This window comes from Hevea brasiliensis, chromosome 5 (assembly GCF_030052815.1).
Source record: "Hevea brasiliensis isolate MT/VB/25A 57/8 chromosome 5, ASM3005281v1, whole genome shotgun sequence".
In the NCBI taxonomy this organism is placed as follows: domain Eukaryota; kingdom Viridiplantae; phylum Streptophyta; class Magnoliopsida; order Malpighiales; family Euphorbiaceae; genus Hevea; species Hevea brasiliensis.
In genome coordinates, this window is record NC_079497.1 from 32,457,927 (window position 1) to 32,602,105 (window position 144,179).

A 144,179-nucleotide genomic window follows, 5' to 3' on the forward strand; every position below is an offset into this window, starting at 1 on the left:
AGTATAAAAATACTCAGTGGTGCACAATAAAAATTTGAAATGCAGTACTTAAAACATTCATTGATAAATCACAATTTGAATATTTCACAATCACATTTCACAAATTATCAAAACTCATTATAGCACAATTTTGATCAAATAATTTAATAAACACAGTGTTGCCAATTCACACACAACTTAAGCCATGATACAAAATTTCCAATCAATGCCGCGTTGTACACCACGACAAAGTAATCTGCAACACCAAAAATCTAAATCAATGAGGGAGGTGGCTAGCTAGCTAATGAGTACTCATCCGATCTACAACCTCAATTGGTAAACCAGAGAGGGAGGAAAATAATCGATCTCAACCCCATAAATAGAGGAGGAATAATGTGGCACTATCATGCTAAGTGTGAACATAAAATCAATTCAAAACAAAGTACTCAAATAATTTAGGAAAGATCCAAAACAATTTCTAAAGTCATTTTTGCAGTCACAAAATGGCCACACAATTTATAAATAATACAGCATTTCCATAAAGCATAATAAGTCAAATTTTTGCTTAGAAAACAATTACATAATTTATTGTTTACAAACCTGACGTAAGTCACCTCTAGGCCTTGACTCAATCCCTTAGACCTTTCAGGTCTTTTTCAGCTGAAACACGAAATTTATAGTGTCTTAGTATCTTTGCCTCACAATAATTCTAATAATTAATTCATATATGTTCAATTCTAGCCCCAATATGCTTAAACTTATATTTTTGAAAATTTTCTTGTTAAGGTTACTATTTATGGTACTATTCAAGTCAAAATGTTGACTTTTTTATGCTTAAAAGGTATGGGAAATCCAACTATACTCACATACCACATTTTGGTTACCAAACTTATTGGTTTTGGTCATTTTCTCAAAACTTAAGTCTTTTAGGCAAACTTTTAAATTTTCAGTTTTAGTGATCTATTTTGCACTGTTTATTGGTCATGTTGCTGTTAGAATTTGGCTAAGTTTTCTTCATAGAAATTGTTCTATATTGTCTTAACTTTATTTCTCTTTTTAAATCACTCAATTTGGAGTTTTGTAGCTCAAGTTATAGCCATTTGAACATGGCTGGCCGGATTGGCCTAACCCAGATTTTTTGTGCACCAAAACTGGTTCTGGCAGTTTTAGGTCACCAAATTTGGGTGGCTAAATAACTTGGTTAAGGGCATAATTTGGGTTTGTGTTCTTCATAAAAGTTATAGGTCTATATATCAGCTTTCTACTGGTAAAATTTCAGGTTATTTGGACCTGCCTAGCCCAAGTTATGGCCAAATGAACAAACACTATTCATTTGGTCATTTTTGTACAGGGCAGAACACCGAATTTTGGATTTGGCCAATTTGTTCACTATGCTATGGTCACTTTTTGGGCATGATTCCTGAATGAAAAAATGTGTCATTTTGTGTCTAGTTTCATTCCCAATTGGCCTCACACTAATTGGGTCTGTAAATTTTGAGTTTTGGTCCCTGAAAAGGACCTTGGTCATGCTGCCTGCATATTGACCATATCCAATCCGAATCTCCACTTGATTCCCACACTTCCAACATGCCACAATTGGTCACATATGACTATTTTTCAGCTCAAACAATGTCAAACACATCATTTGACCAATTCTCTAAATTTTGTCTCCCAAACCCTAGTTCCAAAACCCTAACTTTGCTACTTGACCTAATTCTTGAAATTAAAATGTATGCACATTACCTACACACTCATTTAAGCTTATATACACTTTTAATTCAATCAAAACACATCATATTCTCAAAAATCTATGGCTGGCCGAAAGCACACATAGTCCTCCAAAGATGTTTTATTTTCATTTTAAATATATTTCTAGGTTTATTCAACTATAAACACAATAATTCAACTAGAAATTCAAAGTTTAGCTTACTAACCTTCTCTTTGAAATTCAACCACCCAATTCCTTCACTTTTTTTTCAAACTTTCTTGATCAATCTTCCTTTCTAGTTGCCCAAACAAGGTTTAGTTATGGAACTTGCAATTTCTATGGCTAAATTTTGGTTTCTTCAAGCTAAAAAATGAGCTTTCGTGGAGGATTTTGAGAGGGAGAGGGTGAGAGAGAAGTGGGGCGGCAACAAGATGAAGAAGACAACTTTTTTTTTTCTTTTCTTTTACAAATTTTAACTTAATTACTACATAATTATCCCACATTTTTTTAATAATTAATGATTAAGTTTATTGCATTATGCATGATGCCATGCATGATGTAATAACTTTTTCTTTTTCTTTTTTTTTTCTATTTATTTTTTCATTAGTTCTTTAATTTAATTCTCAATTCCAAAATTTTCTTTTCTTCGATTTTATTTGATAGTCAGGTCAGGAGTCAGCTCTAGGGGTCAATTGGCCAAATTGCCCTTCGTCGGTTCAACCTGATTTGCAAATAATTCAATATTTCTTTCGGATCCCTGACCTAATTATTTGATAGGCTTAACAATTCTTTTTCATGATTTTCTCTTTTCCACTGTGTTCGCAATAGTCCTAAGGACCGTGGCGTCACATTTTGAAGTTTGAAATTTGAGTTTAAATCGACCTCGCAGTCCTTCCCGAGAAGGTCACCCATCGCTGTGACTCTCGGCTCATTTAACTTCTTGTGTTCTGTTTTTCTTATTTATACTTAACTAATAGACAATTACTAATTATTTGTGTTCAAGGCTTATCTAGTTGTCTTAGATGTGGTTCTGATCCCCTTAATTTTTCAGACCGACACTGATCATCGGAATAGTGAAATATACTAGGCTATACAAATAGGGGTGTTACAGAGGGCGTTACAAAACCCCTCTAATTCAAAGAACACAAATTCAAATACTACTCGAGAACTAATTCTAAATTTGGACTCAAAACCTTAAGCCTAGATTCACTCCACTTACTCACCAAAGAACCATTCCTTAAAATCCAAAACTTAACCTCTGAATCCTGATTGATTTCCCTTAAATTCTATAATCTATACCACTCTTTTAACATTTTTACAGACATAAAAGAACAAGATGATGGCGACAATAGCAAAGGAGAAGATTACTCTCAATTGAGTAATTAGAATTAGATCTCATCAAATCATATTCAAGTTGGTGATGGTGACTATGACAAAGATGATAAACCTATGGAGAAGCTTTTGAAACCATTTGACAAAGTACAACTTATCAATATGCCCCATAATAAAGTAGATACTCATTGGGATGTTGCGTAATAGATGGACAAGATTTATGTTAGAGGAAGTTATTTTTCAGCATCTTTTGATTTATTTTTAAAAGTTAAAGAGCTTATTTGATCTATTTTTAAAATCTGAAGGCTTATTTGTTTGTTAAATTCTTGTTTGATTATTTTAAAAATTTGAAGTACTTATTTGACATTTTTTAAAATTTGATAGGCTTGTTCAGACATTAAAAAAGTTGAAGGACTTATGTGACTATTGACTCATATTTTATGGGGAAAAATAGACCTTTTACCATTTTTAAAAATTAATAATTGTTACAATAATGAAAATTCTGATCACATTACAAATAGAGGATTGCGAAATAAAGATTCATTTTTTTTTTATTTAAGGGAGATCTGCTATTATTTTTTTAAAATATATATATATATATATATATATATATATATATATATATATATATATATATATATATATATATATATATATTAGTCTCTAGATTATGTTATAATTAAAATTTAAGTTTTTTGGTTTTACAAATAATTGATTTAGTCTCTAAATATTGATTTTGTTAGTAAGTAGGCCACTCTATAAATTTAAAGTCAATTTACCATTAATTGAATAAGAAAAGACCAAAATTTTAATCTATACCTTCTCTCCTTAGTTTCTTGTTTTTTCCATTTCAAAAATATTCATATGTACTTTTCTTTGTTCAATTCTTTTCTATCAACTTCTCGTTATGTCCACCAACTCCACCAAAGGAGAAATTATTCCATACAACTATTACATGTACAATGATTACATTTTAACCGATGAATATAATGGGACTCATATGGACCCACTATGATCAATGGTTGTAATACAATCATTATACATATAATGATTGTATTCTAAAATTTCTTCCATCAAAGACTTGACATCCACTTCTAACACTACCCTAAAGTTGAAGACCATGATTATAAACCACCCTAGATGTGGGGTGTTGTCGCTCATTTATCCACTGACCACCACCAACATGAATATGCCTACCACCGGCCTTGAACTTGTTGCAGCGATTGCAAGCTTCAAACAAGGAGACTTGTCGCTTGCTTCCCTAGTTTGCCTAGTGGATTATAAGAATAAACATAAACCTCCAGTCATTATTAATTAGGAGAGTGCTAATACACCATGTTCCCACATTCTTGAAGTAGGAAATGGATATGATTTGTTCATTAACTACACTTGCAGACGGCTGTGGGGGATTTGCATACTCAGTGAAGCTAGAATCAAACTAATGTTAGGATTAAGCAACCAATTGTAGTTTGAGCTATTGTAACTCTTAAAGGTAGATTCAAGACTTTATCTTTATTTAGATTGTTGTTGCCCCTTTTAGTCTTACTTGGAGTGACTAATCTAACAATATTCCTTGTTAGTGGACAAGGCAAGTGGTGGGAAGAAGCATGGTGGGGAAGTTGATGATTTTTCATAGATTACATTCATAATGGTAGGCTAAGCCACTGCTTGTTCCCTTGGCAATTCTCATCTTGGTTTCCCATAAGAGACTCGATGAAGGACCATTTGGGAGAGTGTAAAAACCCAATTGTGGGACTGTAACTGGTGCTAAGACCCAGGCCATAAGGCCCTTTAAGCTCATAGCAAGCCTAACATGCATTCTTATCTCAATTAGGCCCATAAAAATCACAAAAATACTTTATTAAACATAAACATATTTGCATTTTTTTATATTACAAAATACTAAGTGGAAAGCATAGTATAAAATTAGCAAAATTACATATCACAATAAAAAGGAGTTCCAAAAAAATGTACATATACCTTTAAGGAAAATTAAGGCAAAAAACTTTGGAACTCAGCTAACTAAAATCCATTGATTTTGTCTTCTATACTTGTCCCTGAAAGGGGAGACAAAGAAAGGGGAGTGAACTGGGGGCTCAATGAGTAAAAGCCTACTTTATGGAATAAAACATCTAATTAAGTAAAATAAATTAAGCATATGAATATGCATTAGTTGTATGGGTTTTCATGCCACAAACAAGTCACAACAAGGTAATTCATGTCACCAATAGTTCCCCCATCCAAATCATATCATGAACATAGGTCTAATGTACCTAGCTCATTATAGAAGCTCATCAGGACTTACTCTTAACATTTCATATCAAACAAATGGGTCCAAAGACACAAAATTGCCTTACCTAGCCACTTTGCATCATAGTCATAATGAGCTGATATGCATGCTTGCCATTTCCTTTTTCTTTTCATTTACTTTTCCAGTAAAACTAGTGGGTCACCCACAAACTACCTACACAACACAATTATTAATGCAATAGTTTCATGATAAGCATTACTTATTTATATAAAACATTTATGCAGTTATAATAATAAAAGTAATTCATACGACCATGATGCATGAATATGCATGAAAAATAACAAAACAATTCAAATATTCAGCTAAAACAATTTAAGTAGGTTTTACTTATGGACTGATTGACCCTTTACTGTTACTTTAACTGTTGGGATTGTTGATACTTATGGTTGGACTAACCATTGTCTAACTATAATTACACAAACAACTTAATTATCTTGGTAAAACAACCAATACAAGCTTTCTAGGTAGGTATCTCGTGATTTGGGATCCATTTTGTAATCTTTTGGTTTGCATCCATGTACCCAAAGATCATGTCTTCACATAAGGGCACACCTCCCACTCTCCATATTCTCTTAATGTACCAAAATACAATTTTTAGAGATTTTTAAGGTTGTATTTATGTCCTTTTTTACATTTTTTATATATATATTTTTCTTAATGTTAAGAATGATTTATAATTTAAAAAGGAAAGATTTATAAGTAATTAAGGTATAATTGTAACGCCCTTATATTGGACACTCCTGTACAATTTACTATTCCGGCACCTGATGTCTGCCCAGACAGTCGAGATGTCTGGAGCTATATCTATGACATCCAGAAAAGTCATAGATAAAAATAAATAACAAGTATAAGAAGGAAAAATATAAATAAAAAAAACAAAGCATAAAAAGTTAAACGAGCCGGGGGTCACAGAGATGGGTGACTGCACTGGGAAGTGACTGCGAGATCAGTCAAAATCCTAATTTCATACGGGGCATTGTGACACCTCAGGCCTAAGAAAAATTGTGAAGTTAGGGGAAGTGAGAAAATCACAGGAAAAAGTTAGTAAGTAGGTCAAATAATTAGGTCATGGTTTCAGAAGAAAAACAGTGTTATTGGCAAACCGGATCAAACCGGCGAGGGGCAAATTGGTCAATTCACCCTTAGAGATGACTCCTGACCTAACTGTCCAATAAAATCGGAGAAATAAAAATTTCAAAATTTAGAATTAAATTAAAGAACTATGAAAAAATAAAGGAAAAAGAAAAAGAAATGAAAATAAGTTTATTACATCACCTTAATGACATCATCCATGATGTCAAAAATGGAATTTAATTTCCCTAATTTTTGACTAAGTCAAAATGCTAGATAAATATCAAATTAAAAGAAAAAAAATGGGTGTGTCATCTTCTTCATCTTTTGCCGTCCACTCCCACTCCCACTTCTCTCTCTCTAGTTTTTGTTCCTCCATTAAAGCTTGATTTCAAGCTTTCTAAACCCTCAAATTAGCCGTAAATCCCCCAAATTCTCCACATAAACCTCACTTTGGCAACTAAAAAAGAAGATTGGTAAAGAAATTTTGGAAGAAAGTGAAGAAATTGGTGAATTGGAAATCCAAAGAAAGGTTAGTAACTTGAACTTATAAATTCTAATTAAATTCATGTGTTTATGGTTGCATAAACTTAGAAATTATGGAAAATGCAAACAAAACAAACATGGGCGACTCATAGTGGAATTCGTCTAGCCAATAGGGGGGAGTAGAAATTGCATGATTTTGATGGAATTAAAGATGTAATTGAGTGTAATTAAGTATGTAGACAATGCTTGTGCACTTTAATTTTATAAATGGAATGAATTATAAAATTAGGGTTCTTGAGTTCTTGAAATTGGGGAAAAAATTGGAGAAAATGGTCCATTGATGCAATTGACCCTAATTTAGGTTAGAAATGGTCAATTGGGACCATTTGTGATGTGTTTGAATGAGTAGAAATGAAATGCAATTCGGATTGGTCAGGGATCCCAATTTAGCAGTTTGACCTAGGTCCTTTTTAGGGATCAAAACTGAAATTTTACTAACCCAATTGGTATGAGGCTAATTAGGAATGAAAATAGACACACAATGACACATTTTTTATGCAGAAACCATGCCTAGGAAATGACATTAACATAGTAAACAATTAGGTCAAATCTGGGTAATGTGCACTGCCACTGTACCAAAATGACCAAATGAACAATGTTTATTCATTTGGCCATAAGTTGGTCTAGGAAGGTCCAAATGACCTGATTTTTGTGGCATTGGAAAGATATGACATAGCACTAATACTTTTATGAAGAATACTAACCCAAATTCTGCCTATAACCAAGTTGAATTGTCACCCAAAGTTGGGTCACCAAAACTGCCAGAACCAGAAATTTGCCCAAAATTTCTGGGTTTGGATCAATCTGGCCAGCCCTAGAAAAATAGGCATAACTTGGGCTACAAAACTCCAAATGGAGTGATTTGCAAGGGGAATTAAATTTAAGATAATAAGAAACAACTTTGATGAGGGACACTTAGCCAAATTCTCACAGTAACCAGACCAATGGAACAGTAGAAAACAGGGGACCAAAACTAAAAAATTATAATTTCTCTTAGCAGACTTAGAAATTAAATTGGCAATTAATGCCAACAAATTTGACACTCAAAATTTGGTATATGAGTGCAATTAGAATTAATAAACCTATTAAGTATGAAAAAGTCAACATTTTGACTTGAATAGTGCTATAAATAGTGCTACTATACACAAAATATGAAAGACCCAAAATTATAAACCGTAATAGGTAGGATAAGTCTGTAAAGAAATTGTTAGAGTTTAAGTATTAAAAATGGATACTGAAGAACTTTAAATTTATGTGTTTCAGTTAAAAAGGGATCTTCGAAGAAGAAATGAAAGGTGGAGTAAATTAGTCAACAAAGAGGTTTATGCACAACTAGTTTTTCATTGTTAAAGTTTTGCATATTTTGTTTATTTAAAGGATTTTAGTTTCTTTATGTATTATGTTAACCAATTATTGAATTTATTTCAATGATTATTAAAATGTGTTATGGTATAAATGAGTTTAGTTGTGGGAAAATGATTAATTTATGATTTTATTCTTGATATGGATTGAATGAATTGAGTTTTGGAAGTTGTGATTGAAATGGAATTTGCATAGAAAAATAAAAATTTATGTTTTGAATTATGATGAGCATAAAAATTATTGGATATTAGAATTGACTTTGAATTGAATTGTGTTATGATTTATGCTCAAAAAAAGGACAAGGAAATTCATGATATTATTTTATATCTCACTATAGATGCTTGACTAGGTTATTACCCATCTCCCTCATTTGTTGAGGAGACAATGGAGTTAGCTTTGTTTTGACTACCATGGTACGTGTACAGGCTTAGATTCTCCTCTTATTAGAGGTTGGGTCTAAGTTTTTCATTAGCCCTTTCAGAAGTTGCATTATTGTGGTGTGTACTGTGCACGATGATTCAACCTCCCCGACTATAGGGAGTTAGAATGCCGATTCGATCTCCTCGACCATAGGGAGTTAGAATCGCCCCGAAGATGGCCCTTACGGATTAGTCTTGCATAGTTAGTGAGATAAAGAATGGGTTTTGAATAGTAAGAATTGTGATTTCAAATGGGATTTATACATAATTGATTTATTGAAATTAAGATTTGTTTCCATAAATTGCTGGAATTACTTTAAATGTTTAGTTATGATTTGATAAATTGAAATTCTTGAGCAGAGTCATTTTAACAAATGATTTATTTTATTGGCAATGAATATTTTGATTTTTGGAATTTTGATTGAATTTCAAGATTTCCAAATTTTTTGCTAAAATTTTGGCAAGGTATTGTACATTATGTTTTAAATTATAGTTGTGCACCACTGAGTTCGCCACTCAGCGATAGCTTTGTATGCTGTCGCAGGTGAAAGTAAAGATAGAGCAGCCGAGTGAGATTTCCGGTAGCTGCGCCTTGAAGACTCATTGGGATTAGCTTCGGGTATATTAGAGGTATACCCTTGTACATTAGATTTTGATGTATGCGTGTAATTATATGTATATAAATTATTTAAGCAGTTGTATAAGAACTTTTGTAATATTATTTTGGGTATGTAATTAAAATGCAAATTATTGTAATATTGTAAGTAGGTCAAATAACTAGGTCAGGGTTTCAGAAGAAATACAGTGTTATTGGCAAACCGGATTAGACCGGCAAGGGGCATATTGGTCCATTCACCCTTAGAGATGACTCCTGACCTAACTGTCCAATAAAATCGGAGAAATAAAAATTTCAAAATTTAGAATTAATTTAAAGAACTATGAAAAAATAAAGAAAAAAGAAAAAGAAATGAAAATAAGTTTATTACATCACCTTAATGACATCACGCATGATGTCAAAAATGGAATTTAATTTCCCGAATTTTTGACTAAGTCAAAATGCTAGATAAATATCAAATTAAAAGAAAAAAAAAATGGGTGTGTCATCTTCTTCATCTTTTGCCGTCCATTTCCACTCCCACTTCTCTCTCTTTAGTTTTTGTTCCTCCATTAAAGCTAATTTCAAGCTTTCTAAACCCTCAAATTAGCTGTAAATCCCCCAAATTCTCCACATAAACCTCACTTTGGCAACTAAAAAAGAAGATTGGTCAAGAAATTTTGGAAGAAAGTGAAGAAATTGGTGAATTGGAAATCCAAAGAAAGGTTAGTAAGTTGAACTTGTAAATTCTAATTAAATTCATGTGTTTATGGTTGCATAAACTTAAAAATTATGGAAAATGCAAGCAAAACAAACATGGGGGACTCATAGTGGAATTCATCTAGCCAATAGCGGGGAAGTAGAAATTGCATGATTTTGATGGAATTAAAGATGTAATTGAGTGTAATTAAGTATGTATACAATTCTTATGCACTTTAATTTTATAAATGGAATGAATTATAAAATTAGGGTTCTTGAGTTCTTGAAATTGGGGAAAAAACTGGAGAAAATGGTCCATTGATGCAATTGACCCCAATTTAGATTAGAAATGGTCAATTAGGACCATTTGTGATGTGTTTGAATGAGTAGAAATGAAATGCAATTCGGATTGGTCAGGGATCCCAATTTGGCAGTTTGACCTAGGTCCCTTTTAGGGACCAAAACTGAAATTTTACTAACCCAATTGGTATGAGGCTAATTAGGAATGAAAATAGACACAAAATGACACATTTTTTTTTTTGCAGAAACCATGCCCAGGAAATGACATTAACATAGTGAACAATTAGGTCAAATTCGGGTAATGTGCACTACCACTGTACCAAAATGACCAAATGAACAGTGTTTATTCATTTGGCCATAACTTGGACTAGGAAGGTCCAAATGACCTGATTTTTGTGGCATTGGAAAGATATGACATAGCACTACTACTTTTTATGAAGAATACTAACCTAAATTCTGCTTATAACCAAGTTGAATTGTCACCCAAAATTGGGTTACCAAAACTGCCAGAACCAGAAATTTGCCCAGAATTTCTGGGTTTGGATCAATCCGGCCAGCCCTAGAAAAATAGGCATAACTTGGGCTACAAAACTCCAAATGGAGTGATTCAAAAGGGGAATTAAATTTAAGGCAATAAGAAACAACTTTGATGGGGGACATTTAGCCAAATTCTCACAGTAACCAGACTAATGGAACAGTAGAAAACAGGGAACCAAAACTGAAAAATTGTAATTTCTCTTAGGAGACTTAGAAATTAAATTGGCAATTAATGCCAACAAATTTGACACTCAAAATTTGGTATATGAGTGCAATTAGAATTAATAAACCTATTAAGTATGAAAAAGTCAACATTTTGACTTGAATAGTGCTATAAATAGTGCCACTATACACAAAAATATGAAAGACCCAAAATTATAAACCGTAATAGATAGGATAAAACTGCAAAGAAATTGTTAGAGTTTAAGTATTAGAAATGGATACTGAAGAACTTTAAATTTATGTGTTTTAGTTAAAAAGTGATCTTCAAAGAAGAAACAAAAGGTGGAGTAAATTAGTTAACAAAGAGGTTTGTGCACAACTAGTTTTACATTGTTAAAGTTTTGCATATTTTGTTTGGTTAAAGGATTTTCGTTTCTTTATGTATTATGTTTACCAATTATTGAATTTATTTCAATGATTATTAAAATGTGTTAGATTTTATTCCTGATATGGATTGAATGAATTCAGTTTTGGAAGTTGTGATTGAAATGGAATTTACATAGAAAAATATAAATTTATGTTTTAAATTGTAATGAGCATAAAAATTATTGGATATTGGAATTGATTTTTGAATTGAATTGTATTGTGATTTATGCTCATAAAAATGATAAAGAAATTCATGATATTATTTTATATCTCACTATAGATGCTTGACTAGGTTATTACTCGTCTCCCTCATTTGTTGAGGAGACAATGGAGTTAGCTTTGTTTTGACTATCATGGTATGTGCACAGGCTTAGATTCTCCTCTTATTAGAGGTTGGGTCTAAGTTTTTCATTGGCCCTTTCAGAAGTTGCATTATTTTGGTGTGTATTGTGCATGATGATTCAACCTCCTTGACTATAGGGAGTTAGAATGCCAATTCGATCTCCCCGACTATAAGGAGTTAGAATAGCCCATAAGATGGCACTCACGGATTAGTCTTGCATAGTTAGTAAGATAAAGAATGGGTTTTGAATAGTAAGAATTGTGATTTCAAATGTGATTTATGCATAATTGATTTATTGAAATTAAGATTTGTTTCCATAAATTGCTGGAATTACTTTAAATGTTTAGTTATGATTTGATAAATTGAAATTCTTGAGCAGAGTCATTTTAACAAATGATTTATTTTATTGGTAATGATTATTTTGATTTTTGAAATTTTGATTGAATTTCAAGATTTCCAAATTCTTTGCTAAAATTTTAGCAAGGTATTGTACATTATGTTTTAAATTATAGTTTTGCACCACTGAGTTCACCACTCAGCGATAGCTTTGTATGCCGTCGCAGGTGAAAGTAAAGATAGAGCACCCGAGTGAGAATTCTGGTAGCTGCGCCTTGAAGACTCATTGGGATTAGCTTCGGGTATATTAGAGGTACACCCTTGTACATTAGATTTTGATGTATGCATGTAATTATATGTATGTAAATTGTTTGAGCAGTTGTACAAGAACTATTGTAATATTATTTTGGGTATATAATTAAAATGCAAATTATTGTAATATTCAAATTTATTTCTAAGTTTTGTAATTAATGTAAATAATTAAATTTTTATATTTTGCGAATGATAAATTATTTCCTTTTCTGAAATGAGATGTTCAGTGTTGGTTTAAAAATGTGCTTAGTTAATTGCTGCAAATGATTTATTCATTGTTGGGATTGAATTGTGTGGAGAAATGAATTTTATTGGAGTTGTGGTCGAGTAAAAGTATTGGAAGTGTGTTTCTTTTCAGATTTTGAAGAACTGTTTTCTCGAAATACAACTGGCACTCTGCCAAAATTTTGAAAAAAATTCGTAACACCAGATTTTAATCGAGGATTTGATCCATGACCAAAATTTCAAATAAAGGCTTTTTAATAAATATTCAATGTTCCACCACTATAAAAATAATCGGAAATTATTTTAAAATCCTTTGTAGTATATTTAATGGGTTACCGGTAGGCGAAGTACGGTAATTCATTAGGTGTACTATGGGATCATGTTATGCCTTTCGAAGGAGTAAGGTGTGACATGTTTAGTGGTATCAGAGTAATGGTTTTAAAGTAAATTTTGAACTGTGAATTTGAAATATTTTGTCAGTAAATACAATTGCTCAAATGTTTGATACATATAGTACATTTGCATTATAAATATGAACTGATGGAGAGAAATCTCCTTGTACTGGTTGTCCCAAGAAAAGAAGATTTTATGAATAAAAATGGAAGAGGGAGATAAAACAGTAGAACAACTAGTTACAGTTGAGGCACAAGGGGATGTTAGTAGTATGCCCTAGAGCATATCATTTAGTATGTATCTTGTACATATTTTTATTAATAAAAGGCATTTCCACTTTTCCATTTACATAATATATTTATGTATAATAGAAAAGGTCCATTGATATTTTGTTAGAAATATTATTCTTAAGTTGTTAAGTATATGAGTGACAATATTTCTAGCACAAAGTATCATAAATAGGTTCACAATCGAGGATACTTCATAATAAGGACATGACTTATCCAGAAAGATTGTATTCATGTTTGTTACCAAGTTATTTATATGAGATATAAATAAGATGGAATGGTGAGTCTCATGCCATATGACAAACATGATAGGCACTTATAAATGATAAGTAGGCCGAACCAGTGACACTTATGACAAACACATGGAGTTTACTCTTGTCAATATTTTGTCATAAATCATATCAGTGCATATAATCTTTAGACCTGAGATAGCACAGTTATCTTGTATATAGGTAGTTTGAGTTTGATACTGCTTTCATACTTGTACTATGTATGGGTATATGGGCATGTGTTGGCTCCTACTAGTTATATATGGAGGTAGGTGTTGATCAAGATGGAATCTGTTCCTCTAAGTAAATAGAGATAAAATCCTATGTTCATTTAATTGTTCTTGATGTTTCAAGTTCCTGGCCAGGACAGATAGATAGATTTATTCAGAAAAGAGTTTCTGATGAGAAAATCTTTTTAATCAAGAACTGGAATTAAAAGAGAACGTAATATTCATAGCAAATGGAGTTTGACATAAACCATGACTCCAGCTTGAGTTGGGATTTTGTAACAGAGAGATTCTAGTGCATGATAACATATGATTATAGGTTCATTTAAGGTAAACCTTATTACTAATTGGGTAGCCATGGCATGCTATGCTAGGTGTTAACCATGGTCTATGAGGTGCATAAAATGATTTAGAGAAATCATTTATGGTAAGAAAGAGTTCTGATGATATTAAGAGTTGATATCATGTCTCATTGCCAATTAGTGATGAGCCTAGTAAGTCACACACATACACAAGTTATCACCTATTTAAATATGATTTAATTAATTAAGTAAAGAGTTTAATTGATTAATTAAATAGGTTTGGTTTGCAATTAAATTGCAAAGTCCCTAGCATGACTTGAAACCAAATCTAGATTATTGGATATATAATATAAGTTAAATTTATATTTAAAGTGTTTAAATATGAATTTAATTAATGAGAAATTAATTAATAGAGATTAATTAATTAATTTATATTTGATATAAATTAATTAGAAGAAGAGAAATAATTATTTTGGGTTGAGAACTCAAAATTAAGACACAGTGGCATTTTGGTCTTTTTACAGTGTGACACGTGGCACCATGAGATGGTGACACATGGGATTACACATAAACTTGCCAAATGTTTTTTTAATCATGTAAGATGATTAAAATTAAGATTAAATATAGGTTTGACACTTGGCACAATGTGATTGGGTCACTTAAACCTAGAGCTAATCAAAGGGTGACATGTGGCAAGGGTTTAATGTGTTAACCTAGCTATTTAAGTGTGGTTATGAAAAGAAAAAATAACCAGCAGCCACTCCTCTCCTTTGTCACGCCACTTTGAGGCTTTTCATCTATTCTTCTTCATCTCTCATCAATTCAAAGAGATTAGCCATCAATCTCTTGAATTAAGAACACTAGAAATTGTTTCTAGTGTCCTGTTTACATCTCTAATCTCTTAAAAGGCAGAACTTGAATTTCTAATTAATAGAAAAAGCTTTAGAAGCTGTTCAAGGGCTGCCATAGGTGTTCTTGGTGTGGACAAGCTAGAGGGACAACATCTGGTATCCTGAAGACGAATCTCAAAGCCGCAGACACGCTGTAGAGCATCAAGAGGTTAGTGTAATCGTTCTTAATTTAATCTAGGGTTCTAAAATTAATCTGATTAATTTTAAAATCTTAAATGGCAAATACAGATCCAAAAAACATATTAAAAGAGTTTTAATATGTTGTTTATCATTGAAATCAAATAGATAAAAATAAATCTTGCATGATGCATGTGACCCTAGGTGAAAATTTTTGAATTCAATGGTATAAACTTGTGTTTTTCACGCTTCCGTTCCTTCAGGGGAGGCCTCAGCTTCTTAGAGTGTCGAAGGCCCAATTGTACCAGTTCCACTGATACAAATTATTGCATAAATGGCCCAGCAAATGGCCACTTTCTTTCAACAAATGGCTGATAATCTGTCAGCCTAAGCTCAAGCACAAACCCAACCCCCACAAGGGCAGTGTGAAATAGAGAAGAGGGAGAGACTTATGGGTTAGAGCTCGAATAGTCATTTGAGAAAGAGAAAAGAATTTGAGGAACCCCGAGTTCAGGGATATGACAGAAGCAGATCATCAGAACAGAGGCCACCAAGGTCCAGTCGTCGAACAACTAGAAGTTCCTATCCTCCTCTCATTTGCAACTCTTGTGGCAAACTACATAGGGGCATTTCCCGTAAAGCCACTGGAGCTTGCTACAATTGTGTAAAGCTTGGACACTTTGCTAGAGATTGTATTAGAGAACCTCAATCTGCTCTCTGAAGTTCACAGACAGTCAGTAGAGGTCGAGATAGAAATAGATTTGGTACTCCTCATAATCTAAGCACAGTAAATCAACCTGAACAGAGTAGTGAACCAGCCAGGGTGTATTCTAGGCACCAGGGGGAAAGAGTAGAAACTTCGGATGTGGTGGCTGGTAAGTTCTTAATTTTTGGAAGAAACAATTAGTTATTATTTGATCGCAGCACTACTTATTTGTATGTTAGTGTTAGAATTATATGTTTTGCTGTTATTCCTGTGCATGGGAATAAATTTTGATGCATCAGTGAATAGTCCTTTAAGATAAGGATTACGATAATAAGTGTAATTGAAATTAGTTTTGGAAGAGTTTGTTAGCAAAAATTATTTGCTAGCACACAAAATTTATAAAGCTAATTAGTTAGCCTATTTAATGCAAAGCAAGAGGACCTAAAAGTAAGTTACAATAATAAAATAGATCTAGATGAGGGCAAAGATGTTACTGCTAGTAATTGTCAATGGATATGGTAATCAGAATAAGTTTTGGATATTAGTGAATTCGAAAAGAGTAAGATGTAAGAAAGTTTGATCTATTGAAATGTATCGTAGTAACTATGCAATGTTCTTAATGTTTGTACTATAAACTGCAGATTACAGTACTAACTTGAGATTATTGTGTAGAGCTACGTACTACCCGATAGTGCACCACGATAAGAATAGTTGCCAATGGCTTCTGTTTTAATATAATTCTGCTAGGAAAAAAATTTATTATTGGAAATGAGTTTGGAAAATCCTACTTAGGGGTTAAAACTCTAAAGTTAGAATATTTAAAGGTTATAGTTACAAGATAGCTAGAGTCACTGACTCAGTTATCTAGTACGAGCTATGATACGTCAGGAATCGATATAAGACTAGAGATTTCGGTATAGTCATAAATTAAAAATAACATTAATAGTGCAAGGTCATTCGGTCTCGAATGTGGGATTTACAATTATTTTGGTATTGTTATGGATTTTTCACCTAAAGTCTAGCGAAAAACAGTATTATATTAGTGTAACAGTAAGGCACAAAGAAAAATTTCGTTTCCCCTGAAGGAGACAGGATGCCATGAATGGAATAAATTGTGAAATGATGTTTTAATTAAGACAAGGATAAGATAAGAATAAATGGCCAGGTATTTCCTAGAAAGAGCACCATTCTATTGTACAGACCATAATGACTAGATTATGATCGGTACGTGATAAGAGAAAAAGGACAGATCGGTAGGCTTCCTTCTTAAGGTATTAAAGGATAGGTTATAGTTCAGTACAAGAGAAAATAATGATTGTAAATCAGTGAAAAATAAGCTATAGAAAATCGATAGATAAAAGAGTTGTGGAAATGAAAATTTGAATAGTTGGTTCAAATGTAACAAAGAAATATTACGAATATTAGTTAGAGTGCTGACTAGGATGGTCAGAGAAATAAGTCAAAGTAATATTGAAGTATAGCGGATTTATTAGGGGTGATAAGAGGTGCTAAACTTTGACTCGACAGTCGAGTCAAGGAAGAAGATAAAACTAAAAAAGGAATTAATTAAAGTTAAGTTAAGTTGTGAAATGGAAAGAGAAGTAAATAGAAAAGTAAAGATGAGTATGGTAAAAAGGAATGACATCAGGAAAAATATTTGTTATGGTATAAAAGTGCAAACATCGGAATAAGTTAACTTGGGACAGTGTTAAGAGCCCTACCATGGAGTTCAAAATTATAGGATAAAGATCAACCTCTGTTATCCCCAATTCAAGTTATAGTAAGTAGTATGGGGATAATTGTAACATCCTCACTTTAGCGAGTCCGTACAGTCTACTGTTCCGGTGACCAAGGTCGGTCCGGGCAGCTAGAATGTTTGAAATTATAAATAGGCTAGAGTGAGGAGTTATTAAGAAACTAAATAATGCTCATAAAAATCAAGAAAAATTTTTAGAAACCAAATACACTAAGGTTAAACGAGCCGAAACACCAGGGATGGGTAACCCGAAAGGGAAGTGACGGTGAAGGTCGTTAGCAACCCTAGACTAGGGGGAAAAATTTTAAAATAATTATTGAGACTCTAGAGAAGGGTCATTGAGGTTCTTATGGTATTAGAATGCCAAGAAAATACATAGAAAAATTTTTCTATCGGTATACACAATTTTTGCTCGGTAAGCCAAATGGAGGGCATTTTGGTCATTTCGTCTTCAGAGATGATTTTTGAACAACTTGTCCATTTATGCAAGTGAATTATATGACATAAAATATGAACAAATATTAATGAAAATTTATTTTAAAATGAATAGGCAATGAAAGAAAAAAAATAAAAATAATAGGATTTATTACCTCATGCTTATGTAAGCATGAGGTAATTAAAAATGCTATGGCCAATCAAATTAAAGCAAGACAATTAAAATACAATAAAAATAGAGAAAGGAGGCAGAATTCTAGAAACCCAAACAGCAGCCCTCTCTTCTTCTTCAAGCCGCCCCATACACCTCTCCTTACTCCACCATTAACAAACCTTTCAACCTTCATTTCCCTAGCTTTCTTTCACTAAAAACCCTAATTGTCAACACAAAATTTGTTCTATCATCTTGGTGATTCTTGTGGAAGCAAAAAGAAAAGGAAAACAAGAATTTGAGCAAGTGGGAAATTCACTCCATTAGAGGTTAGTGACTTAAATTAGATTTTCTCTTTAAATTCATGTTGAAGGAGCATGATTGAGTGTAAAAGTGCAAAGAAATTTAATAAATATCATGTGTATGCCCAATCCTATAATTTTGGCAGCCATGGATGTGGTAAGGTTTTGATGATTTTCATGAAGCTAAAATGGTAATAGGGCTGCCTTAACAATAGTCTCTCAAGTAAAATGATGAAATGCTAGTTAAATGCAAGATTAGAGATGATAGGGTTAGGGTTTGAGTATAAAATGAAGACTTTGAACATGCAATGGTGAAAGTGAATTTTAATGGTCAATTAGTGACCATTTAGTGATTTGTAAATAAGAAATGAAGTGGTTTGTGTAGTGGGAATTGAGATTAGTGTGGCTGCCCTTGGCGACCTACAAAATTGGACATGAGTCCAGCAGGTTTGGGTAGCCATAACTTGAATTATAGAGGTCCAATTGGTGCAAGGCCAATTGGACATGAAATTAGACACATAATGGCACAACTTTGGTGAAGAAACCATGCCTAGAAAACCAAACCAAGTTGACCAAAAGTTTGCCCTAATCCGGGTGACCTGCAATCTGCCTGGGCAAAATGACTAAATGAACAGTGTTTGGTCATTTGGCCATAACTCAATGTAGAAAGGTCCAATTGACCTGAAATTTTTCCAGAAATAAGCTGAGATATAGATCAACAACTTTCATGAAGAAACCTGACCCAAATTATGATCATAACTTAGTCAAATTGCCAACCAAACTTAGGTTACCAAATTAGGCAGAACCAGTTTTGCCCAGAATTTTGGAATCTATCCAATCCGGCCAGTTATGGTGTTTAGGCTATAACTTGAGCTACAAAACTCCAAATGGAGTGATTCAATAAAGGAACTTCAACTAGATAAAATAAGGAACAACTTTCATGTTGATCATTTTTCCAAATTCCCACTGTAAAAGTAACTAATGGAACAGTAAACCCAAAGCTTGAAAACTGAAAATTCTGTCCAATTCACATTAAGCTTAGAGATGGTATTGGCAACCAATACCAACACGTTTAAAATGCAAAATGTGGTATGTTGATGATATTTAAACTAATTTACCTATTACCAATGCAAAAGTCAATATTTTGGTTGACCAATGAAATGAATAGTAATCATAAAAATTCAATTTCAAAGAATTACATAAATGAAAAGTGTTAAATGCCCTAGTAGGCCTAATGTGATTGGTTTGGATAGGTTGGCATGCCAATAGGGTTCTGTTAGCAGTACAGCATATGGCTTCATGCCATTCTGTATTTCATGGCTTTCCATGCCATTCTGTAACATAATAGCCTTTGGCTATGATATTGAGTTGTTATACTCGGGTTTAATCCCCGATAATTATTACAGCTTATTAGCTGTTCCGTTGCACACCGGGAGACACAATGTGACCGATGGTGTGATGGTCCGAGGTACTTAATACCTAGTACCAGTTTACCCGTTTATCCAGTCCAGTCAACTAGTATAGGTTACTCGGGCAATGTTAATAAATCTTACCAAACTTTAATCGAATAATATTGCAATAAATATTTGAAATTAAGTCTACCAAAAAATGTAAACATACATTCTGCATACATATTTTTATTTTATTTTATATTGTCACCACTAAGCAGAATTGCTTAGCGCGTCGCTTTTGCCACGCCCAGGTACTAGAGACATAGCTGGGGAGTCCAGCAGACCTCATACAGGGTGAATTTTCAGATCTGCACTCAGAGTTCAAAGTCACCTCACAATTACAGTGCATTGGTAGGACATTGGGCTACCTAAGTCTTTTTTATTTGTAAACTTTTGTTATGTATATTATAAACTCATGTAATCACATTTTTGCTGTAATTACCCATGAGCTGTGTTCAGAAATAAATATGAGTATTTCTCATTGAATTGGGTGTGATGTGAGATGAATGTGAATTTTGAGATACTGAATTGATTTGAGAAATTGTTGAAAATGTTGGTGGTTGACTGAGATTGAGATTATAATTATATTGGAAGTGTTTTTAAATAGGTTCAGAAGAACTGTTTTCCAATTTATAGCCGACACTCTGCTGGATTTTCTCTAAAATTTGCGAAAAAATTTAGATTTATCAAAAATTATAAATAAATGAATAAAAAGGGATTAATTGAAATTGAAACTTGAATTGGTGTTCCGACACACTGAGTCACATAACTTGCTTGGCTACACTGTAGACGGGTAAGGGGTGTCACAATAATATCCAATTAAGTTATAACAATAAGAAAAACACTAGTTGAGGAATTGCCACTAGGGCAAACAACCTACTTAAGACGCGTAATGATATCCCGAACTATTCTATCAAGAAAGAAATAAGTTAAACAAAAGCAAACAAGATAGTGCGAAATGGCATATAGGCCTAGGTCATAAATGGAGATGGTAAGATAATGGTTATGGACCTATGGCCAATAAAGAGGTAAGCAGTTCATAGATGACCAATAAGGTCATTTAAAAAAAAAAAAGACTACAAAGGAAAATAATTGCTAAAACAACAGTAAGAAAAGACTAAAATATTTTAAACTAAACTGAAGGTTGTATCAAATGATCAAGAGATTTGATAAGAAAAGAGTAAAACTAAGTTCTCACCCATAGGATCATACGAGGTCCTAGAAAAAGTGGATCCACTAGCACACAGATTTGCTTACCTCTAAAATTGAAATGAATTTGAATCTAACTTATGACAGAAGCTCATAAAAAACTTGGCACACGAGAGGAGCAATCGATGAGTAAATATTATTGGTTAAAGTGCTATGGACCATTATGTAGACAATGAAGCTACATAGAAATGTGAGAAAAACATGAGAAAACAAAACGTATGACTATTTAAGGATGGATAATGGCCACAATTTTGAGGACGAAATTTCTTTTAAGGAGGGGAGAATTATAACGCCCTCACATTGGATATTCCTGTAGAGTCTACTGTTTTGGCGCCTGATGTCTGCCCGGACAGTCGAGACGTCTGAAGCTATATCTGTGACATCCAGAAAAATCATAGATAAAAATAAATAAAAAGTATAAGAAGGAAAAATATAAATAAAAAAAACAAAGCATAAAAAGTTAAATGAGCCGGGGGTCACAGCGATGGGTGACCGTACCGGGAAGTGACTGCGAGATCAGTCAAAGCTATAATTTCGTACGGGACATTGTGACACCGTAGGCCTAAGAAAAATTATGAAACTAGAGGAAGTGTGAAAATCACAGAAAAGAGTTGGTAAGTAGGTCAAATAATTAGGTCAAGATTCTGGAAGAAATACAATGTTATTGGCAAACTGGATCAGACTGGCGAGGGGCAAATTGGTCAATTCACCCCTAGGGGTGACTCCTGACCTAACTGTCCAATAAAGTTGGAGAAATGAAAATTTCAGAATTTAGAATTAAATTAAAGAACTATGAAAAAATAAAGGAAAAAGAAAAAGAAATGAAAATAGGTTTATTACATCACCTTAATGACATCACCCATGATGTCAAAAATGGAATTTAATTTCCCTAATTTGTGACTAAGTGAAAATGCTAGATAAATATCAAATTAAAAGAAAAAAAAAATGGCTGTGTCATCTTCTTCATCTTGTGCCGTCCACTCCCACTCCCACTTCTCTCTCTTTAGTTTTTGTTCCTCCATTAAAGCTTGATTTCAAGCTTTCTAAACCCTCAAATTAACCATAAATCCCCCAAATTCTCCACATAAACCTCACTTTGACAACTAGAAAAGAAGATCGGTCAAGAAATTTTGGAAGAAAGTGAAGAAATTGGTGAATTGGAAATCCAAAGAAACGTTAGTAAGTTGAACTTGTAAATTCCAATTAAATTCATGTGTTGATGGTTGCATAAACATAGAAATTATGGAAAATGCAAACAAAACAAACATGGAGGACTCATAGTGGAATTTGTCCAGCCAATAGGGGGGGGGGGGAGATAGAAATTGCATGATTTTGATAGAATTAAAGATGTAATTGAGTGTAATTAAGTACGTAGACAATGCTTATGCACTTTAATTTCATAAATGGAATGAATTAAAAAATTAGGGTTCTTGAGTTCTTGAAATTGGGGGAAAAATTGGAGAAAATGGTCAATTGATACAATTGACCCTAATTTAGGTTAAAAATGGTCAATTGGGACCATTTGTGATGTGTTTGAATGAGTAGAAATGAAATGCAATTCGGATTGGTTAGGGGTCCCAATTTGGCAGTTTGACCTAAGTTCTTTTCAGGGACCAAAAATGAAATTTTACCAACCCAATTGGTGTGAGACTAATTGGGAATGAAAATAAACACACAATGACACATTTTTCATGTGGAAACCATGCCCAGGAAATGACATTAACATAGTGAACAATTAGGTCAAATCCAGGTAATGTGCACTGCCATTGTATCAAAATAACTTAATGAATAATATTTATTCATTTGGCCATAACTTGGTCTAGAAAGGTCCAAATGACCTGATTTTTGTGGCATTGGAAATATATGACACAGCACTACCACTTTTATGAGGAACACCAACTCAAATTCTGCCCATAACCAAGTTGAATTGTCACCCAAAGTTGGGTCACCAAAACTGCTAGAACCAGAAATTTGCCCAGAATTTCTAGGTTTGGATCAATATGGCCAGCCCTAGAAAAATAGGCATAACTTGGGCTAGAAAACTCCAAATGGAGTGATTCAAAAAGGGAATTAAATTTAAGACAATAAGGAACAACTTTGATTGAAGGACACTTAGCCAAATTCTCACAGTAACCAGACCAATGGAACAGTAGAAAATAGGAGACCAAAACTGAAAAATTATAATTTCTCTTAGGAGACTTAGAAATTAAATTGGTAATCAATGCCAACAAACTTGACACCCAAAATGTGGTATATGAGTGTAATTAGAATTAATAAATCTATTAAGTATGAAAAGGTCAATATTTTAACTTGAATAGTACCATGAATAGTGCCACTATACATAAAAATATGAAAGACCCAAAATTATAAACCGTAATAGGTATGATAAGTTGGAAAGAAATTGTTGGAATTTAAGTATTAGAAATGGATACTGAAGCACTTTAAATTTATGTGTTTCAGTTAAAAAGGGATCTTCGAAGGAGAAGCGAAAGGTGGAGTAAATTAGTCAACAAAGAGGTTTGTGCACAACTAATTTTACATTGTTAAAGTTTTGCATATTTTATTTGGTTAAAGCATTTTAGTTTCTTTATGTATTATGTTTATCAATTATTGAATTTATTTCAATGATTATTAAAATGTGTTATGGTATAAATGAGTTTAGTTGTAGGAAAATGATTAATTTATGATTTTATTCTTGATATGGATTGAATGAATTGAGTTTTGGAAGTTGTGATTGAAATGGAATTTGCATAGAAAAATAAAAATTTATGTTTTGAATTATGATGAGCATAAAAATTATTGGATATTAGAATTGACTATGAATTGAATTGTGTTGTGATTTATGCTCAAAAAAAGGACAAGGAAATTCATGATATTATTTTATATCTCACTATAGATGCTTGACTAGGTTATTACCCATCTCCCTCATTTGTTGAGGAGACAATGGAGTTAGTTTTGTTTTGACTACCATGGTACGTGTACAGGCTTAGATTCTCCTCTTATTAGAGGTTGAGTCTAAGTTTTCATTAGCCCTTTCAGAAGTTGCATTATTGTGGTGTATACTGTGCACGATGATTCAAGCTCCCCGACCATAGGGAGTTAGAATGCCGATTCGATCTCCCCGACCATAGGGAGTTAGAATCACCCCGAAGATGGCCCTTACGGATTAGTCTTGCATAGTTAGTGAGATAAAGAATGGGTTTTGAATAGTAAGAATTGTGATTTCAAATGGGATTTATGCATAATTGATTTATTGAAATTAAGATTTGTTTTCATAAATTGCTGGAATTACTTTAAATGTTCAGTTATGATTTGATAAATTGAAATTCTTGAGCAGATTCATTTTAAAAAATGATTTATTTTATTGGCAATGAATATTTTGATTTTTGGAATTTTGATTGAATTTCAAGATTTTCAAATTCTTTGCTAAAATTTTGGCAAGGTATTGTACATTATGTTTTAAATTATAGTTGTGCACCACTGAGTTTACCACTCGGCGATAGCTTTGTATGCTGTCGTAAGTGAAAGTAAAGATAGAGCAGCCGAGTGAGATTTCCGGTAGCTGCGCCTTGAAGACTCATTGGGATTAGCTTCGGGTATATTAGAGGTATACCCTTGTACATTAGATTTTGATGTATGCGTGTAATTATATGTATGTAAATTATTTAAGCAGTTGTACAAGAACTTTTGTAATATTATTTTGGGTATGTAATTAAAATACAAATTATTGTAATATTCAAATTTATTTATGAGTTTTGTAATTAATGTAAATAATTAAATTTTTGTGTTTTATGAATGATAAATTATTTCCTTTTTTGAAATGAGATGTTCAGTGTTGGTTTAAAACTGTGCTGAGTTGATTGCTGCAAATGATTTATTCATTGTTGGGATTGAATTGTGTGGAGAAATGAATTTTATTGGAGTTGTGGTCGAGTAAAAATATTGGAAGTGTGTTTCTTTTCAGATTTTGAAGAACTGTTTTCTCAAAATACAGCCGGCACTCTGCTGAAATTTTGAGAATTCGTAATACCAGATTTTAATCGAGGATTTGATCCATGACCAAAATTTCAAATAAAGACTTTTTAATAAATATTCAACTTTCCACTGCTATAAAAATGATCGGAAATTGTTTTAAAATCTCTTGTAGTATATTTAATGGGTTATCGGTAGGCGAAGTCCGGTAATTCATTAAGTGTACTACGGGATCATATTATACCTTACGAAGGAGTAGGGTGTGATAATAATATATTCAAATATTAATAATATCTAGATATTAATAGTATTATATTACCTCTCATGTGATTTCGTTGTTTCATCTCCTTCAAGAGGAGTTTGTTCTGGTTATATATATATATATATATATATATATATATATATATATATATATATAAAATAATTTGTAACGGCATAAGGCTTATTTTGACCCTTAGACTAATAGTTACATAAGTTTTTAAACTTTTTCAAGGTTTGAACAACCCTTCAATTTAAATGAATCAAATAAATCTTTAACAGACAAATAAGTCTTCAAAATTTAAAAATAGATCAAATAAGTGCTTGCTTTGCTCTCTCTCTCTCTATATATATATATGTGTGTGTGTGTGTGTGTGTGTGTGTGTGTGTGTGTGTATATATATTCTACCTCATCTATTTTTAAAATTTGAAAGGCTTATTTGTTTTATTTTTAAAATTTGAAGTACTTATTTAACTTTTGTTTTTTTAATTTAAAGGGCTTGTTCGTATCTTGAAAAAGCGTAAGAACTTATGTGACTATTGGCCCATACTTTAAGGACCAAAATAGGCATTTTACTCGTTTGAGTTATTTTTTTGTTTCTATAAAAAATTGATTTAGTCTCTAAATATTGATTTTGTTCATAAAGGTAGCTCTATAAATTTAAAGTCAATTTACCATTAACTAAATAAGAAAAGACCAAATGCCCTTTTAATCTATTCCTTATCTCCTTAATTTCTTGTTTTTTCCATTTCAAAAATGTTCATATGTATGTCTCTTTGTTTAAATATTCTCCATCAACTTCTTGTTATGTTCAACTCCATTGTAGGAGAAATTATTCCATGCAACTGTTGTATATGCAATGAATAGATTTTGATCATTGATTATGATGGAACTCATATGGAACCATCATAACCATCATAATCAATAGTTGTAATACAATCATTATACATGTAACACCCCTATTTGCTTAGCCTGGTATATTTCACTGTTCTGGTGACCGGTGTCGGTCCGGACAATTAAGAGAATTAGAACTACATCTAAGACAACTAGATAAGCCTTGAAAACAAATAATTAGTAACTATTAAATAGTTAAGTATAAATAAGAAAAATAGAACACAAGAAGTTAAATGAGCCAGGAGTCACAGCGATGGGTGACCTTCTCGGGAAGGATTGCAAAGTCGATTTAAACTGAAATTTTGAACCGTAAAATGTGACACTGCGGTCCTTAGGACTATTGCGAACACAATGAAAAATAGAAAATCATGAAAAAGAATTGTTAAGCAGGTCAAATAATTAGGACAAGCATTCAGAAGGAATATTGAATTTCTTGCAAACCGGATCGAACCGGCGAGGGGCAATTTGGTCAATTTACCCCTAGAGCTAACTCCTGACTTAACTGTCCAATAAAATCAGAGAAAAAAAAATATTAGAAGCGAGAATTAAATTAAAGAACTAAGGAAAAATAAATGAAAAAGAAAGAGAAAAGAAAAAGGTTATTACATCATGGATGACATCAATTATGATGTCATAATTGAATTTAATTTTCCTACCAATTTTGACTAAGTTAAAATCATAATTAAAGACCTAAAATAACATTAAAAAAAAGCTCTCATCTTATTCCCTCACCCAAAAGCCGAAACCCTCTTTCTCTCTTGTCCATGGTTGTCCACCATTGAAGAACTCTTCAAGCTTGAAAAACCTAGATTTGTCCCATAAGTTCTAACCCTAAACCCTAAAGAAAACTTCTAATCTACACTAGAAAAGAAGATTGATAACAAAAAGAAGGAGAAAGAAGGAGAGCTTAAGAAGGGAGAAAAGACATATAAAAAGGTTAGTGGTTGTTTCTTAAATCTCTCTTTTAATTCATGTGTATATAGTTAAGTAAATTTTGAAATTTAAGAAAAAAAATGAAAATGAACAAAAGCATGCACACCTCTACATACATGAATTTTGGCCAAAAGGTAGTGAACTAGGGTTGAGTGATTTTGATGCAAATAAAGAAGTAGTTAAGTGCAATTGAGTGTATAATTACTAATTATGCATTTTGATTTTATCAATTGAGCTAAGCATGAAAATTAGGGTTTTGACCCATGTGAAAAGTTAAGAAAAAAATTGAAGGAAAGGGTCTAATGATGTGGCTGACCTTATTTAAGTAGAGAAATGGTCATGTGTGACCAATTGTGGTTTGAAGGAAGTGTTAGAACCAAGTTGAACTTCGGATTGGTTATGGCCAAATTGCAGGCATCATGACCAAGGTCCCTTTCAGGGACCAAAACTAAAAATTTACCATCCCAATTGGTGTGAGACTAATTGGGAATGAAACTAGACATAAAATGGCACATTTTCATTGAGGAACCATGCCCAGAAAGTGACCATAACTTAGTGAACAAATTGGCCAAATCCGGAATTGGGCACACTGCCTTGTATAAAAATGACAAAATGAACAGTAGTTACGCAAATGACCATAACTTAGTCTAGGAAGGTCTAAATGACCTGAAATTTTATCAGTAGAAATCTGAGACATTGAATGGGTACCCATATTTTTGAGCTAGCTTGCCTTGTGATGTGATTTCTCATAAGCCTCTGGCTATTGAGATGATTATTGTTTCGAATGGCATGATATAACTGTGTGTTTTTATGAAATTTGTTTGAGACTTTCGAAATAAAATTGTTTGGATTAAAAGCTTATAAATCATATTTTGTATTTATTGCTCATATTCAGTTCAGTTTTTGAATAAGTATGATTTAAATTATGTATAAAGGTTATTTTAGTATGTTGTGCACCACTGAGTCATAGTACTCAGCGATGGCTATTATTGCTATCGCAGATATAGAAACTAGAGGAGCAGCAGAGTGAGCTGCAGAGGATCGTGGAGCCACCTTTCCTGAAGTTTTGTTGGGTATAAATTTATAGCCTGAATGTAATGTTTATATTTGTGTATGTAATTTTATGTATATGTAAAAACTGGTCATGAGCAGTTGTATAGAGTTTGTAATAATATTATTTTGGATTTGCTTATGTAAAATTTGATTGATGAATGTAAATTGATTTTACTTTAATGAAATTATTTAGTATTATTTTTTTATGATATTTGAATTGAGAATTATGTTGGAATTTTGGAGTTTGGGAAAAATTGATGTTGAGTTGTTGTGGTAGTGATAGACTTTGATGAAAAAGAATTATTCGAAGTATTTTTATAGGTTTTTGAAGAACTGTTTTCCCCAAATATAGACGGTACTCTGCCGAAATTTTTTCAAAAATTGTGAAAAAAATAAAAATGGGCAAAAATTTAAACTAGTTTTTAAACTTCTTTAAAATATAAGAAAATACTCACCACTTCTAAAAAGTAAAAAAATGGTTTTAAAATCCCTTGTAGGATACTTAATGAGTTATCGATAGGTGAAGTTCGGTGGTTCATTAAGTATTCTACGGGATCATGTTATGCCTTACAGAGGGGTAATGTGTGACATGTTTTAGTGGTATCAGAGAAAATTTTTAAAGTATGTTTTGATTTGTGAATTTGTGTCTTTTCTTTGATAAGTACAACTGCTCAATGTCCTTATTCGTTATATACATTGTATTACATCATGAATATGAACTAACAGAGGGAATCTCCTTGTGTTATTTGTTCAGGAGATATCCTAACTCCAGACTGAAATGAAAGTAGGGGATCGCTTTGTTGAGCAATCTGTTGAAGCTGAGGCCCAAGGGAAAGCCCCAGCTCTATAAAATGTCAGTGGGTTAGTGGCACCAGCCCCACTGATGCCCCAATTTTCCGCACAATTCGCCCAGCAGATGGCGGCAATGTTTCAATAGATGGTTGGGGGTATGCCTGCTCAAGCTCCACTCGAGACTACTGTGGTGCAACCTCAAGCTTCAGTCAGACAGTATGATAAGCTATTGAAGTATGGGGCCATGGAATTTAGGGGTACAGTAGACCCACTAGAGGCAGAGCAATGGCTAGAAAGAATGGACAGAGTATTGAAGAAATGGCACTGCTCTAATGAACTGAAGTTTGAATACTCCGTGTCACTACTACAAGGGGATGCTTATGATTGGTGGAAGACCATTCCCCAAAGCTTAGCAGAACCACCAGTACTGACCTGGGACGACTTCATCAAAGAGTTCAGACGGAAATATGTCCCAGATGCAAATGTGGATTAGAAATTGCAAGAATTTCTGAGTCTGAAACAAGGCAACATATTAGTGGTAGAGTATGAGAGGGAGTTCTCCCGCTTAAGCCACTATGCTGGGAGTCTCCTTTCTACCAGCAAGGAAAGGTGCAAGAGATTTGAGACTACGTTGAAGCCTAATTTGAGGATGCAAGTAGTGAGATTCAGACACAGTAACTTCTTTGAGCTCATCTCTCAGGCACTTGAGTTGGAAAGGATTGAATTAGAAGCGACACCTACAAAAGAGAAATCTAAGAAAATTGAAAAATCAGAGAAAGATTAAGGTGAAAAATCAGTTGAATAAAGTCCCAGTGGTACATCTGGAAAAAAGAAGAAATTTGGGGGACCTAGCCAGGGTCGAGGTGGAAGGTTTGGAAGGGGCAGATTCTCTGGTCAGAGAGCCCCAAGATCTAGTCAGTAGTCGACCAGGGGTTCACATCCTCCCTGCCCCTGTGAGACATGTGGCAAGATTCATGGAGGAGAATGTTATTGGGCAACAGGAGCTTGCTTTAATTGTGGAGGCAAAGGCCATCTTGCTAAGGACTGCACTAGTGCCCCTAGATTTGGTTCAGCTCCTACTACTGCAGAAGGATCTATTTAGAGTCCTGCTATCAGAGGTTCACAACTGGTTAGCAGAGGAAGAGGTAGAGGTAGAGGCAATGCTTCTAGCAGTCATGGTACTGTTAGCCAGTCAACACAAGGAAATGCTTCAGCCAGGGTTTATACGATGAGACAGCGAGAAGAGGCTGAGACTTCCGATATTATAGCCAGTACATTCTCTATCTCTGATAAAGAAGCATTTGTGTTGTTTGATCCGGGTTCAACCCACTCATATGTTAGTGCTAGCATAGTCAGTTCACTTGCTATTTTATGTGTCAAAATGGGTTTTGAAGTGCTAGTAACTAGTCCAGTAGTACAAGAGGCTCAGGTCAACAGAATCTATAGAGACTGTCCTTTGGTGATCCAAGGACATATTTTTCTTTAAGATTTGATTGAAATGCCCTTCAGAGATTACGATATCATCTTGGGCATGGATTGTTTAGCCAGGCATCACACCATGATTGATTATAGACTGAAGACAGTCACTTTTGGTTTCCCTCTATACGGTGATGTGGTAATACATGGGGAGAGGCAGTTACTGCCATCAAACATCATTTCGGCTGCACTAGCCAAAAGGATAATCAAAAAGGGGTGTGAAGCATACTTGGCACATGTGATAGACACCCAAGTGGGGAGCCCAGCACTGGCGGTTATCCCTACAGTATGTGACTTTTCGGATGTGTTTCCTGATGAATTGCCAGGATTACCTCCAGAAAGAGAAGTGCAGTTTGAGATTGGTGTCATGTCTGGTGTGGATCCAATTTCCATAACACCATATAGAATGGCACCAGCAGAATTGAAAGAGTTGAAAGTGCAGTTGCAAGAGCTGCTCGAAAAGGTCTTTATCCACCCTAGTGTGTCACCTTGGGGAGCGCCGGTGTTGTTTGTTAAGAAGAAGGATGACACTCTCTGCTTATGCATCGACTATTGGCAGTTGAATAAGGTGATAATAAAGAACAAATACCCATTGCCCCGCATTGATGACTTGTTTGATCAGTTGAGGGGTGTAGCTGTGTTCTCCAAAATTGACTTGAGATCGGGTTATTATCAGCTGAAAGTACAAGAGAAGAGTATTCCTAAAACTGCCTTTAGAACCCGCTATGGCCATTATGAGTTCTTGGTCATGCCATTCAGGTTAACTAATGCTCCGGCTACATTTATGGATCTGATGAACACTATCTTCAGACCATACCTCAACTAGTTTGTTTTGGTGTTCATAGATGATATATTGGTCTATTCGAGGAGTGAAGAAAAGCATGACAGACATCTGCGGATTGTACTGCAGACTTTGAGGGAGAAACAACTATACGCCAAATTATCGAAGTGTAAATTTTGGCTGAAGGAAATATCCTTCTTGGGGCACGTAGTATTGGTAGAGGGCATTAAGGTAGATCCAAGTAAGATAGAAGCTGTTCTTAATTGGAGACCACCCAAAAATATCACGGAGATTCGCAGTTTTCTGGGTTTAGCTGGATACTACGTCAATTTGTGAAAGGGTTCTCCATGTTGGCATCTCCATTGACCAAATTACTTCGAAAAGATGTGAAATTTCAGTGGACGAATAAATGCCAACAGAGTTTTGATGAATTGACTGAGGCTCCAGTCCTGACTTTACCTACCCCAGGTAAAGAATACACAGTATATAGTAATGCTTCTCATAATGGGTTAGGTTGTGTACTGATACAAGATCGGAATGTCATTGCCTATGCATCACGCCAACTGAAACCGCATGAGAGGAATCATCCAACACATGACTTAGAGCTTGCAGCTATTGTGTTCGCTCTTAAGATCTGGAGACACTATTTGTATGGGGAAAAGTGTTTCATCTACCCAGATCATAAGAGTTTGAAGTATGTGGGCACTCAGAAAGAGTTGAATTTGAGATAGAGGAGATGGTTAGAGTTGATAAAAGACTATGATTGTCTGATAGACTATTAGCCAGAGAAAGCTAATGTTGTGGCTGACGCCTTAAGTCGCAAGACTATGGCAAGTCTACGGGTTACTCCTTTATCTATGGTACATGAGTTGAGATCATTACATGCTAGCTTATAGATTAATGATGAGGGGCAGACAGTAGTTGCATGGCATGTATAGCCAGTGTTGATTGATCAGATCAGAATGGCTGCTCAGAATGATCAGAAGTATCAGAAGCTATTAGAAGAACTTCGGCAGGGCAAGAAACCAGAATTTTCAATTAGAGATGATGGTCTACTACTACACCAGGGTAGAATGTGTGTTCCTAATGATGTTGATTTGAGGCAGATCATTTTGAAGGAAGCACATGAGTCTCTTTTTGCTATGCACCCCGGTGGCACAAAAATGTATTGAGGGCTAAAGAAGCTTTATTGGTGGATGGGTATGAAAAAAGATGTGGCAGAATTTGTTTCCAAATGCCTAACTTGTCAGTAAGTGAAGGCAGAGCATCAAGTACCAGCTGGTTTATTACATCCACTACCAGTACCAGAATGGAAATGGGAGAGAATAACAATAGATTTTGTAATGGGACTTTCGAGGACACAGAAGAGTCATTATGCAGTATGGGTCATTGTTAACAGATTGACCAAGTTTGCTCATTTTCTGCCAGTCTGGATGGACTACAGTTTAGAAAGATTGGCCAAGTTGTATATTGATGAGATAGTAAGACTGCATGGAGTGCCAGTATCCATCGTATTAGACAGAGATCCTATGTTCACTTCTAGATTCTAGGGTAGTCTTCAGAGAGCCCTAGGAACTAGATTGAACTTCAGTACGGCATTCCACCCATAGACAGATGGCCAGTTTGAGAGGGTAATTCAGATTTTAGAGGACATGCTATGGGCTTGTGCGATTGAGTTTGAAGGCAGTTGGGACACACACTTTCCTTTGATTGAGTTTTCTTACAACAACAGCTGCCAATCAAGCATTGGGATGCCTCCATATGAAGCTTTGTATGGCAGAAAGTGCAGAACTCCCCTGTGTTAGGATGAAGTAGGTGAAAGGAAGATGATTGGGCCCGAAATTGTTCAGCAGACAGAGGAGAAGATCAGGTTGATCAGAGATCGACTCAAAGCTGCATTGGACCGTCATAAGTCCTACATTGATTTAAAGAGAAGGGATATTGAGTATGCAGTGGGTGAGAAAGTATTACTCAAGGTTTCCCCTTGGAAGAAAATTATGAGATTCGGCAGAAAGGGAAAACTGAGTCCTCGTTTTATCGGCTATATGAGGTTCTGGAGAGAGTGGGTCCTTTGGCATATCATTTGGCACTACCTCCAGAATTAGAAAAGATACATAATGTCTTCCATGTGTCTATGTTGAGGAGGTATCGATCAGACCCATCTCATGTACTACCAGTGGAAGAAATTGAAGTGAATCCAGACCTCACATATGAGGAAGAACCCATAGAGATTCTGGCTTATGAGGTGAAGCTGCTACAGAACAAGCAGATACCATTAGTGAAAGTGCTGTGAAACCATCATTTGGGCCAGGAGGCTACTTGAGAATGAGAAGAGGACATGAGGAGACAGCACCCACAGCTATTCAGCAAGTAAAAATTTGAGAGGAAATTTATTTTAAGGGGGGGAGAATTGTAACACCCCTATTTGCATAGCCTGGTATATTTCATTGTTCCAGTGACCAGTGTCGGTCCGGATAATTAAGAGGATTAGAACCACATCTAAGACAACTAGATAAGCATTGAAAACAAATAATTAGTAATTATCAAATAGTTAAGTATAAATAAGAAAAACTGAATACAAGAAGTTAAATGAGCCGGGAGTCACAATGATGGGTGACCGTCTCGGGAAGGACTGCGAGGTCGATTTAAACTCAAATTTTGAACTGTAAAATGAGACACCGCAGTCCTTAAGACTATTGCAAACACAATGGAAACGAGAAAATCACGAAAAAGAATTGTTAAGCAGGTCAAATAATTAGGTCAGGGATCTGGAAGGAATATTAAATTACTTGCAAACTGGATCGAACCGGCAAGGGGCAATTTAGTCAATTTACCCCTAGAGCTGACTCCTGACCTAACTGTCCAATAAAATCAGACAAATGAAAATGTTAAAAGCGAGAATTAAATTAAAGAACTAAGGAAAAATAAATAAAAAAAAAAAGAGAAAAGAAAAAGGTTATTACATCATGGATGACATCAATTATGATGTCATAATTGAATTTAATTTTCCTACCAATTTTGACTAACTTAAAATCGTAATTAAAGACCTAAAATAACATAAAAAAAGCTCTCATCTTTTTCCCTCACCCAAAAGCCGAAACCCTCTCTCTCTCATGTCCATGGTTGTCCACCATTGAAGAACTCTTCATGCTTGAAAAACCTAGATTTGTCCCATAAGTTCTAACCCTAAACCCTAAAGAAAACTTCTAATCTACACTAGAAAAGAAGATTGACAGCAAAAAGAAGGAGAAATAAGGGGAGCTTAAGAAGGGAGAAAAGACATATAAAAAGGTTAGTGGTTATTTCTTAAATCTCTCTTTTAATTCATGTGTATATAGTTAAGTATAAGAAAAAAAAAATAAAAATGAACAAAAGCATGCACACCCCTACCCACATGAATTTAAGCCAAGAGGTAGTAAACTAGGGTTGAGTGATTTTGATGCAAATAAAAAAGTAGTTAAGTGCAATTGAGTGTGTAATTACTAATTATGCATTTTGATTTTATCAATTGAGCTAAGCATGAAAATTAGGGTTTTGACCCATGTGAAAAGTTAAGAAAAAAATTGAAGGAAATGGTCTAATGATGTGGCTGACCTTACTTAAGTTGAGAAATGGTCATGCATGACCAATTGTGGTGTGTAGGAAGTGTTGGAACCAAGTTGAACTTCGGATTGGTTATGGGCAAATTGTAGGCAGCATGACCAAGGTCCCTTTCAGGGCTCAAAACTAAAAATTTGCAAAATCCAATTAGTGTGAGGCCAATTGGGAATGAAACTAGATACAAAATGACATATTTTTCATTCAGGAATTATGCTCAGAAAGTGACCATAACTTAGTGAACAAATTGGCCAAATCCAGAATTGGGCACACTGCCCTGTACAAAAATGACCAAATGAATAGTAGTTATGCAAATGACCATAACTTGGACTAGGAAGGTCCAAATGACCTGAAATTTTATCAGTGGAAAGCTGAGACATAGCCCTACAACTTTCATGAAGAAAATAAACCCAAATTTTGACCATAACCTGTTTGAAAATCCACCTGCAGTCAACCACAAAAATTGCCAAAACCCAGAAATTTCCCAGAATTTTGGGTAAAACCAAATCTGCCCAGCCATGTTCAAATGGCTATAACTTGGGCTAAAAAAACTCCAAATGGAGTGATTCAAAAAGGAAAATAAAGTTAAGATAATAAGGAGCAACTTCTATGAAGAAAACTTAGCCAAATTCTAGCAACAACATGACCAATGGAATAATACAAAACAGGACACCAAAACTGAAAATTTGAAATTTGTGCCTAAAAGACTTAAGATTTAAGAAAACAACCAAAACCAACAAATTAGGTAACCAAAATGTGGTATGTGGGTGAAATTAGAATTCCATACCTATTAAGTATTAGAACGTCAACAAATTGACTTGAATAGTATCGTGAATAGTAACCCTGAAATACAAATTTTAAAGAACATTAAGTTTAGCATATTAAAGCTAGGTATAAGTAGATTTGAATTTATTTTTGGATTTATGATAAGTTGTGATACTGAAACACTGTGAAACTGTGTGTTTTAGTTGAAAAGAATACCGGGAAAAAACCCTAGGCATCGAGTCAAGGCCAAGAGGTAACTCGCTTAAGGTTTGTACACAATATAGAAATTTTGTAAATTTTCTTCTACAAATTGTTTTGAGTGAATTGTGAATTAATTTTATTGAAATGTTTATTATGCTTTTGACTTATTGTTGAAAGTTTACTTGTATATGTTGAAATGGCAATAAATGTTTAGTAAATTGTTAAGATAGTTTTGAAACCATAGTATCATGACCATATATTTGAATACCTCACTAGCATGACTAGTGGGAAGAAATAGTTTCGAATTTTGATCCCTTCTCTGGCTAAAGTGTTGAGGTGTGCGCCAGTAGAAGAAGAAATTGATTGGGTACCCATATATTTGAACTAGCTAGCCTTGTGATGTGATTTCTCATAAGCATCTGGCTATTGAGATGATTATTGTTTTGAATGGCATGATATAACTATGTGTTTTTATGAAATTTGTTTGAGACTTTCGAAATGAAATTATTTGGATTAAAAGCTTATATATCATGTTTTGTATTTATTGCTCATATTCAGTTCATTTTTTGAATAAGTATGATTTAAATTATGCATAAAGGTTATTTTAGTATGTTGTGCACCACTGAGTCATAGTACTCAGCGATGGCTGTTATTGCTGTAGCAAATATAGAGACTAGAGGAGCAGCAGAGTGAGCTGCAGAGGATCGTGGAGCCACCTTTCCTGAAGTTTTGTCGGGTATAAATTTATACCCTGAATGTAATGTTTATATTTGTGTATGTAACTGTATGTATATATAAAAACTGGTCATAAGCAGTTGTATAGAGTTTGTAATAATATTATTTTGGATTTGTTTATGTAAAGTTTGGTCGATGAATGTAAATTAATTTTACTTTAATGAAATTATTTAATATTATTTTTTATGATATTTGAATTGAGAATTATGTTGGAATTTTAGAGTTTGGGAAAAATTGATGTTGAGTTGTTGTGGTAGTGATGGATTTTGATGAAAAAGAATTATTGGAAGTATTTTTACAGGTTTTTGAAGAACTGTTTTCCCTAAATATAGACGGCACTCTGCCGAAATTTTTCCTAAAATTGCGGAAAAATAAAAATGGACAAAAATTTGAACTATTTTTTAAACTTCTTTAAAATATAAGAAAATGCTCACCACTTCTAAAAAGTAAGAAAATGGTTTTTAAATCCCTTGTAGGATACTTAATATGCCTCCCACTAAGGCCTTGACCTTTGATAAGTCATATTTTAATTTACAGTTTTATGTTTTTTTATTTGTTTATTTTTTTTCTATTTTTAGTTAATTTTATTTGGTTTTTAATTAGTTTTTGTTATTTGTTTAGTTTTTACTTTTTAGTGTTTGTCTTTTAATTATTTTAGGACTTTTACTTTTTAGCATGTATTTTTGGTAGGAAAAACTTCTATTTGGGTTGGAAAGAGATTGCAAATCTTTTGGATTTGGAAGCATATTTTTATGGATCAAAATTTGTCCTAGAGCTCGACCTAGGGTCGTGGCACAGATATAGGCATAGCCGTGTGTGATGAGCTGTACAAATTTTAATTGTTAATCTGATTGAGTTTTTATTTTCTATTTAGAGGAGAGTCTCCTAAGGCCAAAAGAAGTCTCAATAGGGTAGAGATTACCCTATTTAAGGAGGAGAGATTGGGATTGAGGATCATCACTTTGGGGTGGGGGGGGGGGGTGAGGGGGGGTAGAGTTTAAGGAGAGGTCCTTAGCCATGCAATTGGGAGCAAGAGGGAGAAAATCTCTACAGATTGAAGCCTGAAAATGCACCTATAACTAGAGTTTGATCTTTATTATTATTCTTAAAACTTTCATGATGTATTTTCTTCTTTTCTCATATTTTGCCATCTCTATGATAATGTAAACCCTTTTGTTTAGGAAGGATGGATCCTAAACCTGTGTTATGATTTCTTTTTAATTCAATGTTCATGAGGTTATGCCAAATTCGATGTTAATGCATTGTGTTTATCTGAATGATCGATTGTTCGAGTGAGGTTCAAACAGAGAAGTTAGAATTAATTTCTCTTTTGAATGTATAAATGATTTCTATAAAGAGTATTGCACATCACATTAGTAGTAGGCTACTTGAAGAAGGACCCTAGAAATAGTGTGTGGCCTATTTAATTCCTAACCAAAGAGAACAAATTCAATGTAAAGGATTCCTATTCTTTTTACATCTAGATTCTTGCTACCCGAATATGGACCATTAATTTCGATGAATATTCTACCCGAATATGAGAGTTGGCCATTTTGAATTCTACCATCTCAAGATATAAAACTTGCACTGGATTGGTTGTCATAACTAGGTGAAGGTGAAATATGATCCTAACACTTCTATCATAAAAGTTTTTTTAATTAATTTAATTATTATTTTTTACTTTTCTTGCTAGTTTTTATTTTAATTAAATTCAAAATTATCAATTTCTTAAATAACATTTGGTAGTATTAGCTTAATTGCAAATAATGATTTTGATCCTCATGAGACGATACTCTTTTTCATCACTTTATTACTTGAATGACTAGTGCACTTGCTAGAGTTTAACTAGAATGCATCAAGTTTTAGGCATCGTTATTGGGGATCATAAGTTTATTTGTAATTGATTTGATATTACTTGTTAATTTAGGAGTTTTAATGTGTGTGTGTTTTTTTTTTAATTTTATTTTTCTATTTTTCTAATTTTGATTTTATTTGTTTTTCTTGTGAGATACTTTGAGATGTTTCATCAACGAGTATTCATAAGTTTTAATAAATAACATTTGGATTCATTCTATGCCATTTGGAGAAGGTTTAATGAATTGGTAGAACAATTTTCGGATGACAATTTCTCACATTACTTACTTATTTTTTTTTTTTTCTATAATGGATTGGATGATGCTACTAAAAGTTGGGTGGATAATGGAGTTTGGACAATTGGTGTTCACCTTTTATATAAAAGGCATGGGGATCTAGAAGTGAACCTAGGATCTCTGTCTGATACAATGGATCTCTAAAGACTACCCCAGAATTTATAAGTGAACCTAGGATTTTGTCTGATACAATGGATACTGGCACTCCGTGCAGTCTTACTATCTCATCAACGTACAACTTGGCCAATCTTTCTAAACTGTGGTCCATCCGGACAAGCAAAAAATGAGTAGACTTGGTCAGTCTGTCAACAATGACCCATACTGCATCATAACTCTTCTGTTTCCTCGGAAGTCCCATCACAAAATCCATCATTATTCTCTCCCATTTCCATTTCGGTACTGGTAGTGGATGTAATAAACCAGCTGGTACTTGATGCTTTGCCTTTACTTGCTGACAAGTTAGGCATTTGAAAATAAATTCTGCTGTATTTCTTTTCATACCCATCCACCAGTAATGCTCTTTCAACCCGCTATACATTTTTGTGCCACCAGGGTGCATAGCAAAAGGAGACTCATGTGCTTCCTTCAAAATTATCTGTCTCAAGTCAACATCATTAGGAATGCACATTCTGCCTTGGCGTAGCAATAGACCATCATCTCTTATTGAGAATTCTGGTTTCTTGCCCTGTCTGACTTTTTTTAACAACTTCTGATACTTCTGATCATTCAGAGCAGCCATTCTAATCTGATCAATCAACACTGGCTGTACATGCCATGCAACTGTTGTTTGCCCCTCATCATTATTCTCTAAGCTGGCATGCAATACTCTCAACTCATGTACCATTGACAAAGGAGTAACCCATAGACTTGCCATTGTCTTGAGACTTAAGGCATCAACCACCACATTAGCTTTCCCTGGCTGATAGTCTAGCAGATAATCATAGTCTTTTATCAACTCTAACCATCTCCTCTGTTTCAAATTCAACTCCTTCTGAGTGCCCAAATACTTCAAACTCTTATGATCTATGTAAATGTAACACTTCTCCCCATACAAATAGTGTCTCCAAATCTTAAGAGCGAACAAAATAGCTACTAGCTCTAAGTCATGTGTCAGATAATTCCTCTCATGCGGTTTCAGCTGGCATGATGCATAGGCGATGACATTTCGCTCTTGCATTAGTACACAGCCTAACCCATTGTGAGAAGCGTCACTATAAACAGTATACTCTTTACCCAAGGTAGGTAAAGTAAGGACTGGAGCTTCAGTCAAACATTTCTTCAATTCATCAAAACTCTGTTGACATTTATCCATCAACTGAAATTTCACATCTTTTTCGAAGTAGCTTAGTCAATGGAGATGCCAATATGGAGAACCCTTTCACAAAATGGCGGTAGTATCCAGCTAAACCCAGAAAAATATGAATTTCAGTGATATTTCTGGGTGGCCTCCAATTAAGGACAACTTCTATCTTATTTAGATCTACCTTGATGCCCTCTACCGATACTATGTGCCCTAAGAAGGATATTTCCTTTAGCCAAAATTCACACTTCGATAATTTGGTGTATAGCTGTTTCTCCCTCAATGTCTGCAATACAATCCGTAGATGTCTATCATGCTTTTTTGCACTCCTCGAGTAGGCCAATATATTATCTATGAATACCACAACAAATTGGTCGAGGTATGGTCTGAAGATAGTGTTCATCAGATCCATAAAAGCAGCCGGAGCATTAGTTAACCCGAATGGCATGACCAAGAACTCATAATGGCCACAGCGGGTTCTAAAAGTAGTTTTAGGGATACTCTACTCTTGTACTTTCAGCTGATAATAACCTGATCTCAGGTCAATTTTAGAGAACACAGCTGTACCCCTTAACTGATCAAACAAATCATTAATGCGGGGCAATGGATATCTATTCTTTAGTGTCACCTTATTCAACTGTCGGTAGTCAATACATAAGCGGAGAGTGCCATCTTTCTTCTTAACAAACAACACTGGCACTCCCCAAGGTGACACACTAGGGCGGATGAAGCCCTTGTCAAGCAGCTCTTGCAACTGCACTTTCAACTCTTTCAATTCAGCTGCTGCCATTGTATATGGTGTTATGGAGATTGGATCCACACCAAGCATGACATCAATCACAAACTGCACTTCTCTTTCTGGAGGTAATCCTGGCAATTCACCAGGAAACACATCAAGAAAGTCACATATTGTAGGGATGTCCCTCAGTGCTGGACTCCCCACTTGGGTGTCTATCACATGAGCCAAGTATGATTCACACCCCTTTCTGATCATCCTTCTAGCTAGTGCAGCCGAAATGATATTTGATGGCAGTAACTGTCTCTCCCCATGTATTATCACATCATCGTATAGAGGGAGACCAAAAGTGACTGTCTTCAGTCTACAGTCAATCATGGCATGATGCTTGGCTAATCAATCCATGCCTAAGATGATATCATAATCTTTGAAGGGCATTTCAATCAAATCTGGCAGAAAAGTGTGTCCTTGGATCACCAAAGGACAATCTCTATAAATTCTATTGACCCGGACCTCGTCCTAACGGACTAGTTACTAGCACTTCAAAATCCATTTCGGCACACGGAACTGCAAGGGAACTAACTATGCTAGCACTAACGTATGAGTGGGTTGAACCCGGATTAAACCGTACAAATACATCTTGATCAGAGATAGAGAATGTACTGGTTACAACATTGGAAGTCTCAGCCTCTTCCCGTTGTCTCATCGTGTAAACTCTGGCTGGAGCGCTCCCTTGTGATGACTGGCTAATAGTACCCTAACTGCCAGAAGCATTGCCTCTACCTTTGCCTCTTCCTCTACTAACCAATTGTGAACCTCTGGTAGCAGGACTCTGAACAGATCCCTCAGCAGTAGTAGAAGCTGGACCAAATCTAGGGGCACTGGTGCAGTCCTTAGCAAGATGGCCCTTGCCTCCACAATTAAAGCAAGCTCCTATTGCCTAATAGCATTCTCCCCCATGAATCTTGCCACATGTCTCACAGGGGCGGGGAGGATATGAACCCCTGGTCGACTACTGACCAGATCTAGGGGGTCTCTGTCCAGAGAATCTGCCCCTTCCAAACCTTCCACCTCTATCTCTACTTGGTCCCCCAAATTTTTTTCCTCTTTTCAGATGTACCACTGGGACTTTGCTCTACTGATTTTTCTCCTTTATCTTTCTCTGATTTCTCAGTCTTCTCAGATTTCTCTTTCACTAGTGTCGCTTCTAATTCAAATCTTTCTAACTCAAGTGCCTGAGAGATGAGCTCAGAGAAGTTACTGTGTCTGAATCCCACTACTTGCATCCTCAGACTGGGCTTCAAACCGGTCTCAAATCTCTTGCACCTTTTTTTGCTGGTAGACAGGAGACTCCCAACATAGTGGCTTAAGCAGGAGAACTCCCTCTCATACTCTGCCACTGATCTATTGCCTTGCTTCAGACTTAGAAATTCTTGCAATTTTTGATCCACATATGCGTCTGGGACATATTTCTATCGAAACTCTCTAATGCATCCCCTTGCAGTAGCAATACCGAATACTCAAATTTCAGTTCATCTGGGCAGTGCAGCTTCTTAAACACTCGGTCCATTCTCTCCAGCCACTGCTCTGCCTCTAAAGGGTCTACTGTACCCTTGAATTCTATTGCCCCATATTTCAATAGCTTGTCATATTGTCTGATTGGAGCTTGAGGTTGCACCATAGGAGTCTGGGGTGGAGCTTGAGTAGGCATACCCCCAGCCATCTGTTGAAACATTGCAGCCATCTGCTGGGCGAATTGTGCTGGAAACTGCGGCATTTGTGGGGCTGGTGCCACCGACCCACTGACATTTTAGAGAGCTGGGGCTTCCCCATGGGCCTCAGCCTCTACCAACTACTCAACAGAGTGATCCCCTTCTTTGATTTCAAATTGCAGTTAAGATATCTCCTGAACAAATAACACAAAGAGATTTCCTCTGTTAGTTCATATTTATAATGTAATGCATTGTATATAACAAATAAGGACATTGAGCAGTTATACTTAGCAAAGAAAAGACACAAATTCACAAGTTAAAACATACTTTAAAAATTCGCTCTGATACCACTAAAACATGTCACACCTTACCCCTCTGTAAGACATAACATGATCCAGTAGAATACCTAATGAACTACTGAACTTCACCTACTAATAACTCATTAAGTACCCTACAAGCGATTTTAAAACCATTTTTTTACTTTTTAGAAGTGGTGAGCATTTTCTTAAATTTATTAGAAGTTTAAAAGCTAGTTAAAATTTTTATCTATTTTTATTTATCCATAAATTTTTAGAAAAATTTCAGCAGAGTGCCGTCTATATTTGGGAAAAACAGTTCTTTAAATACCTGTAAAAACATTTCCAATAATTCTTTAAATCAAACTCACTACTACCATAATAAACTTCAACATCATTTCTCAACTCAATTATCATCAAATATAGTACTCAATAATTCCATTCATTTTTCATTAATGTAAAAATAATTTACATTCATCAATCAAACTTTACATTAGCAAAACCAAAATAATATTATTACAAACTCTATACAATCGCTCATGACCAATTTATACATGTACATACATTTACATACATCAAAATAAGTATTATAATCAGGGTATAAAATATACCCAACAAAACTTCAGCGATGTGGCTCCAAAATCCTCAGCAGCTCACTCTGCTGCTTCTCTAGTCTCTATATCTGCGATAGCAATAACAGCCATCGCTGAGTACTATGCTTCAGTGGTGCACAACATACTAAAATAATATTTATGCATAATTCAAATCACATTTATTCAAATATTGAACTGAACATAAAAAACACATACAAAACATGATTTATAAATTTTTAGTCCAAATAATTTCATTTAGGAAGTCTCAAAATAAATTTCATAAAACACACAGTTATATCATGCCATTCGAAACAATATTCATCTCAATAGCCAGAGGCTTATGAGAAATCACAAGGCTAGCTAGCTCAAATATATGGGTACCCATTCAAATTTTTTATTATACCGACACACACCTCAACACTTCAGCCAGAGAAAGGATCAAAATTCAAAACTAATTCCCCCCACTAGTCATGCTAGCGAGGCATTCAAATATATGGTCATGACACTGTGTTTTCAAAACTGTTTTAGCAATTTACTAAATATTTATTGCCATTTCAAACACATACAAGTAAACTTTCAACAATTTAAGTCAAAAGCATAATAAACATTTCAATACAATTAAGTCACAATTTAATATCACAATTCATTCAAAACAATTTGCAGAAGAAAATTTACAGAAATTTCTATGTTGTGCACAAACCTTATACAAGTCACCTCTTGGCCTTGACTCGATGCTTCGGGTTCTTTCCCGGTATTCTTTTCAACTGAAAGACACAATTTCACAGTGTTTCAGTATAATAATTTATCATAAATCCAAAAATAATTTCAAATCTATTTATGACACTATTCAAGTCAAATTGTTGACTTTTTAATGCTTAATAGGTATGGGAATTTTAATTTCACCCACATACCACATTTAGGTTACCTAACTTGTTGGTTTTGGTTGTTTTCCTCAAATCTTAAGTCTCTTAGGTGAAATTCCAAAATTTTAGATTTGGTGCCCTGTTTTGCACTGTTCCATTAGTCAAGTTGCTGTGATAATTTGGCTAAGTTTTCTTCCTAGAAGTTGTTCCTTATTATCTTAACTTTATTTCCCTTTTTGAATCACTCCATTTGGAGTTTTGTAGCCCAAATTATAGCCATTTGAATATGGCTGGCTGGATTTGGTGTTACCCAGAATTCTGGGCAATTTCCTGGATTATGGCAGTTTTTGCACATTGATTGTAGGTGGTTTTTGAAACAGGTTATTGTCAAAATTTGGGTTTGTTTTTTTCATGAAAGTTGTAGGGTTATGTCTCAGATTTTTATCAGTATAAAATTTAGGTCATTTGGACCTTCCTAGACCAAGTTATGGTCATTTATGTAACTACTATTCATTTAGTCATTTTTGTACAGGTCAGTTTGCCTAATTCCGGATTTGGCCTAATTGTTCACTAAGTTATGGTCACTTTCTGGGCATGATTCCTAAATGAAAAATGTGTCATTTTGTGTCTAGTTTCATTCCCAATTGGCCTCATACCAATTGGGTTGATAAATTTTCAGTTTTGGTCTCTGAAAGAGACCTAGGTCAAGCTGCCTGCAGATTGACCTTAACCTATCCGAATTGGAACTTGTTTCCAATAATTCATACACACTACAAATGGTCACAAATGACCATTTCTCAACTCAAATAAGGTCAACTACATCATTTGGCTAATTCTCAATTTTTTTTTTCAATTTTTCACATGCTCAAAACCCTAGCTACACATAAAGTTTAATCTAATATATTTCAAAGTGTACATTCATGATCTACACACCTACTTCACCTCAAATAACCATTCAAACACCTCAAACGCATTCATATCAAACCCTAACCCTAGCTGGATGAATTTCATGTTTTGTCCCTCAACTATTATTTTTGTTTGATTTTAAGTTGATTTCTAGTTTAATTGAGCTACAAACACAACATATAAACTAAGATTTTCAAATTCAATCACTTACCTCCACTTGAATCTCAACTTTTCAATTTCTTCCCTTTTCCTCTTTTCTTTTCTTCTTCAATCACCTTCTCAAGTTGGTCTAACAAGTTTTAATGGGGAAATTTGGGGTCAAAGTAGGGTTAGGTGGTTAGCAGAAAGCTTGGTTTCAAGCTTTAATGGAGTTTCTTCAATAGTGAACTGAGGGAGAGAAGGGCAGCCGACTTGGTGAGGGAGAAGGTCTGATTTTTTTGTTTCTTTTTAGTGTATTTTTAAGTCTTTTAGTCTTAGTTGACTTGGTAAATATTTGTAGAAAAAGTAAAATTAGTTTTGACATCATGATAATGTCATCCAAGTGATGTAAATAAACTTTTTCAATTTTCTTTTTCTTTTGCATTTATTTTTCCATTAGTTCTTTAATTTGATTCTTGATTCTCAAAGATTTGTTTCTCTGATTTTATTGGACAGTTAGGTCAGGAGTCAGCTCTAGGGGTGAATTGACCAAATAACCCCTCGTCGGTTCGATCCGGTTTGCAAATAATTTAATATTTCTTCCGAATCCCTGACATAATTATTTAATCTACTTAACAATTCTTTTCTGTGATTTTCTATTTTCCACTGTGTTCACAATGGTCCTAAGGACCGCGGTGTCACATTTTACGATTCAAAATTTGAGTTTAGGTTGACCTCGCAGTCATTGTCGAGAAGGTCACCCATCGCTATGACTCTTGGATCATTTAACTTTTTGTGTCTTTTTTTTCTTATTTATGCTTAACTATTTGGCATGAAGGAGCGGAAGCATGAAAAATATAAATTTATATCATTGAATTCAAAATTTTTTCACCTAGGGCCTCATGCATCATGCAAGATTCATTTTTTATCTATTTGATTTCAATGATAAACAGCATATTAAAACTCTTTTAATATATTTTAGATCTACATTTATCATTTAAGGTTTTAGAGTTAATCAGATTAATTCATTAGAACCCTAGATTAGATCAAGAACAAGTGCATTAACCTTTTTTTTGATGCACTATAGTGTGTTTGGCACCTTTGAAATGCGCTTAGGACACCAGATATTGTCCCTCTAGGTTGTCCACACCAAGATCACCAATGGCAGCCCTTTGAACAGCTTCTAAAGCCTTTCCAATCAATTAAAAAATCAAGTTTTGCCTTTAGAGAGATTACAAATGTATACAGGACACTAGAAACAATTTCTAGCAATTTTAATTCAAGAGAATGTTGGCTATTCTCTTTAAATTGGTGAGAGATAAAGAAGAAGAGAGGGAAAGGCTCCTTTGGGTGGCGGCACCAAAGAAGAACAGCAGCTAATGATTTAACTCTTTCATAACAACACATTATATAGCTAGGTCACCACTTAAAACCCTTAACACATGTCACCTTCTGATTGGCTCTTAGTTTAATTGACCCAATCATATTGTGCTAGGTGTCAAACTAAGATTTAATCTTGACTTTGATCATCTTACATGATTAAAAGACAATTGGCAAGCTTATGTGTAGTGCCATGTGTCACCATCTCATGGTGCCACGTGTCACCCTATGAAATAACCAAAATACCCCTGTGTCTTAATTTTGAGTTCTTAACCCAAAATAATTATTTCTCTTCTTCTAATCAAATTATATCAAATATTAATTAATTAATTAATCTCTATTAATTAATTTCTCATAATTAAATTCATATTTAAACACTTTAAATATAAATTTAACTTATACTATACATCCAATAACCTAGATTTGGTTTCAAGCCATGCTAGGGACTTTGTAATCTAATTGCAAATCAAACCTATTTAATTAATCAATTAAACTCTTTAATTAATTAATTAAATCATATTTAATTTAGTGATTACTTGTGTGTGTGTGTGACTCACTAGGCTCATCACTAATTGGCAATGAGATATGATATCAACTCTTAATATCATCAGAACTCTTTCTTACCATAAATGATTTCTCTAAATCATTTTAGGTAGCTCATAGACTATGGTTAACACCTAGCATAGCATGCCATATCCACCCAATTAGTAATAAGGCTTACCTTAAATGAACCTATAATCATATGTTACTATGCACTAGAATCTCTCTGTTACAAAATCCCAATTCGAGCTAGAGTCATGGTTTATGTCAAACCCCATTTGCTATGAATATTATGTTCTCTTTTAATTATAGTTCTTGATTAAAAAAATTTTCTAATCAGAAACTCTTTTCTGATTAAATCTATCTATCCTGGCAAGGAACTTGAAACATCAAGAACAATTAAATGAATATAGGATTTTATCCCTATTTACTTAGGGTAACAGATTCCATCTTGATCAACACCTACCTCCATATATAACTAGTAGGAGCCAACACATGCCCATATACCCATACACAGTACAAGTATGAAAGTAGTATCAAACTTAAATCACCTATATACAAGATAATTGTGTTATCTCAGGTCTAAAGATTATATACACTGATATGATTTATGAAAATACATTGACAAGAGTAAACTCCATGTGCTTATCATAAATGTCACTGGTTCGGCCTACTTATCATGTATAAGTGCTTATCATATTTGTTAAATAGCATGAGACTCACCATTCCATCTTATTTACATCTCATATAAATAACTTAGGAACAAACATGATTACAATCTTTCTGGATTAGTCATGTCCTTATTGTGAAGTATCCTCGATTGTGAACCTGTTTATGATACTTTGTGCTAGAAATACTGTCACTCATATTCTTAACAACTTAAGGATATAATTTCTAGCAAAATATCAATGGACCTTTTCTATTATACATAAATATATTATATAAACAGAAAAGTGAAAATGCCTTTTATTAATAAAACATGTACAAGATACATACTAAATGATATGCTCTAGGGCATACTACTAATAATCTCTCACTAGCACTAGAGCCATTCATTACAATATCTTAGACCCATCTTCTCAAGATGATGGTCTAGCTGAGTTTGTGACATAGGCTTAGTGAATGGATTAGCTGAATTTTCAGCTGATGCTATTTTCTGCATGGCTACATCGCCTCGCCCAACTATTTCCTTGATAATGTGGTAGCACCTTTCTATGTGTTTGGATTTCTGGTGAGACTAGGATTCCTTAGCCTGTATGACTGCTCCATTGTTGTCATAGTAAAGTGGAACTGCTGACTCAATGGAAGGAACTACTGCAAGTTCTGTCATGAACTTTTTTTTTATCCAAATAGCTTCCTTTGCAGCATCTGATGTAGAAATATACTCGGCCTCTATAGTGGAATCTGCAGTCGTACTCTGTTTGGAACTCTTTCAACTAACTGCACTTCCATTACAAATGAACACATACCTAGGGTAGACTTTCTATCATTGATATCTGTTAGAAAATCAGAATTAATATAACCATCCAATTGCAAGTCACCACCTCCATAAATCAAGAATAAATCCTTAGTTCTTCTCAAGTACTTAAGGATATTCTTGACAGCTATCCAATGTTCCAAACCTGGATAGGATTGATATCTGCTAGTCAAACTAACAGCATATGTGATATCCGGCCTAGTACACAACATTGCATACATCAAACTTCCAATAGCCGAAGCATATGGAATTCTGGCCATTTTATCTCTTTCTTCAGGTGTCATTGGAGACATCTCTTTAGAAAGGTGGATACCATGTCTCACTGGTAACAATCTTCTCTTGGAATCAAGCATGTTTGTAACACCCCTATGTTCGGTAGTGCGTTCTACTGTTCCGGTGACCAGTATATGTCCGGATAGCTAGGATGCCTAGAACTACATTTAAATGTTAGTGACGAGACATAAAATAATGAAATACAAGAAAGGAAAATACAAGAAAAACAAAGGAAAAATAATAGCAATGAAATGTAATCAAGTTAAATGAGCCGAAAACCGTAGCGATGGGTGACCGCACGGGAAAGTTACGGCGCAGGCAATAGCTGACCCCAGGACTGCAGGAAACCCTCGGAATTTAGTTTCGAGACATAATTAAATACTTATTGAAGTATAAAATGACATTAGAAATATTAAAGAAAAATTAATTAATTAGTACAAGGAAAAACATTAAATCGAGAAAACGACAAAATTCGGTGTTACCGAAAAATCAAGAATGCAACCCGAATATGGGCATTGTGGTCAATTGACACCCCGAGTTTCCTTTTGACCTAAATGTCCATGAAAATAAAGTGATATTAAATAGTGAAAACCCCATGAAAAATGAAATTGAAAATGAGAAGTATAAATAAGGAAAATTAAGGGGTAAAACTTTGAATAATTGAAAGTTGAATTAAACTAATGTTATTTCTACATTAGTGGACCACTATGCACTTTGTAAATCAATTAAAAATCTGTCATCTTCCACTAATTTCTGCAAAGCCATCTTCTTCCTCAAACTCTCCCTTGGCCGAACCAAAAAGCTCCCAAACTCTCCCATGGCCGTCGAAGCTCCAACCTTCATGCATCCATGATCCAAGCTCCCAATGGTTAAGGTTTCTTCATTAAACTTGACCACCACACCTTGGACAGCACTTAGGGAACAAGAAAGAAGGAATTTGGTGGAGTTTTGAGGAAGTCCATAAGAGGTAAGCGACCATTCTTCATCCTTTCTTTGTTAAACTTTGAGTTGAGGTTGTGGTTGTTTGATTTATGGAAGAAGTTTTGAGTTTTGATGAGTTAGGGAGCTACTCCATTTCGGCAGCCATGGAACTTCATCATGTACAGCTTATTTTTGCATGTAAATGGTAGTTTGGGATGTTAAATTAAGTGCTTATATGTATTGAAGTTGATTCCCATGTGTAAAGTTTGAATATGGATCTTGAAAAGTAAAAATGGAAGTTGATATGTAGGGATGTTACTTTGGCAGCCTCATAATGGAAATTGATAATGTTCAAATTCATGAACTGTTGTTGAAGTATTGTATAAAAAAAATGACAGCCTATGTGTGTGGAATAGTAGTGATAGGTATGTAATTTGATGATGGATGTATGTGTGATAATTAGAAGTATTTATGTGTATTTATTGTTGGGTTTGAACTTTGTGAATTGTGACTGCATTTGGTGTATTTTGAAGTTGTTATATTCTGTCCAAGTTGACCTATAATGTAAAGAATTAAATAGTTATGGTTAGTGCCAAATGCAGAATGGTATGGAGAAGTAAGGAGATAGTTGGTGAATGTGTGTTGGTTTGGTGTTTGAAAGGCATGTAGAGGGCAGTGTGCAAATGGGCCTATAACCCTAAGTGTGTGACTCCAATTGGTATGAGGCTGATTGGAGGTGAAACTAGGCACAAAATGTGCCAACTTTCATGAAGAAAGCCTACCCAAATTCTGTCCAGAAAGTGACTTGAGAAATGACCAAATCCGGATTAGTGACTTGAAAACCTAAAAATTGACCATTTGGGCAGCACTTAGTGCTTTGGCCATAAGTCATTCAACACAGGTCCAAATGACCTGAAATTTTTACCATGAATAGATTAGACATAGAGCTACAATTATTATAAGGACACCAAAGCCCAGAAATGGCCAGAACCAAGTCAAATAGCTTGCACAAGTTTGGGTACCAAAATTGCCAGAACTAAAAGTGACCTAAAATTGATCAAATTTTGCACTAAAGGTGCAATCTGTTCAGCTTTAGTAAATTAATAATATCTTAGTCTATACAACTCAGAATAATTTGAAATTTTTGCTTGAGTGCAATAAGACATAGAGCTACAATTTTGCTTCTTTGACCAGAAGCTAAAACCAAGAGAAGTAGGAATTTAAGCTAGACCAATCTAGCACACAAAAAAATTGAGAACTTGACATTTACATACAATGATGCTTGAAATAATTTGGCAATGAATGCCAACTTGCAAAAATGATAAATTGCATTATATTGGAAGCATATTGAAATGCAAAATGTGACATATTGGTAACATTAAATCTAATTCACCTAGAGTGCATCAAGGGTCAACATTATAGGTTGACTAAGGAAAATAATAGAATTAAATAAATTAATTATTGAACCTTATTGTTAGAGACAGTTTAAATGAGTACTGAAACACTTCAAATTGTGTGTCTCAGTTAGCAAAGACTCAGGGAAGGGGAAGGAAACACTGAGTCAGGGCCAAGAGGTTACACTTCAGAGGTTTGTGCACAACAGTTATTTCTTTTCAATTTTCAATTGAAATAAATTATGACTATTTATATGTTATTATTTTAAATTGTGGAAAATTGTTTGAATGGAAATTTGATGGATACTTATTGCTTGAAAAATATTGTAAATGGCTTGAAACCATAGCTATCATGTATATTTGATTGAATTCCTAGCTAGCTTCTCTAGTGGGATGAATTGACTTTGAATTCCCTCTCTGACTGAAGTGTTGAGGTGTGTGCCTGTTGAGGACGAATAGGATGAGTACTCATATTTTTGCTAGCTAGCTATGTTATTCCTCATTAGCCATCGGCTTTTGGGATGAATTGGACTATGGAATCATGATTAGGCTATGTGTGTGATTTATTGATATTTATTGTGATATTGTAAAATGAAGTTTAATTCTTTATGACATTCACTGTCTTTTGAATTCAACTATGATTTTAAGTATCCACAGTTCATATGATTTATGGTTTATAGTTTTAAATTGTATTTTCTTAACGTTGTGCACCACTGAGACATTGGCTCAATGATAGCTTTTTCATTGCTGTCGCAGGTAGACAGACGGACAGAGCAGCAGAGTAGGCTGCTTGTGCTATATTTTGAGATTTCACCGGGTATATTGAGTATACTATATTTTTGTAGTTTTTGTTGTAATGTATGTGCACTGTATGTATATATTGTACTTGGTCTTAAGCAGTTATAAACTAAATTTGTAAATTTTTTTGGCCTGTAAAAATATTGTGATATATTTTTCTTATCTCAGTTTTTGGAAACATTGAAAAATTAATGTTGAATTGAGTTGAGAAATTTATTGTGTTAAACTATTACTGGAGTTTGGAATTGAAGAGATATATTGGAAGTGCTTTTTACAGGTTTTTGAAGAACTGTTTTATTCAAAATATAGATGGCACTGTGCCAAAATTTTTACAGAAATTGTTGATACCCAGATTTATTAATTGGTTCAGTTCATATAAAAAAAATTTTACACCTATCAAAAGTGCTCACCACGGTAAAAAGAAATAAGAAAAGGTTTAAAATCCCTTGTAGTGTATTTAATGAGTTATCAGTAGGCGAAGTTTGATAATTCATTAGGTATACTATGGGATTATGTTATGCCTTATGGAGGGGTAAGGTGTGATATGTTTTAGTGGTATCAGAGACTGATTTTTAAATTCTGTTTTGACTTGTAATTTGAATATTCTTTCTTCATAGTACAACTGCTCAATGTCATTGTTTGATACATATAGTACATTACATTATAAATATGCACTAACAGGAGGAAATCTCCTTGTGTTATTTGTTCAGGAGGTCTAAGATCCTCAAATTGACTGTGGAAGAAGGGGATCGTTCAGTCGATCAATCAATAGAGGCTGAGGTATAAGGGGATGCCCAAGCCCTGCACAATGTGAGTGGATCAGCCGCACCAGTTCCCTCAGTACCGCAATTCCCTGCTCAGTTCGCTCAGCAGATGGTCGCAATGTTCCAACAGATGGCTGGTAACATGCCTACTCAAGTCCCACTACAGACACCAGTGGTACAACCACAGTCTTCAGTTAGACAGTATGACAAGCTGATTAAATATGGGGCTACTGAGTTCAAGGGGACAGTAGATCCTCTAGAGGCAGAACAATGGTTAGAGAGAATGGATAGGGTGTTCAAAAAACTGCACTGTACAGAGGAGCTCAGATTTGAGTATTCAGTGTCACTACTACTGGGGGATGCATATGACTGGTGGAAAACCATTCCTCATAGTTTGGTGGAACCTCCAGTACTAACCTGGGATGACTTTCTTTGGGAATTCAAACAAAAATATGTCCCAGATGCCTATGTGGACCAGAAGTTACAGGAGTTCTTAAGTTTGAAACAGGGAAGTAGGTCAGTGGCAGAATATGAAAGGGAATTTTCCTGCCTGAGCCACTGTGTAGGAAGTCTCCTTTCTACCAGCAGGGAAAGATGTAAGAGGTTTGAAACCAGCTTGAAGCCCAGTCTCAGACTACAGGTGGTCAGATTCAAATATACTAACTTCTCTGAGCTTATTTCTCAAGCACTGAAATTAGAAAGAATTGAGTCAAAAGTGGCCCCAGAGAAAAAGAAATCAGAGAAGACAGAAAAAGAGAAAGAGGGGTAGTCAGTAGATCAGAGTTCCAGTGGTCCTACTGGAAAGGGAAAGAACTTTGGAGGACACAACCGGGGTGGTAAAAAGTTCGGTAGGGGAAGATTTTCATGACAGAGACCTCCTCCATCTGGTCAGCACACTATCAGAAGTTTCTACCCTTCTCGCCAATGTGAAACTTGTGGAAGAAATCATGGTGGGGTATGCTACAAGGCCACAGGAGCCTGTTATAATTGTGGAGGCACAGGACACTTTGCCAAGGACTGCACCAGTGCCCGTAGAGTTAGGCCACCTCCTACTACTATAGAAGGGTCAGTTTAGAATCCTATCACCAGAGGTTCACAACCACCTAGCAGAGGTAGAAGCAGGGGTAGAGGTAGTCCAGCAGGCAGCCAAGGCACAATGAATCAATCAGAGCAAGGCAGTGCTCCAATCAGAGTCTACGCAATGAGACAGAGAAAAGAGGCTAAGACATCTGACATTGTGGCTGGTACCTTCTCAACTTTTAATCAAGATGTGTTTGTATTATTTGATCCGGGTTCTACCCATTCCTATGTAAGTACTAGCATCATTGATTGCATTGCTGTTCTGTGAGTGAAAATGGATTTTGAAGTGCTAGTAACAAGTCCACTAGGACAAGAGGTCAGGGTCAATAAAATGTATAGAGATTGTCCTTTGGTGATCCTAGGACATACTTTTCTATCTGATCTCATTGAAATGCCCTTTAGAGATTATGATATCATCTTGGGCATGGATTGGTTAGCCAAGCATCACTCCATGATTAACAGTAGACTAAAGACAATCACTTTTGTTCTCCCTCAATACAGTGATGTGGTAATACATGGGAAGAGGTAGTTATTGCCATCAAACATCATTTCGGCTACACTAGCCAGGAAAATGATCAGAAAGGGGGTGTGAAGCATACTTGGCACATGTGATAGACACCCAAGTGGGGAGTCTAGCATTGAGGGATATCCCTACAGTATATAACTTTTTAGATGTGTTTCTTGATAAATTGCTAGGATTACCTCTAGAAAGAGAGGTGTAATTTGAGATTAATGTTATGCCTGGTGTGGATCCAATCTCCATAACACCATACAGAATGGCATCGGCGGAGTTGAAGGAGTTAAAGGTACAGTTGCAAGAACTACTTGAAAAAGGCTTCATCCGTCCTAGTGTGTCACCTTGGGGAGCACCAGTATTGTTTGTTAAAAAGAAAGATGGCACTCTCTGCTTATGTATTGACTACCAGCAGTTGAATAAGGTGACAATAAAGAACAGATATCCATTGCTTCGCATTGATGATCTATTTGATCAGTTGAAGAGGTGTTTGACTGAAGCTCCAGTCCTTACTTTACCTATATCGGGTAAAGAATACACATTTTATAGTGATGCTTCTCACAATGGGTTAGGCTGTGTACTGATGCAAGATCGAAATATCATTGCTTATGCATCAAGCCAGCTGAAACTGCATGAGAGGAACTACCCAACAAATGATTTGGAGCTTGCAGCTATTGTTTTTACTCTAAAGATCTGGAGACACTATTTGTATGGGGAGAAATGCTACATTTACACAGATCACAAGAGCTTGAAGTACCTAGGCACCCAGAAAGAATTGAATTTGAGGCAGAGGAGATGGTTAGAACTGATTAAAGACTATGATTGCTTAATAGACTATCAACCAGGGAAAACAATTGTGGTGGCTGACGCCTTAAGTCGCAAAACTATGGCAAGTCTCAGAGTCTCTCTTTTGTCCATGGTACATGAATTGAAAGCATAGCATGCCAGTTTGGAGATTGATGATGAGGGACAGACAGTACTTGCATGGCATGTACAGCCAGTGTTGATTGATCAGATCAGAATGGCTGCTCAGAATGATTAAAAATATCAGAAGCTAATGAAAGAAGTCTAGCAGCGCAAGAAACCTAAATTTTCTGTGAGAGATGATGGTTTACTACTACATCAGGGCAGAATGTGCATTCCTAATAATGTAGAATTGAGACAGATCATCATGAAAGAAGCACATGAGTCTCCTTTTGCTATGCACCCTAGTGGAACCAAAATGTACAGAGGGCTGAAAGAGCATTACTGGTGAATGGGTATGAAAAGAGATGTAGTTGATTTTGTCTCCAAATGCCTAACTTGTCAGCAAGTGAAGGCAGAACATCAAGTACCAGTAGGTTTATTACATCTATTGCCAGTACCAGAGTGGAAATGGGAACGGATAACTATGGATTTTGTGATGGGACTTCCGAGGACACAGAATAGTCATGATGCAATATGGGTTATAGTTGATAGAGTAACCAAGTTTGCTCACTTTTTGCCAGTTCGGATGGACTATAGCTTGGAAAGATTGGCCAGATTGTACATAAATGAGATTGTAAAACTGCATGGAGTGCCAGTATCGATTGTATTTGATAGAGATCCTAGGTTCACTTCTAGATTCTGGGGTAGTCTTTAGAGAGCCCTAGGAACTAGATTGAACTTCAGCATGACATTCCACCCACAGACAGATGGCCAGTCTAAGAGGGTAATTCAGATATTGGAGGATATGCTACGGGCTTGTGTGATTGAGTTTGAAGATAGTTGGGATATACACTTGCCTTTGATTTAGTTTGCTTATAACAACAGCTACCAATCAAGCATTGGGATGGCTCCATATGAAGCTTTGTATGGCAGAAAGTGCAGAACTCCCCTATGTTGGGATGAAGTAGGTGAAAGAAAGATGATTGGCCCAGAAATTATTCAGCAGACAGAGAAAAAGATCAGATTGATCAGAGATCGACTCAAGGCTACATTAGACCGTCAGAAGTCCTATATTGATTTGAAAAGAAGAGATATTGAATATGCAGTGGGTGATAAGGTATTCCTCAAAGTTTCTCCTTGGAAGAGGATTATGAGATTTGGCAGAAAGGGGAAACTGAGTCCTCGTTTTATCAGACCATATGAGGATTTGGAAGAGTGGGTACTTTGGCATATCGGTTAGCATTACCTCCAGAGCTAGAAAGGATACATAGTGTCTTCCATGTGGGTCACACCTTACCCATCTGTAAGGCAAAACATGATCCTGAAGAATACCTAATGAACTACCGAACTTCACCTACCGATAATTCATTAAGTACACTACAAGGGATTTTAAAACTATTTTCTTGCATTTTGGAAGTGGTGAGCATTTTGGTAGGAATTAAAATCATTTATTCAAAGCTTATAAACTAGTAAAAATTTTGTCCATTTTAATTTTGCCACAAATTTTATAAAAATTTTGACAGAGTTCCGTCTGTATTTTGAGAAAACAGTTCTTCAAATACCTGAGAGAAACACTTCCAATAATTTTCCACAACTCCCAACCTCCAATTAATCTCAAATCAACACAGTTCAAATCATTCCACAATTCAACCAAGAATTTATCAACTTAAAATATTTCATAATTCCATCCACAGTGCATATAATATGAAATTCACAAATACAAATCTTAATTTACAGAAGGAAATTCAAAAATAATATTATTACAATTTATTATACAACTGCTCAACTTTACATTGATACATAAAACATTACAATATTTACATCAAAATTAACTACAAGGGTATAAAATAATACCCGTACAAAAATATCAGGGTAGTCCTCAATATCAGTTGTAGCTCACTCTACTGCCTTGTCCTTGCTCTTATCTGCGACAGCAAAATAAGCTATCACTGAGTACAAAAATACTTAGTGGTGCACAATAAAAATTTGAAATACAATACATAAATCATTCATTGACAAAACACAATTTAAATGTTGCACAATTAAATTCACAATTTATCAAAGCTCATTATAGCAAAATTTTTGGGTCAAATAATTGAATAAACATAGTGTTGCCAATTCATACACAACTTGTAACACCCCCAGTTTGCATAGCCTGGTAGATTTCACTGTTCTGGTGACCGGTGTCGGTCCGGACAATTAAGGGGATTAGAACCACACTTAAGACAACTAGATAAGCCATAAACACAAATAATTAGTAATGTTCAATTAGTTAAATATAAATAAGAAAAACAGAACAAAAGAAGTTAAACGAGCCGAGAGTCACAGCGATGGGTGACTTTCTCGGGAATGACTGCGAAGCCATTTTAAACTCAAATTTCGAACCGTAAAAAGTGACGCTGCTGTCCTTAGGATCCTTATAAACACAGTGGAAAAGAGAAAATCATGAAAAATAATTGTTAAGCCAGTCAAATAATTAGGTCAGGAAGCAGGAAGAAATATGGAATTAATTGTAAACCGGGATGAACCGGCGATGGGCAATTTGGTCAATTGACCCCGAGAGCTGACTCCTTACCTAACTGTCAAATAAAATCGGAGAAAAGAAAATTTCGGAATCGAGAATTAAATTAAAGAACTAATAGAAAAATAAATAGAAAAAAAAAGAAAAAGAAAAGAAAAGAAAAAGTTAATTACATCACCTTATGACATCAAAATGATGTCAAAATTAATTATTTTAATTCCCACAATTGTTGACCCATTCAAATACATAAAACAAGACATAAAATACATAAAAAACAAAAATATCAACCTTCTCCTACCTCAAAGAAAACGGCAGCCATAGTCTTTCCCAAACCCCACCATTGATCCTCCATGAAAGCTTGAATACAAGCTTTTAAACACCCATTTGACCCTACCTTACCCCAAATTCTCCTATAAAAACTTGATTTAATCACTTGAAAAGAAGATTGATCATCAAAGAAATGAGAAAAGAAGAAAGAAAATTGGAGAAAAGGGGAGTTAGAAGTTGCTACACAAAGGTTAGTGATTTAAGTTGCAAATGAGTTTATTACTTGTGTTTATAACTTAGTTAACTTAGAAAAATGCTTAAAATGAAATAAAAATTTGTTGAGGGAACATGAATAATTTTCAGCCAGCATGTATATGGGAGTATATTTGCATGGTTTGATGGATTTAATTGGGTATATAAACCTTAGTTAGTTGAATGACTATGTTTAGAGGTATGGAATCAAGTAAATGCATAAGGTTAGTGAATTAGGGTTTGGACATTAGGGTTTAGAGACCAAAAATGTGAAAAACTTGTAAATGGTGTCTTTGACCTAATGTAAAGTGAAAAATGGTCATTTGTGACCAAATGAGGTGTGTTAGAAATGTTGGAATTAAAAGCCAATTCGGATTGGATAAGGTCATGTGCTGGCAGCATGACCAAAACCTCCTTTGAGGGACCAAAAATGAAATTTTACAAGTCCAATGGATATGGGACCAATTGGGGATGAAAATAGGCACTAAATGACACAATTTTCATTTAGGAATCCTGCCCAAAAAGTGACTAAAACCTAGTGAACAAAGTGACCGAAGTTGAGAAATCGTAGGCTGCCACTGCACAAATTGACCAAATGAACAGTATTTGTTCATTTGGTCATAACTCGAGCTAGGCAGGTCAAAATGACCTGAAATGTTACCAGTGATTAGCTGAAATATAGACCTAAAACTTTCATGAAGAACACCAACCCAAATTATGCCATTAACCTAATCAAATTACTGAGCAAAGTTGGTGACCTGAATCTGCAGACTGCAGATTTGCCATTTGAACAGTAAAGTTTCAATGGCTATAACTCTCTCTAGAAAACTCCAATTTAGGCGATTCTTGAACCGATGGAAACCTAAGGAATATTAGAACATTTCATATGAAGAAAGTTAGACCAAATTATGGACCTAACTTGATCAAATTACTGAATGAAGTTGGATCGACAAATCTGCAGAACCAAAATTCTGTAGCATGAACAGTAAACATAATTTGCTTATAACTTGAGCTACAAAACTCCAATTAGAGTGATTCAAAAAGGAGAATAAACTTAAGACAATAGGGAACATTTTCTATGAAGAAAGTTTTGCTGAATTCTAATAGTAAACTGACCAATAAAACAGTACAATTAGGGACACCAAAACTGAAAATTTGGCAATTTTGCCTAAAAGACCAAAGTTTTGAGAAAATGACCAAAACTAACAAGTTTGGTGATCAAAATGTGGTATGTGGGTAAAGTTGGAATTCCTATACCTATTAAGCCTTAGAAAGTCAATAATTTGACTTAAATAGTATAGTGAATAGTAACTCCGAAACACAAAATTTCAAGAACGTCGAGTTTAGCATGTTAGAGCTAGGTAAAAGTGAAGTTAAATTTATTTTTGGATTTATGCTAAGTTATGGTACTGAAACACTATAAAATTGTGTGTTTCAGTGAAAAAGAATACCGGGACAGAACCCGAGGAGTCGAGTCAAGGCCAACAGGCGATTGTTTGAGGTTTGTGCACAACATCACTATGCTTTAAAAATTCATTGATTAAGTGAATGAAATATGCATTTTACTTTTGCTTTGAATTGTTGAAAGTATTGTGACCTTATTTATGATGTTTTGATTTAAATTGTGAAAGTTACTGTGTATATTTGAAATGACAATGTTTAGCAAATTGTTAAGATAAGTTTTGAAACCACAGTGTCATGACCATATATTTGAACACCTCACTAGCACGACTAGTGGGGGTAATTAGTTTCAAATTTTGATTCCTTCTTTGGAGAAGTGTTGAGGTGTCCCAGTAGAAGAGGATGTGAATGGATATCCATATATTTGAGCTAGCTAGCCTTGTGATGTGATTTCTCTTTAGCCTCTGGCTATTGAGATTCTATTTGTTTCGAATGGCATGATCTAACTGTGGGTTTTATGAAACGTGTTTTGATACTTTGAAATGAACTTGGTTTGCATTAAAATCTCATAATTCATGTTTTGTGTTTAATGCTCATGTTTAGTCAAATTTTTTGAATAAATGTGATTTAAGTTTTGCATAAAGATTATTTTAGTATGTTGTGTACCACTGAGTCCTAGTACTCAGCGATAGCTTCTATTCTTTATCATGCAGATCTGAGACTAGAGGAGTAGCAGACTGAGCTGCTGAGGTGTGAGGAGCTATCGGCTTAAAGTCATCGGGTATAATTTATACCCTAATTGTAAATATTTCTTTTGATGTATGTATTGCATATAAATGTATGGACATGTAATGGGTCTTGAGCAGCTTGTACAAAATTTGTATGAAGTTTGTAATAAAGTTTAGTTTATATTTCTATTGATGTAAATTTTGTAAGGATGTATATAAATTATTTTGTCTCTGATGAAATATGAGTGAAACCATTTTATTTAATTTGAATGAAATGTATTGTTAATATTTTGAGGATTATTGAATTTTGAACTTGAGAAATTGATTGAAATGATTATGGAGTTGTTGAAATGGATTGAGTTTGATTGTGAAATTGAAGTAGTTGTTGAGAAAAATTTTTAGAAGTGCTTTTTATAGGTATTTGAAGAACTGGTTTCTCAAAATACAGACAGAACTCTGTCAAAATTTTTATAAAATTTGCGAAAAAATAAAATGGGCAAAAAATTTTAACTAGTTTTTAATTTCAATTAAATGTTTTAAATACTCATTAGAAATGCTCACCACTTATCAAAAATAAGAAAATTGTTTTAAAATCCCTTGTAGGGTACTTAATGAGTTATCGGTAGATGAAGTGCGGTAGTTCATTAGGTATTCTATGGGATCATGTTATACCTTACAGAGGGGTAAGGTGTGACACAGCTTAAGCCATGACACAAAATTTCCGATCAATGCCGTGTTGTACACCATAACAAAGCAATTTACAACCCCACTAATCGAAATCAATGAAGGAGGTGGCTAGCTAGCTAATGAGTACTCATCCAATCTACAACCTCAACTGATAAATCAGAGAGGGAGGAAAAATAATCAATCTCACCCCATAAATGGAGGAGGAATAATAAGGCACTGTCATGCTAAGTGTGAATAAAAAAAAATCTATTTCAAACATTTTATTCAAATAATTCATGAGGAATCCGATTGATTTCCAAAGTCATAGTTTCATTCACAAAGTGGCAACACAATTCATGATTAACACAAAATTTTCATAAATCAAACCAATCAATTTTTTAATGACAAAATATTCAAATAAGGTTTATTGTGCACAAACTTGACGTGAGTCACCTCTAGGCCTTGACTCAGTCTCTCAGACCTTCCAAGTCTTTTTCAGCTGAAACACACAGTTTCACAGTGTTTTAGTACCATAACTTAGCATAAATCAAAAAATAAATTCAATTTCACTTTTATCTAGCTTATATCTGCTAAACTCGACGCTCTTTAAAATTTTTGTGTTTTGGGTTACTATTCACTGCACTATTCAAGTCAAATTATTGACTTTCTAAGGCTTAATAGGTATGGGAATTCCAACTTCACCCACATACCACATTTTGGTCATTAAATTTGTTGGTTTTGATTGTTTATTCAAATTCTAAGTCTTTTAGGCAAAATTGTAAATTTTCAGTTTTGGTGCCTTAAGTTACACTGTTCCATTGGTCATTTTATTGTTGGAATTTGGCAAAACTTTCTTCATAGAAATGTTTCCTATTGTCTTAAGTTTATTCTCATTTTTGAATCATTCCAATTGGATTTTTGTAGCTCAAGTTATAGCCATTTGAACCATGGCTGCCGGATTGGACTCAACCCAGAATTCTGGGCAATTTTTGGTGCTGGCAGTTTTGGGTCACCAAATTAGGGTGGCCAAATGACTTGGTTAATGGCATAATTTGGGTTTGTGTTCTTCATAAAAGTTTTAGGTCTATATCTCATCTAATCACTGGTAAAAGTTCAGGTCATTTAGACCTTCCTAGCTAAAGTTATGACCAAATGAATAAACACTATTCATTTGGTCAGTTTGTACAGGGCAGACTGTGATTTTTCAAGTTTGGTCAATTTGTTCACTAGGTTTTGGTCATTCTTTGGGCATGCTTCCTAAATGAAAATTCTGTCATTTAGTGTCTATTTTCATTCCCAATTGGTCTCATACCAATTGGACTTGTAAAATTTCATTTTTGGTCCTTCAAAGATAACCTGGTCATGCTACCAATAGCATGACTACACTCAATTTGAATTTGGCTTTGATTCAAACACTTCTAACACACTTAATTAGGTCACAAATGACCATTTCTCACTTCACATTAGGTCAAAGACACCATTTATAAGTTTCTCACATTTTTGTCTCTAACCCTAAGTGTCCCAAAACCCTAACTTACTAACTTGTTGCATTTAACCGCATTTGAGCATACCAATCTCATTAGCACATCCATACAAGCTTGCCCACCATTTAATTTCAATCAAAACTCAAACATATACATAGTAACCCTAGCTAGCCGAAATTCAGTTTAGTCCCTCAACAAATTTTTCTTTTCATTTTAAGTTTATTTACAAGTTAACCAAGCTAAAAACACAACAAATAAACTAATTTTGCAACTTAAATAACTAACCTTGCTTGGAGGGTTTTTAGGCTTTCCTTTCTTCAAGTCTTTCTTCTTCTTTTTTACTCTCTAATGCTTCCTCAACATGTAAAGAGAATTTTTAATGTTGGGACTTTGTGAATTTATGGAAGAGAGTAGGGAAATCCAAGCTTTTTTTCTCTTAACAATGGTGGAACAAAGTGAAGGAATGGAGAGAGAGATGGGGCGGCAAGTGAGATGAGGAAGATGACTTTTACATTTTTTTTTCTTTTTATTTCTTTTATGTAATTTTTCTTATGAAAGACCCAAAAATCCATTTAATCAAATTATTAATTATGGGATTTATGGCATCATGCATGATGTCATGCATTATGTCATTTCCCTACACTTTTTCATTTTCCTTCTTTTTTTTATTTATTTTTCTATTAGTTCTTTAATTTAATTCTCGATTACAAAATTTTCTTTTCTCCGATTTTATTTCATAGTTAGGTCAGGAGTCAGCTCTCGGGGTCAATTGACCAAATTGCCCTTCGCCAGTTCAACTCGGTTTGCAAATAATTCAATATTTCTTCCAGCTCCCTGACCTAATTATTTGACTGACTTAACAATTCTTTTTCGTGATTTTCTCTTTTTCACTGTTTTATAATGGTTCTAAGGACCGCGGCGTCACATTTTACGGTTCGAAATTTGAGTTTAAATCGACTTCGCAGTCGTTCCCAAGAAGGTTACCCATTGCTGTGACTCTCGGCTCATTTAACTTCTTATGTTCTGTTCTTCTTATTTGTACTTAACCAATTGGCAATTACTAATTATTTGTGTTTATGGCTTCTCTAGTTGTCTTAAGTGTGGTTCTAATCTCCTTAATTGTCCAGACCAACTTCGGTCATCGGAATAGTGAAATATACCAGGATATACAAATGGGAGTGTTACAATGTGTCCATGTTAAGGAGGTACAGAGAAAGATTGAGGTAAATCCAAACCTTTCATATGAAGAAGACCCTATAGAGATTCTGGCATATGAGGTGAAGTAGTTGAGGAATAAACAGATACCCTTGGTGAAAGTGCTGTGGATCCATTATTCAGGCCAGGAAGCTACTTGGGAACGTGAAGAGGACATGAGGAGACAGCACCCACAGCTGTTCAGAAACTGATGCCAAGTAAAATTTTGAGACAAAATTTATTTTAAGGGGGGGAGAATTGTAACACCCTATGTTCGGTAGTGCGTTCTACTGTTCCGATGACCAGTGTCTGTCCGGACAGCTAGGATGCCTAGAACTATATTTAAATGTTAGTGAGGAGACATAAAATAATGAAATACTAGAAAGGAAAATATAAAAAAAAAAAACAAAGGAAAAATAATAGCAATGAAATGTAACTAAGTTAAACGAGCCAAAAACCGTAGCGATGGGTGATCGCACGGGGAAGCTACGGCGCAGGCAATAGCGACCCCAAGACTACAAGGAACCCTCAGAATTTAGTTTCGAGATATAATTAAAGACTTATTGAAGTATAAATGTTATTAAAAATATCAAAGAAAAATTAATTAATTAGTACAAGGAAAAACGAGAAATCGAGAAAACGACAAAACTAGGTGTTACCGAAATATCGGGAATGCAACCCGAATAGGGGCGTTGTGGTCAATTGACACCCCGAGTTGCCTTTTGACCTAAATGTCCATGAAAATAAAGTGATATTAAATAGTGAAAACCCCATGAAAAATGAAATTGAAAATGAGAAGTATAAATAAGGAAAATTAGGGGGTAAAACTTTGAATAATTGAAAGTTGAATTAAACTAATGTTATTTCTACATTAGTGGACCACTAAGCACTTTGTGAATCAATTAAAAATCTGTCATCTTCCACTAATTTCTGCAAAGCCATCTTCTTCCTCAAACTCTCCCTTGGTTGAACCAAAAAGCTCCCAAACTCTCCCATGGCTGTCCAAGCTCCAACCTTCATGCATCCATGATCCAAGCTCCCAATGGTTAAGGTTTCTTCATTAAACTTGACCACCACACCTTGGGCAGCACTTAGGGAACAAGAAAGAAGGAATTTGGTGGAGTTTTGAGGAAGTCTATAAGAGGTAAGTGGCCATTCTTCATCCTTTCTTTGTTAAACTTTGAGTTGAGGTTGTGGTTGTTTGATTTATGGAAGAAGTTTTGAGTTTTGATGAGTTAGAGAGCTACTCCATTTCAGCAGCCATGGAACTTCATCATGTACAACTTATTTTTGCATGTAAATGGTAGTTTGGGATGTTAAATTAAGTGCTTATATGTATTGAAGTTGATTCCCATGTGTAAAGTTTGAATGGGGAGCTTGAAAAGTAAAAATAGAAGTTGATATGTAGGGATGTTACTTTGGTAGCCTCATAATGGAAATTGATAATGTTCAAATTCATGAAATGTTGTTGAAGTATTGTACAAAAAAAATGGTAGCCTATGTGTGTGGAATAGTAGTGATAGGTATGTAATTTGATGATGGATGTATGTGTGATAATTAGAAGTATTTATGTGTATATATTGTTGGGTTTGAACTTTGTGAATTGTGACTACATTTGGTGTATTTTGAAGTTGTTATATTCTGTCCAAGTTGACCTATAATGTAAATTGAATGGTTATGGTTAGTGCCAAATGCAGAATGGTATGGAAAAGTGAGGAGATAGTTGGTGAATGTGTGTTGGTTTGGTGTTTGAAAGGCATGTAGAGGGCAGTGTGCAAATGGGCCTATAACCCTAAGTGTGTGACTCCAATTGGTATGAGGCTAATTGAAGGTGAAACTAGGGACAAAATATGCCAACTTTCATGAAGAAAGCCTACCTAAATTCTATCCAGAAAGTGATTTGAGAAATGATCAAATCCGGATTAGTGACTTGAAAACCTGAAAATTGACCATTTAGGCAGCAGTTACTATTTTGGCCATAAGTCACTCAAAACAGGTCCAAATGACCTGAAATATTTACCATGAATAGATTAGACATAGAGCTACAATTCTTATGAAGACACCAAAGCCCAGAAATGGCCAGAACCAAGTCAAATAGCTTGCACAAGTTCGGGTACCAAAATTGCCAGAACTAAAAGTGACTTAAAATTGATCAAATTTTGCAGTAAAGGTGCAATCTGTCCAGTTTTAGTAAATTGATCATATCTTGGTCTATACAACTCAGAATAAGCTGAAATTTTGGCCCGAGTGCAATAAGACATAGAGCTACAATTTTGCTTCTTTGACCAGAAGCTAAAAACCAAGAGAAATAGGACTTTAAGCTAGACCAATCTAGCACACAAAAAAATTAAGAACTTGACATTTACATACAATGATGCTTAAAATAATTTGGCAATGAATGCCAACTTCTAAAAATGGTAAATTGCATTATATTGGAAGCATATTGAAATGCAAAATGTGACATATTGGTAACATTAAACCTAATTCACCTAGAGTGCATCAAGGGTCAACATTATAGGTTGACTAAGGAAAACAATAGAATTAAATAAATTAATTATTAAATCTTATTATTAGAAACAGTTTAAATGAGTACTGAAACACTTTAAATTGTGTATTTCAGTTAGCAAAGACTCAGGGAAGGGGAAGGAAATACTGAGTCAGGGCCAAGAGGTTACACTTCAGAGGTTTGTGCACAACAGTTATTTCTTTTGAATTTTCAATTGAAATAAATTATGACTATTTGTATGTTATTGTTTTAAATTGTGGAAAATTGTTTGAGTGTGATGGATACTTATTACTTGAAAAATATTGTAAATGGTTTGAAACTATAGCTATCATGTATATTTGATTGAATTCCTCGCTAGCTTGTCCAGTGGGACGAATTGACTTTGAATTCCCTCTCTGACTGAAGTGTTGAGGTGTGTGCCTGTTGAGGACAAATAGAATGAGTACTCATATTATTGCTAGCTAGCTATGTTATTCCTCATTAGCCATCGGCTTTTGAGATGAATTGGACTATGGAATCATGATTAAGCTATGTGTGTGATTTATTGATATTTATTGTGATATTGTGAAATGGAGTTTAATTCTTTATGAAATTCACTGTCTTTTGAATTCAACTATGATTTTAAGTATCCCCAGTTCATATGATTTATGGTTTATGGTTTTAAATTGTATTTTCTTAATGTTGTGCACCACTAAGACATTGGCTCAGCGATAGCTTTTTCATTGCTGTCGCAGGTAGACAGACGGGCAGAACAGCAGAGTAGGCTGCTTGTGCTATATTTTGAGATTTCACCGGGTATATTGAGTATACCATATTTTTGTAATTTTTATTGTAATGTATGTGCACTGTATGTATATATTGTACTTGGTCTTGAGTAGTTGTAAACTAAAATTGTAAATTATTTTGGCCTGTAAAAATATTTTGATATATTTTTCTTATCTCAGTTTTTGGAAACACTGAAAAATTGATGTTGAATTTAGTTGAGAAATTTATTATGTTAAATTATTACTGGAGTTTGGAATTGAAGAGATATATTGGAAGTGCTTTTTACAGGTTTTTGAAGAACTATTTTATTCAAAAAATAGATGGCACTCTGTCAAAATTTTTATAGAAATTGTTGATACTCAGATTTGTTAATTGGTTCACTTCAGATAAAAAAAATTTTACACCTATCAAAAGTGCTCACCACTGTAAAAAGAAATAAGAAAAGGTTTAAAATCCCTTGTAGTGAATTTAATGAGTTATCAATAGGCGAAGTTTGGTAATTCATTAGGTATACTACAAGATCATGTTATGCCTTACCGGGGGGGGGGGGGGGTGGGGGGTGTAAGGTGTGACAATGTTAAACCTCTTTAACACCTTTTCCAAGTATAGACTTTGGGATAAACCAATTATTCTTTTCGCTCTATCTCTATAGAAGCGAATCTCAATAATATAGGTTGCCTCCCCTAAGTCTTTCATGGAGAATGTATTTGACAACCATACCTTTACAGTTGTCAATATACCTGTGTCATTACCCATCAACAAAATATCATCCACATATAAGACAAGGAAGTGATAGCACTGTCACTAACCTTCTTTTATACACATGGCTCATCCTCATTTTTGATAAAACCAAATGACTTAATAGCTTCATCAAAGTGGATGTTCCATCTCCTCGAAGCTTGTTTTAACCCATAAATGGATCGCTTTAGCTTGTGCGCTTTGCAACCATCTTGGGATTCAAAACCCCTAGGTTTTCCATGAAAATGTTTTCTTCAATGTATCCATTGAGAAAAGCTATTTTGACATTCATCTACCAAATCTCATTATCATAGTATGCAGCTATTACTAATAGAATCCTAATTGATTTAAGCATCGCAACAGGTGAGAAAGTCTTCTCATAGTCGATTCCTTGCCTTTGGCGAAAACCTTTCGCTACTAGTCTTGCTTTATAGGTCTTTACCTTTCCATCAGAACCAATTTTCTTCTTGAAAACCCATTTGTTCCCTATAGGTACAATACCTTCAGGTGGGTCAATAAGATCCCAAACTTGATTCTTATACATGAAATCAATATCAGATTTCATAGTACCAATCCATTTTGAAGAGTCTATATCTGATATAGCTTCTTCATAGGTAAGTGGATCATCTCCATGATCTACTTCTTCATGAGTCGACAACTCTTGTTCTTCTTCGTGAAGGAAACCATATCTCACTAGTGTGTGAGATACCCTAGTTGTTCTACGAGGAATAGCTATAGATGTATCATCAATAGGTGTAAGTTGACTAGATGGATCTATATCCATATGATCTGTTGGTTGATCAGAATTCTCCAATTCTAACTCTATTTGCCTTCCTTTGCCTCCTTCTTGAACAAACTGTTGTTCAAGAAATGTGGCATCTCTACTTACCACAACCTTTTGTGATGTGGGCAAATAAAAATAGTATCCAAAACTATCTTTTGGATATCTAACAAATCTACCCTTTTTTGATCTGGTTTCTAATTTATCAATGTTCAGCTTTTTGATATAAGCTAGACAATCCCAAATCTTAACATGCTTAAGACTTGGTTTTCTTCTATACCAAATCTAATAAGGTGTGGAAGATACTGATTTTGATGAAAACCTATTCAGAATATGCAAAGCTGAATGCAAATCCCCAAAAGGAGATTAGCATATCAGTATAGCTCATCATACTACGTACCATATCCAATAGAGTACGATTTCTCCTCTCATATACACCATTCAGCTGTGGTTTTCCTGGAGGAGTCAGCTGGGAAACAATGCCATACTCTCTCAAGTATTCATCAAATTCAATACAAAGTATTCACATCCACGATCTGATCGAAGAGCTTTAATACTCTTTCCTGTTTGATTTTCTACTTCAGATTTAAATTCTTTGAACTTTTTAAAGGATTCATGTTTGTATTTCATCAAATATAAACACCTAAACCTTGATTTATCATCAGTAAAGGTAATAAAATAATGAAAACTGCCTCTAGCCATTTCTTTAAATAGACCACATACATCACTATGTATTAGCTCCAAAATATTTTCAGCTCTTAGCCTTTGTCCTACAAAGGGTGATCTAGTCATTTTTCCCTGAAGGCAAGATTTAAAAGTTGGAGCAGGTTTAGAACCCAATGAGGATAGAATCCCCATTTTCTCCAATTTTGCAATCCTATCTTCTACAATATGACCTAACCTTAAGTGCCAAATATATTTTGAACTTGAGTTGATTTTCACCATGGTATTGCATTCATTTAGATCACTTGCATTCATTTTGTGTTTGTCATTATTATCCAAATAATAAAGACAATTATTCATAAAACCCGAACCAACATATTTATTTTCAAAATAAATATTGCAAACATCATCTGTGAACTGAAATTCATAGCCATTTCTAGTCAAACTAGATATAGAAATGATATTCTTAAAAGCATCAGGTACATATAAAATATTATCCAAACACAAAACATGTCCAGACATGTAAAAAGATTTAGATCCTATGGCTAAGGCTTCAACAGTTGAGCCATCGCCAATCTAGAGTCTAACATCTCGAGAACGCAAGCTGCTACTATTTGCTAATTTCTGCATATCATAAGAAATGTGAGAACTGGCACCGGTATCTAAAACCCAAGCTGTAGATGAACTATGAGTATCATCAAAATCTAAATAACAAGATATGGACATACCTTTCGAAGGTGTATCCTTCTTGTACTTCAGAGAAGCAAGATACCCTGGGCAATTCTTTTTCCAGTGCCCATCCTGCTGGCAGTGGAAACACTTTTCTTTGCCTCTATCAGCTTTAATCTTCCCTTTCTGTTTGGCTATTTTTTTGAAAGGACCAGGAATTTGAGGTTTCTTTTTCTTATTGCCCTTCTTCTTGTTGGACTTTTCAGCAGAAAAAGATGTAATCAAAGCTACCTCTTTTCCTTTATTGCCCGGCATATTCTTTTGGGCAATAACCAGTATGTTGAGTAAACCAGCCAAGGCGCATTTCTATTTAGTCATATGGAAATTTGTCACAAAATTCCCTAATGACTCAGGTAGGGACTGAAGGATCAAACCCGTCTGCAGTTAGAAATCCATGTTAAAGTCAAGATGTTCCAGCTGCTCAATCAGCCGAATCATCTTGTGGACATGATCCCCAATATTTTGTCCTTCAGACATCCTCATGCGGAATAGCTGTCTAGATATCTCATACCTAGCATTTCTACTATGCTCATCATACAACTCTTGTAGGTGAAGGAGGATCTCACTCGTACTCTTCATGTTCTCATGCTGCTTCTGTAACTCATTACTCATAGAAGCAAGCATGCAACACATGGTTTTCATATCATGCTCCTTCCATTTGTTCAAAGTTTCATGTTCCTCTTGCGTGGCCTCTGAAGGTAAGGGACCAGGAACATTTGAGTCTAGAACATATCCTATATGTTCAAGGTTCAAGAAAAGTTTCAAATTTCTTTGCCAATCAGAGAGATTAGGTCCTGTCAACCTATTGCGATCAAGTGTGCTTGCAAGAATATTGGATGGTGGTGGTTGTTCTGTGCTCATTATTATTAGAAAATTAACTACAGAAAATAACCAGATTAATTAGTAAATGTATCATGTAATTAACCAAAATGATTATGGTCTTTTAATCTTCCAAAGTAGAAAACGAAAATCCTAGTTGGATAGAATTCTTATAATCCTATTGATCATCCTCAGGCACATCCATTATTGGAATTACAATAAACTATAAGTGAGCAACTCCTTGCCCATCACATCTCATGTGAGGTTCAATCCTTTACCTAGCCCCTAATGCTCAAAATCTCAGGCACATCCATTATTGACTTATCTTGCATTAGTTAAGTTGCCCATTAAGCCAGTAAACATGCAAATAATTTTAATGTCCTCACGCACATCAATTATTGGCTACCAAACCATTTTCATATTTTCAATATCTCATGCTTAGCAATTATTCTTAAGAAAAGCTCTTAAATTAATTGCATCATATGCAAGTATTTAAAATTTCTTAAAATAATTGCCTCAATGGAGGGCCCATGTTATAATTACTTTAATTATACCATTTCCAACTTAATCATTTGCTTGGAAGATTTTGTGGTCGTCCTAATTACTATTAAGGTCTCACTTTGCACATTATCCAATTAGCATACATATATCATATACTTGTATACATTTCCATACATCTCATGCATTCATGGATAATAAATATGGTATGATCATGAACTTTCTAAAGGATTCAATTCTGAGCCACCAAGAATTGAATCAGGGCATTCCTAGGGGCATATCATTCATTCATATTACAAGAGATGCTGAAGGAGTACAAAATCTACACTTGATCTTGAATTCCTCCCACTAGACTCACCAATGCTCTTGACCTCCTTGATCTTCTTGCAATCCAATTACATAGTAATCCATGGCATACCAAGGCGAATTTACAAAAACTAAATAAATGAAATTACAACCCAAAAATATTACAACCTTTATAATACATGCCCAAAATAAATTAAAATAAATTAATTAATTTACAATCTTAAAGAAACATGAAAGAAATAAATCCAATCACATTAGTCTTTTATTATCCATGATCATCCATTATGCATATCACTATTTAACAATTAAATAAAACATACATACTTAAATTAAATTGAATATCTCATATTCAACTTAAAAATCCAAATTTGAATATGATTCAAACAAATTTAAAAATTTAGATTTAAATCTCATTCAAACAAATTTAGAAATTCAGATTTGAATCACATTCAAATAAATTTAAAAATTCAAATTTGAATCACAATCAAACAAATTTAAAAATTCAAATTTGAATCAAAATTTAATTGTGTGATTAAAACTCTAATTAAACAATTTAATTAGACATAAAATGGACATAATTATGAGCATTAGATCATACAATAATTGCACAAATATTGCCCAAAACCATGCGCACCATAAGGAGTGCACAAACCATGTGCACATATGGAGTTTTCATCATGCCGCCACCTTTTTCATTGCAACCAGCAATGATTTAATCATTTCATGATCAAATCACACAATTAAATCATATAATCAACAATCTAAATGGCAAATATAGTGGCTGTGATACCAATTGTGTCACACTCTACCCCCCCGTAAGATGTAACATGATCCCGTAGTACACCTAATGAATTACCGTACTTCGCCTACCAATAACCCATTAGATATACTACAAGGGATTTTAAAACAATTTTCATAAAATTTAAATCATCAATTAAAATCTGGTGTTATAAAATTTTTTCAAAATTTTGGCAAAGTGTCGGCTGTATTTTGAGAAAATAGTTCTTCAAACCTGCAAAAGAAAATACTCCTAATATGTTTTCTCAAATACAACTCCAATAACTTCATTTCAATTCACAATTCAAATCTCAATAAACAATCAATTCATTTTCAAACCAATCTCATCATAAAGAAACATTTCATTGATTACAAGACTCAAAATTTATATTACAAAACTATTCAAGTAAATGAAATCTCAAATTTACATTTACAATAATTTACATTTAATTACATACCAAAATATTTTACAAGAGTTTTTATAAAACTGCTCAAATAATTTACATATATATATTATTACATGCATACATCAAAACCTATGTATATGGGTATACCTATGATATACCTGGAGCTGATCTGAATGTCCTTTCAAAGAAGCTTACTCAATTGCTCTATGCTCTTTTTACCTGCGACAGCATACAAAGCTATCGCTGAGTAGTGAACTCAGTGGTGCACAACTATAATTTAAAACATAGTACAATATACATTGACAAAATTTACAGCAAATAATTTGGAAATCTGAATACTCATCAAATTCTAAAACTCAAAATATTCATTGCTAATACTATAAATCATTTGTATAAAATGACTTTGATCACAAAATTCAATTTATCAAATCATAACTAACTATTAAGGTAATTCAAACAAAATCGATTATACATAAATCATAATTGAAATCACAATTCTTTACTATTCAAAAATCATTCTTTATCTCAAAAACCATTCTTTATCTCAAAAACCATTTTTTATCTCACTAACTATGCAAGACTGAAAGGGCCATTTTCGGGGTGATTCTAACTCCCTATGGTCGGGGAGGTCAAATCGGATTCTAACCCCCTATGGTCGGGGAGGTCGAATCATCGTGCACAGTACACATCACAATAATGAATCTTCCGAAAGAGCCGTAACATAAAAAAACTTAGATCTAACCTCTAATAAGAGGAAAATCTAAGCCTATGCATGTACCATGATAATCAAAACACAACTAACTCCATTGTCTTCTCAACAAATGAGAGAGACGGGTAATAACCTAGTCAAGCGTTTATAGTGAGATATAAAACAATATCACAATCCTTTTAGTGAGCATAAATCACAATACAATTCGATTCAAAGTCAATTCAATATCCAATAATTTTTATGCTCATCACAATTGAAATCATAAATTTTCATTTTTCCATGCAAATTGCCTATCACAATTCAAAACATGTTCTATCACTATTTTCCAAAACATAATTTATTCAATCCACAACAATGCTTAATACTTGTGGAAATACCATTTCACAAAGCTAAATTCATACATACTATAAAAATTTCAATTTCAATAATCATTGAATTAAATCCAATGCTTGTTAAACATAATACATAAGAAAAATATGTCATTTAATCATATGAAATATTTAGAACAAAATCAGTTAAAAACTAGTTGTGCACAAACCTGATTCCAGTCACTCCTAGGCCTTGACTCAATGTTTTTTATGCTTCTCAATATCCTTATCAACTGAAACACACAATTTAAAGTGTTTTAGTACTCAATGAATTTGTTTCCAATCATAAAATCTAATATTTAAATTTTCTTGGTACTATTCCCTTTAATTTATTTCATTAGTCAACTTATAATGTTGACCCTTGATACACTCTAAGTGAGTCAATTCCAATATTACCAATATGTCACATTTTAGAGCCCTTTAGTATTGGTATATGTTACCAATTTCATTTTCAAGTGTATAGCATTTTATTGCAATTTACTGGATTTCGGTGTACTATTTTGACCTAGCTAAACGACCTAGTTCCCTCAGTTTTTGGGTTTCGGTCCAAACTACAAACTTGTAGGTCTATGTCTTATTTTACGCGGGGCAAAATTTCAGGTCATTCTGAGTTGTGTAGACCAAGTTATGGTTAGTTTACCAATGCTGGATAGGATGCATCAAAATGGTAACTTTAGGTCATTTTTAGGTCACTTTTGGTTCGGCCAGTTTTTGGACCTAAAGTTATGCAAGCTATTGGGCTTGGTTATGGCCATTTTTGGGCTTTGGCGTCTTCATAAGAGTTGTAGATATATGTCTCAACTATTCATGGTAAAAATTTCAGGTCAATTAGACCTGTTTTAAGTAAGTTATGGTCAGAACACTAACTACTGCCCAAATGGTCAATTTTCAGGCTTTCAAGTCACTAATCCGGATTTGGTCATTTTTCAAGTCACCTTCTAGGCAGAATTTAGGTAAGCTTCCTTCATGAAAGTTGGCACATTTTGTGCCTAGTTTCACCTCCAATTGGTCTCATACCAATTGGAGTCACACACTTAAGGTTCTAAGCTAAAACATACATTGCCCTACTACACACTTCTCATTACTTACAAATTACATATTCAACACTTACTAAATTACTTCCTTCATGCCAATTCTAGTTTGTACCTTACCATTAACACCTTTAACAACATATTTTTGGTCATTTTGGATAGCTTGTTACCATTCTCAATATACACATTATAACTCATAATTTTCAAAGTCCAATTATAATAATTTAACCACATGAACATACCTCATTTACATGTCTAAATCCAAACAATTATGCACATACACATGCTGCCACCATAAACACCATAATTCAACAATATTTCATGAACTTAAACACTTCAATCTTCTTCATGAGGCTGCCACAAGTTTACACATACCCATCAACTTCCATTTTCACTTTTCAAGCTTACAAATCAAACTTTACACATGGAATTCAACTTCAATACAATTAAACATTTAAATCAACATCCAAACAACCATTTACATGCAAGGGAAAGCTATTCATGGTGAGGTTTCATGGCTGCCAAAATGCTCCATCACCAATAATTCATCAAACCTCAAATTTCTTCCATAATTCAACTCACCCAAAGCTCAAAACAAGATCTAATGAAAGAAAATGGGGAGATTAAGCACTAACCTCAACTTGAGCTTCACAAATCTATGGAATTTCCTCTTTTTTTTGCTGCCCACATACTGCCCATGGTGTGAAGACCACTTTTAATGAAGGGAGTTTGAAGAAATATGGCTTGAATCATGGTAGATTTGAGCTTATGCATGAATGGCCATAGAGGAAGCTTGGAAGAACATTTGGCCATGGAAGAACTTGAGAAAGCAATTCGGAAAAGTGAAAAAAATGAGGGAGAAAGTGAATTTGCATGCTGTCCACTTGGTTTTTGTGACACCCCTTACCCAGCTACAGTGTATCCGAGTAAGCTATGTCACACGGTGTACCGGAACACCCTATCTTATCTCAATCATTTTTATTCTTTTTAATTCATTTTCATCATAGTTTTGAATATAATTTGTGAAATATAGTTCATTTAAGTCATTTATTGAAATTATAAATTATTTGAGATTCCGAAAATTTTTAAAGAAAATCCGGCAGAGTACCGGCTAAAAATGGAGAAAACAGTTCTTCGGAACCTGTGAAAAACACTTCCAATAAACAAATTCATTCATTCTCAACTCCAATATCATCACAAAACTCAATATCAAGATCTCAACATTTCAATTTCAATTCTCAGTCATCCATCACATGTGATGATCACATATATATCACAAATAAACATTTACTTTTCCATTTACAAATACAATTTTCATAATTTACATGAACATCAATATACATTACACAAGTTTAATTACATATAAGAAAATCAAAATTAATTACAGAATGTCAAAATGACACCTAGTGTCCTACCAATGCACTGCAGAAGTTGAGGTGACACGGACACTGTGCAGAACTGCAGGATGGACTCACCCAGTCTGCGGTCTACTGGGCTCACGATCTGTATCTCCAGTACCTACGCGTGGCAAAAGCAACGCGCTAAGCAATAATGCTTAGTGGTGCAATAATATAATAAAAGAAAATAGCAGAAAACAAGTATGTATAGAATGTGTATGATTTCTTTGTTTGGTATTGGTATGTCCATTATTTCATTATCTTTGTCCACTTTTATTCATTTGATTGCCCCAAGTAACCTACACTAGGCGACTGGACTGGATAAATGGGTAAACTGGCACTGGGTATCAAGTACCTCGGGCCGTCACACCATCGGTCACATAGGCATCTCCGGCAGTGCAATGAGCGACTAACAAGTCAGAATAATATCAGGCACAAGGCCAAAGCTCAATACAAGGTCAGAATGGCTAAAAGCCATGAAATCACAGAATGGCATATTTCCATGTGCGATCGCTAATCGAACCCTATTGGCATGCCAAACTATCCAAACCAATCATGTTAGGTATACTAGGGCATTCGATACTTTAAAATTCTTCAATCTTTGGATTTCAAGTTTCGGTGTTACTATTCACCTCTATGGTCAACTAAAATGTTGACTTTTAGGTAGAAATTAGGTACATTGGTTTTGGCACTCCCAACATACCACATTTTGCTTTTAAAACTTGTTGGAATTGGTCACCATTACCATTTCTAACTTAAAACCAAGAGGGCAGAAAATTTCAGTTTTTGAAGCATATGTTTACTGTTCCATTAAGCACTGTTGCAGTGAGAATTTGAAGAAATGACAAACATGAAAGTTGTTCCTTATTTTTTCTAGTTGAATTTCATTTTTTGAATCACTCCATTTGGAGTTTTGTAGCTCCAAATATGGCCCAAAGACCACAGCTGGCCGGATTTCCATTCTGTAGAAATTACCACATCTACAGTAACATGAACAGTGACTGTGAGTGCATGTTTGAATAGGTTATGGCCATAATTTGGGGTAGGTTCCTTCATGAAAGTTGTTTGTCTATGTCTTAACTTGTTGCTGTAAAAATTTCAGGTCAATTGACCAAATCTACAGTGAGTTATGGCCAAATGAACAGTTACTGTTCATTTGGTCATTTCTGCAGGTGCTGTTGCAGGGTATCCGGATTGGGGCCAATTTTTGGTCCTCTTGCTTTGGTCTTTTGGGCATGGTTTCTTCAGCAAAAATGTGCCATTATAAGCCTAGTTTCATGTCCAATTGGCCAAACACCAATTGGACCAACACAGCCAAAGTTATGGCTGTGTAATTGGACTGGAATCTCAGTCACCATTCTGCTGTCTTTAGGCAGCCTACCATTCCACTTTGCCATGCCATTTTTCAGTCCAATTTATGGTCAACATACCTCAAATGGTCACTAATTGACCATTAGAGTGTTCTTTAACAGTTTCATAAGCCAAGTAAATTTTTACTTCTCAAAACCCTAATGTCCAATTCAATTTACCCATAAACCTCAATTAGCACACTTGTTCAACATCCATGCATATTCATACCTTAAACATCATTTCTAGCCACTCTAAATTCATTACAACAATCAAACTCATCCTTCCTTAGGGCTGCCGAAAATTGAAGATACTCTAACATATATGATTTACTTCAAATTCTTACAATTTCTTAACTTAAAATGATGCTCTAGCAAGGATTAAAGGAGTGAGAGTGAAATTATAGCACTAACCTTTAAGTGGCAGAATTTTCAGCCACCCAAACTCCTTTCTTTCTTCCTCTTTTGGCTGCCTAAAGCTTCCTTAGGGTGTGTAGATAAATTTTAGTGAAGATGACTTAGGGTTTTGGGGTGAGGTTTGAGAGGTTTTTCAAGCTTGAAAATGAAGAAAATGGAGGTTTAGGGCAAGACTTGATTTCGGCTGCAATTGGGGAGGATGATGGCTGCTGGATTTTTAATTATTTTGGTCTTTGTTTTGTCTCTTTTAAGTATTTAAGAAAGCTTATTAGCTTGTGATTGGTTGGTAATTTATAAATGACATCATTATGATGTCACAAATTGCTTTATTTTGATTTTTCTTTTCTTTTCATCACTACTCAATTTCAATTAAATTTTTAGTAATGTTTCTTCATATTTTATGTCATATTAATTATTTACTTAGCTGGACAAGTCGGCCAAAAATCACCTCTGAAGGCGAAATGACCAAAATGCCCTCCGTTTGGCTCAACGGGCCAAAATTGTCTGTACCGATTGAAAAATTTTTCTAGGTATTTTCTTGGCATTCTAATGCCATGGGAACCTCAATAACCCTTCTCTGGAGTCCCAAAAATTATTTTATGAATTTTTCCCCAGGTCTAGGGCTCCTCGTTGCGAGAACCGCAACTTCCCTCTGGTTACCCATCGCTAGGGCACCGGCTCATTTAACTTGGTTGTATTTTATTTCTAAAATTTTTACTAAATTTTTCTTATTAATATTTGAGTTAATTATGGTTCCTAACTTTAGTTTAAATATTTTTCCGGACGTTCTAGCTATCCGGACCGACACCGGTCACCGGAACAGTAGAATGTACGGAGTTGCTACCGGGAGGGTGTTACAGTTTTATATGTCCACTAATCTCACTTAGTGGAGCACTAACCATAAATTAATGATTTAATTAGTTAAAGTTCCATAATTTGCACATTTGCCTCATTCCTTTCACTATTTAAATAATGTACCACATTTTTATTTTTCATGACATTTTCAAAGTGTAATACCACTTATTTTTAATGGACATTGAGGTCAAAAGTCAACTTGGGGTGTCAAATGACCACAATGCCCCTATTCGGGTTGCATTCCCGATTTTTCGATAACACCAAGTTTTGTCGTTTTCTCGATTTGTCGTTTTTTTTTTGTACTAATTAATTAATTTTTCTTTGATATTTCTAATGACATTTATACTTCAATAGATGTTTATTTAAGTCTTAAAAATATTTTTCAGAGTTCCTCGCAGTCCAGGGCTAGTCAACGGTCCACGCCGCAACTTCCCGGTGTGGTCACCCATCGCTATGGTTTTCAGCTCGTTTAACTTGGTTACATTTCATTGCTATTATTTTTCCTTTGTTTTTCTTGTATTTTCTTTTCTTATATTTCATTATTTTATGTCTCCTCACCCATATCTAAGTGTAGTTCTAGGCATCCTAGTTGTCCGGATAGACACTGTCACCGGAACAGTAGAACGCACTGCTGAACATAGGGGTGTTACAAATTGAAGGAGCGAAGCATGAAAAACATAAGTTTATATCATTGAATTCAAAAATTTTTCACCTAGGGTCATATGCATCATGCAAGATTCATTTTTTATCTATTTGATTCAATGATAAATAGCATATTAAAACTCTTTTAATATGTTTTGGATCTACATTTTCCATTTAAGATTTTAGAATTAATTAGATTAATTCATTAGAACCCTAGATTAGATCAAGAACAAGTGCATTAACCTTTTTTTTGATGCACTGCAGTGTGTTTGGCACCTTTGGGATGCGCCTGGGACACCAGATGTTGTCCCTCTAGCTTGTCCATGCCAAAATCACTAAAGACAGCCCTTTGAACAGCTTCTAAAGCCTTTTCAATCAATTAGAAAATCAGGTTTTACCTTTAGAGAGATTACAGATGTATACAGGACACTAGAAACGATTTCTAGCAATTTTAATTCAAGAGAATGTTGGCTATTCTATTTAAATTGGTGAGAGATGAAGAAGAAGAGAGGGAGAGGCTCCTTTGGGTGGCGGCACCAAAGAAGAACAACAGCTAATGATTTAACTCTTTCATAATAACACATTATATAGCTAGGTTACCACTTAAAACCCTTGCCACATGTTACCTTCTGATTGGCTCTTAGTTTAATTGACCCAATCACATTGTGCTAGGTGTCAAACTAAGATTTAATCTTGACTTTGATCATCTTACATGATTAAAAGACAATTGGCAAGCTTATGTGTAGTGCCATGTGTCACCATCTCATGGTGCCACATGTCACCCTGTGAAATAACCCAAATACCCCTGTATCTTAGTTTTGAGTTCTCAACCTAAAATAATTATTTCTCTTCTTCTAATCAATTTATATCAAATATAAATTAATTAATTAATCTATATTAATTAATTTCTCATAATTAAATTCATATTTAAACACTTTAAATATAAATTTAACTTATATTATACATAAAATAATCTAGATTTGTTTTCAAGTCATGCTAGGGACTTTGCAATCTAATTGCAAACCAAACCTATTTAATTAATTAATTAAAATCTTTAATTAATTAATTAAATCATATTTAATTTGGTGAATACTTGTGTATGTGTGTGACTCACTATGCTCATTACTAATTGGCAATGTGATATGATATCAACTCTTAATATCATCAAAACTCTTTCTTATGATAAATGATTTCTCTAAATCATTTTAGGCAGCACATAGACTATGGTTAACACCTAGCATAGCATACCATAGCCACCCAATTAATAATAAGGTTTATCTTAAATGAACCTATAATCATATGTTACCATGCACTAGAATCTCTCTGTTACAAAATCTCAATTCGAGCTGAAGTCATGGTTTATGTCAAACCCCATTTGCTATGAATATTATGTTCACTTTTAATTTCAGTTCTTGATTAAAAAGATTCTCATTAGAAACTCTTTTCTGATTAAATCTATCTGTCCTGACTAGGAACTTTGTGACACCCCTTACCCGTCTACAGTGTAGCCGAGCAAGATATACCACACAGTGTACCGGAACACCATATTTTATTTCAATCATTTTTATTCTTCCTTAATTTATTTCTTTATAGTGATAAAATGCAATTTTGTAAAATTTGACTTATTTAAGTCATTTATTGAAATTATAAATTCATTTAAAGTTCCGAAAATTTTATAGAAAATCCGGCAGAGTATCGGCTAAAAATGGAGAAAACAGTTCTTCGGAACCTGTGAAAAACACTTCCAATAATTGTTCAAATCACAACTCCAATTCTCACATCAATTCACAACAATTTCTTAATAATTCCTCCATTTGTCATTCATTCATTTCACATCATCATCATGCTCAAATCATAAATAAATTCTCATATGTTATTTATAATTACAAGTTACAAATACTTATATTAGCACAAAATTATATTACATTTGTTTCAAATATACATGATAAAATAAGAGTTTAATTACAAAACTTACAAAAATTACAAAATACAAAATGGGACCTAGTGTCCTACCAATGCACTGTAGCCTGTGAGGTGACACGGACACTATACAGAACTGTGAACGGCTTTACCCAGTCTGTGGTCTACTGGGCTCTCTGTCCAAATCTTCAGTACCTACGCGTTGCAAAAGCGACGCGCTAAGCACAAAGTTTAGTGGTGCCAATAATATAAGAAAATATAATATGCGAATAAAAATAATAATTTCCTAGTTATTGTGCTCATAAAAAATGAATAATTACTAACTTATTGTTTAGTCGAAGGCTAATTTTATTTTATGATATTAACTTCTTCAAGCATTTTGTTATTTGTTTTCTTGATGGTTTTGAGTTTCTTTATTTTATTGTAATCATTCTTGATTTTTATCTTGATATTTAATTTCCTTATTTTCTTTAATAATCAGTTCAATTACAATTATACTTTTTCCATACCCAAGTAACCTATACAAATTGACCGGACTAGATAAACGGGTAAACTAGCACTGGATACCAGGTACCTCGGCCATCACACCATCGGTCACAATGTGTCTTCCGGTGTGCAAACAGAATGACTAATAAGCCATAAAAGCAATAAGGCATAAAGCCAAGTTAACATCATAATCAGTATAGCCATAGGCTATCACATCATTGAATGGCATGAAGCCATACATCATACGCAGTACTGCTATCAGAACCCTATTGGCATGCCAACCTATCCAAACTAATCACATTAGGCCTACTAGGGCATATTACAAAGTCATTTCTTTAATATTTCTACTTTATGTGTAAGGTTACTATTCATTTCATTAGTCAACTAAAATGTTGACTTTTTCATAGATAATAGGTATATTAGTTCAAATATCACCAACATACCACATTTTGCATTCTAAAGTTGTTGGCATTGGTTGCCAATTCCATTTCAAGCCTTAGTATTAGTTATTCACAATTTTCAAATTTCAAGCACTAAGTTTACTGTTCCATTGGTTATTTGTACAGTAGGAATTTGACAAATTTGTCTGCATAAAAGTTGTTCCTTATTGTGTCTAGTTATATTTCTTTTTTTTAATCACTCCATTTGGAGTTTTGTAGCTCAAGTTATAGCCATTTTACCATAATTGGCCGGATTGACCTGTACCTAGAATTTCTGGGCAATTTGGTTCTACCAAATTTGGTGACCTAAGTTTGGTTGGCAATTTGGCTAGGTTATGTTCAGAATTTGGATTTGTGTTCTTCATGAAAGTTGTAGGGCTATGTCTCAGATTTCTTCTGGTAAAATTTTAGATCAATTGAACTTTTCTACACTGATTTATGACCATTTGAACAAATACTATTTATTTGGTCATTTTCCAGGGATAGCATGTTGGTCACCCGGATTAGGGTAATTTTTAGGTCAACTTAGTTTGGTTTTCTGGGCAGAGTTTCTTCACCAAAGTTGTGCCATTATGTGTCTATTTTCATGTCCAATTAGCCTTAAACCAATTGAACCTATACAACTCCATTTATAATTGCCCAAACCTGCTGAATCCATGCTCAGTCTTGCAGGTCATCCAAGGCAGCTCACCCACACTCAAATGCCAAGCCTCAACTCACTTCATTTCCTCATCATACATATTCAAATGGTCACTAATTGACCATTACAAGGTTAATGAACCATCACATTAGCAAACCCTAGAATTGTTCAAGTATCCAATTTTTTTCATTTCCCACATGCACAATTCTTGCATTTTATTTACTCAATTATGTTCAATCCCTCATCCACGACCAAAGGCTGCTCATAATCATTTTTCTACCAAGAAAAATCATCAAATCCTTGCTAATCCTAGCTGCCAAAATTGTAGGGTGCACACACACACTTGTTTATTTTATTTTCTTACTTTTCTTACACAATTCATGCCCTTAAACATGAATTAAAGCAAAAGGAACTAAGATTGGACACTAACCTTGAATGGAGCAGAATTTCAAGCTACCCAAACTTCTTTTTTTTCTTCCTCTTTTGGCTACCTAGAGGATGTTTAAGTTGCTAGATTAATTTTTTGTGAAGCTAGGTAAGGAATTCAAGTGAAATTTGGTGAGCTAATGAAGCTTTGGGGTGTTTAAATGGAGGTTTGGGTGGGAGGAGAGGGAAACGGGTGGTTTGTTGAAGGTGATGGCTACTGTTTTCCTTTTTTATTTTTGCTGTATCTATAACATCCCTATTTGCATAGCCTGGTATATTTCACTGTTCCGGTGACCGGAGTCGATCCGGACAATTAAAGGGATTAGAACCACACTTAGGACAACTAGATAAGCCATAAACACAAATAATTAGTAATTTCCAATTAGTTAAGTATAAATAAGAAAAACAGAACATAAGAAGTTAAATGAGTCGAGAGTCACAGCGATGGGTGACCTTCTCGGGAACGACTGCGAAGTCGATTTAAATTCAAATTTCGAATCGTAAAATGTGACGCTGTGGTCCTTAGGACTATGATGAACACAGTGGAAAAGAGAAAATCATGAAAAAGAACTGTTAAGCCAGTCAAATAATTAGGTCAGGGAGCCAGAAGAAATATTGAATTATTTGCAAACTAGGTTGAACCGGCGAGAGGCAATTTGGTCAATTGACCCCAAGAGCTGACTCCTGACCTAACTGTCAAATAAAATCAGAGAAAAGAAAATTTTGGAATCGAGAATTAAATTAAAGAATTAATAGAAAAATAAAAAAAAGGAAGAAAAAATGAAAAAGGTGTAAGGAGATGACATCATGCATGATGCCATAAAGAATATAATTAATATATTTAATTATTTAGATATTTTGGTCTTCCATAAGACAAAAGACATAAAAGAAAAGAAAAAAAAAAAGGAAAAAGTTCTTCTTTCCCTAAGTTGCCGTCTCCCATCTCACTCTCCCTCTCCATTAGTTAAAACTTCATTAAAGCTTGCTTCAAGCTTGTAAATCCCTACTAAAACTCAATTTCTTCCATAATTATTCCATAAAAACTTGATAACCTCACTTGAGAAGAGGATTGAGCAAGAAAGAAAGAAGGAAAGAGGAGTGGAATTGAAGATTGAAATTCAAAGTTTAAGGTTAGTGAATTTAAATTGAAAATTTATGTTTAATATTTGTGTTTTTGTTGTATGTAACTTAGATCTTAACTTAAAATGAAATGAAATTAATTGTAGGAGGACTGAACATGGATTTTGATCAGCTAGGGTTTGATATGGTAGTGCATGAATTTGATTGGATTATAAGTGTAGGCAAGCTTATATGAAGGTAAAGGTGTTGTTGAGATACTTGGATTTGGTTAAATGTAATTACTAGTGTAGTTAGGGTTTGGACTTAGGGTTTAGAGACAAAAATTGTAAGGAAGTGGTAAATGATGTTTTTGACCTAATGTGAAGTGAGAAATGATCATGTGTGACCAAATAAAGTGTGTTGGAATGGTTGGAGTTAAGGCCAAATTCGGATTGAGTGTGGTCACGCTGCTAGCAGCATGACCAGGTTACCTTTGAGGGACCAAAAATGAAATTTTACAAGTCCAATTGGTATGAGACCAATTGGGAATGAAAATAGATACTAAATGACAATTTTTGTTTAGGAAGCATGCCCAAAAAGTGATCAAAACCTAGTGAACAAATTGACCAAACTTGAAAAATCACAGTCTACCCTGTACAAACTGACCAAATGAACAATGTTTGTTCATTTGGTCATAACTTGAGCTAGGAAGGTCCAAATAACCTGAAATTTTACCAGTGGACAGATGAGATATAGACCTAAAACTTTCATGAAGAAACAAACCCAAATTATGTCATTAACCAAGTCATTTGTCCACACCAAGTTGGTGACCCAAAACTGCCAGCACAAAAAGATTGCCCAGAATTCTGGGTTGAGTTCAATCCGGCAGCCATGGTTCAAATGGCTATAACTTGAGCTACAAAACTCCAATTGGAGTGATTCAAAAAGGAGAATAAACTTAAGACAATAGGGAACATTTTTTATGAAGAAAGTTTTTCCAAATTCCAACAGTAAAATGACCAATGGAACAGTGCAACCTTAAACACCAAAATTGAAAATTTTCAGTTTTGCCTAAAAGACTTAGAATTTGAATAAACAACCAAAACCAACAAATTTAGTGATCAAAATGTGGTATGTAGGTGAAATTAGAATTCCCATACCTATTAAGCTTTAGAAAGTCAACAAATTGACTTGAATAGTATCTTAAATAGTAACCCGAAATACAAAATTTAAAGATTGTCAAGTTTAGCACATTAGAGCTAGGTATAAGTGAATTTAAATTTATTTTTGGACTAATGATGAGTTATGATACTGAAACACTGTGAAACTGTGTGTTTCAGTTGAAAAGAATACCGGGAAAGAACCCGAGGAATCGAGTTAAGGCCAAGAGGCGACTCGTTTAAGGTTTGTGCACAACTAACTCTTTTGTTATTTTTCAATTCCAAATTGATTTGAAATAAATTTATTGTATGATTTTTTATTTTTGTTATGTTGAGAATTTTAACTTATCGAATGAAATTGTACAATTTGAATATAAATTTTCTAATGCATTTAAGGATTTATTGCATTATTTTGATGATTGTAAATTTTAAGTTTGATGTGTTACCAACCTTGAGCATGAATTTATGATGATTAAATATGTTGATTTGTGAACACTTTGTGATTAGAAATTGTTTTGAATATGATTTGAAACCACAGTTGACATGGTAAAATTTGTTGTGAATTTTCATTAGCTTGTCTAGTGAGATTTCTCCTCCACTAGAGGGAGCGAGTTACTTCCTCTCTGGCTTGCCAATTGGGGAAGAATTTGAATGAGTACTCATATATACTAGCTAGTCTTTGTTTCTCCCTTTTAGCCTCGGTTATTAGGAGAATGTGAAATGTCATGGTTTACAACACGGCATCTTTTTGAATTTTGGGCCATGAGATAAATTGTGTGAATTGTTGGCAACGCCCTTTAAATTATGCATAATTTGATAAATTGTTATTGAAACAAATAATTTGTTAGTGATTCAAAATATTTTTGTATTGTTTCAGAATTTAAAATAAATGTAAATAAATAGTTATTAATTGATCAAAATGTTATTCAAATGAATAATTTGCATGAATGAAGATAATGATTTTTGTATGTCATGGATTTTGAAAAATTTAGAAATTTTAAATTTTTATTCATTATGAATTGTTAAGAATAATTTGTATTAAGTTTTAAATTATTAATTTGTGCACCACTGAGTTCATCACTCAGCGATAGCTTTGTATGCTATCGCAGATATAGAGACTAGAGGAGCAGCAGATTGAGCTGCTGAGGACAGGGGAGCTACTTGCTTGAAGTTATCGGGTATAATTTATACCCTGACTGTAAATATTCATTTTGATGTATGTATTGCACGTAATTGTATGGACATGTAAAATCGGTCTTGAACAGCTTGTACAAAGTTTGTATAAAGTTATAATAAATTTTAGTTGGATTTTCTTAATGTAAATTTCTAGTATGATGTATATATAAATTATTTTGTCATTAATGAAATATGATTGGTAGTATTTTATTTTAAATTAAATTAAATTCATTAATGGTATTTTGATAATTGTTGGATATTGAAAATGGTGAATTTGAATTTTGGAAGTTGATAAATATGTTAAAATTGATTGAGATGATTGTGACTTTTGAAGAAGTTGTTGAGAAAAATTATTGGAAGTGCTTTTTACAGGAATTTGAAGAACTGTTTTCTCAAAATACTAATGGCACTCTGCTGAAATTTTTATAAAATTTGTGAAAAAATAAAATGGGCCAAAAATTTTAACTAGTTTCAACTTCTAATAAATGATTTTAATACCTTTTAGAAAATGCTCACCACTTATCAATAGTAAGAAAATTGTTACAAAATCCCTCATAGTATATTTAATGGGTTACTGGTAGACGAAGTACGATAATTCATTAGGTGTACTACAAGAGCATGTTACATCTTATGAGGAGTAGGGTGTGACAGTATCCCTATCCCTTTTTATTAGTTAATTTAAGTGTTAGTTAAATGTGATTGGTGAGGAAAGGGTTGATGACATCATGTGATGTCAAAATTGTCATTTAATCTCATTTTCTTTCCTTTTCTTCTCTACTCATTTTCAATTTAATTTTTAGCAATTATTCACATTTTATGTCATAATAATTATTTACTTAACTGAAAAAGTTGGCTAAAAATCATCTCTGAAGACGAAATGACCAAAATGCCCTCCGTTTAGCTTAATAGACTAAAATTGTCTATACCGATTGAAAAATTTTTCTAAGCATTTTATTGGCATTCTAGTGCCATAGAAACCTCAATGACTCTTCCCTAGAGTCCCAAAAATTATTTTATGAATTTTTCCTTGGATTTAGGGCTCCTAGTTGCGAGAACCACAACTTCCCACTGAGTTACCCATTACTAGGGCACCGACTCATTTAACTTGATTGTATTTTATTTCTAAAATTTTTTCCTAAATTTTTCTTATTAATATTTGAGTTAATTATGGTTCCTCACTTTAGTTTTGATATTTTCCAAGACGTTCTAGCTGTCCAGACCGACACCGATCACCGAAACAGTAGAATGTACGAAATGGATACAGTGAGGGTGTTACAACTCTTTCCCTCTAATTTAAATTTCATCCTTGAAATTTACCTGACTTAAGTAATCGTGGAGTTGCTACCTCCTCATCAATGTCTGGGTTTGGCTCCTCCTGAGCTTCTATAACATATACCTATGGTGCCACCCTGACTTCGGGCCTTTCAACTGTCTCAGAAACAATCATCTGTGAAATGTCAGCCATCTCTGCTCTACCCGATCTTTTACCCCTTTGAACTGTAGGGGTAGGTCTATCAACTTGTATCGGAGCTATTGAACCACTTCTCTAAGGGCAATCTCTTATGAAATGATCTGTAGCCCCACACTTGAAACACTCTCCAGTTAACAATCGACACTCCCCTCTGTGTCTCCTACCCCAGTGCATACATTCAGGCATTGGGGCTGATCCCCTTGTTATTGTGCCCGGGGAGCTAGCTATAGATATTCCAATCTGGCCTCTCTGGCCCTATGCCTAATCTTTTGAACCAGAACCTTTAAACTTCTTACTATCAGTCGGTATACTTGACTGCCCTAGTCCAAATTCCCTCTTACGCTGCCTATCTTTCCTATTTTGTTCACTTACTATGACCCTTTCCACTTTCAGTGCAGCTTCAACTAATTTCTTTAAGTTCGTAATCCCCAAGGCAGTGATCATTATTTTAATATTGTCATTTAGCTCCTCTTCAAACCTTTTGCACCTCTCTGCTTCTGTGGGAACTATCCCTCTTTCGTAGCAGCTTAGTCTGACAAACTCCTTCTCATACTCCGCTACTGATAGTTGTCTCTGCCCCAGGTTAATGAATTCTCTCCTCCTGTCTTCTAGGTATACACTTCCCACATACTTCTTCTTAAATTCAGCAAGGAAGAAATCCCAAGTTATCAACTCTGGCTGGACCTCACTAGATATAGTGTCCCACCACTGATAGGCATCATCATGAAGTAGGGACACAGCACCCTCCAAGTTCTGCTTTGGAGTGCAATGTAGTTGCTTCAATACTCTTATAGTACGGTTTAGCCAATTCTCAGCCACCATCGAGTCATCTTCTTTCTTACCAATGAAGTCCACAGCCCCAAATTTTCTCAGTTGTTCCAGATGGGATTTCTGCTGTGGAAGTGGTGGTGGTGGCATAACCCTAGCCATCTGTCTGAAGAATTCAGCCATTTGTTGAAACATAGCCGGTGGAGGCTGTGCAGGCACTGCTGGTGCTGGTGGAGCTAGTTCTCCCTAGCCCCCAGTATCAGCTGCAGGTGGAGCACGACTCTCCACTTCCTCATCTAGTGCTCTCTGTGATGTGGGGTCCATATCCTAATCAAAATAACAAAGACAAACAGATCTGCATTAGTGTCACCTCGACTCTTACAAATGCAATGCATGGTGTGGACTCTATCTAGATCCAGAAATGCCTAAACCGTGCTATGATACCACTAAATGTGACACCCCTTACCTGTCTACAGTGTAGTCAAGCAAGATATGCCACACAGTGTACCAGAACACCATATTTTATTTCAATCATTTTTATTCTTCCTTAATTTATTTCTTTATGGTGATAAAATGTAATTTTGTAAAATTTGACTTATTTAAGTCATTTATTGAAATTATAAATTCATTTAAGGTTCCGAAAATTTTATAGAAAATCCGACAGAGTACCGGCTAAAAATAGAGAAAACAGTTCTTCGGAACCTGTGAAAAACACTTCCAATAATTGTTCAAATCACAACTCCAATTCTCACATCAATTTACAACAATTTCTTAATAATTCCTCCATTTATCATTCATTCATTTTACATCATCATCATGCTCAAATCATAAATAAATTCTCATATGTTATTTATAATTATAAGTTACAAATACTTACATTAACACAAAATTATATTACATTTGTTTCAAATATACATGATAGAATAAGAGTTTAATTACAAAAATTACAAAATAAAAAATGGGACCTAGTGTCCTACCAATGCACTGTAGCCTGTGAGGTGACACGGACACTATACAGAACTTTGAATGGCCTTACCTAGTCTATGATCTACCGGGCTCTCTACCCAAATCTTTAGTACCTACGTGTTGCAAAAGCGACGCGCTAAGCATAAAGCTTAGTGGTGCCAATAATATAAGAAAATATAATATGCGAATAAAAATAATAATTTCCTAGTTATTGTGTTCATAAAAAATGAATAATTACTAACTTATTGTTTAGTCAAAGACTAATTATATTTTATGATATTAACTTCTTCATGCATTTTGTTACTTGTTTTCTTGATGATTTTGAGTTTCTTTATTTTATTGTAATCATTTTTAGTCTTTATCTTGATATTTAATTTCTTTATTTTCTTTAATAATTAGTTCAATTACAATTATACTTTTTCCATGTCGAAGTAACCTATACAAATTGACCAGACTAGATAAATGGGTAAACTAGCACAGGGTACCAGGTACCTCAGGCTGTCACACCATTGGTCACAATGTGTCTCCCGGTGTGCAAATAGAATGACTAATAAGCCATAAAAGCAATAAGGCATAAAGCCAAGTTAACATCATAATCAGTATAGCCATAGGCTATCACATCACAGAATGGCATGAAGCCATACATCATACGCAGTACTGCTATCAGAACCCTATTGGCATACCAACCTATCCAAACCAATCACATTAGGCCTACTAGGGCATATTACAAAGTCATTTCTTGAATATTTGTACTTTATGTGTAAGGTTACTATTCATTTCATTAGTCAACTAAAATGTTGACTTTTTCATAGATAATAGTTATATTAGTTCAAATATCACCAACATACCACATTTTGCACTCTAAAGTTGTTGGCATTGGTTGCCAATTCCATTTCAAAGCTTAGTTTTAGTTATTCACAATTTTCAGATTTCAAGCACTAAGTTAACTGTTCCATTGATTATTTGTACAGTAGGAATTTGACAAATTTGTCTTCATGAAAGTTGTTCCTTATTGTGTCTAATTACATTTCTTTTTGTTAATCACTCCATTTGGAGTTTTTTAGCTCAAGTTATGGCCATTTTACCATAACTGGCCGGATTGACCTGTACCCAGAATTTTTGGGCAATTTGGTGACCTAAGTTTTATTGGCAATTTGACTAGGTTATGTTCAGAATTTGGATTTGTGTTCTTCATGAAAGTTGTAGGCCTATGTCTCAGCTTTCTTATGGTAAAATTTCAGATCAATTAAACTTTTCTACATTGATTTATGACTATTTGAACAAATACTGTTCATTTGGTCATTTTCCAGGGACAGCATGTTGGTCACCCGGATTAGGGTAATTTTTAAGTCAACTTGTTTTGGTTTTCTGGGCAGGATTTCTTCACCAAAGTTGTGCCATTATGTGTCTAGTTTCATGTTCAATTGGCCTTGCACCAATTGAACCTATAAAACTCCATTTATAATTGCCCAAACCTACTGGACTCATGCCCAGTCCTGCAGGTCAGCCAAGGCAGCTCACCCACACTCAAATGCCAAGCCTCAACTCACTTCATTTCCTCATCATACATATTCAAATGGTCACTATTTGAACATTACAAGGTTAATGAACCATCACATGAGCAAACCTTAGAATTGTTCAAGTGTCCAATTTTTTTCATTTCCCACATGCACAATTCTTGCATTTCATTTACTTAATTATGTTCAATCCCTCATCCACTACCAAAGGCTGCTCGTAATCATTTTTCTACCAAGAAAAATCATCAAACCCTAGCTAACCCTAGCTGTCAAAATTGTAGGGTGCACACACACACTTGTGTATTTTATTTTCTTACTTTTCTTACACAATTCATGCCCTTAAACATGAATTAAAGCAAAAGGAACTAAGATTGGACACTAACCTTGAATGGAGCAGAATTTCAAGCTACCCAAACTTCTTTTTTTCTTCCTCTTTTAACTGCCTAGAGGATGTTCAAGTTGTTAGGTTAATTTTTTGTGAAGCTAGGTAAGGAATTCAAGTGAAATTCGGTGAGCTAATGAAGCTTTGGGGTGCTTTAATAGAGGTTTGGGTGGGAGGAGAGGGAAACGGGTGGTTTGTTGAAGGTGATGGCTGCTGTTTTCCTTTTTGTTTTTTTCTGTATCCCTATCCCTTTTTATTAGTTAATTTAAGTGTTAGTTAAATGTGATTGGAGGAAAGGGTTTATGACATCATGTGATGTCAAAATTGTCATTTAATCTCATTTTCTTTCCTTTTATTCTCTACTCATTTTCAATTTAATTTTTAGAAATTATTCACATTTTATGTCATAATAATTATTTACTTAACTGGACAAGTCAACTAAAAATCATCTCTGAAGACGAAATGACCAAAATGCCTTCCGTTTGGCTTAACAGACTAAAATTGTCTGTACCGATTGAAAAATTTTCCTAAGCATTTTCTTGGCATTCTAATGCCATAGAAACCTCAATGACTCTTCCCTAGAGTCCCAAAAATTATTTTATGAATTTTTCCTTGGGTCTAGGGCTCCTAGTTGCAAGAATCGCAACTTCCCACTAGGCTATCCATCGCTAGGGCACCGGCTCATTTAACTTGATTGTATTTTATTTCTAAAATTTTTTTATAAATTTTTCTTATTAATATTTGACTTAATTATAGTTCCTCACTTTAGTTTCGATATTTTCCAAAACGTTCTAGCTGTCCGGACCGACACCGATCACCGAAACAGTAGAATGTATGAAATGAATACAGTGAGGGTGTTACAAACTTGAAACATCAAGAACAATTAAATGAACATAGGATTTTATCCCTATTTACATAGGGTAACAGATTCCATCTTGATCAACACCTACCTCCATATATAACTAGTAGGAGCCAACACATGCCCATATACCCATACACAGTACAAGTATGAAAGCAGTATCAAACTCAAACCACCTATATATAAGATAACTGTGCTATCTCAGGTCTAAAGATTATATGCACTGATATGATTTATGACAATACATTGACAAGAGTAAACTCTATGTGCTTTTCATAAATGTCACTAGTTCGGCCTACTTATCAAGTATAAGTGTCTATCATATTTGTTATATGGCATGAGACTCACCATTCCATCTTATTTACATCTCATATAAATAACTTGGGAACAAACATGATTACAATCTTTCTGGATAAGTCATGTCCTTATTGTGAAGTATCCTCGATTGTGAACCTATTTATGATACTTTGTGCTAGAAATACTGTCACTTATATTCTTAACAACTTAAGAATAGAATTTCTAACAAAATATCAATGGACCTTTTCTATTACACATAAATATATTATGTAAACAGAAAAGTGAAAATGCCTTTTATTAATAAAATATGTATAAGATACATATTAAATGATATGCTCTAGGGCATACTACTAACATGGCAATTACTAATTATTTGCGTTCAGGGCTTAACTAGGTATCTTACACGTGGTTCTACTTCTCTTGCTTGTCTGGACCAACAACAGTCACCGAAATAGTAAAATATACCAGGCTATACAAATAGAGGTATTACAATCATGGCTTTTTAGCTATACTAACTGCATATGTGGTTGACGTATTGAGCTTACACGTCCCATAGTATAACGGCTCGAGACACTGCGGTATCCAGTGCCAACGACCCACTTATCCAGTTTAGTCAGCCTGTCATAGGTTACTTGGGCAGTGAAATTTGTTAAGAATAATGTGAATTAAATGAATGAATAAGAAAGAAACTAGAATTAGTTTTAAAATTTTATTTATTATGCAATGATTCAAAATACCTAGAAATAAATTAGTGAAATGTTACGAATATTTGCAAAAGAAGTAGAATGTAAATAAGTATTACAAATGCGTCTCTCATAATAAATTAAGACTAAATTTAATATTGTTAAATAATTGAATGTTGTATATAAGTAGGTAGTAGTTCCTCGATTACTTACACCGGGTAAATTTCGAGGACGAAATTTTTGTTAGGAGGGAAGAGTTGTAATGCCCTCACTTTAGATAGTGCAGACGTTTCATCGCTCTAGTGACCAATGTCTAACTGGACAGCTAGAATGTCTGGAACTATATTTAAACTAGAGTGAGGAGTCATAAATAATTGAAATAATGGTAAGAAAAATTTAGGAAAAATTTTAGAAATAAAATACAATAATGTTAAATGAGTCGGTGCCCCGGAGATGGGTGACCTAATGGGAAGTTGCTGTAAAAATAGCTAGTAGCCCTAAACCAGAGGGAAACCCAGTGAAATAATTTTTGGGACTCCAGAGAAGAGTCATTGAGGTTTCGATGGCATTGGAATGCTAAGAAAATGCCTAAAAAAATTTTTAGATCGGTATAGACAATTTTAGTCCGTTAAGCAAAATGAAGGGCATTTTAGTTATTTCGCCTTCAGAGACGATTGTTGATCGACTTGTCCATTTAAGTGGATGAATTATATAACTTAAAATATGAATTAATATTGGTGAGAAAATAATTAAAAATGAATAAAGGAAAGGAGAAAAGAAAATGAAGTTTAATTTGATTTATGACATAAGCATGATGTCATAAATGAATAAAATTAAATTTTTAACTAATGGAAATTAACCAAGCAACTTAAAAAGAGATAAATACCAATAAATTGAGGTAAAAATGACAAAATTTCTACTCTTCTTCTTTCCCATTTCCGGCAGCCTCCCTTTTCCTCACCTCCATTGAAGAAGCTTTCATCTCTCTCTTTTCCAAACCTTGATTTTTTACCACTAAACCCAAAGCTCTCTTCATTAAAAATTATCCTTACCTCTTGGGAAGGTATTTGGCAGCCAAGAAAATCAAGAAAAGTGAAGTTTAAGCTTGGGAAAAATTTTGCTCAAAAAAGTTAGTGCACTAACTTCTTCTTTTCTAACTTTAAAATTTTATTTATTATGCAATGATTCAAAATACCTAGAAATAAATTAGTGAAATTTTACGAATATTTGCAAAAGAAGTAGAACGTAAATAAGTATTACAAATGCGTCTCTCATAATAAATTAAGACTAAATTTAATATTGTTAAATAATTGAATTTTGTATATAAGTAGGTAGCAGTTCCTCGACTACTTACACCGGGTAAATTTCGAGGACGAAATTTTTGTTAGGAGGGAAGAGTTGTAATGCCCTCACTTTAGATAGTCTGTATGTTCTACTGCTCTAGTGACCAATGTCTAACTGGACAGCTAGAATATCTGGAACTATATTTAGACTAGAGTGATGAGTCATAAATAATTGAAATAATGGTAAGAAAAATTTAGGAAAAATTTTAGAAATAAAATACAATAATGTTAAATGAGTCGGTGCCCCGGAAATGGGTGACCTAATGGGAAGTTGCTGTAAAAATAGCTAGTAGTCCTAAACCCGAGGGAAACCCAGTGAAATAATTTTTGGGACTCCAGAGAAGAGTCATTGAGGTTTCGATGGCATTGGAATTCTAAGAAAATGCCTAAAAAAATTTTTAGATCGGTACAGACAATTTTAGTCCGTTAAGCAAAATGAATGGCATTTTAGTTATTTTGCCTTCAGAGACGATTGTTGATCGACTTGTCCATTTAAGTGGATGAATTATATAACTTAAAATATGAATTAATATTGGTGAGAAAATAATTAAAAATGAATAAAGGAAAGGAGAAAAGAAAATGAAGTTTAATTTGATTTATGACATAAGCATGATGTCATAAATGAATAAAATTAAATTTTTAACTAATGGAAATTAATCAAGCAACTTAAAAAGAGATAAATACCAATAAATTGAGGTAAAAATGACAAAATTTCTACTCTTCTTCTTTCCCATTTCCGGCAGCCTCCCTTTTCCTTACCTCCATTGAAGAAGCTTTCTTCTCTCTCTTTTCCAAACCTTGATTTTTTACCACTAAACCCAAAGCTCTCTTCATTAAAAGTTATCCTTACCTCTTGGGAAGGTATTTGGCAGCCAAGAAAATCAAGAAAAGTGAAGTTTAAGCTTGGGAAAAATTTTGCTCAAAAAAGTTAGTGCACTAACTTCTTCTTTTCTAACTTTAAATGTGGTAAGCATGCTTAAATAAGTGTGAATGGCAAGAAAATTTAAAGAAATGACTAGGGACTTAAACTTCGTAAATTTGGCAGCCATGAAATCATTTAGGGTCTAATGTTTTTATTTGATGAAAATTTGTCCCATAATGATGCTTGTTAAGTTGATATGCTTAGGAAGTAGAATGAATTGAGTTTGCACCAATTTGGAAATTTGAAATTAGGGTTAGTGATCATGGATTAGGGTTTTAATTATGTGTTGGTGAATGGAAGTCCTGATGGTCAATTAGTAACCATTTGGCTATATTTGATGAGGAATTGAAGTGATTTATGCCAATGGAATTGAGGTTAGGTGTGCTGCCTTAAGTGACCTGCATGGCTAAATGTGAGTCTAGCAAGTTTGGGCTGCTGTAACTTGAGAGGTATAGGTTCAATTGGTGCAAGGCCAATTGGACATGAAACTAGACACATAATGGCACAACTTTGATGAAGAAACCTTTCCCAGAAAACAAACTTATAATACCCTACAAGTTGACCAAATTCGGGTAACCAATTCTAGACTTGGTAAAAGTGACTAAATAAATAATGTTTGTTCATTTGGCCATAACTCAGTGTATAAATATCCAATTGACCTAAATTTTGTATCAATGGAAAGCTTAGACAATTTAAAATAATTTTCATGAAGAACACAAGCTCAAATTCTGACCATAACCAATCCGAAATGTTAGCTAAATTCAGGACCCCTAACTTGCCAGAACCAGTTTTGCCCAGAATTCTGGGTATAAGTTAATCCAACTAGTTATGGTAAAATAGCCATAACTTGAGCTACAAAACTCTAAATGGAGTGATTCAAAAAAGGAATTAAATAAGACACAATACGGAACAACTTTCATGAAGAAAGTTTTATCAAATTTTTGCTGTAGCCAGGTCTAATGGAACAGTGAATTTCCCATTTGGGATTTTCTAGGGAAATTTATGGTATAAACTATGTTTTGGGGTCAGATGGTAGTTGAGGCAAATTCTAGGTTTTGGTGTACTAATTTGTTCTAACAATTTGATTTAGTTCCCTTTAGTTCTGGGTTCCTGTGACACCCCTTACCCGTCTATAGTGTAGCCAAGCAAGATATGCCACACAGTATACCGGAACACCATATTTTATTTCAATCATTTTTATTCTTCTTCCTTAATTTATTTCTTCATGGATATGAAGTGCAATTTGTGAAATTTAACTCATTTAATTCATTTGTTGAAATTATAAATTCATTTGGGGTTCCGAAAATTTTATAGAAAATCCGGCAGAGTACCGGCTAAAAATGGATAAAATAGTTCTTCGGAACCTATAGAAAACACTTCCAATAATTTCCAATCATTCTCAAACTCCATTTGTATCACATCAATTTACAACAATTTCTTAACAATTCCTCCATTTGTCATCCATTCATTTCACAACATCAACATGCTCAAATCATAAATAAATTCTCATATGTTATTTATAAACACAAAGTTACAAATACTTACATTAATACAAAATTATATTACATAGGTTTCAAATATACATGATAAAATAAGAGTTTAATTACAAAACTTACAAAAATCACAAAATACAAAATGGGACCTAGTGTCCTACCAATGCGCTGTAGCCTGTAAGGTGACACGGACACTATGCAGAACTATGAACGGCCTTGCCCAGTCTGTGGTCTATTGGGCTCTCTGTCCAAATCTTCAGTACCTACGCGTTGCAAAAGCGACGCGCTAAGCATAAAGCTTAGTGGTGCCAATAATACAAGAAAATATAATATGAAAATAAAAATAATAATTTCCTAGTTATTATGCTCATAAAAAAAATGAATAATTAATAACTTATTGTTTAGTCGCAGGCTAATTACATATTATGATATTAACTTCTTCATGCATTTTGTTAATTATTTTCTTAATGATTTTGAGCTTCTTTATTTTATTGTAATCATTCTTGATCTCTATCTTGATTTTTAAATTCCTTAATTTCTTTAATAATCAATTCAATTGCAATTATACTTTTCCATGCCCAAGTAACCTATACAAATTGACCGGACTGGATAAACGGGTAAACTAGCACTGAGTACCAGGTACCTCAGGCTGTCACACTATCGGTCACAATGTGTCTCTCAGTGTGTAAACATAATGGCTAATAAGCCGTAAAAGTAATAAAGCATAAAGCCAAGTATAACATCATAATCAGTATAGCCATAGGCTATCATCACAGAATGGCAATGAAGCCATACATCATACGCAGTACTGCTATCAGAACCTTATTGGCATGCCAACCTATCCAAACCAATCACATTAGGCTTACTAGGGCATTTAACACTTTTAATTTATGTAATTCTTTGAAATTGAAATTTTATGGCTACTATTCATTTCATTAGTCAACTAAAATATTGACTTTTTCATAGACAAGAGGTATATTGGTTCGAATATCACTAACATATCACATTTTGCATTCTAAAGTTGTTGGCATTGGTTGCCAATTCCATTTCAAAGCATAGTGTTGGTTATTCTTAATTTTTAGATTTCGAGCACTAAGTTTACTGTTCCACTGGTCATTTGTACAGTAGGAATTTGACAAAGTTATCTCCATGAAAGATGTTCCTTATTGTGTCTAGTTACATTTCATTTTTAGAATCACTCTATTTGAAGTTTTGTAGCTCAAGTTATGGCCTAAATACCATAACTGGCCAAATTGTAAATTTTCCAGATTTTTCTAGGCAGAACCAATTTTGCAGGTTTTGTGCACTGACTACAGGTCAGTTTTCGAACATGTTATGATCAAAATTTGGATTTGGTTTCTTCATGAAAGTTGTAGTTCTATGTCTCAGGTTTCTTCTGGTAAAATCTCAGGTCAATTAGACCTGTCTACACTGATTTATGACCAAATGAATAAACACTATTCATTTAGTCATTTTGCCCAGGCAGAATGCAAGTCACCCGGATTAGGGCAATTTTTAGGTCAACTTGGTTTGGCTTTCTGGGCAGGGTTTCTTCACCAAAGTTGTGCCATTATGTATCTAATTTCATGTCCAATTAGCCTTGCACCAATTGAACCTATACAACTCCATTTATAGCTGTCCAAACCTGCTGGACTCACAACAAGTCCTGCAGGTCACCAAGGGCAGCATGCCTAAGGTCAACTTGGTTATCCTTACTCACTTCAATTCCTCTTTACACACATTCAAATGGTCGCTAATTGAACATTACAACATCATTTTGTGTCCAATTATATCTACTCAAATATTTGAGTTTCAAACCCTAACCCTAACATTCCAAAGTTACATTTTCTTGCACTAAACTCATAAATTAATGTTTTAAGTGATTCAATCATATTAGGGGCAGCCCATTCACTTATTTAATCCAAAGAAACCATCAAGACCACAAAAAATCCATGGCTGCCAAAAATAGGGTAACACCTTAACATGTTTATCTTCAATGAACTTACACATATCCTAGCTCAAATTTGCATTCTAACAAAAATTTAAAGGAATGAATCAAAGATTTGGACACTAACCTCTTTTTGCTAACTATTCCAAGTCTCCCAAACTTCCTTCTTTCTTCTTCTTTTTGCTGGCTAGAGGTTGTTCAAGATGCAAGATCACTTTTTTGTGAAGCAAGGTAGTGGTTTCAAGGTGATTTGGTGAGTGGTTCCAAGCTTACCTTAAGCTTTCATGGAGGAATGGGTTAGGGAGAGGGAAGATGAGAGTCACTGCTGGAAATGGGAAAGGGAAGAAACAAATTGGTTTCTTCAAATTTTCAGCCCATTTTATGCTTTTTAAGTGGTTTATGGACATGTGTCACAATGTGATTGGGTGGGAGTACTTTAGTGACATCATGTGATGTCATAATTGACATTTTCTTTCATTTTCTTTTCTTTTCTTTTCTACTTATTTTTAATTTAATTTTTAATAATATTTATTCACATTTTATGTCATAATAATTTTTTACTTAACTGGACAAGTCGGCTAAAAATCATCTCTGAAGATGAAATGACCAAAATGCCCTCTGTTTGGCCTAACAGACTAAAATTGTCTGTACTGATTGAAAATTTTTTCTAAACCTTTTCTTGGCATTCTAATGCCATAGAACCCTCAATGACTCTTCTCTAGAGTCCCAAAAATTATTTTATGAATTTTCTCCTGGGTCTAGGGCTCCTAGTTGCAAGGACCGCAATTTCCCACTGGGTTACCCATCGCTAGGACACCGGCTCACTTAACTCGGTTGTATTTTATTTCTAAAATTTTCCTACATTTTTCTTGTTAATATTTGAGTTAATTATGGTTCCTCACTTTAGTTTAAATATTTTTCCAGATGTTCTAACTGTCCGGACCAAACAATAGAATGTACGAAATGGATACAGCGAGGGTGTTACAACTCTTCCCCTGTAACTTAAATTTCGTCCTCAAAATTTACCTAACTTAAGTAATCATGGAGTTGCTACCTCCTTGCTTCTTCACTTCCTTGTATTGCCTCATCAATGTCTAGGTTTGGCTCCTCCTGAGCTTCTATAGCATATACCTGTGGTGCCACCCTGACTTTGGGCCTTTCAACTGTCTCAGAAATAATCTTCTATGGAATGCTAGCCATCTCTGGTTTACTCGATCTTGTACCCCTTTGAACTGTAGGGGCAGGTCTATCAATTTGTACTGGAGCTATTGAACCACTCCTCTGAGGGCAATCTCTTATGAAGTGATCTGTAGCCCCACACTTAAAACACTCTCCAATTAACAGTCGACACTCCCCTTTGTGTCTCATACCCCAATGCATACATTCAGGCACTGTGGCTAATCCCCTTGTTATTGTACCCGGGGAGTTAGCTATAGATATTCCAATCTAGCCTCTCTGGCTTTGTGTCTGATCTTGTGAACAAGAACCTTTAAACTTCTTACTATCAGTCGGTATACTTGACTGCCCTGGTACAAATTCCCTCTTACATTGCCTATCTTTCCTATTCTGTTCACTTACTCTGACCCTTTCCACATTCAGTGCAGCTTCAACTAATTTCATGAAGTTCGTAATTCTCAAGGTAGTGATCATTATTTTAATGTTGTCATTTAGTCCCTCTTCAAACCTTCTGCACCTCTTTGCTTCTGTGGGGACTATCTCTCTTCCTTAGCAGCTTAGTTTGACAAAGTCCTTCTCATACTCCGCTACTAATAACTGCCTTTGCCTTAGACTAATAAACTCTCTTCTCTTGTCTTTCAGGTACACACTTCCCACATACTTCTTCTTAACTTCAGCAAGGAAGAAATCCCAAGTTATCAACTCTGGCCGAACCTCACTAGATACGGTGTCCCACCACTGATAGGCATTAACTTGAAGTAGGGACATAGCACCCTCTAAGTTCTGCTCTGGGGTGCAATGCAGTTGCTTCAATACCCTTATGGTACGGTCTAGCCAATTCTTAGCCGCCACTGAGTCATCTTCTTTCTTACCAATGAAGTCCACAGCCCCAAATTTTCTCAGTTTTTCCAGATGGGATTTCTGCTGTGGAGGTGGTGGTGGTGGCATAACCCCAGCCATCTGTCTAAAGAATTCAACCATTTGTTGAAACAAAGCCAGCAGAGGCTGTGCAGGCACTGTTGGTACTAGTGGAGTAGGTTCTCCCTGGCCCTCAGTCTCAGCTGCAGGTGGAGCATGACTCTCCACTTCCTCCTCTAGTGCTCTCTGTGACGTATGGTCCATATCCTAATCAAAATAAGAAAGAAAAACAGATCTGCATTAGTGTCACCTCGACTCTTACAAATGCAATGCATGGTATGCACTCTATCTAGACCCAGAAATGCCTAAACCGTGCTCTGATACCACTAAATGAGACACCCCTTACCCTTCTATAGTGTAGCCGAGCAAGATATGCCACACAGTATACCGGAACACCATATTTTATTTCAATCATTTTTATTCTTCCTTAATTTATTTCTTCATGGATATGAAGTGTAGTTTGTGAAATTTAACTCATTTAATTCATTTGTTAAAATTATAAATTCATTTGGGGTTCTGAAAATTTTATAGAAAATTCGGCAGAGTACCGGCTAAAAATGGATAAAACAGTTATTCGGAACCTGTGAAAAACACTTTCAATAATTTCTAATCATTCTCAAACTCCATTTGTATCACATCAATTTACAACAATTTCTTAACAATTCCTCCATTTGTCATCCATTCATTTCACATCATCATCATGCTCAAATCATAAATAAATTCTCATATGTTATTTATAAACACAAAGTTACAAATACTTACATTAATATAAAATTATATTACATAGGTTTCAAATATACATGATAAAATAAGAGTTTAATTACAAAACTTACAAAAATCACAAAATACAAAATGGAACCTAGTGTCCTAACAATGCATTGTAGCCTGTAAGGTGACACGGATACTATACAGAACTATGAACGGCCTTACCCAGTCTGTGGTCTACTGGGCTCTCTGTCCAAATCTTCAGTACCTACGCATTGCAAAAGCAACGCGCTAAGCATAAAGCTTAGTGGTGCCAATAATACAAGAAAATATAATATGCAAATAAAAATAATAATTTCCTGGTTATTATGCTCATAAAAAAATGAATAATTACTAACTTATTGTTTAGTCACAGGCTAATTACATTTTATGATATTAACTTCTTCATGCATTTTGTTAATTATTTTCTTAATGATTTTGAGCTTCTTTATTTTATTGTAATCATTCTTGATCTCTATCTTGATTTTTAAATTCCTTAATTTCTTTAATAATCAATTCAATTGCAATTATACTTTTCCATGCCCAAGTAACCTATACAAATTGACCAGATTGGATAAACGGGTAAACTAGCACTGGGTACCAGGTACCTTGGGCCGTCACACCATCGGTCACAATGTGTCTCTCGGTGTGCAAACAGAATGGCTAATAAGCCATAAAAGCAATAAGGCATAAAGCCAAGTATAATATCATAATCAGTATAGCCATAGGCTATCATCACAGAATGACAATGAAGCCATACATCATGCACAGTACTTGTCACACCTTACAACTCTGTAAGGCATAACATGATCCCGTAGAATACCTAATGAACTACCGAACTTCACCTCCTAATAACTCATTAAGTACCCTATAAGGGATTTTAAAACAATTTTCTTATTTTTATAAGTGGTGAGCATTTTCTAATAGATATTGAAATCATTTATTCAAAGTTTTAATGTAACACCCTTATTTGCATAGCCTGGTATATTTTATTATTCCGGTGACCAGTGTCGGTCCAGATAATTAAGGGGATTAGAACCACACTTAAGACAACTAGATAAGCCCTAAACACAAATAATTAGTAATTGCCAATTAGTTAAGTATAAATAAGAAAAATAGAATGTAAGAAGTTAAACGAGCCAAGAGTCACAACGATGGGTGACCTTCTCGGGAATAACTGCGAAGTCGATTTAAACTCAAATTTCGAACAGTAAAATGTGACGCTGCGGTCCTTAGGACTATTGCGAACACAATGAAAAAGAGAAAATCACGAAAAAGAATTGTTAAGCCGGTCAAATAATTAGGTCAGGAATCCGGAAGAAATATTGAATTATTTGCAAACCGGGTTGAACCGGCGAGGGGCAGTTTGGTCAATTGACCCCTAGAGCTGACTCCTGACCTGACTGTCAAATAAAATTTGAAAAAAGAAAATTTTGGAATTAAGAATTTAATTAAAGAACTAATAGAAAAATAAATGAAAAAGAAAAAGAAAAAGGAAAAGGAAAAGTTTATTACATCACCCTTATGACATCATTATTATGTCAAAATTCATTTTAATTTAATTACTTAAATTGACTAAGTCAAATTATGGTTAAATATACACAAATGGAAAAAAAAAAAGGAGAAAGAAAATCATTTTGGGTCTTCATCTTCCTCATTTGCCATCTCTCATCTCTCTCTTGTCTCTCTCTCAAAATTTCCTCCATGAAAGCTTATTCTTAAGCTTTCTAAACACTAAATTTCGCCATAAATCCTTTAATTTTCTTGAAGAAAAATTATAAGCAAACCTTGGAAAGAAGGTTAAAGGAGAAAGAAAGAAGAAAAAGTTGAGGGAATTGGAGATTGAAAACCTTCATTCAAGGTTAGTAGCTAAACTTGGAATTTATAGTTTAATTATTGTATTTATAGCTTAACTAACTTAGAATTATGCTTAAAATGAAATGAAAATAATTTTTGGAGGACTAGAAGTAATTTTGGCTAGCTAGGGTTTGATATGAATATACATGTATTTTGATGGAATTAAAATTGTATCTAAGCTTGATTGAGTTGAGGAAGTATGTTGTGTGCTTAGAATTGATTAAATGTAATAAATATGTGAATTAGGGTTTTGGCACCTAAGGTTTGGAAGACAAAAATGTGAGAATTTGTTAAATGGTGTGGTTGACCTTGTTTGAGGTGATAAATGCTCATTTGTGATCAATTGAGGTATGTTGGAAGTGTTGGAAGTGAGAGGAAATTCGGACTGGTTATGGGCAGTATGCAGGCAGTATGACCAAGGTTCCTTTTAGGGACCAAGGTCCCTTTTAGGGACCAGAACTGAAAATTTACAAGCCCAATTGGTGTGAGGCCAATTGGAAATGAAACTAGACACAAAATGACACATTTTTCATATAGGAATCATGCCCAAAAAGTGACTAAAACCTAGTGAAAAAATTGGCCAAATCCGGACTTAGGCAATCTGACCTGTACAAAAATGACCAAATGATCTGTTCATTTGGCCATAACTTGGGCTAGGCTGGTCTAAATGACCTAAAATTTTACCAGTGAAAAGCTAAGATATAGACCTAAAACTTTTATGAAGAACATAAACCCAAATTATGCCTTTAACCAAGTCATTTGGCCACCCAAAGTGGGTGACCTAAAACTGCCAGAACCAGTTTGGTGCCCAGAAATCTGGGTTAAGTCCAATCCGACAGCTATGATTCAAATGGCTATAACTTGAGCTACAAAACTCCAAATGGAGTGATTCAAAAAGGAAAATAAATTTAAGACAATAAGGAACAATTTCTATGAAGAAAAATTAGCCAAATTCTAACAGCAACATGACCAATGAAACAGTGCAACCTAAGACACCAAAACTAAAAATTTGCAATTTTGCTTAAAAGACCTAAGTTTTGAGAAAACAACCAAAACCAATAAAATTGGTGATCAAAATGTGGTATGTGAGGATAGTTGGAGTTCCCATACCTTTTAAGTATAAGAAAGTCAATATTTTAACTTGAATAGTACCATGAATAGTAACCTCAACATGAAAATTTGCAAGAATGTAAGTTTAAACATATTGGAATTAGTTATTGGAATTGTGATTAAGTAAAGATACTGAGACACTATAAATTTTGATTTTCTGCTAAAAAAGACTCGGAAGGTCTAAGAGACTGAGTCAAGGCCTAGAGGCGACTCACATCAGGTTTGTGCACAATAAACCTTATTTGAGCATTTTGTCATTGAAAAATTGATTTGGTATGATTTATGAAAATTTAGTGTTAATCATGAATTGTGTTGCCACTTTGTGAATGAAACTATGACTTTGGAAATTTATCGGATTTCTCATGAATTATTTGAATGAAATGTTTGAAATAGATTTTTGAGTCACACTTAGCATGACAGTGCCTTATTATTCCTCCATTTATGGGGTGAGATCGATTATTTTTCCTCCCTCTCTGGTTTTCCAGTTGAGGTTGTAGATCGGATGAGTACTCATTAGCTAGCTAGCCACCTCCCTCATTGATTTCGATTAGTGGGGTTGTAAATCGCTTTGTCGTGGTGTATAACACGGCATTGATAAGAAATTTTGTGTCATGGCTTAAGTTGTGTATGAATTGAAAACACTATGTTTATTAAATTGTTTGACCAAAATTATGCTATAATGAGTTTTGATGATTTGTGTAATATTTAAATGGTGATTTATCAATGAGTGTTTTATGTACTGTGTTTCAGATTTTTATTGTGCACCACTGAGTACTTTTATATTCAGCGATAGAAGCAAGGAAAAAGCAACAGAGTGAGTTGCTGAACTGGAAAAGCCTTCGCTGATTTTGCACGGGTATTATTTTGTACCCAATGTAATTTAGTTTGATGTAAATAAATATTGTTCATATGTATTAATGTAACGTTGAGCATTTGCATTTATAAATTGTAATAATATTATTTTTTGATTTTATGTCTGTAAATTAAACTTGTGGATGTAAATTAGCTTTATTGGATGCAATGTTAATGAAATTATTTTGAAATGGTTTGATTTAAGAATTTTGAGTTGAATTAAGATTATTTGGAGGTTAGGAGTTGTGGAAAATTTATTGGAAGTGTTTTTTTGTGGTGTTTGAAAAACTGTTTTCTCAAAATACAGATGGCACTCTGCCGAAAGTTTTATAAAATTTGCAGAAAAATAAAATGGTACAAAAATTTTAAGTAGTTTTAAAACTTCGAATAAATGATTTTAATTCCTACTAAAATGCTTACCACTTCCAAAATGTAAGAAAATGGTTTTAAAATCCCTTGTAGGATACTTATTGAGTTATCGGTAGGTGAAGTTCGGTAGTTCATTAGGTATTCTATGGGATCATGTCATGCCTTACAAAGGAGTGAGGTGTGACATTTAAAACTAGTAAAATTTTTATTCCAATTATTTTTCTGCAAATTTTATAGAAATTACGGCAGAGTGCCGTCTGTATTTTGAGAAAACAGTTCTTCAAATTCCTGTAAAAAGCACTTCTAATAATTTGTCTCATCAACTTCTTCAAATTTACAACCATCCCAATCAATTTCAACATCATTTATCAATTTTCAAAATTCAAAAATCATCAAAATACTATTACTCAATTCTATTCAAATTACAATAAAATACTTTCATTCATATTTCATTAAAGATAAAACAATTTATATACATCATTACAAAAATTTATATTAAGAGAAATCCAAACCAAAATTTATTACAAGCATTATACAACTGCTCATAACCAATTTTACATGTCCATACATTTACATACATTACATACATCAAAATAAATTTTTACAATCAGGGTATAAAATATACCCGATAACTTCAAGGCAGGTAGCTCCTCAATCCTCAGCAGCTTACTCTGCTGCTCCTCTAGTCTCTATATTTACGATAGCAATAACAGCCATCGCTGAGTACTAGGACTCAGTGGTGCACAACATACTAAAATAAACTTTATGTGGAATTTAAATCAAATTTATTCAAAATTTAAATTGAACATGAGCAATACATTCAAAACATAACTTATAAAATTTTAATCCAAACAATTTCATTTCAAAAGTCTCAAAATAACTTTCATAAAAACTCATAGTTATATCATGCCATTCGAAATAAATATAATCTCAATAGCCGGAGGCTAAGGAGAAGTCACAACACAAGGCTAGCTAGCTCAAATATATGGGAACCCATTCTTTTTCTTCTTCTATTGGCACTCACCTCAACACTTCAGCTAGAGAAGGAATCAAAATTTGAAACTGATTACCCCCACTAATCATGCTAGTGAGGTGTTCAAATATATGGTCATGACACTGTGGTTTCAAAACTTATCTTAATAATTTACAAAACATTTATTGCCATTTCAAACACATATAAGTAAACTTTCAACAATTCAAAGTAAAAGCATAATACACATTTCATGCACTTTGTAAATGAATTTTAAAGCATGTTGATGTTGTGCACAAACCTTAAGCGAATTGCCTCTTGGCCTTGACTCGATCCCTCGGGTTCTTTCCCGATATTCTTTTCCACTGAAACACACAGTTTCATAGTGTTTCAGTATCATAACTCATTATAAATCCAAAAATAAATTCAAATTCACTTATACCTAGCTTTAATATGCTAAACTTGGCGTTCTTTAAATTTTGAATTTCGGGGTTACTATTCATAACACTATTCAAGTCAATTTGTTGACTTTTTAAGGCTTAATAGGTATGAAAATTCCAAATTCACCAACATACTGTATTTTGGTTACTAAATTTGTTGGTTTTGGTTGTTTACTCAAATTCTAAGTCTTTCAGGCAAATTTGTAAATTTTTAGTTTTGGTATCCTATGTTACACTGTTCCATTGGTCATGTTGCTGTTAAAATTTGGCTAAGTTTTCCTCATAGAAATTGTTCCTTATTGTCTTAACTTTATTCTCCTTTTTGAATCACTCCATTTGGAGTTTTGTAGCTCAAGTTATAGCCATTTGAATCATAGCTGCCAGATTAGACTTAACCTGCATTTTTAGGCAAATTCTCGGAAGTTTTAGGTCACCAACTTTGGGTGGCTAAATGACTTGGTTAAGGGAATAATTTGGGTTTGTATTCCTCATGAAAATTTTAGGTCTATATCTCAGCTTTCCACTGGTAAAATTTTAGGTCATTTAGACCTACCTAGCCCAAGTTATGGCCAAATGAACAAACACTGTTCATTTGGTCATTTTTGTACAAGTCAGATTGCCTAATCTGGATTTGGTCAATTTGTTCACTAGGTTTTGGCCACTTTTAGGCATGATTCCTAGATGAAAAATGTGTCATTTTGTGTCTAGTTTCATTCCCAATTGGCCTTACACTAATTGGGCTTGTAAATTTTAGTTTTGGTACCTGAAAGGGACCTTGGTCAAGCTGCCTGCATACAGCCCCCATTCAATCTGAATCTCCACTCACTTCCAACACTTTCAACATACACCAATTGGTCACAAATGACCATTTCTCACCTCAAACCAAGTCCAACACACCATTTAACACATTCTCACATTTTTATCTTTCAAACCCTAGGTGCCAAACCCTAATTCCCAATTTGTTACATTCAACTACTACAATGCATACCAATATCACTTCCATACTCATACCAACTTATCTACACTTTGAATTCAATCAAATTCATGCATACACACATCAAAACCCTAGCTGGCCAAAATTAAGCTTTGGTCCCTCATAATTGTTTTTATTTCATTTCTTTAATTTTTAAGTTACTTTAAGCTACAAACACAACTAATAAACTAAAATTTTCAAATTAGATTGCTTACCTCCACTTGGATTTGAATTCTCCAATTTCTTCCCTTGTCTCCCTTTCTTTCCTTCTTAAACCTTCTTGTTAATGGTGAATTAGGAGTTTTTGAGGGTTTAGGGTTGCAACTTATGGAACAAAATCAGGTACTTCAAGCTTTAAAAGCTTATTAATGGAGGTTGGCCAATGGTGAGTTATGGGAAGAAGGGCTGTCGATTTAGGTGAGGAAGAATGTAAATGATTTTTTTCAATTTTTTATGATTTTATGTCTTATTATGTGTTGGTGACTTGGTCAAAAAATGTGGGAAAAATTAATTGGATTTTGACATCATAATTAATGTCATCCATGATGTAATAATATGTTTCTTTTCTTTTCTCTTTTTTTTTTTATTTATTTTTCTTTAATTCTTTAATTTAATTCTTAATCCTGAAATTTTCTTTTCTCCGATTTTATTTGATAGTTAGGTCAGAAATCAGCTCTCAGGGTCAATTGACTAAATTGCCCCTCGCCGGTTCGATCTGGTTTGCAAATAATTTAATATTTCTTCCGGATCCCTGACCTAATTATTTGACTGGCTTAACAATTCTTTTTCGTGATTTTCTCTTTTCCACTGTGTTCGCAATAGTCCTAAGGACCACGGCGTCACATTTTACGGTTCGAAATTTGAGTTTAAATCAACTTTGCAATCCTTCCCGAGAAGGTCACCCATTGCTGTGACTCTCGGCTCATTTAACTTCTTATGTTCTGTTTTTCTTATTTATACTTAACTAATTGACAATTACTAATTATTTATGTTTAGGGCTTATCTAGTTTTCTTAAGTGTGGTTCTAATCCTCTTAATTTTCCGGACCGACACCGGTCATCGGAATAGTAAAATATACTAGGCTATACAAATAGGGGTGTTACAATTCTCCCCCCCCCTTAAAATAAATTTCGTCTCAAAATTTTACCTGGTATCAATTTCTGAACAGCTGTGAGTGCTGTCTCCTCATATCCTCCTCTCCTTCCCAAGTAGCTTCTTGGCCCGAATGATGGTTCCACATCACTTTCACTAACGGTATCTGCTTATTCCGTAACTGCTTCACCTCTTAAGCCGGAATCTCTATGGGTTCTTCTTCATATGTGGGGTATGGATTTACTTCAATTTCTTCTATCGGTAGTACATGAGATGGGTCTGATTGATACCTCCTCAACATAGACACATGGAAGACATTATGTATCTTCTCCAACTGTAGAGGTAGTGCCAACCGATATGCCAAAGGACCCACTCTTTCCAGAACCTCATATGGCCCAATGAAACGAGGACTCAGTTTCCCCTTTTTGCTGAATCTCATAATTCTCTTCCAAGGGGAAACCTTGAGGAATACTTTGTCACCCACTGCATACTCAATATCCCTTCTCTTTAAATCAATATAGTACTTCTGACGGTCTGATGCAGTCTTAAGTTGATCTCTGATCAATCTGATTTTCTCTTCGGTCTGCTGAATAATTTTGGGCCCAATCATCTTTCTTTCATCTACTTCATCCTAACACAACAGGGTCTATATTTTCTGCCATACAAAGCTTCATAAGGAGGCATTCCAATGCTTGATTGGTAGCTTTTGTTGTAAGCAAACTCAATCAAAGGTAATTGTGTGTCCCAACTGCCCTCAAATTCAATCACACAAGCCCGTAGCATATCCTCCAAGATCTGAATTATCCTCTCAGACTGTCCATCTGTCTGTGGATGGAATGACGTACTGAAGTTCAATCTAGTTCCTAGGGCTCTCTGAAGACTGCCCCAGAATCTAGAAGTGAACCTAGGATCTCTGTCAGATACGATGGATACTGGCACTCCATGCAGTCTTACTATCTCATCAATGTACAACTTGGCCAATCTTTCTAAACTGTAGTCCATCCATACTGGCAGAAAATGAGTAGACTTGGTCAGTCTATCAATGATGACCCAAACTGCATCATGACTCTTCTGTTTCCGCGGAAGTCCCATCACAAAATCCATCATTATTCTCTCCCATTTCCATTCTGGTACTGGTAGTGGATGTAACAACCCAGTGGGTACTTGATGCTCTGCCTTCACTTGCTTACAAGTTAGGCATTTGGAAATAAACTCTACCACATCTCTTTTCATACACATCCACCAGTAATGCTCCTTTAGCCCTCTATACATTTTTATGCCACCAGGGTGCATGGCAAAAGGAGACTCATGTGCTTCCTTCAAAATGATCTATCTCAAGTCAATGTCATTAGGAATGCACATTCTGCCCTAATGTAATAATAGGCCATCATCTCTTATTGAGAATTCTGGTTTCTTGCCTGTCTGACTTCTTCCAACAGCTTCTGATACTTCTGATCATTCTATGCAGTCATTCTAATATGATCAATCAACACTGGTTGTACATGCCATACAACTGTTGTCTGCCCCTCATTATTAATCTTTAAGCTGGCATGTAATGATCTCAACTCATGTACCATAGACAAAGGAGTAACCCGTAGACTTGTCATAGTCTTACGACTTAAGGCATCGGCCACCACATTAGCTTTCCCTAGATGATAGTCTATCAGAAAATCATAATCTTTTATCAATTTTAACCATCTCCTCTATCTCAAATTCAATTCTTTCTGGGTGCCCAAATACTTCAAACTCTTATGATCTGTGTAGATGTAGCACTTCTCCTCATACAAATAATGTCTCTAGATCTTAAGAGCGAACACAATAGCTGCAAGCTCAAGTCATGTGTCGGATAATTCCTCCCATGAGGTTTCAGCTGGCGTGATGCATAGGCAATGACATTTCGATCTTGCATCAATACACAGCCTAACCCATTGTGAGAAGCATAATTGTAAACTGTATATTCTTTACCTTGAGTAGGTAAAGTTAGGACTGGAGCCTCAGTCAAACACCTTTTCAACTCATCAAAACTCTGCTGGCATTTGTCTGTCCACTAAAATTTAACATCTTTTTGAAGTAGCTTAGTCAATGGAGATGCCAACATGGAGAACCCTTTCACAAATCGACGGTAGTATCCAGCTAAACCTAGAAAACTGCGAATCTCCGTGATATTTCTAGGTGGTCTCCAATTAAGGACAGCTTCTATCTTACTTGGATCTACCTTGATGCCCTCTACCGATACTACATGTCCCAAGAAAGATATTTCCTTTAGCCAAAATTCACACTTCGACAATTTGGCGTATAGCTGTTTCTCTCTCAAAGTCTGCAGTACAATCTGCAGATGTCTATCATGCTCTTCTGCAGTCCTCGAATAGACCAATATATCATATATGAATACCACAACAAACTGGTCAAGGTATGGTCTAAAGATAGTGTTCATCAGATCCACAAAAGCAGCTGGAGCATTAGTCAAACCGAATGGCATGACCAAGAACTCATAATGGCTATAGCGGGTTCTGAAGGCAGTTTTAGGAATACTCTACTCTTGTACTTTCAGTTAATAATAACCTGATCTCAGGTCAATTTTGGAGAACACAGTTGCACCCCTCAACTGATCAAACAAGTCATCAATGCAGCGTAATAAATATCTATTATTTATTGTCACCTTATTCAACTGCTTGTAGTCAATACATAAGCGGAGAGTGCCATCCTTCTTCTTAACAAATAACACTGGCGCTCCCCAAGGTGACACACTAGGGCGGATAAAGCCCTTGTCAAGTAGCTCTTGCAACTGCACTTTCAACTCTTTCAATTCTGCTAGAGCCATTCTATATGGTGTTATGGAAATTAGGTCCACACCAGGCATAACATCAATCTCAAACTGCACCTCTCTTTCTAGAGGTAATCCTGGCAATTCATCAGGAAACACATCCGGAAAGTCACATACTGTAGGGATGTCCCTCAGTGCTGGGCTCCCCACTTAGGTGTCTATCACATGTGCCAAGTATGCTTCACACCCCTTTCTGATCATCCTTCTGGCTAGTGCAGCCGAAATGATGTTTGATGGCAGTAAATGCCTCTCCCCATGTATTACCACATCACCGTACAGAGGGAGACCAAAAGTGACTGTCTTTAGTCTACAATTAATCATGGCGTGATGCCTGGCTAACCAATCCATGCCTAAGATAATATCATAATCTCTGAAGGGCATTTCAATCAAATCCGATAGAAAAACATGTCCTTGGATCACCAAAGGACAGTCTCTATAGATTCTGTTGACCCGAACCTCTTGTCTTAACAGACTAGTTACTAGCACTTCAAAACCCATTTTGACACATGGAACAGCAAGTGAACTGACTATGCTAGCACTAACATATGAGTGGGTTGAACCTGGATGAAACAGTACAAATACATATTGATCAGAGATAGAGAATGTACTAGCTACAACATTAGAAGTCTCAGCCTCTTCTCGCTATCTCATCGTATAAACCCTAGCTGAAGCACTTCCTTGTGCTGACTAACCAATAGTACCCTGACTGCCAGAAGCAGTGCCTCTACCTCTACCTCTTCCTCTGCCAACCAGTTGTGAACCTCTGGTAGCAGGACTCTGAATAGATCCTTCTGCAGTCGTAGGAGCTGGACCGAATCTAGGAGCACTAGTGCAGTCTTTTGCAATATGACCCTTGCCTCCACAGTTAAAACAAGCTCCTGTTGCCCAATAGCATTCTCCCCCATGAATTTTGCCACAAGTCTCATAGGGGTGTGGAGGTTGTGAACCCCTGCTTGACTGCTAACCAGACCTAGGGGTCTCTGTCCAGAGAATCTGCCCTTCCAAACCTTCCACCTCGAACTCTGCTAGGTCCACCAAATTTCTTCCTCTACCCAGAAGTACCATCAGAACTTAGCTCTACTGACTTTTCCCCTTTATCTTTCTCTGTTTTCTCAGTCTTCTCTGATTTTTCTTTTATAGGTGTCGCTTCTTATTCAATCCTTTCTAGCTCAAGTGGTTGAGAGATGAGCTCAGAGAAGTTGCTGTGTCTGAATCCCACTACTTGCATCCTCAAACTGGGCTTCAAACTAGTCTCAAATCTCTTGCACCTTTCCTTGCTGGTAGAAAGGAGACTCCCAGCATAGTGGCTTAAGCGGGAGAACTCCCTCTCATATTCTGCCACTATTCTGTTACCTTGCTTCAAACTCAGAAATTCTTGTAGTTTATGATCAATATATGCATCTGGGACGTATTTCTGTCTGAACTCTCTGATGAAGTCATCCCAGGTCAGTACTGGTGGTTCTGCCAAGCTGTGGGGGATGGTCTTGCACCAATCATACGCATCCCCTTGCAGTAATGACACAGAATATTCAAATTTCAATTCATCTTGGCAGTGCAGCTTCTTGAACACTCTGTCCATTCTTTCAAGCCATTGCTCTGCCTCAAGCGGGTCTACTGTACCCTTAAATTTTGTAGCCCTATACTTCAACTTGTCATACTGTCTGACTGGAGCTTGAGGTTGCACCATAGGTGTCTGGGGTAGAGCTTGAGCAGGCATACCCCTAGCCATTTGTTGAGACATTACCGCCATCTACTGTGCAAACTGTGTAGGAAACTACGGCATTTGTGGGGCTAGTGCCACTGACCCTGTGACACCTCTTACCCGACTACAGTGTAGCCGAGCAAGTTATGCCACTCAGTGTGCCGGAGCACTCTATTTTATCTGAATTCATTTTTATCATAGTTTTAAAAATAACTTGTGAAATATAATTCATTTATTGAAATTGTAATTTATTTGAGGTTCCGAAAATTTTAAAGAAAATCCGGCAGAATACCGGCTACAAATAGAGAAAACAGTTCTTCGGAACCTGTGAAAAACACTTCCTATGATCATATTCAATCATCTCATCACTCTCAAACTTCAATATCAAAATCTCAACATTTTTCACCATTCATTTAATCATTCATTCATCTCATGTAATAATCATGTACAAGTCACAGTTATGTATTCACTTTTCCTTTCACAAACACAAATTTGCATTATTTACATGAAAATCAAAATACATTACATAAGTTTCATTATATATGAGAAAATCAAAATTTATTACAGAATGTCAAAATGACACCTAGTGTCCTACCAATGCACTGCAGAAGTTGAGGTGACACGGACACTATGCAGAACTGTGAACGGCCTTACCCAATCTGTGGTTTCATCGGGCCCTCTGTCCAAATCTTCGCACTACAGCGTTGTAAAGCGACGCGCTAAGCATAAAGCTTAGTGCTGCCAATAATACAAGAAAATACAATATGCAAATAAAAATAATAATTTCCTTGCTATTGTGTTCATAAGAAATGAATAATTACTCACTTATTGTTTTAGTCGAGGGCTAATCATGTTTTATGATATTAACTTCTTCATGCATTTCGTTAATTATTTTCTTAATGATCTTGAGCTTCTTTGTATTTTTGTAATCATTCCTGATACTTAATTTTCGTATTTTCTTTAATAATCAGTTCAATCACAGTTATACTTTTCCATGCCCAAGTAACCTATCTTGGACGATCGATGGATAACGGGTCGTTGGCAATCGACACCGTGCCTCGGGCCGTCATACCATGGGACGCAGAACGTCAACCACGTATGCAGTCAGTATGGCTAAAAAGCCATGATATCACATAATCGGCATAAAAGCCGTGAATACGGGCATAAAAGCCATGGATACGGGCATAAAGCCATGAATACAGGCATAAAGCCTTTCCTTTCGCAGTACTGCTAAAACAATACCCTATTGGCATGCCAAACTATCCAAACCAATCACATTAGGCCTACTAGGGCATTTTGCATTTTTAAGTTTCACAATTTTTGAATTTCAAGTTTTCATGTCACTATTCATTTCATTAGTCAACTAAAATGTTGACTTTTGCATAAACAATAGGTACATTGGTTTTAATACTCCCAACATACCACATTTTATATTCAAAACTTGTTAGTTTTGGTCACTTTCTCAAAGCTTAGGTCATTTTGGCAAATTTGTCAATTTTTGGTTTTGGTGTCACTATTCACCTCATTGGTCAACAAAAATGTTGACTTTTGGATAGAAAATAGGTGTATTGGTTTTAACACCCCAAACATACCACATTTTGTATTTAAAACTTGTTGGTATTGGTTGCCAATACCATTTCTAAGCTTAATGCTATTTGAACAAAATTTTCAGATTTGGTGCTTCATCTTTATTGTTCCATTTGATATTTCTACAGTGGGAATTTGAGGAAATAGTAAACATAAAAGTTGTTCCTTATTTTTTCTAGTTGAATTTCTTTTTTTGAATCACTGCATTTGGAGTTTTGTAGCTCAAGTTATGGCCAAAATAAGTTACTGTTCACGTGTACTGTTCATGCTGAAATTTTGGGTTTTGACAGATTTTGGTCCAACTTTGGTCAGTAATTTGACCAAGTTAAGTTCATAATTTGGTCTAACTTTCTTCATATGACATGTTCTACCATATCTTAGGTTTCCATCGGTTCAAGAATCGCCTAAATTCGAGTTTTCTAGAGGGAGTTATAGTCATCCAAACATTACCGTTCAAATGTAAATCTGCAGAGTTGCAGGTTTGATAACTTAACTTTGCCCAATCATTTGAATGGGTTAATGGCATTATTTGGGGTAGGTTTCTTCATGAAAGTTGTTTGTATATATCTTATCTTGTTGCTGTAAAAATTTCAGGTCAATTAACCAAATCTACAGTGAGTTATGGCCAAATGAACAGTTACTGTTCATTTGGTCAATTCTGCAGGGGCTGTTGCAGGGTGTCCGGATTGGGGCCAAGTTTTGGTCCTCTTGCTTTGGTCTTTTGGGCATGGTTTCTTCAGCAAAAATGTGCCATTATAAGCCTAGTTTCATGTCCAATTGGCCAAACACCAATTGGACCAACACAGCCCAAGTTATGGCAGTGCAAGTGGACTGAATTTTCACCCCTCTGCTGTCCTAGGGCAGCCTGAAACTTCACTTTGCAATCCTATTTTTCAGTCCATTTTATGGTCAACTTACCTAAGATGGTCACTAATTGACCATTAAAATGTGCTCTAACAATTTCCTAAGCCAAGTCAATTTTCACTCCCCAAAACCCTAGCTTCACATTAGGTTTTCTACAAAATGCCTTAGTTAGCATACCAACTTATTATTCTTATGTTTATAAACTTCCTACATGATTCTAGTTCACTTCAAGCTCATCAAAAACACTCCTTCCTATTCCTTCACTAGGGCAGCCAAAACTCATGTACACATACACATGAATTTTGTTCATTTAAATTACATTTTCTTACTAAATTCAAGTTCCATTTCATGAAATTAAAGAGTTTTAGGTATATAGTGCACTAACCTTGGGCAGTTTTTTTCCCAACTCAAACTTCTCTTTCTTTCCTCTTCTTGGCTGCCAAAAGCTTGTTTAAGGTGTAGGGTAAAATTTTAATGAAGTGGGGTTAGGGTTTTATGGTGAAACAAGGTAGGAAATTAAGCTTGCTTGATTGAACATCAATGGAGGGAGGAAGAAGAGAAACTCACGTTTTTTGCTGAAGAGAAGGCAGCTGGTTTTTGGTCTTCCTTGGTCTTTATTTAGCTCTTTTATTAGTTAGTCAAATGGTTACTTAATGGTGATTGGTTGGCAATTTTAAATGACATCACAATGATGTCATAAATAAGCTTTTTCTTCACTTTCTTTTCTTTCCTCCACTACTCATCTTCAATTTAATTTCTAGTAATGTTTATCCATATTTTATGTCATATTAATTATTTACTCAACTGGACAAGTCGGCCAAAAATCACCTCTGAAGGCAAAATGACCAAAATGCCCTCCGTTTGGCTTAACGGGTCAAAATTGGCTATACCGATTGAAAAAATTTTCTAAATATTTTCTTGGCATTCTAATGCTATAGGAACCTCAATGACCCTTCTTTGGAGTCCCAAAAATTATTTTATGAATTTTTTTTCCGGGTTTAGGGCTCCTCGTTGCGAGAACCGCAACTTCCCTCTGAGTTACCCCTCGCTAGGGCACCAGCTCGTTTAACTTGGTTGTATTTTATTTCTAAAATTTTTACTAAATTTTTCTTATTAATATTTGAGTTAATTATGGTCCCTCACTTTGATTTAAATATTTTTCCGGACGTTCTAGCTGTCCGGACCTACACCGGTCACCGGAACAGTAGAATGTACGGAATTGCTACGGGGAGGGTGTTACAGACCCATTGACATTCTATAGAGCTAGGGCTTCCTCTTGTGCCTCAGCTTCAACAGATTGCTCAACTGAGCGATCCCCTTCTTTCATTTCAATCTGAAGTAGGATATCTCCTAAAGAAATAACAAAAGGAGATTTCCCTCCGTTAGTTTATATTTATGATGTAATGCACTGTATGTAACAAATAAGGACATTGAGCAGTTGTACTTAGCAAAGAAAAGACACAAATTCACAAGTTAATATATACTTTAAAATTTTGCTCTGATACCATTAAAATATGTCACACCTTACCCCTCTGTAAGGCATAACATGATCCCGTTGAATACCTAATGAACTACCGAACATCACCTACCGATAACTCATTAAGTACCCTACAAGGGATTTTAAAACAATTTTCTTATTTTTATAAGTGGTAAGCATTTTCTAATAAATATTAAAATCATTTATTCAAAGTTTTAAAACTAGTAAAATTTTTATTCCATTTATTTTTCTACAAATTTTATAGAAATTTCGGCAGAGTGCTATCTGTATTTTGAGAAAATAGTTCTTCAAATTCCTGTAAAAAGCACTTCCAATAATTTATCTCAACAACTACTTCAAATTCACAACCATCCTAATCAATTTCAACATCATTTATCAATTTCCAAAATTTAACAATCATCAAAATACTATTAATCAATTCTATTCAAATTACAACAAAATACTTTCATTCATATTTCATTAAAGATAAAACAATTTATATACATCATTACAAAAATTTACATTAAGAGAAATCCAAACCAAAATTTATTACAAGCTTTATACAACTGCTCATAACCAATTTTACATGTCCATACATTTACATATATTACATACATCAAAATAAATTTTTACAATCGGGGTATAAAATATACCCGATAACTTCAAAGCAGGTAGCTCCTCAATCCTCAGCAGCTTACTCTGCTGCTTCTCTAGACTCTATATCTGCGACAGCAATAACAGCCATCGCTGAGCACTAGGACTCAGTGGTGCACAACATACTAAAATAAACTTTATGTGGAATTTAAATTGAACATGAGCAATACATTCAAAACATGACTTATAAAATTTTAATCCAAACAATTTCATTTCAAAAGTCTTAAAACAACTTTCATAAAAACTCACAGTTATATCATGCCATTTGAAATAAATATAATCTCAATAGCCGGAGGCTAAGGAGAAGTCACAACATAAGGCTAGCTAGCTCAAATATATGGGAACCCTTTTTTTTTTCTTCTTCTACTGGCACTCACCTCAACACTTCAGCCAGAGAAGGAATCAAAATTCGAAACTGATTACCCCCACTAATCATGCTAGTGAGGTGTTCAAATATATGGTCATGACACTGTGGTTTCAAAACTTATCTTAACAATTTACTAAACATTTATTGTCATTTCAAACACATACAAGTAAACTTTCAATAATTCAAAGCAAAAGCATAATACACATTTCATGCACTTTATAAATGAATTTTAAAGCATGTTGATGTTGTGCACAAACCTTAAGCGAGTCGCCTCTTAGCCTTGACTCAATCCCTTGGGTTCTTTTCCAGTATTCTTTTCAACTAAAATACACAGTTTCACAGTATTTCAGTATCATAACTCATTATAAATCCAAAAATAAATTCAAATTCACTTATACCTAGCTTTAATATGCTAAACTTGGCATTCTTTAAATTTTGAATTTTGGGGTTACTATTCACAACACTATTCAAGTCAATTTGTTGACTTTCTAAGAAGAATTCCAACTTCACCCACATACCACATTTTGGTTACTAAATTTGTTGGTTTTGGTTATTTACTCAAATTCTAAGTTTTTCAGGCAAATTTGCAAATTTTCAGTTTTAATGTCCTATGTTGCACTATTCCATTGGTCATGTTGCTGTTAAAATTTGGCTAAGTTTTCTTCAAAGAAATTGTTCTTTATTGTCTTAACTTTATTCTCCTTTTTGAATCACTCCATTTATAACTCAAGTTATAGCCATTTGAATCATGGCTGCCGGATTGGACTTAACCCAGATTTTTTGGGCAAATTCTGGTTCTTGCAGTTTTAGGTCACCAAATTTGGGTGGCTAAATGACTTGGTTAAGGGCATAATTTGGATTTGTATTCTTCATGAAAGTTTTAGGTCTATATCTCATCTTTCCACTGGTCAAATTTCAGGTCATTTAGATCTGCCTAGCCCAAGTTATGGCCAAATGAACAAACACTGTTCATTTGGTCATTTTTGTACAGGTCAGATTGCCTAATCCGGATTTGGTCAATTTGTTCACTAGGTTTGGTCACTTTTTGGGCATGATTCCTGGATGAAAAATGTGTCATTTTGTGTCTAGTTTCATTTTCAATTGGCCTCACACTAATTAGGCTTCTAAATTTTCAGTTTTGGTCCCTGAAAGGGACCTTGGTCAAGCTGTCTGCATACAGCCCCCATTCAATCCGAATCTCCACTCACTTCCAACACTTCCAACTTATACCAATTGGTCTCAAATGACCATTTCTCACCTCAAACCAAGTCTAACACACCATTTAACACATTCTCACATTTTTGTCTTCCAAACCCTAGGTGCCAAACCCTAATTCCCAATTTGTTACATTCAACAACTACAATGCATACCAACATCACTTCCATACTCATACCAACTTATCTACACTTTGAATTCAATCAAATTCATGCATACTCACATCAAAACCCTAGCTGGCCAAAATTAAGGTTTGGTCCCTCACAATTGTTTTTATTTCATTTGTAACACCCCCGTTTGCATAGCCTGGTAGATTTCACTGTTCCGGTGACCGGTGTCGGTCTGGACAATTAAGGGGATTAGAACCACAATTAAGACAACTAGAGAAGCAATAAATACAAATAATTAGTAATGTCCAATTAGTTAAGTATAAACAAGAAAAATAGAACATAAGAAGTTAAACGAGCCGAGAGTCACAGTGATGGGTGACCTTCTCGGGAAGGACTGCGAAGTCATTTTAAACTCAAATTTTGAACGGTAAAATGTGACGCTGCGGTCCTTAGGACCATTACGAACATAGTGGAAAAGAGAAAATCACGAAAAAGAATTGTTAAGTCAGTCAAATAATTAGATCAGGGAGCCAGAAGAAATATTGAATTATTTGCAAACCGGGATGAACTGGCAAGGGCTAATTTGGTCAATTGACCCTGAGAGCTGACTCCTGACCTAACTGTCCAATAAAATCGGAGAAAATAAAAATTTTTGAATCAAGATTAGATTAAAGAACTAATGAAAAATTTAAGAAAATTGAAAAAGAAAAGAAAAAGGTTTATTGAATCATATGGATGACATCATTGTGATGTCAAAAATCAATTTTAATTTCCTAACTTTTTTGACCAAGTCAAATACATAAAATTTCACTTAAAATACCTAAAAAAATTAGAAGGAAAAGTCATTTCTTCTTCCCTAAAAAAATTCAGCCGGCTCCTATTCTTTTCTCTTTCTTTTTCTTTTCAATTTCCTCCATTAATGGTCATTTAAGCTTCTTAAACCCTATTATTTCTTCACAAATTTCATACTCACCAAAGTAAGGTCTTGCTCTTTGGATTTGATAGAGAGATTTGAAATAAGAAGGATCAAAAAGAAGTGAAGATTTGAAATTACAAATTCTGCTCAACAAGTAAGTCCCTCTTTCTAACTTAATTTGAGTAAAATGCATATAAATGAGCTTGAATAAGTAGCAAATTACATAGAAACTCAAGAAATCACTCATGTATGAAGCTTTATGAAAGTTGGTCAGCGTGAAATTAATTAGGGTTTGATAGAAATTATTAGAATTAAAAAGGTACTCATGCTTGATTGAGTAAGTAAGTGAGACTTGTACACTTAGAATTCATGAATTGAGGAAATTGAGGAATTTGGGTTCTTGACCCTTAGGGTTTTGGGAGAAAATTTAAGAAATTGGTAAATGATGTATTTGACTTAGTTTAAGGAAAGAAATGACCATTTATGACCCAATTAAGTGTGTTAGAAGTGTTTGAATCAAAGTCAAATTCGGATTGGGTATGCACCATAACCAAAAGTCAACTTTGAGGGACCAAAAATGAAATTTTACAAGTCCAATTGATATGGGACCAATTGGAGATGAAAATAGGCACTAAATTACATAATTTTCATTGAGGAAGCCTGCCCAAAAAGTGACTAAAACCTAGTGAACAAAGTGACCGAAGTCGAAAAATCGCAGGCTGCCTCTGCACAAGCTAACCAAATGAATAGTGTTTGTTCATTTAGTCATAACTCAAGCTAGGCAGGTCAAAATGACCTGAAATTTTACCAGTGGTTAGATGAGATATAGACCTAAAACTTTCATGAGGAACACCAACCCAAATTATTCCATTAACCCAATCAAATTACTGAGCAAATTTGGTGACCTGAATCTGCAGACTGCAGATTTGCTATTTGAACAGTAAAGTTTCAATGGCTATAACTCTCTCTAGAAAACTCCGATTTAGGTGATTCTTGAACCGATGGAAACCTAAGGCATAGTAGAACATTTCATATGAAGAAATTTAGACTAAATTATGGACCTAACTTGATCAAATTATTGAATGAAGTTGGATCAACAAATCTGCATAACCAAATTCTGCAGCATGAACAGTAAACGTAATTTGTTTATAACTTGAGCTACAAAACTCCAATTGGGGTGATTCAAAAAGGAGAATAAACTTGAGACAATAGGGAACATTTTCTATGAAGAAAGTTTTGCCAAATTCCAATAGTAAACTGACCAATGAAACAGTACAATTAGGGACACCAAAACTAAAAATTTGGCAATTTTTCCTAAAAGACCTAAGTTTTGAGAAAATGACCAAAACCAACAAGTTTAGTGACCAAAATGTGGTATGTGGGTGAAGTTGGAATTCCCATACCTATTAAGCCTTAGAAAGTCAACAAATTGACTTGAATAGTGTAGTGAATAGTAACCCGAAGCACAAAATTTCAAGAACGTCGAGTTTAGCACGTTAGAGCTAGGTAAAAATGAGGCTAAATTTATTTTGGATTTATGTTAAGTTATAGTACTGAAACATTGTAAAATTGTATGTTTTAGTTGAAAAGAATATCAGGAAGGAACCCAAGGAACCGAGTTGAGGCTAAGGGGCGACTCGCTTGAGGTTTGTGCAAAACATCACTATGCTTTAAAATGCAGTGATAAAGTGAATGAAATATGTATTTTGCATTTGCTTTTAATTGTTGAAAATTTATTTGTGACATTAATTATGATGTTTTGACTTAAATTGTTAAAGTTATTATGTATATTTGAAATGATAATGTTTAGCAAATTGTTAAGATAAGTTTTGAAACCACAGTGTCATGACCATATATTTGAACACCTCACTAGCATGACTAGTGGGGGTAATTAGTTTCGAATTTTGATTCCTTCTCTGGAGAAGTGTTGAGGTGTGCCAGTAGAAGAGGATGTGAATGGATATCCATATATTTGAGCTAGCTAGCCTTGTGATGTGATTTCTTTTTAGCCTCTGGCTATTGAGATTTTATTTGTTTCGAATGGCATGATTTAACTTTGGGTTTTATGAAATGTGTTTTGATACTTTGAAATGAACTTGGTTTGCATTTAAAATCTCATAATGCATGATTTGTACTTAATTCTCATATTCAGCCAAATTTTTGAATAAATGTGATTTAAGTTTTGCATAAAGATTATTTTAGTATGTTGTGCACCACTGAGTCCTAGTACTCAGCGATAGCTTCTATTGCTGTCGCAGATACAAAGACTAGAAGAGCAGCAGATTGAGCTACTAAGGATTGAGGATCTTCTTGCTTTGAAGCTATCGGGCATAATTTATACCATAATTGTAAATATTTCTTTTGATGTATGTATTGCATATAAATGTATGGACATGTAAATGGGTCTTGAGCAGCTTGTACAAAAATTTGTATGAAGTTTGTAATAAAGTTTAGTTTGTGTTTCTTTTGATATAAATTTTTAAGGATGTGTATAAATTGTTTTTTCTTTAATGAAATATGAGTGGAACTATTTTATTTAATTTGAATGAAATGTATTGCTAGTATTTTGAGGATTATTGAATTTTGAACTTGAGAAATTGATTGAAATGGATTGAGTTTGATTGTGAAATTGAAGTAGTTGTTGAGAAAAAATTTTAGAAGTGCTTTTTACAGGTATTTGAAGAACTGGTTTTTCAAAATACAGACAGAACTCTGTCAAAATTTTTATAAAATTTGCGGAAAAACAAAATAGACCAAAAATATTGACTAGATTTACTTTTAATCATATGTTTTAAATACCTATTAGAAAATGCTCACCACTTGTCAAAAGTAAGAAAATTGTTTAAAATCCCTTGTAGGGTACTTAATGAGTTATCGGTAAGTGAAGTTCGGTAGTTCATTAGGTATTCTACAGGATCATGTTATGCCTTACAGAGGGGTAAGGTGTGACATCATTTCTCTAATTTCTAAGTTACTTCAAGCTACAAACACAACTAATAAACTAAATTTTTCAAATTAGATTGCTTACCATCACTTGGATTTGAATTCTCCAATTTCTTCCCTTGTCTCCCTTTCTTTCCTTCTTAAACCTTCTTGTTAATGGTGAATTAGGAGTTTTTGAGGGTTTAGGGTTGCAACTTATGGAACAAAATCAAGTAATTCAAGCTTTAAAAGCTTGTTAATGGAGGTTGACTAATGGTGAGTTATGGGAAGAAGGGCTGCCAATTTAGGTGAGGAAGAAGGTAAATGATTTTTTTCAATTTTTTTATGATTTTATGTCTTATTATGTGTTGGTGACTTGGTCAAAAAATGTGGGAAAAATTAATTGGATTTTGACATCATAATTGATGTCATCCATGATGTAATAATATGTTTCTTTTCTTTTCTCTTTTTTTTTATTTATTTTTTTTTTAGTTCTTTAATTTAATTCTTGATCCCAAAATTTTCTTTTCTCCGATTTTATTTGACAGTTAGGTCAGGAATCAGCTTTCGGGGTCAATTAACCAAATTGCCCCTCGCCGGTTCGACCTGGTTTGCAAATAATTCAATATTTCTTCTGGATTCTTGATCTAATTATTTGACTGGCTTAACAATTCTTTTTCGTGATTTTCTCTTTTCCACTGTGTTCGCAATAGTCCTAAGGACCACGGCGTCACATTTTACTGTTCAAAATTTGAGTTTAAATCGACTTTGCAATCCTTCCCGAGAAGGTCACCCATCACTGTGACTCTCGGCTCATTTAACTTCTTATGTTCTGTTTTTCTTATTTATACTTAACTAATTGAAAATTACTAATTATTTGTGTTTAGGGCTTATCTAGTTGTCTTAAATGTGATTTTAATCCTCTTAATTATCCAGACCAACACCGGTCAACGGAATAGTGAAATATACTAGGCTATACAAATAGGGGTGTTACAGTACTGCTATCAGAACCCTATTGGCATGCCAACCTATCCAAACCAATCACATTAGGTCTACTAGGGCATTTAACACTTTTAATTTATGTAATTCGTTGAAATTGAAATTTTGTGACACCCCTTACCTGTCTACAGTGTAGCCAAGCAAGATATGCCACACAATGTGCCGGAGCACCAAATCATATTTCAATTCAATTTACCCTTTTTACTTATTTATTTATAATTTTTGATTGATATGAATTCTCTGCAAATTCTATAGAAAATCTGACAGAGTTCCGGCTGTAAATTGAAAAAACAGTTCTTCTGAATCTGTTAAAAACACTTCCAATATAATCATAATTTCAATCTCAGTCAACCACCAACATACTTTCAACAATTTCTCAAATCACTTCAATATCTCAAAATTCAATTCATTTCATATCACACTCAATTCAATGAGAAATGCTCACATTTATTACTGAACATAGTTCATAGATAATTACATCAAAAGCATAATTACATGAGTTTATAATATACATTACCGAAGTTTACAAAATACAAAATACCAAAATACCAAAAGTGGCCTAATGTCCTACCAAATGCACTGCAAATGTGAGGTGACTCTGGACTCTGTGTGCAGATCTGAAAGCTCACCCAGTATGAGGTATGCTGGACTCCCTAGCTATGTCTCCAGTACCTGCGTGTGGCAAAAGTGACGCGCTAAGCAATTCTGCTTAGTGGTGACAATATAAAATAAAATAACTAAAATAACATAAATATGCAGAATATATGTTTGTATTTTAGGTAGACTTAATTTCTGGCATTTATTACAGTATAATTCGATTAAAATTTTTTAAGATTCATTATCATTGCCCGAGTAACCCATACTAGTCGACTGGACTGGATAAATAGGTAAACTGGCACTGGGTACTAAGTACCTCGGACCATCACACCATCGGTCACATTGTGTCTCCCGGTGTGCAACAGAACAGCTAATAAGCTATAATAATTATCAGGGATAAAACCCAAGTATAATATCTCAATTAACATAGCCAAATGCTATTTTATCACAGAATGGCAAGTGAGGCCATAAAACACAGAATGGCATGAAGCCATATGCAGTACTACTAACCGAACCCTATTAGCATGCCAACCTATCCAAACCAATCTTGCTAGGTGTATTAGGGCATGTTACCCTCTTCATTTATACAATTCTTGAAATTTAAGTTTAGGTGTTACTATTCACCATTAGTCAACAAAAATGTTGACTTTTGCATAGACAATAGGTGCATTGGTTTTAATACTCCCAACACACCACATTTTGCATTTTAAAATTGTTGGTATTGGTTGCCAATACTATTTCTAAGCTTAATGTTAATTGTTCAAAATTTTCAGATTTCAAGCTTTGTGTTTACTGTTCCATTAGTCATTTTTGCAGTGGGAATTTGGCAAAGTGGTCAACATGAAAGTTGTTCCTTATTGTGTCTAGTTACATTTATTTTTTTGAATCGCTCCATTTGGAGTTTTGTAGCTCAAGTTATGGCCTAAACACCATAACTGGCCGGATTGCCAACTTCCCAGATTTTCTGGACTGACCAAATCTACAGTGTTTGGGGCAGTGACTGTAGGTCACCTTTTGAACATGTTATGGTCAAAATTTGGGTTAGATTTCTTCTTGAAAGTTGTAGATCTATGTCTCAAATAATTTTTGGTAAAATTTCAGGTCAATTGGACCTTTCTACACTGAGTTATGACCAAATGAATAAACACTGTTTATTTGGACATTTTACCCAGGCAGAATGCAAGTCACCCGGATTAGGGCAATCATTAGGTCAACTTGGTTTGGTTTTATGGGCATAGTTTCTTCACCAAAGTTATACCATTATGTGTCTAGTTTCATGTCCAATTAGCCTTGCACCAATTGAACCCCTACAACTCTAGTTATTACTGCCCAAACCTACTGGACTCATGCTTAGTCCTGCAGGTCACTAAGGGCAACCACACTAACTTCAATTCCCACTACACAAACCACTTCATTTCTTGTTTACAAATAACCAAATGGTCACTAATTGATCATTAAAACTTACTTTCACCATTACATGATCAAGGTCTCAAGTTCATGCTCAAACCCTAACCCTAATATCTCCCATCATGCATTTACCTTCCTTTGATTATCCTAAATAATATATTAGTGTTAAAGGCAGCCACAATATCATTTTAATTCTCAGAAATCTACAAAACTCAACCAAGTTCAAGGCTACTGAAATTTTGGGATGGGCATATACATGATGTTTGTTAAGTTTCTTTCTAAATTTACACTTATTTTCACTCCTCCAACATGAATGGAAAGAGAAAGATCAAATTTAGTCACTAACCTCTAATGGAGTGAATTTCAATCTTGCAAGAGCTCTTCCTTTACACTTATTTTTACTCCCAAAAGCTTCACCAAGATGAAAGAGCAAGCTTTTGTGTTAACACTTGGGATTTTTGTTGAAAGAAAACCAGGGAAAGCAAGCTTTTGGTGAGCTTAGCTATGGAGGAGTGAGGGAGAGGCTTGGTGCAGCTTGGAAGAAGAGTGGGAGGCTGTTGGTTTGTTCTAGATTTCTGACCTCTTTTCCTCTTTTTTGATGTATTTTAAATATGTTTAGTGATTTTTTATTGGCCAAGCTTTTTTATTACCTCATGCTTACATAAGCATGAAGTAATAAATCCCATTTTCTTTTCATTTTCTTTTCTTTTCTTGTCTAATTAATTTCAATTAAGTCTTTAATAATATTTATTCATATTTTATGTCATATAAATTATTTAGTTAATGGGACAAGTTGGCCAAAAATCATCTCTGAAGACAAAATGACAAAAATGCCCTCCGTTTGGCTTAACGAGCTAAAATTGTGTGCACCGATTGATTAAAATTTTCCTTGTGTTTTCTTAACATTTAGTTGTCATTGGGACCCCAATAATCCTTCTCTAAGGTCCAAAAAATTATTTCATGAAGTTTTCCCTGGGTCTAGGGTTGCTAACGGCCTTCACCGTCACTTCCCTTTCAAGTTACTCATCCTTGGGGTTTTGGCTCGTTTAACCTTAGTGTATTTCATTCCTATAAATTTTTCTTGATTTTTATGAGCATTATTCATTTTCTTTATAACTCCCCACTTTAGTCTAATTATAATTTCAAACATTCTAGTTGCCCGGACTGAAATTAGTCACCGGAACAGTAGACTGTACGGACTAGCTAAAGTGAGGATGTTACAAATTTTATGGCTACTATTCATTTCATTAGTCAACTAAAATGTTGACTTTTTTATAGACAATAGGTATATTGATTCTAATATCACTAACATATCACATTTTGCATTCTAAAGTTGTTGGCATTGGTTGCCAATTCCATTTCAAAGCATAGTATTAGTTATTCATAATTTTTAGATTTTAAGCACTAAGTTTACTGTTCCATTGGTCATTTGTACAGTAGGAATTTGGCAAAGTTATCTTCATAAAATTTGTTCCTTATTGTGTCTAGTTACATTTTCTTTGAATCACTCCATTTGGAGTTTTGTAACTCAAGTTATGGCCTAAACACCATAACTGGCTGGATTGCAAATTTTCCAGATTTTTCTATGTTGAACTAATTCTACAGGTTTTGTGCACTGACTGCAGGTTAGTTTTTGAATATGTTATTATCAAAATTTGGGTTTGGTTTCTTCATGAAAGTTGTAGTTCTATGTCTCAGGTTTCTTCTAGTAAAATTTCAGGTCAATTGGACCTTTCTACACTGAGTTATGACCAAATGAATAAACACTATTCATTTGATCATTTTGCCTAGGCAGAATGCAAGTCACCCAGATTAAGGCAATTTTTAGGTCAACTTAGTTTGGTTTTCTGAGCAGAGTTCTCAACCAAAGTTATGCCATTATGTATCTAATTTCATGTCCAATTAGCCTTGTACCAATTGAACCTATACAACTCCATTTATAGCTGCCCAAACCTGCTAGACTCACAACCAGTCCTGCAGGTCACCAAGGGCAGCATGCCTAAGGTCAACTTGGTTATCCTTACTCACTTCAATTCCTCTTCACACATATTAAAATGGTCACTAATTGAACATTACAACATCATTTTTTATCCAATTATATCTACTCACATATTTGAGTTTCAAACCCTAACCCTAACATTCCGAAGTTACATTTTCTTGCACTAAACTCATAAACTAATGTTTTGAGTGATACAATCATATCAAGGGCAGCCCATTCACTCATTTAATCCAAAGAAACCATCAAGACCACAACAAATCCATGGCTGCCAAAAATAGGGTAACAGCTTAACATGTTTATCTTCAATGAACTTACAATTATCCTAGTTTAAATTTGCATTCTAACAAAAATTTAAAGGAAAGAATCAAATATTTGGACACTAACCTCTTTTTGCTAACTATTCCAAGTCTCCAAAACTTCCTTCTTTCTTCTTCTTTTTGCTGGCTGGAGTTTGTTCAAGATGCAAGATCACTTTTTTGTGAAGCAAGGTAGTGGTTTCAAGGTGATTTGGTGGGTGGTTCTAAGCTTACCTTAAGCTTTCATAGAGGAATGGGTTAGGGAGAGGGAAGATGAGAGTCACGGCTGGAAATGGGAAAAGGAAGAAACAGATTGGTTTCTTCAAATTTTCAGCCCATTTATGCTTTTTAAGTGGTTTATAGATATGTGTCACAATGTGATTGGGTGGGAGTGCTTTAGTGACATCATGTGATGTCATAATTGACATTTTCTTTCATTTTCTTTTCTTTTCTTCTCTACTCATTTTCAATTTAATTTTTAGCAATATTTATTCACATTTTATGTCATAATAATTATTTACTTAACTGGACAAGTTGGCCAAAAATCATCTCTGAAGACGAAATGACCAAAATGCCCTCCGTTTGGCTTAATAGACTAAAATTGTTTGTACCGATTGAAAAATTTTTCTAAACCTTTTATTGGCATTTTAATGCCATAAAACCCTCAATTACTCTTCTCTAGAGTCTCAAAAATTATTTTATGAATTTTCTCCTGGGTCTAGGGCTCCTAGTTGCAAGGACTGCAACTTTCCACTGGGTTACCCATCTCTAGGGCACCGGCTCACTTAACTTGGTTGTATTTTATTTCTAAAATTTTTCCTACATTTTTCTTATTAATATTTGAGTTAATTATGGTTCCTCACTTTAGTTTAAATATTTTTCCAGACGTTCTAGCTGTCCGAACCGACACCGGTGACCAGAACAATAGAATGTACGGAATGGATACAGCGAGGGTGTTACAGTTCTGGTCAAAACATCAATATTGTAGATATATGTCTTATAAAAATTTTGGCACTAGTTTCATTACTTTTGCTATTTTTTAGACCAAGTTATGGCAATTTTGCCAAAACTGGTCGGGTGAGCCTAAGTCCAGAAATTCTGGACAGTTTGGTTCTGGACAATTTTGTTGACCTAATTTTTGCTAGCAATTTGATTTGGTTAGACGCAGATCTGGGTTCTGTGTTCTTCATGAAAATTGTGCTCCTATGTCTAACCTTTCTAATGGTATAAAAATCAGGTCATTCTGACCTTCCTAGAGAGAGTTATGGCCAATTGAACAATTACTGTTTATATGGTCATTTTTCCGGGTCCAAATTTTGGTTATCCGGATTCAAGCCAGTTTTAGTTTAGGTTAAATTTAGTTTTTGGCATGGTCTCTTCTTAAAAAATGTGGCAAATTATCCTAGGTTTCATCTTCAATTGGCCTCACACCAATTGGAGCAATATAACTCAACTTATGGCTATCTAAGCACGCTGGACTCATAGGCCCAGAAATCCTGCATGAAAATCAACACTTCCAAATTCAATTCCTCCAACTCCCAAACTTCATTTGACATACATGACACTTTTAATGATCAAAAAATCATCTCAACATCATCAATTTCAAGCCATGCACAAATTTCTCAAAGTTAGGTCAAAAACCCTAACTTTCATACTTAATTTACATGCAATACACACCAAGCTCATATCCAATCAACTTGTCTTTCACATGTGTTCATCAATAACACTAATAAACAAGATTAATCTCTTCAAAAATCATAAATCCCAAATCTTGTCTTGGCTACTGAAAATTAGGGTTCCATGTTCCCAAGGTATTCTTTTCAATTTCAAGTTATTTTGACTTAATTTTGTTTGTTAACAACTATAAAAGAAAGAAGGAAGGTCATATAGTGTACTAACCTTATGGACCACTTCTTCACTTTGCTAAAACTCTAATTTCCTTCACTTCCTTAGCAACCACTATCTTCCTTATGGTGTGGGAGTGATTTTTAATGAAAGGATCTAGGGTTTCTATGGTGAGAAAGGGAGGGATTTCAGGTTTAAAGCTTGGAAAATGGTGGGAGTATTTTAGAAAGGATTTTTGGCCATGGAAGACCAAGGAGGAAGATGACAAGCTTTTTGGGTTAATTTGTCTCTTATGTAGTCATATTTATCCTATAATAATGTATATTAAATTTTTATGAAGTAATTTTTGCCTCATGCTTAGGTTAGCATGAGGTTGTGCTTACATCAAAATTTCTATTTCTTTTTCTTTTCTTTTCTTTTCCCATTTCCATTGCATTTTTCATGATTTTTAATTTATTTTATGAGTTTTAATCTTTCTCATTTTAATTGACATTTAGGTCAAAATTCAATACTGAGGGTGAAATGACCAAAATGCCCTTCATTATGCTTATCGGGTTATAAATTCCCTTTACTGATTAGCTACTTTCTTGAATTTTCTTTGGCATTTTTAATGTCATTTATACTTTAATAAACCTCCAATTAAGTCCTAAAAATTATTTCTTAGGGTTCCTCGCGGGTCTAGGGTCGACAACTATCTTCGCAGTCGCTTCACAGTACGGTCACCCATCGCCGTTACTCCGGCTCATTTAACTCATTTACAATTCTTTTCTTTTATTTTTCCTTAATTTTTCTTGATCTTTATTTAATCAATTTATAACTCTTCACTCTAATTTGAGTGTAGTTTCATACATCCTGTAATGCCCTCACCGTAGGTAGTCAGTATATTTTACTGTTCTGATGACTAATGTCTGTTCGGACAGTCAGACTGTAACACCCCTATGTTCGGTAGTGCGTTCTACTGTTCCAGTGACCAGTGTTGTCTGAACAGCTAGGATACCTAGAACTATACTTAGATATGAGTGAGAAGACATAAAATAATGAAATACAAGAAAAACAAAGGAAAAATAGTAGCAATGAAATGTAACAAAGTTAAATGAGCTGAAAACCATAGCGATGGGTGACCGCACTAGGAAGTTGCGGCGTGGACCGTTGACTAGCCCTGGATCGCGGGGAACCCTGGAAATATTTTTAAGACTTAAATAAACATCTATTGAAGTATAAATGTCATTAGAAATATCAAAGAAAAATTAATTAATTAGTACAAAGAAAAATAAGAAAACGACAAAACTCGGTGTTACCGAAAAATAGGGAATACAACCCAAATAGGAGCATTGTGGTCATGTGACACCCCGAGTTGTCTTTTGACCTAAATTTCCATTAAAAAAAATGATATTAAACTTTGAAAATACCATGAAAAATTAAAATGAGATACATTATGTAAATAGTGAAAGTGTGGTGGCCAAATTACAAAAATTGGAAAGTTTAACATTAAAATAGATTTTTAATCAATTAGTGCTCCAGTAACATCACTTAAGTGGACCTTTAATCAACCTTTGGATAGAAAATTTTGTCATCTTCAACCTTTGGAAGAGTGGCCGAAATGAACTCCATGGGAAACTCCATGGCCAAACTCACATCCACACCCATGCATCCATGATTCAAGCTTCTTTTCACCATAAATCCTTCATTAAACCTTGCATACTCAACTTGGAGAAAACATTGGTAGCAAAAAGAAGAAGCTTGGGTGAGGTTTTGAAGAACTTCAAAAGTGGTAAGTGAGTGTTTTCAAATCTTGTTTCATTAAAAGTGTAACCAAGGTTGTGGGAAGTTGATTTATGGAAGAATTTTTGAAGTTTGATGTTTTAATACAGATGTACATTTTGGCAGCCATGACAATTCAGTATATGTAGCTTGTTTTTACTTGTTTATGGTTGTTTAAGATGTTGTTATTGATGGCAGCATGAATATGTGTATAATGGTTTGAAATTGGGTATGTAAATGAGGTATGTTCATGTGGTTAAATGATGTAAATGAACTTTGAAAAATTCTGTACTATAGTGTGCATATTGAGAATGGTTACAAGCTGTCCAAAATGACCAAAAATGTGTTGTTAAAGGTGTTAATGGTAAGGTACAAACCAGAATTGGTATGAAGGAAGTAATTTGGTAAGTGTTGAATATGTAATTGGTAAGTGATGAGAAGTGTGTAGTAGGGCAGTGTATATTTTGGCTTAGAACCTTAAGTGTGTGACTCCAATTGGTATGAGACCAATTGAAGGTGAAATTAGGCACAAAATGTGCCAACTTTCATTGAGGAAGCTTACCTAAATTCTGCCTAGATGGTGACTTGAAAAATGACCAAATCCGGATTAGTGACTTGAAAGCCTAAAAATTGACCATTTGGGCAGTAGTTAGTGTTTTGGCCATAACTCACTCAAAACAGGTCCAAATGACTTGAAATTTTTACCATAAATAGTTTAGACATAGATCTACAATTCTTATGAGGACAGCAAAGCTCAGAAATAGCCAGAACCAAGCCAAATAGCTTGCAAAATTTCAGGTACCAAAACTGGCTGAACCAAAAGTGACCTAAAAATGACCTAAAGTTACCATTTTGGTGCATTCTGTCCAGCATTGGAAAATTGACCATAACTTGGTCAACACAACTCAGAATGACCTGAAATTTTGCCCCACGTGCAAGAAGACATAGACCTACAAGTTTGTAGTTTAGACCGAAACCTAAAAACCAAGGGAACTAGGTCATCCGACTAGGTCAAATTAGTATACCGAAACCCGGCAAATTGCAATAAAATGAAATATACTTGAAAATGAAATTGGTAACATATACCAACACTAAAGGGCTATAAAATGTGACATATTGGTAACATTAAACCTAATTCACCTAGAATGCATCGAGGGTCAACACTTCAATAAATAAATTATTAAGCCTTATTGTTAGAGACGGTTTAAATGAGTACTGAAACACTTCAAATTGTGTGTTTCAGTTAGCAAAGACTCAGGGAAGGGGAAGGAAACACTGAGTCAAAGCCAAGAGGCATTTATCAGAGGTTTGTGCACAACTAGTTTTTAACTGATTTTGTTCTGAATATTTCATATGATTAAATGACATATTTTTCTTATGTATTATGTTTAACAAGCATTGGATTTAATTCAATGATTATTAAAATTGTTATAGTATGTATGAATTTAGCTTTGTGAAATGGTATTTCACAAGTATTAAGCATTGTTGTGAATTGAATAAATTATGTTTTGAAAAATTGTGATAGAACATGGTTTTAATTGTGATGGGCAATTTGCATAGAAAAATACAAATTTATGATTTGAATTGTGATGAGCATAAAAATTATTGCATATTGGAATTGACTTTGAATCGAATTGTATTGTGATATTGTTTTATATCTCACTATAAATGCTTGACTAGGTTATTACTTGTCTCTCTCATTTGTTGGGAAGAGAATGGAGTTTGTTGTGTTTTGATTACCATGGTACGTGCATAGGCTTAGATTCTCCTTTTATTAGAGGTTAGATCTAAGTTTTATGTTATGGCCCTTTCGGAACATTCATTATTGTGGTGTGTACTATGCACGATGATTCGACCTCCCCGACCATAGGGAGTTAGAATTTGATTTGACCTCCCCGACTATAGGGAGTTAGAATCACCCCAAAGATGGCCTTTTCGGATTAGTCTTGCATAGTTAGTGAGATAAAGAATGATTTTCGAGATAAAAAATGTTTTTGAATAGTAAAGAATTGTGATTTCAATTATGATTTATGTATAATTGATTTTGTTGGAATTACCTTAAATTGTTAGTTATGATTTGATAAATTGAATTTCATGATCAAAGTCATTTTATACAAATGATTTATATTATTGGCAATGAATATTTTGAGTTTTGGAATTTGATGAGTATCCAGATTTTCAAATTATTTGTTGTAATTTTTGTTAAGGTATATTGTACTATGTTTTAAATTATAGTTGTGCACCACTGAGTTCACCACTCAGCGATAGCTTTGTATGCTGTCACAGGTGAAAAGAGCATAGAGTAATTGAGTAAGCTTCTCTGAAGACACATTCAGATCAGCTCTAGGCTTACCCATGTACACAGGTTTTGATGTATGCATGTAATAATATGTATGTAAATTATTTGAGCAGTTGTATAAAAACTCTTGTAAAATATTTTAGTATATAATTAAATGTAAATTATTGTAAATGTAAATTTGAGATTTCATTTACCTGAATAGTTTTGTAATATTAATTTTGAGTCTTGTAATCAATGAAATGTTTCTTTTATGATGAGGTTGGTTTGAAAATAAATTGATTTGATTATTGAGATTGAATTGTGAGATGAAATGAAGTCTATTGGAGTTTTATTTGAGAAATCATATTGGAAGTGTGTTTCTTTGCAGGTTTTGAAGAACTGTTTTGTCAAAATACAGCCGACACTCTGCTGAAATTTTGAAAAATTTTTATAACACCAGATTTTAATCGATTATTTAAATTTCACGAAAATTGTTTCAAAATCTCTTGTAGTATATCTAATGAGTTATCGGTAGGCGAAGTACGGTAATTCATTAGGTGTACTACGGGATCATGTTACATCTTACGGGGGAGTAGGGTGTGACATATTTTGTGGTATCAGAGCAATGGTTTTAAAGTAAATTTTGAACTGTGAATTTGAAATCTTTTTATCGGTAACTACAACTGCTCAAATGTTTGATACATATAGTACATTTACATCATAAATATGAACTAATAGAGAGGAATCTCCTTGTGTTGGTTGTACAGGAATAGAAAATCCTGTGAAAAGATATGGAATAGAAGAATGAGACAATAGAACAATCTGTGATGGTAGAAGTACAAGTTGAGGCCCCAGCCCCACAAAGTGTCGAAGGCCTGACTGTACCAGTTTTACAGGTACAAATTACTGCACAAATGGCCCAGCAAATGGCCAGTTTCTTTCAACAAATGGCTAATACTCTGTCAGCTCAAGCTTAAGCACAAACCCAACCCCCACAAAGGCAGTGTGAAATGGAGAAGAGGGAGAAACATATGGGTCAGAGCTCGAGCAGTAATTTGGGGAAGAGAAAAGAATTTGAGGAGCTCCGAGCTCAGGGATATGACAAAGGCGGATCATCAGGGTAGAGAACACTAAGATCTAGTCGTCGAACAACTAGAAGTTCCTATTCTTCCCGTTTCTGCCATGTTTGTGGTAAGCTACATGGAGGTATTTGTAGTAAGGCCACTGGAGCCTGCTACAATTATGGAAAGCTTGGACACTTTATTAGAGATTATACTAGAGCACCTCGATCTGCTCTCCGGAGTTCACAAACAGTCAGTCAGAGTCGAGATAGAAATAGAGTTGGTACTCCTCACCACCATAACACAGTGAACAACCCGAATATAGTAGCGCACCAGTCATAGTATCCACTATGCACCATGGAGAAAGAACAGAAACTCCGGATGTAGCTGCTGGTAAGTTTTTAATTTTTGAAAGAAACAATTAGTTATTATTTAATCCCAGCATTACTTAGTTGTGTGCTAGTGTTAGAACTATATGTTCTATTGCTATTCCTTTACATGGGAATGAATTTTAATGTATTAGTGACTAGTCCTTTAGGATAAAAACTATAATAACAAGTATGATTGACATTAATTTTGGAAGAATTGTTAGCTAAAAGTATTTTCTAACACACCATAAATTATAAAGCTAATTGGCGAGCCTACTTAATGTAAGGCAAGAGGACCTAAAAGTAAGTTACAGTAATAGAATTGCTCTAGATGAGGGCAAAGATGTTACTGTTAGTAATTATCAAGGGATATTGTAATCAAAATCGGTTTAGGATATTAGTGGATTCGAGAAAGATAAAATGTTAGAAAACCTAGTCCATGAGGTTATAACGTAATGACTATATAATGTTCTCGATGTTTATATTGTAAGCTGCAGATTACAGTATCGACATGGGATTATTGTGTGGAGCTACGTGCTTCCTCGTGGTACAATAAAATAAGAATATTTATAAGTAATCTATAAATTGACACAGTTACACCCGAATAGAGTACTATTACGAGAAATAAATATGAAAATTTTAGTCAGAAATTTAAAACTTCAGAACTAGCCTGTCGAAAGACTACACTTATAAGGTAGCTCGAGTCAGTAACTTGGTTACAATAATGTGAACTACCTGTACCACAGTAATTGCTATAAGTTTAGAGATATCAGTACGACTTATCATCCTCAAACTGATGGACAGTCGAGACAAGTAATTCAAGTAAATTCTGAAACTCATTGAGTTTCTGTAAATAATGAAATGAAATGATAATAATAACCTGTAAGATGTAATAAGCCCTCGAGAATATACTGAGAACTTGTGTCCTTGAATCCGAGAGGAGATAGGACAGATGCCTTCTACTAACAGAATTTGTATACAATAATAAGTGTCAAGCTAGCATACAAATAGCACCCTATGAAACATTATAAGGGAACAGATAACTATGGATTTTGTGATGAGACTTCCGAGGACACAAAATAGTCATGATGCAGTATGGGTCATGGTTGATAGACTAACCAAGTCTGCTCACTTTTTGCCAGTCCGGATGGACTATAGTTGGAGAGATTAGCCAGATTGTACATAAATGAGATTGTCAAACTGCATAGTGTGCCAGTATCGATTGTATCTAACAGAGATCCTAGGTTCACTTCTAGATTCTAGGATAGTCTTCAAAGAGCCCTAGGAACTAGATTGAACTTCAGTACAACATTCCACCCACAGACAGATGGCCAGTCTGAGAGGGTAATTCAGATATTGGAGGATATGCTATGGGCTTGTGCGATTGAGTTTGAAGGTAGTCGGGATATACACTTGCCTTTGATTGAGTTTGCTTATAACAACAGCTACCAATCAAGCATTGGGATGCCTCCATATGAAGCTTTATATGGCAAAAAGTGCAGAATTCCCCTATGTTGGGATGAAATAGTTGAAAGGAAGATGATTGGGCTAGAAATTGTTCAGCAGATAGAGGACAGAGATCGACTCAAGGCTGCATCAGACCGTCAGAAATCCTATGTTAATCTGAAGAGAAGAGATATTGAATATGCAGTGGGTAATAAGGTATTCCTTAAAGTTTTTCCTTGGAAGAGGACATGAGGAGACAGCACCCACAGCTGTTTAGAAACTGAAGTCAGGTAAAATTTCAAGATGAAATTTATTTTAAGGGGGGGAGAATTGTAACACCCCTATGTTCGGTAATGCGTTCTACTGTTCCAGTGACCAGTGTTGTTCGGACAGCTAGGATGCCTAGAACTACACTTAAATATGGGTGAGGAGGCATAAAATAATGAAATACAAGAAAATAAAATACAAGAAAAACAAAGGAAAAATAATAGCAGTGAAATGTAACCAAGTTAAACGAGCCGAAAACCATAGCGATGGGTGACCACACTAGGAAGTTACGGCGTGGATCATTGACTAGCCCTGGATCACGAAGAACCCTGAAAAATATTTTTAAGACTTAAATAAATATCTATTGAAGTATAAATATTATTAGAAATATCAAAGAAAATTTAATTAATTAGTACAAAGAAAATCGAGAAAACGACAAAACTCGGTGTTACCGAAAAATCGAGAATGCAATCCAAATAGGGGCATTGTGGTCATTTGACACCTTGAGTTATTTTGTGACCTAAATGTCCATTAAAAATAAATGATATTAAACTTTGGAAATACCATAAAAAAATTAAAATGAGATACATTATGTAAATAGTGAAAGTGTGGTGGCCAAATTGCAAAAATTGGAAAGTTTAACATTAAAATAGATTTTTAATCAATTAGTGCTCCACTAACATCACTTAAGTGGACCTTTAATCAACCTTTGGACAGAAAATTCTATCATCTTCAACCTTTGGAAGAGTTGTCGAAATGAACTCCATGGGAGACTCCATGGCCAAACTCACATCCACACCCATGCATCCATGATTCAAGCTTCCTTTCACCATAAATCCTTCATTAAACCTTGCATACTCAGCTTGGGGTAAACATTGGCAGCAAAAAAGAAGAAGTTTGGGTGAGGTTTTGAAGAACTTCAAAAGTAGTAAGTGAGTGTTTTCAATTCTTGTTTCATTAAAAGTGTAACTAAGGTTGTGGGTAGTTGATTTATGGAAGAATTTTTGAAGTTTGATGTTTTAATAGAGATGTACATTTTGGAAGCCATGGAAATTCAGTATATATAGCTTGTTTTTACTTGTTTATGGTTGTTTAAGATGTTGTTATTGATGGCAGCATGGATATGTGTATAATGGTTTGGAATTGGGTATGTAAATGGGGTATGTTCATGTGGTTAAATGATGTAAATGAACTTTGGAAAATTATGTATTATAGTGTGCATATTGAGAATGGTTACAAACTGTCCAAAATGACCAAAAATGTGTTGTTAAAGGTGTTAATGGTAAGGTACAAACTAGAATTGGCATGAAGGAAGTAATTCGGTAAGTGTTGAATATGTAATTGGCAAGTGATGAGAAGTGTGTAGTAGGGCAGTGTATATTTTGGCTTAGAACCCTAGGTGTGTGACTCCAATTGGTATGAGACCAATTGGAGGTGAAACTAGGCACAAAATGTGCCAACTTTCATTGAAGAAGCTTACCTAAATTCTGCCTAGATGGTGACTTGAAAAATGACCAAATCTGGATTAGTGACTTGAAAGCCTGAAAATTGACCATTTGGGCAGTAGTTAGTGTTTTGGCCATAACTCACTCAAAACAGGTCCAAATGACCCTAAAATTTTTATCATGAATAGTTTAGACATAGATCTACAATTCTTGTGAGGATACCAAAGCCTAGAAATGGCCAGAACCAAGCCAAATAGCTTGCACAATTTCAGGTACCAAAACTGGCCGAACCAAAAGTGACCTAAAAATGACCTAAAGTTACCATTTTGGTGCATTCTATTCAGCATTGGTAAATTGACCATAACTTGGTCTACACAACTCAGAATGACCTGAAATTTTGCCCCGCGTGCAATAAGACATAGACCTACAAGTTTGTAGTTTGGACCGAAACCCGAAAACTGAGGAAACTAGGTCATCCAGCTAGGTCAAATTAGTATACCGAAATCTAGCAAATTGCAATAAAATGCAATATACTTGAAAATGAAATTGGTAACATATACCAACACTAAAGGGCTATAAAATGTGACATATTGGTAACATTAAACCTAATTCACCTAGAATGCATTGAGGGTCAACATCTTAGGTTGACTAAAGAAATAATAGAATTCAATAAATTAATTATTAAGCCTTATTGTTAGAGACGGTTTAAATGAGTACTGAAACACTTCAAATTGTGTGTTTCAGTTAGCAAAGACTCAGGGAAGGGGAAGGAAACACTGAGTCAGAGCCAAGAGGCATTTATCAGAAGTTTGTGCACAACTAGTTTTTAACTGATTTTTTTCTGAATATTTCATGTGATTAAATGACATATTTTTCTTATGTATTATGTTTAACAAGCATTGGATTTAATTCAATGATTATTTAAATTGTTATAGTATGTATGAATTTAGCTTTGTGAAATGATATTTCCACAAGTATTAAGTATTATTGTGAATTGAATAAATTATGTTTTGAAAAATTGTGATAGAACATGTTTTTAATTGTGATGGGCAATTTGCATGGAAAAATGCAAATTTATGATTTGAATTGTAATGAGCATAAAAATTATTGGATATTTGAATTGACTTTGAATCGAATTGTATTATGATTTATGCTTACTAAAAGGATTATGATATTATTTTATATCTCACTATAGATGCTAGACTAGGTTATTACCTGTCTCTCTCATTTGTTGAGAAGATAATAGAGTTAGTTGTGTTTTGATTACCATGATACGTGCACAGTCTTAGATTCTCCTCTTATTAGAGGTTAGATCTAAGTTTTATGTTATGGCCCTTTCGAAATATTCATTATTGTGGTATGTACTGTGCATGATGATTCGACCTCCCCGACCATAGGGGGTTAGAATCACCCCGAATATGGCCTTTTCAGATTAGTCTTGCATAGTTAGTGAGATAAAGAATGGTTTTCGAGATAAAAAAAAATGTTTTTGAATAGTAAAGAATTGTGATTTCAATTACGATTTATGTATAATTGATTTTGTTGGAATTACCTTAAATGGTTAGTTATGATTTGATAAATTGAATTTCGTGATCAAAGTCATTTTATACAAATGATTTATATTATTGGCAATGAATATTTTGAGTTTTGGAATTTGATGAGTATCCAGATTTTCAAATTATTTGTTGTAATTTTTGTTAAGGTATATTGTACTATATTTTAAATTATAGTTGTGCACCACTAAGTTCACCACTCAACGATAACTTTGTATGCTGTCGCTGGTGAAAAGAGCATAGAGCAATTGAATAAGCTTCTCTGAAGACACATTCAGATCAACTCTAGGTTTACCCATGTACACAGGTTTTGATGTATGCATGTAATAATATGTATGTAAATTATTTGAGCAGTTGTATAAAAACTCTTGTAAAATATTTTGGTATGTAATTAAATGTAAATTATTGTAAATGTAAATTTGAGATTTCATTTACCTGAATAGTTTTATAATATTAATTTTGAGTCTTATAATCAATAAAATGTTTCTTTTATGATGAGGTTGGTTTGAAAATAAATTGATTTGATTATTGAGATTGAATTGTGAGATGAAATGAAGTTTATTGGAGTTTTATTTGAGAAATCATATTGGAAGTGTGTTTCTTTGCAGGTTTTGAAGAACTGTTTTCTCAAAATACAGCCGGCACTCTACCGAAATTTTGAAAAATTTTTATAACACCAGATTTTAATCGATGATTTAAATTTCATGAAAATTGTTTTAAAATCCCTTGTAGTATATCTAATGGGTTATTGGTAGGCGAAGTACGGTAATTCATTAGGTATACTACAGGATCATGTTACATCTTACGGGGGAGTAGGGTGTGACACAGACTATTTGAGACTACACTTAAAATATAATGAGGAGACATAAATTGATAGAATAAATGTCAAGAAAAATTTAACAAAATATAGGAAATAATTTTTGGGATCTAATTAAAGGTTTATTTAGGTAAAAATGACATTAAATATGTTAAAGAAAATTAAGAGAAAATAACATAAAATTTAAGAAGAATTTATTAATTGGTACAAAAATAATAAAAATAACCCGATATGCACTATGAAGGGCATTTTAGTCATTCACCTCCAGAGGTGAATTTTGACCTAAATGTCAAATTAAAATTTAGAGAATGAAATAATTAACATAAATTAAAATTATAAGTTTATGAATTTGAATTAGGAAAAAGAAGAAGAGAAAAGAAAAGAAAAGAAAAGAAAAGAAAAAGCTTATGGCATAAAATAAAGACTAAAGTACAATAATTATAGAATATATAAATGGCACAAGAGACAAAATCTACCTACCAAGTCATCTTCCTCATCTCTTTTCTCCCTCCTTTGAGCCGGCCCCATGGATGCTCTTTCTCTCCATTTTCTTCTTCCTCAAAGCTTGATTTCCCAAGCTTCCTCCCCATAAAACCTTAACCTCTCTTCATTAAAAATTTAGCCCACTCCATAGGGAAGCTTTAGATACCCATAAGAAGAAGAAGAGTTGAAGTTTGAAGTGGGTCACAAGAGGTTAGTGCCTAATCTTCTTTTCTCCCTTTATTAATCCTTGAGTTAAGGTTAAAATGAAGTGAAATTTGAAAGAAACTAAAAGAAATTGGTGAGTTATAAAGGGAGTAAATTTTGGTACCCATGGTAAGTGAGGGTCTTTGATGACTTTGATGTATATAAAGTGATTTAATGATGTTGGTTGATACATTTATAAGTGTTAGAAGTTGATTTATATTGAGATTTTATGAGGTTAAAATTGTGAGTTAGGGTTTGACCTAACTTTAGTATTTTTATATTATACCTTGCAATTGGGATTGTTGAGATGTGTTGATGATATTTAGAAGTGCCTTGAATGTCAAATTGAAGTAAGGAAGTTGGAGGAGAAATAAATTATTGGGAGTGCTATTTTGTGCAGGCTATGTTTGTTGAGGGCAGTATACATTTTAGGCTACAAATGAAATTGTGTGACCCCAATCAGTATGAGGCTAATTGGAGGTGAAATATAACCTATAATAGACCAATTTTCATGTAGAGGTCATGCTAAAATTTTGCCTAGAAAGTGACCTAAAAAGTGACCAAATCTGGATTGCCTACAATGTGAACCCAGAATTTGATCATATGAACAGTA